The sequence below is a fragment of the Lonchura striata genome, chromosome 3 (assembly GCF_046129695.1).
Source record: "Lonchura striata isolate bLonStr1 chromosome 3, bLonStr1.mat, whole genome shotgun sequence".
NCBI lineage: Eukaryota > Metazoa > Chordata > Aves > Passeriformes > Estrildidae > Lonchura > Lonchura striata.
The window spans coordinates 18,639,787-18,742,310 of record NC_134605.1 but is presented as its reverse complement, the minus strand read 5'-3'; the positions used below and the strand labels follow the sequence as shown (position 1 = coordinate 18,742,310).

The window sequence follows — 102,524 nt, the reverse complement described above, 5'->3', positions numbered from 1 at the left end:
ATTGGCTGGCCCCGCCCCGCCGGCCTCTCCGATTGGGCAACGGCCTCCCCGGCCTCGCCTCTCGCTCGGCTCCGATTGGCTGTTTCCCATCAGCCGCGGTCCTCGCCCTTTTCCTGACTCCGGTTGGCTCGTGCCCGCGCCCCAGCCGCGCTCTGATTGGTCACGGGCCGCGAAGGAGCGGGCGCGCGCGCGCGCGCGCGCGCCGGGGTGGAGGCCGTCGCTGAGGCGAGGGGCTCGCGCCGCCCCCCAGCGCCGACGGCGGCGGCGGCGGGATGGCGGCGATGGCGGCCGCGGCGTCGACGAGCGGTGCGCTGGGCTCGGGCCCCGCCGCAGGGCCTCCGGCGGCGGCCGGCGGGACGGCGGCGACAGCGGCGGCCGCGATGGCGGTGGGCAGCCCGATGCAGGTGCCCATGAACCTCTTCGCCACGTGGGAGATCGATCGGTCGGCGCCGAGCTGCGTGCCCAGGTGAGCCGCCCGGCCGCCGGGGCTGCGCGGAGCCCGGACACGAGCGGGGCCGGGCAGGAGGCGGCCCCCGCAGCATCCCTGCCCCGCCGGGCCGCGCTCCTCGCTGGCGGGGAGGCCCGGCCCCAGGCAGGGGCCGATGCGCACTCGGGCCCTCGCTGTGCTTCCAGCGGGAGCGGCCCGGGGGACCGGCGGGGCAGGGGGCACAGCACTGGAGCGCGGCTGTGTTGCCTCCATGTTGCAGCCTCTGGCGAGCTGCGATGACCGTGGATCGCAGAAGGGGGTGTATCATCCTGCCGTGCTTTGGAAAGCTGCCTCTTTGCCCCCGAAGTGAACCGTGATGGCCCTGCTGCCGGTTCCGTGGAGCCAGGCAGTGGCCAGCGGGCATCCATGGGCCTGTGTCATCTACACTCCAGACCATAGGGAGCAACAGGAAGGATTCACTGTGCCGCCAGCTGAACTCAGAGTTGTATCTCTAGCAGAGCTGGGAGACAAGCTGAGTGCTGTGGATGTCATAACTGTCTGTATGGTTAAAGGTATGGTCCAGGCTAGATGTACTTGTTCACCTGTCTTGGAGCCTGAAGGTGCCGGATGTGTTAACAAGGTGGGTGGGTGTCCTTTGACCCACTCACCAGGTCTTCTCATGAGAGTTACAGGGCAGATTCAGGAAGTCACCCTGGTTCCTTGTGTCTCTGGGCTGTGGTGTGTTGTCTGCAGTGATGTATTCAAATGTTTCACCAAAATTAGAGGTGTAAAATTCAAGAGGGGGAAAAAACCCATTCCTGTAGGGCAGGAGAATACCAGCCTTTGTGAAAGGGCTTTGCTAGGCAGATATGTTTTTAGGGGGAAACTCAGTGACTGTGTGGCCAGATGGGCTGGAGTAGAAACGTTCCAAAATACTCCAAGCTACTAGAGAAAGCCTCTGTGATTGTGGTGCCCAAGGGGGTGCTGGGCTCGGCAGGCAGCAGATGTGAAGGACTTTGCAACATGTGTCTGCTAAAAGCCTGTGCACCCTTTGATGACACATACTGAGGCTGTTGTGTGGAGCAGGAAGCAAGTGATCATTTCATAGCTTTAAAGTGACTTGAGGTGTTGTTCATTTGTGGGTAGGTTACTCCCAAGCTAGAATTTGGAGAGCAGGACAGAATTATCATGTTGACTTCCTGTAGAAAAAATTTGCATATGCAAGACCCAGAACTTATTGATGGTAAAGGATGTGCATGTACATAGGCTTCACAAATGGAAGTGCTCCAGGAGCTAGGGAGAGAGGAACTGCTTTGGGCAAACCATGGACAGAATGACTGAGAATAGTGAGTCTGAGTGTACAAGAGGGTTACATGGATGGCAGGATGCCAGCGGGTGACAATTGATGTGTAATCAGTCTGAAAGTTGTTTGTAGAACTGGTTTTTGGCCCAATGAATCCTATGTTTTCTCACAAGGACAGTTTCCATTAGCATTGTGTAGATGCTTGTTCTAATGCACAAGCTTATTTGTGTGCTGACAGCCCAGGGGGCAGCCATCTGACACAGCTGCTTGCAGGGAACTTCTGTGAAATTCGTCTGAAATATCATCTCTGAAATGTCTTCTAACACAGCATCTGCTAAGATGGGAAGAAACTGATGGAAGCTAATTCTTCCTTCAGAGGCCATGGCTCTAACATGATGTGCTGTCATGTCTGTAGAGTCAGCAGGTCTGGAGAAGTCCTGCCAGTGGCCACAGTCTACAGTGACCAGTGTGGAACTGGTGCTTCTGTGTTTTCCAGTGTTCAGTTAGCCCAAGCTTTTCTGACTGAGCAGGTCACGGGTGGGGATGTGTCAGGCAAGTGTTTCGGTTCACTGAAGCTGAAGGCAGCGCAAGCCCCAAACCTGAGCTGTTAATGGAGTATCTGTGCACTGTGCTTCCTTATTGCTTGCCCATGTTCTTTCTCTACTGATCTGCTTGTATATGGTATAGTCTTGATGTGTTCTTCAAGGCAGGAGCTCTGCCGGACTGTCCCAGTGCCCAGCACAGGTGGTCTCTGGTCTCACTGTGCTTTGGGGGTAGTAGTGGTGGCAAAATAATTTCCATCCATAGGCAATAATGCCCTTGGGCTTCTCTGTCTCTTATGCATGTGTAGTCTGTGTTTTTTCATACTTATGCATATCTGGAGAAAGAAGAACTTTGCATTGGTTTTAATGCTATAGAAGATGATTTCTTTTTCTGGAGTCTCTATTGCAAATCTTGGCTGTCCCTGTGCTTCTTCTTAGGTGTTTAATTTTCTGCAGGTGTAGCTCTGGCTGCTGCAGGAGTGTGACTGGGCTGGATCAACCTTTGTGGGGTTACTGTGTGCTTGGATACATAATGCAGGATAGATGGGAGGCCTTCAAGCTACCAGAAAGAGTCTGGGTCAATAAAAATAGTGGGAAGTATAAGCCCTAGTGCATGGAATAGTTCAGTAGTATGACTACAGGACTTTTGATGCCTTGCAGGAGGATCTTGGCTTTCTAAGCTCAGCTGCTGGCTGTAATGGAAGTTTTTTTCTGGCTGCATCAGGCATGTGCCACTGAACAAAGTCCACATTTATTTTTGGAAATTGCCTTGCTCTCTGGGTGGAGGTCTGCTGGGGTCTGTCTCTTCTCAGGGCCAAGTTGAGAGAGATCTGTGACCTCTTGATGACCTTCTTATGAATTGGCTGAGCACAGCCTAGACCCCAGCTGCCTTTGGCTTAAGTGGCTACCAGGGGAGGCAAAGCTGAATTTTATGGGCAGTGGGCTATTATGCAGAAAGGCAGAAGGAAGTAAACACCTGGAAACTGTAAAAAATGTTCTTTGCTTCTTCAATGGGGCTACCCATTGGCTCAAAATTATTGGCTTCCCATCACAGTGCCTTAGAAGGAAAACAAACCTGCTTAATTCACGATGCAGGATGTGAAGTATGCTTTGGTTAAAATAGTCCCTCAATCAGCCTTAACTTCTATTCATAGTTATCTTAGTAGAAGTCTTTATAGCAGTGGTGAGGTGGGAGTGTCTTGCTTTAGATCCCCTTAGGGGTAGTAGCAGATTTTCACTGTGTGGAGACGGCCAGAAGTGGACTAGAGCATCGCCAAGGTAAAATGTCTGTCTGCATCAAGGTAATGTCTTACTGTGTTTTCATTGTTCTGTGTGTTGGTCAGGCAGTACGTTGGGAAAAAATGTGTCAAAGGACTTTGTACAAACATGCTTGAGGTCTTGTTATTTCCACATAGTGGTATTTTCCACCTCTTTTAATAGGACTGCTCTTTTTATTTTTTTTTTTTCTTTTAACATCTGAGCGTCCATAAATGTGAGTTCTTAATTAGGAAACAAGATAAGATTGTGTGATTGTGTTCACTTTTTCCATGACACAGCTACTGTGTTCAGTGTTATGTGGATGTTGTTTCAGTGATAAGTAATCATATTTCTAGTTAGAGGTGAGAGATACAAGCTGTGTTTTGGTTGCTGCGTCAGTATTGTTGAGGTCAGGCTGCAAAAGCAGATTCTACCTGTGTAGATTATGCTGTGAATGGCACTGCAAGGATTCAAATACACTGCATTTCATCCACAATGTCTTGTATCTCAGTACAACGCATGAGGAAACATTCCAAATCTTGCTGCCACCCCCACAGTGTGCTCGAATACAGTGTCTCCTGTTTATGGTTGTTATAAAAGCATTGATTGAGGGAAATGCATGTGTTTTGGACTCACTTTATAGGACTGTGTATGTGTACCTTCAGGATATAACATTCCATCAGGTGCTCTGAATTCTCTATCATTATCAATTGCAAACTTTTGATTTGGAAAATTACAGCCTAATGAATGTCTTCTTGGAATGAGAGCAGTTGTTGCAAGTACAACTGGAATTATCCCCAAAAGTGCCAGCTAGGCTGATCCTCTGAAGTTCCATGAGGTGAATGCTCTTGTCTCTGCAACCCAGTTTTCCTGTTTGGACAGCCAGTGTCCATTACCTGACTACTCATGGATTGTAGGTGAACATTTTATTTGTGCAAGTGTGGTTGCAGGCTTCCCATTGCCCGAGGTCCAGGAATCCTTTCAGTGACAGTTCCTGCCATGTGGTGTGAGGGAACGTGCTCTCCTCTGGCACAGCTACATGAAGGGGCTGCTGTGGGCTCAGGGGTCTCTTTACTCTCAGCACAGGGCATTGCCTGTCTTTTCTACACCCCCTAAGAGTTTCGTGGCAATGAAGAGTGTCTGAACTGGGTGTTCCTTTAAGAAATGCTTATTCCAGCAGGAATAATATGTATTTATCTGCCTGAGATGTTCTTGAGTGGTTTCCTGGGTAAATTAGACATTTTCATGGTAAACTTCCTACCTCAGCAAAATCTGTTCTGTTTGGATAAGCTACAGAGTTGCACCTCTGGGAATGTTAAATGATTCCAGATTGTTCCTTCAGAAGACAGCTATGACTCCTTGACAAACCAATGTAGCTTCAGACTCAGAGTGCTTGAGAGAGGCCACAGTTTCTTGTAGGGAAACAGTCTCTTATAACTGGTGATATGCTGTGTTTGAATTACGATTTCCTTTCAGTCCTATATAGAAAACAAAATGTTCTAAACAGCCATCAGATGGCTTATTATTCTTAATATCATGGGCTTGGCTACAGGCCTGCAGGATAATATGTCTCATATGTTGTCCACTATCTGTAGCTCTCTGTGGCAGTGGAACACATTTGGGATTTCTTCTCTAGCAGTGTTTTGTTTTCCTTCTGAGCATACAATAATTGAGCAGAACTTGGGACAAGTGTGCCCTCCTAATATGATTGATGGGGGGTGTGCTCCTTGCAAAATGTTAATAGTGACTTCCCTGAGGGTTTAATTTTATTTGAAGGCCCTGTCATGCTGTGTCCTAGCCTGGTTTTCCAGTGCTTCATTCATTAGCCAGGCTGTGTTGCAACAGTTGTCTGATGGCTTATCAAAAATGTTGCATTGTTCTTGCTGTGCTTGGACACCAGGAGTGCACATTCCTCTTCCTCTGGTATCCTCAGTCACTTGTGGCTGATCATTAGCAGCCATGTCGTTTGTGTACACTTCTCTGGGATCACAATCCCCAGACCTTTATTCTGTCAAAAGAAGGAATTGTTGAGCACCAGTGGCTTACAGGGTTCCCCTAGGGATCCATTCTGTGCTTAAGTCTGTGCTGATGCTTTTGTTTAGTTGTTTGAACATGGAATGATTCTAGATTGAAAGCTGTGTCTCCTGTCAGCTTTAAAAGTTGTTTCCAAAAGAGAGCCAGAGGTAAAAAGCATGCTGCATTTTATGGCATGCCAGGTGAGCATATGGCCAGAGCTATTTTCCAAATACCTTCTGTTGTTATCTTGTCCAAGCTTTCAGCATCCCAGCTGATGGGGAAGCTGTGCTTCTGTTTTGGTTTGTTTGGGTTTTTTTTTAACTACATCAAAGCTGGTGAACACTGTTTTGGGAAACAAGAAGTGAGAATGTCTTACTCCTCTGTGCGGGATGTGGCAGCAGGAACTTGTCTCTGCCTCTGGGGAAGCTGGCAGCTCAAGTGATACTGCTCTTGTAGCTAGAAGTCTCTTAGATAAATGAGGCTTTGTTTGGATACTTCAGTATACTCATTGCAGTGTACTGAGAGGAGAAATGCAATATTTCAGGTGCTTGAACACATTGCAACTGTGGTTACAGAGACCACTCCCTGCTCTGCAGTGTGATTCAGCCTCAGTGCACACAGCCCAGAATTACGCTGACATTTTCTGCTGGCCTGTTGCAATGCCCTCTCCTTTATAATGCTGCCCACTGCCATCTCTCATGCCCTGTTTTGCTGTATTGTGGTTTAACTCAGTGAGGGGTCCTGTCTAGTAAATGAGAACTCCTGTTCTATGTTTGTTCTGTGTTTTCCTTATTTACCTACTCATGCTGGTCTTTAAACTTCCATTTCTTATCATATTTCTTATTCTTCGGTGCAAACATATTTTAAGTAGCATGGGATCCAAAGCCACTGTATGTGGGACCATTTCCTGGACAAAAAATGTCCAGATTCCATGCTCAGCTATGTAGTTTTAACTGTTTTTCTGCATATGTGATAAATAAATTCTTATCAGTGTAGGCAGTTCAGGATGACAGCAGAACTCATGTCTAGTTCCTTTTTTCCAAAACTGAAAACCATTAACAATTAGGTGTTGGACTGTTGCAAAGGTAGCAGGGTTAGAATAAGAGTAACTCCCTCTTAAAGGGTTCTGCTACTCTTTTCCTGTTCTTTAATAGCTTTCTCTACCAGGGGAGAAGATCCTGTTCATGCAAAGCCTCTCATTGATTCTCCTGCTGTTTCATTTTCAGTAACAATTCAAGTAGTGTCTCTGAATCGGTATTATTTAAATAAGGGTCATTCAGATTTACATTATTTATATACTTTTTAAAGAGATCCTGTGTATTTAGGATTTCCCTCCATGCTCCTTCATCTGTCTTCTTCTAGTCTATTTTCTGCCTTATCAATACATTCACTTTTTTCTGCACATACTTGCGATATTTTTGACACCGTTCTCACGATTTTTTCCTTGCTTCTGGCTTGCCTTGCAGACCTGTAATTGAGCAATCTTTCAATCCAAGTCTTAATTCTTCCCTTTCAAAGTAGTTTGATTTTTTCTTATAATTTAAAGACTATTCCTAGTGAAGCTGTGATGACTTAATCTTGTTCTTGTATGGCTTGTATTTTTTAGCTGGACTATGTTCTTGATATGCTTGGGTAATTTCTTAATGCCTTTTACATTTTTTCAGTGTTAATGAATATCAACCTTTTTCTTCTTCTAGACTTTCTGAACTTTCTTGTATGTGCATCCCTGAAATACAGTCCCATAAGTCAACATTTCTTTCAGTTGTCTCATACCTTATTCTCAAGGCTGCTTGTTCCAGGTATTCCTTCCTATCCTGTGTGCTCCTTTGTCAGAAGCAAACTCTGGATGTTTGGATTTCACTTGCTGTGTGTATGAATAATTGATTAAATTTCTCCTTGATGTTTGTCAAGTCCCTTGACATTTCAAGCTTTTTTTCCCCTGCCTCTTATGTTCCTTAACTTCCAGTCAGATAAAAGGACAACATTTCCATTGCTCTGCATTTACACTGTATTCATCTCATCTGTGTGTTGCTGAAATGTTAATACTATTTGGAGGTGATTTTATCTGTTGCTGTACTGATTTGTGAAAGTATGGACAAGTCAGCCTTGTTTCAGGCTCCTGCTCCACCCACAAGGATCTGACCAGGGAACTGCATTGTACAGACACTGGTTATTAACAGCTTGTGTTGATGAAAAGCCTAAGAACAAATTTGCCAGCTTTGGTAAGAATCACTCTTTTGAGTGAAGAGCAACTCTTTAGAATGAAACTTTTTTTAAAATGTAATTTTTTTCTTAATTTTTTGAAGAAGCTTCAAAAATGGATGTCCATGCTGGTTTGACACTCTTTCATGGGCTTGTATCACTTCGGTCTCTCCCCTGCCTGTGCTGTTTTCCCAGGTGTAATTTAACACGGTAAAGTGTTCCTGAGTCTGCAGGGATTCAGATCTACGGTGCTTGCCAGCTCAAGATAAAAGCCAAGGGAGTGGATCACAGTCTTGTGTCCATGCTACTTCAGGAATAGCAGGCTGTAATGAAATGTGAACTCTAAGCATTCGTAGGAAAATTGTTAACTACACTTTAGGGAGGCTGCTGTGTGGCACATGAGTGTTTTTTGCCAGTGTGTGTGTAGGTCTTTACCAGGGCACTCTGGATAATGGAAGGAGTTGGTGTGTATCAGTGATCTAACCCTGACCTCACTTCGACACTTTTCCCAGCTTAGCTGCGTTGGCACAGCAGGCTTGGAGGTGTATCCCAGGAAACTGTGCCAGGTGATGAGTGTGAGAATGTGGTCTGTTCTGCATCCCCATTAGCACTTTCTCACTTGGTTCAAAGGTACTTGTCACCATGTCTTAAGCTCTTGTGCTTTCTTTTCTACAGAAAAGGCTGCAAGTGGTGTTTTTGTAATCACCACTTTGTGGTGGTTACTTCATTAACACATTTTATTTTAGCCTGGAGACAGTGAGCAGCAACAGGTACCTACCAGGCTGCTCTGGCTGTGGAGGCTCCAAGCAGCTGTGCTGCGTATGCAGCTTGCCTGTGCCACTGATTGCTGCTCTCCGCTAAACTGGCACTGCAGCATCATTTGTTAAAGCAGCCTTGGATTTGGGGGCAGCTGGTACAGCAATTCTGCTGCATATGGAGAGAGAAAATTTCAAAATCTGTTGCATTTGTGAAGAAAGTTCCATGACATTTGCCATACTACTGCTGTTGCCTAATTTCAGCATGACTAAAATGAGAGATCAGTATGCTGCTGCAGACTTCCACTATTTCTTGTCTATCCTAAGATAGCTTTTGGTAGACCCCAGTGAACAACTGGAAGTTTTAACACAGTGATTTTAAGTAAAGCAGTGACCAGGTAAAGATGGGATGTGTCCCACCTAGTGTGCCCCTATTATTGCCTAGAAAAGATAATTATAAAAGTTCACTGCAGCATGTTACCACTGCCCTGTGGATTGGTTAGTAAGCTCTTTTTAAGCTATATAGGGAGGCTGGTACGCATCAGCAATGAATTTGGTCATGTGCTCTTTGTTAAACAAGTAAAAGTTTGAAAAAGAAAAGGTGACCTTGTGGTTTGGACACTGAAGTGAGGCTTAGGTCCAGATCCTGAAGTTGCTTGCCCTTCTAATTGAAGTAGCCCTTTCTCCCCCCGAAGCCACAGCTATGACTCATGTTCCTGTTCTCCCTACTTTGTTCACAGCTGTTTCCATGCCACAGTGTTGCTTTTTTCTTGCATGTGATAGGGCGACTGTGGAGAAAAACCACCTGAGAGTGAGAGCGCTAGCAGAGTTTGCCTTGCTGCCCAGTCTGCCAGATAGGAATCCCATGGGAGCTGGTGGAATCTAGACTGAGGTTTGGAGAGCAGTGTGTGGAAATTATGTGGACTTTCTGCTGAGGTTTTAAGGGCTCTTTGTGCTGAGAAAAGACATTGCTCCTGTTTGAGTTGGTGAGTTTCTGCATAACTTGCAGTGGAACATGAGAGAGGCTGATGGCTGCATGACTGGGTAGAATGCTGTGCATGCTTGGCCAGGGTGCAGGCTGTTTGGGCAGACCCTAATGCATCCTCAGGAGATGCTAGTTGACAGTGTCCTTATTAGCAGGGATTCAGCTTGTGTGACAGGACATGCCAGGATGCTATGGCAGAATCTCACATTCTGTTGTGGTAGATGCTACATGATGTGCTACAGTGAAATGTTGCTTGTTTTGTGGGGGTTTTACTCTGTGGTTTGAATTAACATGGGTGAGGGGGAAGCAGAGGTGAAGCAATTCATCCAACAGTTTAAAAGTGGCAGTGACAGATTAAATCTTATGTCTCTGCCTGAATCCAGATCTTAACTCTAAATTGCATCATTCTAAGAGCAATAAAGTCTTGCTATAGCAGGGTCCAGGAAATGTAGTTATGTCACTGCAACTCTCCTGTTCACACGGTGGGGCAGCAGTTGCTTGGTATGGTTTGTCCTCAGTTAATTTTCCTTTTTATTTTTTCTCACTCCTTCCTAAATATTTGGGTATTGTGAACAACACAGCCAATGTGTTGTAGCCTCACACAGGAATCTGCTAGGAAATTACACAGTGTCTGTCCAGCTCTCTCAACTTCTGATCTATTTGCCCAGTTTTGTACTGTCTTGTCAAGGGCAACTGTCTCAAAGAATCGTATTTCATAGAAATCTGTGGTTAAAGGAAGCTAGGAGGTCCTGTTAGGTCCCGGGTGGTGGAGAACTTGGCTGTCTTCCAAGCCCCTATCTGCTGTCTGAGTATGCTGTGGAGGTAACTCAACCATCCTCAGGGTTTGCTGTCTTTTTCTAGTGGGGTGGTATTGAGAATCAGGAGGGGGAAAGGAGGAGAGAAGGCAGCCTGGAAAGAGCTGATATGAGTGCAGGAAAGGAGGTGGGAGAGAACAGTGCATTTTCAGGCTAAGCTGTTTCAGCTGTGTTCTCTTCAGCAATGCATCTGTGTGGGTTTGTGGTGTGAAAGGATGCAGAGTTGAGAGATTAGTTTCAAGGAGTCTGTTTCATTCATGGTTTGTGCAGCAAGGTGCACTTGCTCCCTGCATAGGTAAATGTGCCTTTAAATCAATGAGTAGGAGGCAAAATTAACAACCCTGAACACCCCTCTCAAACAACTGAGTAGGAACAGTTTAACAGTCCCCCACTTGCCTTGTAACTTCTGCCTACTCACAGCCTAGCCAAGAGGAGGGAAAGGAAATCTCTTAACCTGATTATTGTTTGTGACTACAGGAAGCAATCCAGTTACAGCAATACTTTAATCCTGACACTGTTGGATCCCACTTAGAACAGAGAAATTTTGGTTTCATACCCTTGCAGGCAGGGATGTGGTGTTTGTAAAGAAAATCATCGAACCTCCCCTTGCCTGAAGAAACTGTGATGAGGCTCCACACTGGAGTTTGTTGAAAGAGCATAAGAACAGTTGGCCCCAAAATTTGAATCCTGTCTGTCTATGTAAGGAATGACTACCTTTGTAGATCTAAGTGTCTTTTGGGGGGGAAGTTTGAAGCTTTTAGCAGATCCTGATAGTTGTACGCTCCTGAGAAGAGGAATCTTGAAAAGCATTTTCCAGAGACCACTTCTGCCATTGCAGCCATCGTTATTTCTCCTCTGGATAGCTGGCAGAGCTGTGAAATTAGGGAAGAAACCAGGCTGTGAACTGTGGCAGCTTATGCCTGTGACAAGGGAAATTGTGTTCTTTGGATGAGATGCAAAAAATGAAAAATGATTGGCGATAAACTGGCAGAAGTGGTCAACATCCTAGCTAAACACAGCTGTGAACGAAGGCAGAATAGGTATTGGCCCCCAGAAGATTATTTTCTCTTCTGAGAAATGATGAGGGACTTGTCTTGTGTGCAGTCCTGTAGCAGCAAACATTCATGTTGACATTAATATGAATAGGCTTCAGGTCCCAAGTGACCAAAGATTAATAACTCTGCTTAATTACAGCCTAATTTTTTTCTAATACTATGAGAGTAGATGGACTTTTGAAGGAGACCTGACTGTGAGATGTGTGCAATATTAGAACTCTCTTTGGGAAGAAGGCAAAATTAAATAGATCAAGGTTTAAAATTCAGGCAAAATTTGTGTGACAGAAGCTCCATGGTCTCCGCCTTTAGATTAGATGTGTTTTCAGGCCAGACAAACTTTCCATTGAGGTTAGCAGTGTTCATGTAGATCTGTCCCAGGGTGGTTACAGCCTCAGCTATCCAGGTTACAGAACATCTTCCTTGTGACATCACAGCACTCCAAGGAAGATTATGAAGAGGAAGTGTAGAGTTACATGGTGTTTTGCCAGCACTAATTATTCATTTTATTGTATAAATAAAACACATGAAGTTTCAGAATTCAGTTCCTGTCATCCAGAATAAACATTTGTTGCTGATGGCTCTCTAGAAAGATCCCCGAGTTGTTGACAGTGCAGGTGACTTCATATATGATACAGTTTAAGGGCAGACAGCAACATGGGGGGGGGGGGTTCTCTGAAGCAGCAGGTAGAACAACAAAAGCTAGAAAAGAGAATCTCTTAGAAAGAAAGGAAAAGAATAAAAGAGAATAGAAGAGAATAAAAAAGAAAAAAGATTGGTGACAGTGTGAAGATTTCTAGATGTATTTTTTGAGTGTCTTGGTTCTTACTTGTTGACTGTGGGAAATGAAGCCATTGAAGGGAAAATAACTTGGTCCTTTCTGGGGCTGAGAGAGATAATCTCAGGCTGCCTCAAAGAAGACTTTTCAACAACTTCTTCTCTTATTTTGCAGTAGGAAATATCCCCACTAAGTAAGTGTTATATGTTCTGTAGAGCATCTATTAGTTTTTGGGCATGTAACTGAAATACATGGGCATGTGCACACCCTCCCCACTGTCCCTCTGAAAGACAAAAGCTGGACCTCAGTGGCAAGTTACCACCCTTGTCAAGGGTACTTTGGAAATGCATGCACTGCAAAAGGCCTATGGATTTGAGCTGTGGGGGTGTGACTGTTAGTCCTTCCTCCTTCTCCCTGTACCTGTGGACTCTTTTTGGAGGGTCAGCTCCGTGTGCAACCTGTAGGATGCTCTTGGATTTGCAAGGGATGGTTGCTGCTTCTGAATGGTACCTGTTGAAAGGCAGATGATTGAGAGTGTTTGAAAAGTACATGTCTGTACAGAATACCTGTCTCCACCACTATGCTTGTCCTGGAGATGATTATACCTGCATTGTACCTGGGCTCTGCGTCTTGCATTCCCCCCTTCTCCTGGGACACAGGTGCTCAATCTTTTAGAAAAGCAATAAATCCATATAAAGTAAACAAGTTGCAGGTTGTGTTGTCCATGTCTCTGGTGCAGGTCCAGGGAGAAGGGACAAAAATGGAGGAGAACTCTTCTCCTATCCTATTGAACTGAAAGACATTTTGCAACTGCGTCATTAATTGTATAATTGTGTGACAGCTGTCAGCACTGTAGAAACTCAAGCCTGTGCCATTTGCTTATTATTTCCCTGGTTCTCACAGTTCTTAAGTTTTTGCTACATCTTACAGCATCTAGATTATATAAAGGAGAGGCTGAGTGAAAGCCAGACATGTTTTACACTTGCCGATTTTCTTCCTTTCATATTTTTGGGTTTTGTATTACTTTGAGATTTCCCACTTTTCAGCTATGAAACAAATACTTGTAAGGACTAATCTTAATGTTTAGGATTAGATAAAAGGGGTGTTGAGGGAAGGAGTCTATTCTATGCTTGGTGACATTGGTTTTGTGCATGCACAGCCTGCAATGTTTGGGAGGAGAAACAGCTCCTGAACAAACTGCTCATGGACTATGTCTGCTAATGACAAATGATTTGGGGTGGCAACTGCCTGGTAGTAAAATGACCAGGCCAGTGAAACAAAATAGCAGAGAGATTTTTTGGGCTTGGGAATTTGTATGAGGTTTCGTACAACTGATTCAAAAGAGCATTTCAGTCTTGTACTGTCATGCATCCCATCTTTACCTGGTCACTGCTTCATTAAAATCACTGACATTAAATTGCCCCAATAGAAGATAAAGCAAATTCACCTAAGCTGAGTGCTTCCTTTCCTCTGATTTACATGAGCTTTGCCTTGGGAAGTGAACCTGATAAGCTCTCTTGCAGTATGTATGTGGGTATACGATAAATAAGCTCTAAATATGATTTATTTTTCCTTCTTTAATGTAAGACCTTGAGATATTAGGAACTAGGAAGAATCCTGCTCTTCCATGTGGCTATCCCTGAGAACAAAAGTGTTTAGAGTTCACTAGGACCCACAGCAGCATTTCTTCCTTGCCTGCCTGTCTTCCCTGCCCTTGCAGAATTTGGCATGTGCTTTCTCTTGCAGTGATAGTAGGAGGTTTCTTGTAAAGCTTGTAATTATTAAAGGCAGGGTTCATTTTCTTTTTACTTTGCCTGCAGAGGTTGTGCTTTGGAGGATTGTCATCCTCTGAATAGCAAGACTAGCAGCTTTCTTCTCCTTAAGAATAAAGCTCTAATTTTGAAGATGTATGCAGATTTTGCACTGAAGGAAGATATCTAAAAAAATAGGGAATTTTCTGTTAGGACAAGCTGTGCATTTCTTTGTGGCTGCAGCTACTAAATGAAATGGATGAGATGCTCCTAAAGCATATACCTTAGAATCAGATCTTTCTGTATGCTATGAATTACTGGGCTACTTCCAGTGATAAAACTGCATGTAAAATCCTGGTCCTAACTCCAGACTATTCCAGAAGCCACAGGTCCATATCATAACAGAACTGAGTGAACTGAACTGTGAGGTGTGTGCCCGAGTTTCACCCCCTGTCCTTTCAGATGCATTTCAAGCTGTTTCTCAATGGCTGTTGGCAGACTTCCAGCCTCTTGCTGCCTTGCTCAATCATCTGCAGTGTGAGTAGTTTAGTAACACACAAGAATTACAGCAAGCGTGAGGTGGTGTGCCCTGGGAGTTCTGATGGAAAGTCTGCCTGGAAATGGCATTTGGGGTTACTGGTTGGTATGAATTTGGGTGCAAATCCACCACTAGCTCCCAGCAGCTGACATCCCTAGCAGGGGATAAGATTGTAGTAGTTGTTTTCTATCTTTTGAGTTAGTTTTCTCACCAATCCAAAGGGGAATGGAGTAATGTGGCATGAATGCTGAGAAGCTGCCCCTTTGTGGAAGTGCATTGCCTGTTTGGGACTCTTTAGAGGTAGCAGTTGCCAGAGTGCAAAAAGAGGGTGTGATGAAAATCCAAACGTGGATACTGGAAGGATGCTATGCTTTTCATTTCTTCAGCCGTGGTAGCTGACTTCCATCTTTTCTTCTATGGAGACAATCTGCCCATTTTCCAATATTTTCTGAGGCAGTTGTCAGTCAGTTGGTAGGTGGGCAGAAATGCCAACTTTCCAGGCAGTGGTGCTGGGGATGAACACCCCTTATCTTTACTCCTTCCTGTCAGGAGATGTCTTCAAGTGCTCTGTCCTCCCTACTTTTTTTCCAGAAGAGATGGGCAGGAACATGTAGATTATCTCTGAAGTATCTACCAAAGTAACTGTCTCTGACTGGAGAGGCTTCTGGAGGGCTAGGTAATTATAAATGTTATTTCTTAGAAAAGAAAAAACAAGTTTTCTCAAGCCACTTCCTCTCATTGCTTCTTCCCTGGGAATATGAAAAAAGAAAAGCTATCTGCACCCCTTCTGGAAGTTGCCTGGATGTTTGGTTGACTCTGGTACAGAGCAAATCCTGCAGATGTTCTGACGTCCCTTTGTAAGATTGCTGGTTCACGTGCTTCAGGTGTTAGGGGAGTGTATTAAGATATTTAGAGCTCAAATATCGCAGAATCCCCTGAGCTGGAAGGGATCCATGAAGATCATCAAGTCTAACAACCGACTCCATATAGGACAACCTAAAATTCTCAAACTTGTAAAAACTCAAAATTTTTCACTATGAGGGTGAACAGGCCCTGGCACAGGTTGCCCAGAGAAGTTTTGGATCCCCTGTCCCTGGAAGGGTTCAAGGCCAGGCTGGTTGGGGCTTTGAGTAACCTGCTCTAGTGGAAGGTATGCCTGCTTATGGCAGGGGAGTTGGAGCAAGATGGGTCTCTTCCAACCTAAAGCAGTCTATGATTCTGTGATAATTGTCCCCATTTCTGCTGAACATCTTGTCACTCCCTGGCTGTATGTCAGTTCAGGATGGGAATCGGAGCTCTTCAGGAAGTTACAACTGTTTCTAAGTGTAAAGATTTTGGTGCTGATTAATGCAACAATGACTTTGAATGCACTTCAGTGTTGAATTCTGCTTCCATGGATGCATACTGGACATGAGGCTGCTGCTTTGTCTGTTATAAGGAGTTGCATCTAATATCTGAGGTGCTTTGTCAGCTGTGTTCCCTTTTTTATTCTGTGGACATACAAAACGGGGTAAATTTCAGAGATGGCTTGACACCAGCCCAGGTTTTGTTGCTTGCTGATAAAAGATGGACCATTTCTCAGCGGGTTTTTGGTATGTTGCCATTTCTTTCTTGCCTGAGGAAATATGTTGTTTGTCTGTGCTCTACAGGAGGTCATGCCAGACAGACCTAAAAGACTTATGGGCCCTCCTAATCTTAAAAAAGAATGGAAAAAAACCCAATGGGAAGTCTTATATGCTGAGGTTTAGAGGATTACATATTAGATGCTGACACTGAATGGTTTTCTCATAAGTATCTTTTCAAATAACTTGGTGGGTTTTTTTGTTTTGTTTTGTTGTTGTTTTTTTTTTTTTTTCCCCTCCCCAAAGAGCATGATTTGAATGGCACCTTTCATGGGCTTTAGTGCAGGTAGCTGGGATTCATGACCCAAAGCTGTTGTGTGAGCTCTCAACACAGCACAGCCAGTGTTGTCAGCAGAAATCTGTGCAGCAGGGTGCAGGACTCAACACAGGACATAATAGGTGAAATAAAAGTACGCCAATAAGTCAACAATACCGCCTTCTGGAAGCTGCTTCAGGAGCTGTGGTGTGCTGAGGGAGAGAGAGGTGACAGGCACCCCGAAGTGGCTAAGTGCTTTTGTCTTATCTTAACTGGAAGCCTTGCATGCCTTTCTGCTGGGGTGCTGGGTGATATGTATGGTAGGCATTACAAGTGCTTCCTGTGGGTGATTCATGCATTGATTGGGTTGTGTCGAAAGAAGGTGGGAGAGCTTTATTCCTTTCTCAGGCCCAGTTCCAGATCCTCTCTACTTACACTCAGCAGGGACACCTGGAATGGTGCAAATTGGCAGTTCAGCCTCACAGCTCTGGACTGACACTAATTCCAGCTCATGCCTGATTATGTGACAAGCTGGCTCAGTGCTGCCCTGGAAGGAAACAACTCATTGTTTTTTAGGCTCATTCTTTGCTGGATGAACAGGCTGAGTCAATGTGTCACATGCTCAAACACACAGTGGTGCTTGGGAATCGAAGGGAGTGAAGGATACAGCATTAGGTTCTGGCAGGGGGGTTGGTTCTCCAGCTTCTCTGCCTGCACCCTCTGAGAGGGATTGTCAGTGTTTCCAAAGAAGTGGGATGTTGCTTGATTTCTGTGAGCATCTCTGACAAGGGCCTGAAAATGAGCCTGGTGGGGAATTGTCCAAGCTCCTATGGGACTCCTGGGGGAACCTGGTTATGGGCAGTAACTATCCCTCATCCTAGATATCTGTCTGTCCATTCTGCCCTTTATGTGCTCTCTGATGGGCACAGCCTGTAGGTCAGTGCCCATAAAGGTCCATGAAATGGAGCCATGCTGTTTTGTCTCTGAGAGAAAGGCAGTGGTATAAGGAAAAGGTCAGTCTGACTTAGTTCTAGTGTAAACAGATTAAAACCTCTTTGCTTATTCACAATTTTTTTTTCCTGTAATTAATGTGGCTAGGTAGCACTCTTTACCTTTTGTTTTGTGCTTGTTTCAATTAACAGTGATGTACATGGATAACTGAGTAGAATAAGGTATTTCTCACTGAGTGCCAGTTCTAATGAGGATATTATCAGGTGTTCTCTTCCCTGGCACATTTTCCAGGTGATTCCTTGAAGAAAATTCTCTGCAGAGATGGAAATATGTCTCTAACTGGAAAAAAAAAAAAAAAAAAAAAAAAGAGGAGGATCTTCCAAAAGCAGCAAAGCACAGTGAAGTTGTACTGAAGTATAGGAATTCCCAAGGACATTTCTACAGTGTGTGCATATGTAAGAATTCATCCTTTCTCATTGTGTTTGAAGCTGTTACAGAATTTCTTGTGCACAGAGGTGTTTTAAACCCAAATTGCCATGGTGTATCTGGGGCTCCAAGTAAACATCATTCATCAGGTGAGTGGCAGGGATATTCACAGGGCTTTGCAATTTTTTGCTAGAGACAGTTTCATCAGGAATGCAGCTCTCAGTCAGGGGTGTGTGCTGGATAAATTACCAGTAGTGCTCAGATACCAACTTTATCAAAAACAATGCAAACTGAAGAAACAAATGCCAGAAACAGCTAACAAATACCTTCAGAGTCTTTGTTCTATGATTGAAGTCTTCCCTTTAAGCCTTATTTTTTGGGGGGGTGGGGGGGGGTGGTAACTGACCTTGAGTCTGAAACCAGTGCTTCAGTGTCTGTGAGCAGCTGTTCTTTGAGCAGATAATATAAGTGTGTGGGAGACTGGCTCAGCTTGCCTTCTGAGGAGTAAGCAGCATTACACTGGGGAGGTGGAGGGCTGGTTCATACACAGGTGTTCACACAGAGCCTGTTCATGGAGACCCAGGAATGAGTACCCTGTGCTTTATGTAGCCACCAAACCTGGAAGCAGAGGTGGCTGTTGCTGATGCAGGAGCTTTTCATAGTTGTGTGCTCGATCTCTGTCCTGAGAGTTTGGTTGTCACCTGTATCTTCTGGATTTTTCCTTCATATTTCATAGCTGTTCACATTGCTGGGTTAGATCTCTTTTCTTGCAGGAAGTGTTAAGCCATAGACCTTAGGTTTTGTCTGTCAATGATACTTCTGCACATTGGGAGTTTATTATGTTTCACCTGTATTCAGTTGCAGGGTTTTGGCATCACCAAAAGTGAGGCTGGACTTGGTGTTAAATCAGCATATTCCAGAGGGAGACAAAAGCCCCAGTGAAATGTGAGTGGTAGATTAATCTCTTGTTTCAGGTTATCTCTACAACTGTTGGAATAATTTGATCTTTCTCTGTGGTGGTTACAAGCAGTCAGAGGGGCTGACAAGAGCAATTGCATTAAGCCTTCTTAACCCTTGATAATGCCATGAGCCAGAGAAAATGCAGTATTGTCTGACTGAGGCTTTTAGCCAGTTGTTTAATATCAGGTACTTGAGTTCAGATTTTGAGAAAGGGTATAAACAAGAAGAAAGGGAAAACACACAGTTTTATTTCTTTGCTTTTGGAAAATGCTGGAAGGTGCTCCAAATTATTGTCAGCCTTTATAAAGTAGTTCTGAGGATTAATCACTCAGGTAGGTCTAGTTGTATGTTTTGTTGCCTGTTACGCTGAAGCAGCTCAGGCAACTTTTTAACAGAGAACAATCTGTGCTGCACACCCCATGTGTGCTGCTCTGCTGGTCACAAGTGCAGATCTCCAATGTATCATTCCCTCAAATGGAAAAACTTGGAGAATCAATCACAATGGCAGTTCAATGATCGGCCTAACAGCACCTTCACAGCTTGGCTTTGTGGGATGCTGAGCCTGCACCGGATGTGCCAGCTGTTCTGGTGTTCCTTGGAGATCTTCCATTCATAAGATTGAGCTGGGCTGATCTTACTTAGGCTTGCAGTCCTGTTGCCAGAAAACTGGATAGCTGGCTGTCATCCAAGTGCTAAAAGGGCTTTGCTGTCAGAGTTTTCTGAGTATGGTGGTCTCTGGTGACATGGATATGTGGAGTTGCTGTGGCAACCTGCATAGGTTTCCTCAAGCCCCTGCCTGGTTTCTGGTTTCCAAATTAGCTTTGTTATTCATCCCACTCTGGAGAAGGGAGACTGAGGGCTGGGCCTTGGGGCAGTTTGCCTGCTGGACAAGCAAAGCAACCATCTGTAGAGGTGGGAGCAGAGAGCTGATGGCTGCAGCATGGTGCCTGCCTGCCTTCCCTCCAGCTGGGCACATGAACCTCTGTCTCTCTGCAGCCTCCCTATTGCCTTTGCCTCCTTATTCCTGCTGTAGCTGTAGTTCAAAAGTAGTTAAAAGTTGTTGTGTCCTGACCCCATTGCATTAGGTCAGACTGATTTTAAAACCCTATGCTATTTTCATTTTAAGTGAAAAAATACTGATAACTTAAGCAGACACATGGCTTTAAAACAGTGCTTGCTTCCAGAGAGGTCATTCCTCTGCAGTTCATCTGAGTGGAACGTAGTTCAAACAACGCCTTGAAAGGCAGAATTTTCTGAGGTAACTTAGGGCCTGATGCTTCCTAGCTGGAAGTCCATCCCACACCCTGAAACATGCAGCCTTTCACTCCTGTCCCTTTCACTCCTTGGAGCTCAGTGTGCAGCACTGTTGGCTCTACATACTTGCAAATTTTCTTCTTGAAGCTCCATGCCTTCTCATGAGGATGCCTACAAGGTCCTGAGTGATTGTCTCTTCTGGTGTTAAAACGTGAAAGGGAGAAAATGAAACTTCCTATTTTATGTGGCTAGCTTTTAACAGGTAAGCACCCTAATTAATTAAATGCCATGCACAGCTCTAATATAGGATAATTAAAGGTTGGAGAGGGATATTTTTTTTCCTTTTAAATAATATTTTAAACACATCTTTTTATTATGATGAATCATGGGTTATTATATGCATTTGATTGAAATTTTCTCATTTTTCTTCTCAGGATCTGATCACCCATCCCAGCATAATAGTCTTGTTTTCCTGTTTCTTGTGAGGTGCCCAGCACTACTGCGTACCTAGTGTTCATAGCAAGCTAAACATGAAGTGTCTATAAAAAGCTGTTCCAGTTTTTATTTTCACTCTAACAGGTTCTGCATAACTGATATCTTGATTAAAATATAAAGCATGTAGTTTTGTTCCATTTATGTGACGTTTAGTAGCAAGTGGGGAGAAAAAGCTAAGCTTAGTGAAATGCTACTTGGAGTTCTATGACAGCAAGAGCTGCTTATATTTTGGGCTTGATATGCACTTGCATCAGGATCATTAGAGTTTAGAGTTGGAGGTTCTGGCCTGTGGACAGCAGAAGTGCCTTTATATTGTCCAAGTCATGTGTCTCACTTAAAGTACTTTTTACTTAACTTTACACAGCCTTGAGCTTGAGGTGTTCTGGGTATTGCGTGTCTCTGATAAAAATAACAGAGAAGCAAATATGTGCTCAGGACTGGGATTGTTGCAGAGCTGCTAGTGATCTCAGAAACCACAGGAGTGTCATGTTCCTCAGTTCTTAGATGGAGATGCCTTGAAATGCCTGTGTGAAATGCTCCAGGGCATTATGATCCTGCAGCCTGCGTGCTGCAGAGACCATACATGGGTAAAGAAGAGCTGTTTATTGAATAGTAACACAAGTTCTGATTTTCACTCTGGGCACAGGACTGTACATGTTAGTGTCTGTACTGTTAACTCACTGTGAAGAAGGGAGTGTGTAGGGGAACTCTGGCACATCTGAATCAGGTTTGCAGCCTGCCTTGGATTTCCTGGGTACACCGCAAACACCTGAGTATGCATTCTCCAACTCCCATGGAAGTGATGAGAAACACAGTATGTGAAGGGAGACTGGGGGTGATGCTGGGGGCACAGAATTGCTTTTACTTGTTTCTGCTTTTGCTCTTTGAGAGTAATCTGAAATATTTGTATCATATGTCATTGCATTCTGTGTCTTACTTGCCAAGACTGGTTGCCTTAGTCACCAGGGCTTTGGTAACTAGGACAACAAGATTAAGCAGGCAAATGTAGAAATAATAGTAATAACTTTCTCAACTCTTCCTGCAATTGGCTTGTATGAACAAATATCCTGCATGTGGGTGACCTGTGTCAGCAGTCTATTCTCGCTTTCTGCCTGACACATCCTGAAATCCTGCTGGTGACACTGATCGAACTGTGGTGGTGCCCTCCTGCAGTTGGAATAAGCCTGTCAGGGGGCCAAGTGAATATTGCTGTCCACCTCCTTCCTGAGCATGGCAGCCTGTGCTGGAGCAGGGTGCAAGGGGCACTGAAGGCCAGCTCTCGGGGCCAACACTTGTGTGCTCACTAGCTTGGTGACAGATTCTGAGAAGGAAGTATGGGACCAGTGTGTCTGCTGGGATGGGGAGGCTGCCTTACAGTGCTGGGGCCAACTGGTGGCTTCCACGCAGTCACTTTCTTCCATAGATGCTGTCCTCTCCTGGAACAGTTATTTACATCTTGATTTGTTTGCTCGCTGTTGGACTCAGGAGGGTCTGGGAAATGGTAATTGTCATCCTGTCTCTTATTCCTCAGGATACTTGTTTGCACTGTTGGAGATCAGCTTTTGATGAAATTTTGCTTTGCTTTGAGAGCAGGTTGTTTCTATTCCACCAGGTAAACCCAAATCCTGACTTGGAACATTGAAGTTGTATCTCCCACCCCACCTTTGAAACATGTTCTTGGAGGCTCCCAGGGAGCTGCTTGCTGTGTCTGTGCCTTGCGTCTCCCCTTTCTGCAGTAACAAACCAGCGCTGTGTTCTCTCCTCTAGAAAGCTTCCAGCTCCATGAATTTGGGATACCAAGGCACTTGCCTAGTATTCGTTGCTGCTCTGTGCAGTTTTCCTTCTCCCTGCTTGTTTTCTCCCAGCTGAACATGATAGGGAGCTGCAGTGAGCACAGTAAAGGGATTCCCTTTGGCTTGGGAAAGAACAGACCTCTTCTTTGTGAGCACCCAGTGCAAGCTTAATAGGCTCTTTTGAATGCTCTTGACAATCTCTGATCTTTCATGTGGGGGAGGAATAGGGTGATTGCATCCAAGGAATTGTGCTAACAAAAGACCCTGTGCTTTGGTATCTGCCTTCCCTGGGGAACAGCTTCCTCTGCTTTTTCTCCATATGTGATTATCCTGAGTGCATTCACCTCTCCTTTGAACTGGCAGCTTGTTCATAGCTGCAAGCAGCATTTCTATTAAGGAACTGTCAGATCTTCCAGAACTAAGTTTTTGCTTTGAGTGGTACCCTTTTCATATGTCCAGATCCTGCGCCTTTAGTTATGTTTCTTTCTCTGATGTTGCTTTCCTTTGACTTTTGTCCTCTTGAAAAGTGTAACTGGCTACAATTTCATAGTCACTTGCAGTCTTATTACTTGCCCTTACTAACCACTGTTAGAGTCAGATTCAAAGGTGTCCCCTCATGGCTGTTTTAAAAACTTTTCAGTATTATTCTGGACTGGAACTAGCTTTTATTTCTTTTATAGGCTTGTTTTACAGTTTGATCAGTGAACCAAAAAAACCCATGTTTTTGTCTCTTCTGCTTCAGTTGGCTGATGCAGAGCTTCCTGTGGGCCAGTCTCAAGGTCGTATGTGCACTGGCAAATGCTTTTCTGGAAGCCTGTGTACAAGAGCTGAGGACAACTCCTTTCAGAAATGCTTAATGACCTCCTGTATAAAATTCAGAGTACTTAGAGAGAAAACAAGGATGCTGCATCTGAACATATACAGGACAGCATATGCCCAGATAATGGACATAAAGGAGTGCCTCTGTTGCACCAAGTGGTTTTGTGTGCACCTATTGTCCTTCACTATAGCTACACATTCCTGTGGGCTGATGGGAAGGATTGCATGATAAATCACCTGTCCCTCCATTTCCTGAGTTCTTCAATAGGCATTCTGGTGCTTCAGTGAGCACTAAGTCTTCAACTGTGCTTTAAAGAGACAAAGTGGTTGGTAGGGTGTTGAAATTCTGAAGTATGTAACAAATTTAAATTTTCTTAGTGATGGTGTCTTTGGATGGCTGCCTGTGCCCTGTATGGCTATAATACAGGATGTGGTGAGGAGGCACACCAAGTTATTTATGGATCCTTTTGCTGGGTGAAATGTGTGCTGTGATAACTCCTGGCTCTGCTTGCAGCTGGCTGAGAAGGTGAATAGGCACAGTGATCCTTGGAAAGAATGTCCTGTTCCACTGGGACAGCATCTGGAAGTGAGCCATTGCAGGTGCATGCAGTGTCATCTGTTCAGTGTGTGTGCTGCTTGCTGAGGTCCCCAAGAGCCCTGTCAGCCTGTCAGTGACTGTCTGACACTGCTGAGCCCAAGCTGCAGCACCTTGGAGAGTAGGGACAGTCTACTGGATAGCCTGGCAGCCTGCTGGCAAATCTTGTGGTGCCAGTGAGCAGGAATGACTGTGGACAGCAGCTGCCTGCATGCTTTGCCTGGAGAGGGCCCCGGGGGGAAATTGCCTCTGCTGTGGTCCACTGGTGCTCCAGCTATTCCCTGGAAACATTTATTTTTGCAGCATAGCTGGTTCATGCTCTTTGATGCCTGCTCCCAAAGAGCCTGATGTTACAGGGTCAGTGGATCTGGACAAAAAGCAGTATTCGTTTGCTGGGATTTTTTGGTAAATACCATGATATTTCTGAGCTAGGGATTTAGTGTGAGTCATAGCAATGTGTACTGCCTTGTCATTTCCACTCCAGCTGCATGGATTGTGTGGCATCCCTGCCTCAGAAAAGCAAGCATTGCTGGGTAGAAACAGCCCAGAAGCTTTGTATTGCAGTGGTGTTTCAAGATGGATGTCTCTTCCAGGAGGGGCTATTTTTGAAGCTGACTGGTGAGGCGAAGCAGTGCACACTGGAGTGTTTGCAGGTACCTCTATTCTAAAAGGAGAGCTGCTCTGTAACACTAGGTAAGCTGCAGCTCCTTGCTGTGGAGTGTGGGCTAGTTCTTGCATGTCTGTGTTAGTGACAGGTTGGAGTAGCCAAGTGTCTTTCTAGGCAGATCTCAGGTTTTCCACTCCATCCTGTGATCTTGTTTTTGTCACTGAATGCACAGAGTGATTGCTCTTCCGTGGTTTTAACAACTGCCCTTTCATAGCTTTCCCACTTTTCAGACAAGGGCTTGTTGTGTGTGGTCTGCATAGTGGCCTCACTGGTCTAGATCAGTGGCTTGAGAGACCAATGCAACAGAGAGGTTTATAAACCTCTTGGGAAACAACTACTGGGCAGAGCTCTATATTGAATTATGTCTGGAGAGAGGAGACTTGCCAGGATGGGGAGGCTGAAATAGCCCTGCCAGTGCTGACAGGCCTTGCTCATCTTGTTTGGGAGTTTGAGATTCTGGGTAGGTTTGGCATCACAGTGGCAGCTGCTCTTTCCTCCTGCAGTGGGACTAACCACATTATTGGGAATGTCCCTGAGATCAGGGTAGGGAGGATGTATATCCTGTGTGTGATCTGCTCTCCAGCCTGGAAGAACTTGTGGGAGATTTCAGTCCGCAGCAGGGAGGACCAGGAGGAAGCAGTCTTCAAGTCAGGAGGTGGCATGTAGGTTATATATTGATGTTGGCCATCTCTCTGTCTGCTTCCTACAGTGTGCCATGCTTTTCCTCAACACAAATCCACAACACGAACTAGTAGTAGGCCAGAGTGGTCCACTTCTTTTTGAGGCTGCCTGTGTTACTGAGTCTGAAACTCTGGAGCTGTCTTTAGCTATGGAGCCTGTAAAGGATAGATGTGCTTAAAGAAATCTGCCTGGGAACTGGAAGGGAGCATTTTGTAATATAGGCTTATCTTTGACTGGCTTCCATTATGGTGTTTGAATTTGAATTGAGAAAGCACCATTTGTCTTGTTTAGAAGCTATTTGCTTGCAGAGATGCTGACACACACTTGTCCTTGTGAGGAGACACGTCCAAACATCTGGGGATGGTTCAGCAGGCTCGAGAAGGAGAGCACATATACTCTGGAAGTGTGGGCTGCAGGCCTAACCAGAGGGAATCCCAGAGATCTTTGCTGGTCTGAGAGTGTCACTGCTGTCCATGCTTTGTGAGGTACTGGAGAAAAGGGAATACTCCTGTAGGGCCTTGGCCAATCATTTTGTGAGTTTTTCTACTGCAGCCAGGCTTGCTCTGTCCTGGTTTGGGATCTCATGACCTCTGCATTGCCCCCCTGCTTAGAACAGCCTCACTGTGCTATGGGCAGCAAACAAGCCGAGGGATCTCGATGTTAGTTCCTGACCTGAGTAGCCATTATTTAATTGGAAATGCAGTGTTACGAGTAGTAACACTCTTTGGTGTGCCTTGCTAGCATGGTAACATTTTGGCAGCCCAAAAGCAGCTGAAAGCCTGTAGTAGCTTTTAGGAAAGAGAAGTGTTCTGCACCCTGAGCACAGCACTGCTGGTGGTCCATCTGCCGCTCCTCGTGTGACTCCCTGGGAGTGGGGCTGGTGTACACTCAGTGATGCATGTTGGCTGACCTCCTTTTTAGCAAGTGTGTTTCTAAAGCAAAACCCGTTGTAACCTTCTTGTGAAGGAAGCATAGGATGGTCCAGCAACAGTGTTGGCTGCAGTTTGGCTACACGTGTCAGATAGCAGTTTTGAAAACCCTGAGGAAGATTTTGTACATCTTGTTTGGTATGTAGAAAGATTTTTATATTGTCTTAGATAAATCCAACAAATCTTCTGTAATTCTGAGTGAATCTTAGTTCTTCCAGACAAAACCAGTGAATCCAGTACCTGTCTGCACTTTCCTCCCTTACACCTATCTGCTTTCACACTGGTAGCAGCAGCTCTGATGGCTGTTGCTGGTGATCAGTAGTAGCTACTGCTGCTGGCTGAGTCATGCATAGTGTTGATGTCCTTATCCTTTGTCTGAACCTCCTTATCTCACTGGTGCACCTGACCCAGCCTGGAATGCCTGCTATGCCTTTGACGTTGTGTCTCTTTGGGGTATGACCTGCCCTGTTCTTTGCCTCTGTTGAGAGCAGCTGTGTGCTGTCTCAGTGGTACTGCAGTACTATGAAATACATCTCTGAGCACAGAGGAATGTTACTAGCCTGTGATGGAAGAGAAAATGCCTGGGAGGCCTCTGGGTGGCAGTCAGAGCCCCTGGGCAGAGCTGTGTGTGGTCTCTGCAGCAGGTAAGAAAGCTGCTTCAGAGTGTTTAACAGCAGCTGGGTGCTGACCAAAGCAGAGATCGTCTGCCCAGAGAATGAAGAGTTAGACACTCTTCCAAGGGCTGATTGGAGCAGGGTATGCTCGATAAACGTGCATACACAGTGAGATGGTGATGTTTGATGCAGTTAAGAATGGCTTGCCTGGTCAGATGAGAACAGCAGGGGCTGATGGTGTGGATTTTCCCTTCCATGGGGATAAGAAAATTAAAAAAATGAGATGCTCCAATTCAGTACAGTGGTGCTGAGGTCCCATTTAATGCACTGCACTGGCCTCTTTTCAGTGTCTGCAGTCTATCTTGAATGGCCATTCCAGGGGGGAAATGCTAACCAGGACACAAGGCTGTGAGGAAAACTCTAGGCAGTAGCAAGAAGCCAGCCAGGAAGACAAGGAAAGGTAGATGTATCTGCTTGCAGGACACTTTTCTTCCTATTTGCCTCATTACTCAGGATGAATTGCTTGATGATACCGTGTTCTTGGTAATGTATATCCTACTTGATAGTGTTCTTTGCCCTCCCCAGCATGACTTTGCCTGTCTTCCTCCCTTGTAGCTCAACCAAGTTGCTGCTGTGAGGACAAGACCCCCCCTTCCTTTGCTGCACCCTCAAAGACAAAAGGAAGGAGGGTGTCATCTGGTCCTCTGGGATGTCTGAGCATTGGCCTCGGGTTTGGTCTGTCTGGGGGCACATGGAAGGAGATGGGCTGATGGAGGGGAGGAATAGTCATGTGGGAAGACAGGTTGGATTTCTTGAGGCAGGCAGAGCTGTAAGCTGTGAAATAAAGGGACATAACCTGGGCAGGTTTTGTTTTCTGTGTTTCGTGCTTTAGAATTTCCTTTGTGAATGTCTCTTGGGAATTGGGATAAATCAAACCTACTGCAATCTGCGGTAACAGAGCCCTGCTCTGTATCCAGCAGCAGGGCAGACATGTGCTACTGGTAGCTGCTGTCAGCCAGGACACAGACGAGCCAAAATGTCCCTTATGGCAAGGAGAGGAATGCTGGTTGGCACCAGGGCTGTTGTGCTGCACACCACCCTGTGTAGCTTGGCTGAGGGACTTGAGACACAGCAGGTATTTGGTGGCTCTGCCCTAGTTCTTTCCTTGGTGACTCCAGGAGGGTGCTGCCATCTCTTTTGGCCTTTGTATCCTACTGTGTTACACTTCTTCAGTGCAGCTTGCTTTACTTGCCCATCCTGGGCTGCAGCAGTTGTAGTGGCTAGAGGGCAGAGTGGCAAGAGTGCTGGCAAGCCCTGAGTCCTCTGTCTGTCTCTCCCTTGGGGGAGCTCCCAGTCCATCTCTGATTGGCACAGCTACCTGTACTGATTGATGCCTGATCTGCAGAGCCTGATGAATCTGCTGCTGTCCCAGTTCGTTGCTCTGTTTGCTGGCAGCAGGGACTTGGTTTCTGAAAGTGGAGTAGGTCTCTCCTCCCCCTGTGTGCATCAGTGGTGTCTCATGCAAACACACCACTTGGGGCTTGGGGAGGATCTTGCTTTCAGGAAGCTGTGGCACATTTTGGGTGGTGTCTCACCACTGGCACACAGTTTGTGTGCTCTTCCCTTGGCGCCTGCTTTGGCCAGTATCCGAGGTGAGCTCTGTGGATGGACACCCCTCTGATCAGATCTTTTACAAGCTGCTCCATGCGGCCGGCCAGTCTGCAGAGCGTCCCGGTATCCCGGGTTTGTGGTCCTGGCCGTCTGCCTTCTGCCCTCTAGCGGGAACATGTTTTGGGAATAGGTGCTACTCCAGCTCTTGGCAGGGGTACCAGGAACATCGGGAGCATCCCGTGCCTTCTGAGGCCATAGAAATTCTTACATCTTTCCAGAAGCCCAGTCTCAGAGTTTAATGCCACCTTTAAGGGAAACCTGAGCTGTCAAAGTCAGGAAAAATTGAAAAGCAGCTAAACAGACACTATTAAAGGCTAAGTACTCATCTGTGCATCTAGTAAGGATGGTAGTGCTGACAAGGATGCACAGAGGGCAGTGCTAGGAAAGGTAGATATGTTCTAACATTTGTATGTGGCATGAACACTACAGGAAAACCCAAGACTGCTGCCACTTGGAGAAATCAGTACAAATGTCCAGGGAAACAGTCTTGTCCAGAGAATGAGCTGCCACTCATGAGTGATTGGTAAGCCAAGCACTGAACAGCCCAGATATCAGCAGAAAAAGAGCTTTTTGTGGGCTTGACCCTTAACTCGGTAATAAGGACTAGCTCTGAGGCTGGGCACGGAGTGTGTTTGGGCAGTGACTCTGGATGTACACTGGGATTTCCCCCTGGCTTGTTCCAGCTGCAGTGGTTACCACACCAAGAGCAGATTCTCCAGATGTTGCACATCAGCTGAAACACTGCTTTGTTATTTGGATGAGATTTTCTTTGGATTAGTACTTGCTTATAATAATGTTTATATATGTTTTTGAAAAAAATTCTAAAAGCATATTTTTATACATTTACATTTATATGTAAGAGGATGGTAAACATACAAATAATATTTGAAGACTGCCTCCAGAATGAGGAGGACTGTTGTAGTTGCTCTTAAGAAGATTTTATTACTTCTGTTCATACATGGAGGGCACCACCTGTGACCCAGTTTAGTGGCACAGTCAGCAGCAGAAAAACTTCTTGCTTTTGAAAACAATATTAGTTTTTTTAACTTGGTGAACACTTTCATTTTCTTCAAGGAGGAAGTTATGCAAAGAGTACTGCCCAAGCAGGAAATTGTTGCATAATGCTTTATATTGCTCCTTCAGTGAAAAGGAAAGCAAAAAACAACCTTTTGTTATTGAAAAGAAAAAAAAAAAAGAAGTAGAAAGAAAATGCTTTAATGTCCTCTTGCTGTGGTCTCTGGGAGGTAGAGGATTAGGTCCATTGAATCTATAGAGAATTTTGACACTTTTACTGCACTGCAATAAATATATTGAGTGAATTGGTTCTTGGATAATATGTACATGATTTGGTATAACAAATAGTGATAAGAATGCTTATAAAATAGATCCTATACATCTCTATATTGCTCTGGCAAAAAAATGGGGACACAGTGCAGCTCTGGCCAGACTTCAGTTGTATCAAAGTTAAAATGTTTAGGATTTATTTTGAGGAAGGATAGACCCAGGAAGAATAGAGGCCATAATTAAGCTCCCATGTCTGCTTTCAAGAAAGCAGATATGAGGATTTTTCAGAATAGTGAGATTTCATTGGCTGTGGTTTCCTGGGTTAGGGGAATTGACTAAGCCTCTGACAGAGACAACCAATAATGAAAACACAGAACTTGTCACATGGGGCTCAGAGAGGGAACAAGCTTTTAAAGCAATAAAATGGTGTCTGCTCCTTGTCTCGGGCTCCCACATTATATATCCAATCTGTATGTACATGAAGTAAAGATAGTGGAGTGATAATGCAGAAATTGTGACTGCACCACAAACCAGTCATACATTATTCCACTCAACTTGATTAAGTTTCATTTGGAAGACCAGCCTGTAGTAAATCACTGTCAGCAGCAGCAACAATATTGGAGAAAGCTGCTTCTTTGTCCTGGGACATCCCATAACAGTCCATGTTCCACATGCAGTGGAAACACTGTAGAGATAGCATGCAACCCAAGCTCCATTGCCACAATGGGTCACGTACATACATAGGTATGAGCTGACCCTCCTAATGGCAGATAACATCATCTTAAAGGGATGTGACACCTTGAATTCAGCAGGTCTCACACCTCTGCCTGATGATTTGAAGCTCCACTTTGAATACTGTGTTCAGTTTTGGGCCTCTCACTACACAAAAGACGCTGAGGTGCTGGAGTGTGTCTGGACTTAGTGAAGGGTCTAGAGAATTAAGTTTATGAGGAGTGCTTGAGGGATCCAGGACTGTTTGATGTGGAGAAAAGGAGACTCAAGGTGACCTTATAGCTCTCCACAGCTCCCTGAAAGGAGGTTGTACCGAGTTAGGGGTTGGTCTGTTTTCCCAGGTAACAAATGACAGCACAAGAGGAAACAGCCTCATGTTGCACCAGTGTAGGTTTAGGTTGGATATTAGGAAAAAGTTCTTCACTGAAGGGGTGGAGAAGTGGTGGAATCAAGTGATGGAAGCACCACCCCTAGAAGTATTCAGAAAACAAGCAGATGAGGCACTCACGTACATGGTTTACAAGTTGGTGGTGAACATGGTCGTGCTTTGTTAATGGTTTGATGATCTTGGAGGTCTTTTCCAACCTTAACAATACTATGGTTCTCCGATGGAGAATATCACCTGTATGATGCACATTTCAAGTAAACCACAGACTGATTTAACTAACATTCTCTTACATTACCCAAATCTAGTTCTTTTTGCAAATGTTTTGTCCTCCTATCTGTAAGGACACTGGTGAACCAGGTAAAAGCAGTAGAAGCAGAGCAACTCTTAGCAAGGATAAGCGCACAGGGAGCAGGATTAGTCGCCTTGGAACATCTTCTGGGAAGAGGAGAAATGAATTAACATCTCTATGGATTCCAATATGTTTTTGGGGTGTGTCAGGCAGCAGGAAGGTTATGAAAAGAATGGGGATTCTTCACATCAGCAGAGTATCTTCTTCACGGCAGAGTATCTATCCCTTGGAGAACAAATATTCAGTTTGTTAGAATTAGTACAGTTACCTGTGGTTCTGGATGGCCAGAGAGGAAAGCTTCCTTAACAAAAATAAGCTGCTGTGTGTTCTCTGTGACCTCTTGATTGGATGCTTTTGCAAACAACCGCTGGAGGCAGTGCTTTGCTGCTGGCAGTGAATTTCACAAAATGCATGTTGTAAGAGTTTTCTTTTTCAAGATAACTACAGCCAGCTTGGTGAAAGCATAAATGTTTCAATCAAACTTCAGAGCAAAAGCTCCAAATCTGTCATGTAGTGAGGGAAAGAAGGCAGCATTTTTTAAGATAATACCAGGGAACAGTGAGTACCTCTCCCCAGTAAATGACCAGTAGAGTGGTGTAGGAGTACTGTTCCAAGAGGCTGTCAGACTGCCCTGTTGGAGTTCATTTTCCTTGTTGCTGTCAGTCATTGTTGCTATCAGAATGTTACACAGACATATTTACCCAGCTCAGTATAGTGGAGGTCTCTACAGCAGTTCCATAGCTCAAGCACAGTTGCTGCTTGTTCCGTTTAATTACAGGAATAAGTAAATCCAGATTTATAATTTATCTACCAAAAAGTGATTTTCAGGGATCACGCTGTGATCAGTTCTGGACAAAACCATGGGGTTGTTGCCATGGGATTTGGCTGAAATGTTCAGAGCAGCATCTGATCACTGTGGATCGATCCTGTCCTGTAAATATCTGCAGAGATTTGTGTGAGACCCTCTCCTGCCCTGGACTGGCACTGATCACTCAGCACTGATGTAAATCTGGGTGATGCAGGGATTGGTTAAGTAACAGATCAAAAGAGGATCATCAGGGACAACCAAGCTGCTTAAAAATTGTGTGCTCTTGTGCTGCAAGTACATTCAGACTCTAGAACATGCATGTTAATCCCTGTGGGAAGGGTTGTGGTATTTTAGAAAGCACTGTTTTGAGAAGGGTTGGAGCTGCAAAGTGCAAGCTCTATCTTTGAGTACCTTATGTCTTTGAGTGCTGCAGGGAGGAATAGCAGAGGGTGGAAGGAGGGAATCACCTTCTGGCATGTGCTATGGAAAGGACATAGGGCAGACTACAGCGTCTCTCACTGTATATAATAGATCTTGAAAGCTGGAGAGGGATAGAAAGAGAAGAGTGCCATATTAGAGATCAAAGAGCTGCCCAGGTGGCAGAGCTGACAGTAGGCATTCATTCTTCCCCTGGAAAAAAGACCAGGTACTGCCTCAGAGAGCAGCATGAAGAGCTAATGAATTAATTAGTTTTTGATAAGGAGTGTGCTTCTACAGTGAGAACAACTGCTAGGGAGAATTAAAACTTTTCCACATCCTCCAATTAAGACTGAATATCCTTATGTAAGTTTAGTCTTTAAGAGATAACTTTTCCATGCAGGTAACTAGGTGACTAAATTAGTGCTGCAAGGAAAGTTTGAGTAGATGGGCTGTACTTGTCTTACATGTTCAAGCCTCATTTCTCTCCATGGCTTGTCTAGCGACAGTCACAATTAGCACTGGTCAATGGTGGTAGCTAAGCTTAGCCTCTTTGCAAGTTTTCCTTCAGTACATCTGATGGAGTTGCTCTACCCCTTTTTCTAGTTAGAACTCGGTCCCCCCCGTCCCTGCCTGAGAGGTGCATCTTTGTCTTTGGCTGTGCTCTCTGCAGCTCACCCTGTAACCATGCCTAAGTATTTCTGGGGAGGAAGAAACCTGCCTCAGGTAATAAAGTTTCTCCCTTCCTACAAGCAGAGGCTCAGAGGGGAAGGGTGGACAGAGATGGGATCACTCGTTGCTGGTGTGCACAAAGTATGAGAGCTCAGGGTCTGTGCTCTGGGGGCAGCCATCTGGCAAACAAGTGTGCAGGGCTTCCCTTCCTTCACACACCCAGCTTCCGAAGGGCAGAACAGCAGGGTTGCAGTCACAGTCCAGGAAACCTTCCGCACAAGCTAAAAGTATTCTAGAAGGGAGGACAGGGACATGATAGGAGGTGAGTGCTTGCTAAGCTCTAAACCTGTCCTGCAGTTCGGCTCTGTCCTTCCCTTTTTACTGTCATTCTGTCTTGGGGATTGTTCTACACTGCTGCTGTACGTCACCATAGCAAGAGCAGGTTTTTCCCTTTAAGAATAAATAAGGCCAGCAAGCCTTCAGAGAGCACCGTGTGTCAGACAGGAAAAGTATTTGGTAGTAGCCAAATCTGTAGTCCTGGGAGGGTGGCCTGACTCTCAGGTCCAGCATGCTGATTTCCACAGAAGTCCTGGGAACCAGAGTCTGCAGCAACGCAGCTGTGGAGTGTAACTTGCAAAACATCAGTGTGCTCTTACTGCTAGTAAAGCCATGTCTGGCTTTGCTCCCTGACACAGAGTTCCTTGCAAGCAATCTCTATGGAAGTCCTGCTGCAGGTTCCTAGGTAGGAGATTTGAGTAGTTAGCTGTCTCACTGGCACTGTGACTGCTCCTTTGAGCAGCAAAGTAGCTCTTCTCACTTAGCATCAGGATCCCTCCTAGCTTTTTCCTGGAAGTGCCACTTACCATGCTGAATCCCCAGGATTTGAGCTTGTCAGTGTGGCTGAAGCTGTATGAAGCCTCCTTGTGGGGTTGCTTCCCAAGTCAGCTCTGTGTGGTACTGTGCAAGAGAGGAGCTGAATTGTGATGTCTGCATGGGAACATTTGCCTTAATTAAGTCCAGGATAAGAGTGGATTTAAGTGCTTTGGTTTATAAATAAACAGTGCTGTGGCCAAGGTAGATTTAAGCAGAGCTGGCAACAGCCCTGCTTGGGAAGGGATCTCTTTACCACATGGCCTGCTGTTGGACTTCCTGTTGCATGCTAATCCCTTAAGCCTGCTTTAGCTCTGTTAATTTTCCTTCTTTCCTTTTTTCCCCGATGGGCTGTCTCCGTGGCGCGTGAATGCCAGCGTTCCTAGGCCAAGTTTGTGCCTGCGACTGGGCCAAGCATCCAGGCTGCCTTCTGAGCACTGGGTACCATGTGGCAGGGCCCCAGGGATGGTGGTGCCTGAATGTGTCCCATTCTCTCTGTCTTACAGGCTCTGCAGTCTGCGCCTGAAGAAACTCACGGTGCTGAAAGAGCTGGACAAAGAGCTGAGCTCTATACTTATCGCTGTGAAGATTCAGGTAGGCTCCTCTCATTGCTGCTGCCTGATGGCAGCAAGCCAAGCCCATCCTTGTGCCGTCTGTGAAGTGCTGGTCTGCATGTCCCTTGCCTAGTGCCAACCAACCCCTCTGTCTCAGCATGCTCAGGGAGATTTTGGCTCTCAGGCAGGTGGGAATGATACCCCAGGGACAGCAGCAAGATACCTGGTGCTGGCTTGTATCGGGAATTAATTTGGTTAGACACTGGGACAGAATCTGTCATGCCTCCCTGCCCGCTTCTGCCAAGGCGCTCCTCTCAAAGTGCTGTTTGGAGTTTGTCATCCTACTGTTTCCTACCCTTTAAGAGATGCAGTGCTGGATGGTTTCCAGCAGTGCCTTCCATTCAGATCACTCCCTGGGGGGTGAAGGGTGCAAGGGATCAGCGTCTCTGTGCATAATGTTCTGCTGATATTTGTCTGATCTCTAAAATCCCTTCCCTTTCCCTCTGCATCCCTGCTAGGCCTGGTACCTCTAACCAGGCAGAAGGGAGGGGAGAGGATTTTTGTCACCACAGGGACGGGAATTTGCCACCATCCTAGTATGTGTGATCCCTCCACCCTCTCTGCTGCTTGTGGTGGAGAGATGCGTTTCTGGTGTTGCAAGCACATCCTTTCCACCTGCCAAAGGACAACATGGAAACAAAATGCATCTTGAGCATGCTGTCCTGGCCACAGCTTCCCTGACCTAGCTAGGGTGCTGGTGTCCTTCCTTCGTTCTTGTCAGATGGCATGAAATCAGCTGATCCCGTTGAAAGCACCGTGGGTCGTCAGCTCAGCGGCTTTGTGCTCCCACAGAGCTCTGTGTGTCACACACATTAGGATCTAAATCCTGGATTAATGCTGGAAGCTTCAGTATTAGTAGAGCCCTGGGAGCTGGAGTTTGCCTTCATGGCAGACCTGATTCCCTCACACAAAAGCTGAAAGCAACATGTATGAAACCTGGGAGAGAGAGTGAGGACAGTAGGAGGAGGCTGTGGTCCACACACTATTGGTCAGTGTCCCACTTTGCTGGCCTTTCCATCACTGTGTGTACGTGTCATTCAGGAGAGCTGAAATCCCTGAGACCCAAGCCTCTTGGGTGCAGGCTTTAGCAAGGAGCCAACCTGAGCAGCAGAGAACTGCCTGGCTGGCTCTTGGAAATGTGAAAGCAATCCAGGTTGGGCCACAGCTGGCAGCAGCTGCACAGGACTATGGGTCTGGCAGTCAGCTGGGAGCTGTGGGTCCTGCGTGATTGGGAGGGCTGGGGTGGTCCCTGACTTTTCTTCTGCATGGTCAGCCCAAGCTCAATGTGTTTCTCTGCACTGGGGAACCTTCGGTTGTTGTGCAGCCCGGTTATGCTGGGGCTGACATGTGCTGAGTGTCCTCAGCTACAGCCCTCACACGCTGCAAATGTGGGACCATGGAAGAGACTGCACAGCTCTTTCAAGCAGACCACCCCCATCCCTGCCACAGGCCAATCTTGCACCTTGATGGCAAAAGAAATTAATAGGCCTCAGCAGTTTGAAGCCACAGGGCCTTCTTGCTGCAGGGCTTCTTTTCCTGTTAGGGAATGGAGGCTGCATCCAGGGATTTAATTTAAACACGGTCACCTCCTCTCTGCATGGCCACGTAGCTGTGGCTGCATGCTGGTGTCGTCTTCCTGCAAAGCTGAAGAAAACGAGGAGAATGCTTTTGCCCACATTACCCCCTGGCTCAGCATTCCCTGTAGGAGTGGGCTGCGTTTGTGTGCCTCTCTAGGCTGCTTTCCACCTGCCTGACCAGCTGCCTTGGCAGGGTTTGGGATTGCTGGAAGGCAGATGGAGGCTGTAGGCAGCTTCAGCACAGCGTGCCTACAGAGTGGCCTCAGATGGATCTGTTCCTCCTGCTCCTCTCCTAGGTAACAGATGAGTCACACTAGTAAGAAACTGTTTGAAGGCTTTCCAGTGAGCATTCCATCTTTTGGATGGAAAGAGCTGATGCACATAATTTATAAAGGACCTGCAAATTCCCAAAGGGGGAAGCTGGGGACTAGAGGAAAGGAGAGCTATATTTCTCTCATTTTAATAATAGTTCTGTTAGGATCAGGAAGTTGCTGCTCTGAAAGGCAGATTGCAAGGAAATAAAAGTCTGACCCTGCCTGAATGCGGCTGCCATGCAGGCAACAGCTCCAGTGCTGGAGACAGTCTTCTTCAAAACTGTGCATGACCCAAAAGAACCTGTCCAGAACTCCTGATGTTTTTCTCACAGTGCTCTTTTGGTCTTAAAAGACAGCTTCGAAGGGTGCCATGTGCTGCTGTCTGCTCCTTCATCTGAAAATACCACTGTCAAGGGAAACTTTCTATGTCTACAGAACTTAGCCATTTCCCTGAGGTGATTTGAATATATAATATTCTGTGGATTTGAGTGAGATAAAGCCTGAACTACTGTGAAAAAGGGGATTTGCTCTCATTCACTTGAGTGGTTTTTAAACCTTTGTCCCTTGTTATTTGTTTTAGCAGACTGGAGCCATCATAGAGCATTTCCTTCTGCATGTTGTTTACTGTGGCACTAAGAGATTTGGAGGTGCTGGCTCAGCTCCATAAGGATACCTGCAGATACCTGCCTTGGTATCACAATTGGTTGTGGCATGAAGGGAAACAGTGTTCCCTCTCAGCAGAGAGACTGTAGTTCACAAAGACCCTATCTTGAACCATGAATAAAGTAAACAGTCAAAGAAAGAAAGAAGAAAAAAAACCCCAGCACTCCCAGAACTTTCAGCTCCTCTTACAGGTGCTGTGGATGCCGATCTTCCTGCATCTGCATGCAGGATACAGCTGGTGACTCAGGTTCAAGCCTTGGTACTGCTGTAGCGAGTTGATACTGAGAGTCCCTATGTAGCAAACAAGAGTGTGTGCTATGAAATAGGCCGGAGTAAAAAGGTTGTTTGCCTCTGCCAGGCCTGCCTGCTGCCCCATCCCTGCTCCCTGAAGGAACTTGGGTTGTTTTGGTCTTTCTTACTATGCAGAGATTTTTGTTTATGCCTCACTCATGCTTTGTTCCTTATCTCTTTGTAACCACTTGTAGTATTTTTCACTTTGCCTGAGCAATCCTAGCTAAACCCAAAATTTGTTTATTATATTAATGAGTTGTTCTCTCCCAAAATTCATGTTCAACTTGAATTCTGGTGTTGTGCTGTCTGCCTAGTCTGGTACTTACATTAGTTCTCTCTCATTTTCCAGATGTGGTATGCTGCTCTAGCCTCAACCCTTTAATAAACCAGACCAATAATGACAGATTTACAACTGAAATGTGGGATTGTCCCTTGCAAACCAGACCTGGGCATCATGTACCTGCCTATTGTAGTGAAAGCTCCTTTGTGTTTTCAGTTCTTAGGAAGCAAAAACCTGTGATCACTACCTGTCCCTATTGCTTTTCTCTTCCTTGACACTCTTTGTCATCCATGATTTTCACTGTAACAGTCTGATATTAAGTTTTTCTGTGGTATTCATAGGGATATATATATTCATAGGGATACTCAACTGTTCTACAGAGAAATTTGTCTTGCCTGACATTATTCAAGTTACAGAACAGATGAGCTACATCAGGTGTTCAGTGCCATGTCCAGTTGAGGTTTGAATTTCTCAAAGGATGGACAATCTTCAGTATTTCTATGTCCTTGTCCTTGCACTGTGATAATGAAGCAGCCTTTGTTCCAGTCCTTGTAATTCCACATGGATGTGCACTGGCATTGCACTGAGAGTTTGGATTTACCTAGGATTGAGGCTGGGCATGTAACTTCCGTAGTGGTAAATGACAGTAAGGCACAGGACAGCAATGTTTATGAAACCATCACTTCCTGGACACACCACTCAGGATATCCTCACCTTTTCTTTGCTGTAAATCCTTCCCCAGAAATGTCTGCATCTTCAGGAAGAGTAATTGCACTTTACTTGTGTTTTGATGAAAGAATGAATCTTTGGTGGATCATTTCTTTGCAACAAAGAGCAAATGACAAATGTACTAAAGTAAATGGTCACTGTCATTGTAACTGCCTGTCATCTGTTATCAGAGAAGAGTTCAGGAAGGGTCAGTGTGTTCTTGGCCAGGAAGGCTCACAGATGGTGAAGGGGATGAGCTCCACCTCCTCTCTTCCATTTTAGGAAGACCTTTTGCAGGAAAGCCTTGCTCCTGGCACAGTGTCTGGGAACAGCACTGCAGACAGCTTTTGGGAGGATCTGTGGGTTGTGCCACCCTGCAGCCAAGAGGACCTGGTGCATGCAGACAGCATTTTTCTGCCCCCAAGTCATTCAGGGTCTCTATCAGAAACCAAGACATAGAGATGGTAGAGATAGGGCAGAGGTAAAGAGTTGGAGTGGGAACATGATTAGAGTGCCTCCATTACTACCCTTCTGGCACAAAACATTTCTATATGTAAAGAGATAAAGACTGTTGCCTGAAGAAAAGACTGGGATAGGGTTTTCTGAGACATAAGCTGAGCAAGCAGGGGGGCTCCTGTTCTCCTGCATATCCTGACTTGGTCCCAGTAGAGCCAGCCTGCCAGCTGTGCTTAGACAGGGATCTGCACTGGGCCTGTCTGCTTGGGAGACAGATGTCTCCAGGACCTGTCCCTTTCCTGGCCAGTGTGCTGGGATCCTTTCCTTGCCCTGCATGGCTCCCTCTGGCTCCAGGAGTGTCCCTCTATGGCATGGGAGTGGCACTCCAGGTGCAGAGAGCCAGATTAAGCAGAGCAGGCTTGTGAAGAGCAGGTGCTCCCTGGCAGGTGGAGAAGGGAGAAGGTGCCTCTGGCAGCTCAGGGGATACTGCAGGCTTTTGCAAAGTGTTCATAAGCATGTGAAAGGTGGCTCTGCAAGGTGAAACAGAACAGTGTTGAAGGATTCTCATTTTCTTGTGGACTGTGAACACCATTGTCTTTGTGTGTGTGATGCAGTGGAGTCTGTGGTCAAGCTCTCAGTGTGTGTGTCTGTCAATCTTGTTGTAGGGTTCAAAGCGAGTCCTGAGGTCAAATGAATACATCCTCCCGCCTGGGGGCCTGATGGAGACCGAGCTGGAGCTGACCTTCTCACTGCAGGTACCTGGTGTTCCCTGGTCCCCTGGGCTTCCTTACCTGGCGTTTTTCTACAAAGACAACCTTAGGGCTAAGTATGAAAGGCACAGCCTCTGGGGAGGGGCCTGCTATGGTTGGCCAATTGCTCCAGGGATTGTTTTGCTGGGCATTGGGATTTGGGGGATGATGGATAGGTGAGATGGCTTTTGAGGGGCACTTCAAAGCTCAGCAGGTCAGATCCTGCTGTACATCAGCATTGAAGAAGAGTTTTCTACCTGTGTGTCTACCTCATGCTGCCATATTCTGTGTGCTTCCCTTCCCCAGTACCCACACTTCCTCAAGAGAGATGGCAACAAGCTACAGATCATGCTGCAGCGGAGGAAGAGATATAAGAACCGCACCATCCTGGGTTACAAGACCCTGGCAGTGGGAATCATCAACATGGCTGAGGTACAGCGTGCTGGGAACAGAGGGGAGTACCACATGGCCTTCCTGTGCCAGCACTGGCCAGGGAACTGGGCAGGGTCTCATTGCTGTGAGTGTTCTGGCTTGTTGGCTGGCTGTAATATAGAGAGGGTGGGCTGCCAGCTGCCATTGTGTCACCCTATCAGCGAGCTTGTCTGTCTGTGTGTCTAGGTCATGCAGCACCCGACAGATGGTGGGCAACTCCTGGGCCTTCACAGCAACATGAAGGATGTGAACATTCGAGTGGCTGAAATCAGCATCTACTCTCTGTCCAGTCAGCCCATCGACCATGAGGATGGGAATGTCCCTTCAGGTCCTAAAATCAAAGCTTCAGGTGTGTTTGGTGCTCAGACCTGCAGGCAAACGTTTGGGGCACGGGTAACAGAGTGTGTCCCTCAGCACTGCCAGCAATGCCAGTCCTTTCACTGCAGCCATGACAGGCATCATGCTTAGCTGGGGCATTTGCACTGTCTGCTTTCAGATCGCTCCCCAGACATTGATAACTACTCTGAAGAAGAGGATGACAGCTTCTCCTCAGAGCAGGAAGCCAGTGATGATGCTGTGCAGGGTCAGGTAAGGGAGGCCTGGCAAGATACCTTATGTCCTGGCCCTGTTTCTGAGGCAAAAGTCAGGCATTGAGGTTCTTGATCACCCTGAGCCCTCTCATCCCCTTGTAAACATAAGATATATATATATATATATGGCAGATTTATTCAGAACAACTTGGTTGCAATGGAAAGGAGGTATGTTTCCATTTTGGTAATTATTACCTATGGTAATACAGTATCAAAGTATAAAGATACCACTTCAGAAAATATAACTTCAGAAAAAGATATAACTTCAGAAAAAAAATATCTTCAGAAAAAGAAATAAAGAGAGGTAAAGAAACAGTAAGAGTAGATAGTGGAGAGAAAAACTGTGGATTCAGATTTGATTATTGCTTGGTTTGGTTAAAGCAGTGGTCATAGTCTTGATGGGGGAAGCCTGAAACAGAGAGTTCAATAGTTAATATGCATTCAGGTTTGGGTGGGAATGCTCAGGTACTTCTGCAGGTGGGGACTTTTACATTGTCTAATGTAACTGTAGATTTGATGCAACACTGTGAATTAGGTGCAGTCCTAGAGTGAAAGGCCTCAGAAATGAGTCTGGGGGTGCTTGGGTGGGGAGGGTGGTCTTTGATAAGACATGAGAGCTCTCACTTCAGTGCACTTGAGCCGGTTAAACCCCATCAGAAACGATGAATACCTTCAGGCCTAAGGGGGCAGCGGATGGGGTAGGAAGTTTTACACCTGAGCCAGCTAGGTAATGGAGGATATTGGTCTGATGAAAAACATTATCCTACCCAACAGGATCTGCTTCTTGTGGCCTTCCTTTATCTAGCTCAAAACCTAGTTTGTTGCTAAGCTAAAATTTGTCATGGTTGGTTTCTGGTGATGGGTGCTTACCCCTTTGTACCTAGGCTGTTCTTATGCAGATCAGAGGCTTCTCCACCACACATCCAAAAATTCTCCTCCTCCTCCCCTTTGGTTTGCTGGGCCTCAGCAAAGCATACCTGCTGCTTTTGCAATGGCCATTTGTTCAAGACATTAACCATTATCATTTCTCTCACAAGGGTCCTCCAAGATTACCTGTCCCATCATGCTGGGTTAATACAGTAGTGGCCCATGTCCCTAGGAGTTGTGAATATTGTTAAGGCTAGCCCGTGGAAAAAATGGGGTATTTTGTGATTCATGTTCTGTGCTCTCTGAGCTAACTCTGGAGAGGGGAGAGCAGGAGAACAACACACAGGTCCTGAAGAGGCTGTTTCTCCTCTTAATCTTGCTGATACATTCTTCTCTGGAGGGGCCTGGGGACAGAAGTGCTGGGAAAGAAGGTCTGAAGGGGAACAGTGCTAAGGAGAAAGAAGGAGCTCCATAGAGAGAGGTAGCAGAAAAAGACAAGACTTTAGGAGCATATTGGATCAAAGCTTTTCAAAATGAAGGGCAAATGTCAGGTGGGAAAATTTTAGGAGGTGCTGCTCCATGAACTTAGTTGTTCTAATGTACTGTGACTTTTTGCCTGCAGGATCTGTTTGATGAAGAGGATGACTTGAGGAAAACCAAGAAGGCCAGGAGGAAAATGAACCGAACCACATCAATCACCAGAGTAACATCCGCATTTACAACATGATTAAAGGGATGGAGGGGATTCACTTTCTCCCCTCACTGAAGGCATTGAGGGGTCTTGGGAAGGGTTGATGCTGTCACTGGTGCAGAGCAGGGGAGAGAGCCCTTGGCTCTGAGAAGGAGCAAAACTCTTGCCATTAATGAGCTAGCTTGTTGCTCAGAGCTGTATCCCAGGTCATGGTCTGTGCTGTGTTCAGCTGGGCTTTGTGGTGATCGGTATGCAACAGTTTTGACTTGCTGCTGTCATGTGGTCTCTTTCCTGAGGAAGGGGAAGGTAGGCACAAGGAAAGCTGAACTATTAGCAGCTCCTCTGTATATCTGCAGAAGGAGGAGCTGCTCTGCCAGATCCTTGCTCTCCAAACTTCTCAACCCTATTGACTTCAGCCCTGCGGATCCCTGGCCACCTTCTTCCTGAGTTTGTTCCCCATCTTTTCTTGCTTGAAGGCAGTATTGTTCAACCAGGGGGTCTGGGGAGAAACATGATTTAAATGAAGTGCTGTTCCAGCCTGTAGCAGAGAAAGTATGAGTCCTTGCATCCTCCCTCATGCCCAGACTATGGCTTCTTGTGGAGTACAGAGGTAGCCTAAGTCCTTCGCCAAATTTAAAGAGAGAGAGAGCAATCATAGCTGACCTTGGATCTCTGGACAGCATGTTAGAGGGAATAACCATGGCCTGTTGTATGTTAGCTTGGAATGTGGTTTGATAGTTTTGTTGATGTTTTTTTCTTCCCTCCTTTTGTTTTAGCAACCAAACTTCAAGCAGAAATTTGTGGCTTTGCTGAGGAGGTTCAGAGTGACAGAAGAGGTAAGGAGCAAGAAAGCTGCCTCATCTGGTGATGTCTCCTGCAGATGTGTAGGTGTCAGAGTGCAGATTCCCACACACTGGTAACACAAAGCTCATGAGCTCAGGCACGTGCCAAAGATGGTGTAAGACGTGGCAGAGACTAGGACATGGCTTTTCCAAAGCCTTCTGCCTCAAGAAAGCAGTTCTGATCTTTGTGCTCAAATCAAAAAGCACCTTCCTGTTAAGGGAAGGTGCCCAGGGAAGAAGGCTGCTGTCACGGACTGACTCTGCACCAGGAGCTTGCATTGCAGGGGCAATCCTGTCCAGTTAGACTGACTGCAGGCTAACATCAGCCTGTGGATGGTTTCTCTTGGCTGACAGCCCAGGCTAAGTGTGTAGCACAGCCAGTGAAAGTCCTCCCAGGTGTCCTAACTGCCAGTAAGTGTGATGGGTGTCTGAGACTCCTTTGGATGTCATGTTCATGGCATCTTTCTTTGCCCCAATAACAATGTCATTTGATTCTTCCACAGCCTGGATTTGCCTCCTTGAGGTGGGAGCAGTGCCATGGTGACTGACGGGCAGCTTGTACATGTCTGTTGTGGGATGCAGGGAACTCCATGTCTCTTCATTCTCTCTGGCCTTGGTCCCACAGGTCCTGGACTCTGACCCTGTAGACCAGACCCGTGAGGTGGAAGAAGATCTGGGCTTGCTCTACGATAGCCTGGAAGAGTGCAACAACAGTGACAGTGGCCCAGAGATGGAGGACAATGAGAGTGTACACAGCACACCCAAGCCCACCCTGAGGTAAGGGTCGCAGGGAGTCCCTGGCCAACAGCACACCCTATGGGACCTGGAGAAATGCTCTCCAACACCTTTCTGTTGCTTGGGCTAATGCAGGCATTGCCTTGTCTCCACTCCCATTGCCATCTGCTATTGGCACCACTGGCTTCTCACTTAAAACTGCCCATTAAATCTGACTTCCCTCACATTTAATCTCATTTTTCTGCCAGCCTAGCATCTGACACTTATCTGCTGGTAGAGCCCTATTTGATCTAAGCCCTGGCTGCTCCCAGCTCTCATGTCTTTCTGCCAACACTCCTGGCGTTATCTGGGTGCTCCATACTGAAGCATGCCTGTCTTTTGAGCCCTTTGTGACTACTTGGACCAGTCCTTGTGAGATGTGCATGCTGTGTTCCCACCCTGTGTGGAGATGTGACTAGCAACCCAGCAGCGCTGTTCCTCACCCCGTTCCCCAGGCACTGGTGACTTCCCTCTGCCAAGAACTGCTGACTTAGCACAGAGGTCTCCAGTGGATCGTGCAGGGAAACCAGGCTTTGCTCCCACATGATCTGTGCTCACCTGGCCTGTCTGCTCGTGGCTCTTGTGCTTTTGTGCTGTCTTTTTTGGAAAAGTTGTCTTTTATTGTCTTTCTACTTGACTGCGTTCTAGTGCACTGGGTTTCTTGTAGTCAAGCCAAGCTTACTTGGCATTGTTGTTTCTATAGTTTTATATATAGAATCATAGGATCATAGAACAGCCTGGGTTGGAAGGGACCTGAAAGATCATCTAGTGCTGACCCCCCTGCAATGGAAAAAAAAAAAAAAATTATTTGGTTGGTATCCCCACTGAAGGTACTTAGCAGGAGTAGCAGGCATGGTTTGCCACAGGCAAACTGAAATTAAATCTGTTGGATTTTGGAACCCATAGGCCACTTGGGAAAAATCAGGAATATGATAGAAGTGTTTTTCACAAACGCACAAGTTACTGTGAAGGTGACAGCAGGCACATAGGCAAGCTGCTTAAGTGATCTGCTTGGACTCCAAAAGGAGTTTCACATGGTCTCTCATCAAAGGAGACAAAGGTGCTGTGGGAGGAAAAGGAAGGTCTTTCTGTGGTCAGATAGTGGTTTATGTATATAGACTATATGAAACTGTAAGAAAAGTCTCTTGAGAGTACTTAAATGTAAAGACAGACCTCCACCCTGGTTTTGCAAATGCGGACCTGCAAACATCTGATCACTGGAACAGCATTCCAGAATGAGTGCTAGTTTGTGCTGGTGCCCACCATTACAGTGTTCCTGGAGTGTTTGGTGCTATTCCTGGAAGGACAGCCTATTGGGCTCTGAGCTGTTCTTCATCCTGTTCAGAAAGTGTCCCTGGCTTGATTTGGTCTCTGGTGCCTCAGTTTCTGGCAATGCTGAATGTGCATCCCTTGAATTCACAAGGGAATACTTCACAAAATTCTGGAACTGTATTTTTCCTAAGGAGATGTGGAAGCTGCCTGCCAAGGTGTTTCATGTAGACTTCATGGTTCACAAGTGCTATGTAGCCTTCTCAAGGGGTAAATTACAGCCTAGCCTGTAAATTTGAGGTGATCCTCACTTGCATTTCTTGTCATGGACAGTCCTGCTAGACACTGTAAACATCTCTGTGAAGCAAGGGCACTAATGATGTGCAGTCTTCAGTGATAGGAAGTGGCTGGTGCCCTGGGTTGGGCCAATGGTGCTGAGAGCTGATCCTTTTGATCAGCCAGGGAGGCCATGCAGCATCAGTTTGCTCCTGCACTGGGGCAAAGCTGAAGCTGGAACTGAGGCTGTTAGGCAGGACCTCAAGACAGACCTGTTGATTGAAGGTCAAAGGTAAATGAACAAACATCTTCATAGGTGACTGGGAAAATGGATGGGACAAGGGGGGCTAAATTGATTTAGAACAGAAGGAGGCTGTGCAGAAGGACTGGACTTCACCTAAATCTCAGAGTGCCGAGATGTGGGCTCAGTCACGCCTGTAGGAGGAGAGCCTTTAAACAGCAGAACAGGAAATTGCAGAGCAGCTCTGTGCTTAATGTGATGTCCTTGAGGGATGAAAGTTTCTGAATTGCAAGTGAGATAGGGCACAAACAAACACAGCTTTCATGGGGAAGGAGGAGACAGCCTGATTTAAATGAAGTGTTGAAAGCCAGAGGAAGTATAATATAATCTAGACACATCCAGTGTCTAAGAAAAAGGAGGGAATGAAGATACCTCTTTGTGATGCTAGTGGCACGATGGGTATGTCACATTCTGGTGGGATTACTTGGGACAATATAGAGGAGTATGGAAGAGATGCTGATTGAGGGGTGATCTATTAGAAAACCTACATGTTTTTCTAGTTTGACTCTGAAGTTACTAATGTAGTCTGTATGGATTGAATTTCTGGCTGGCAAAAGGCAAGTGTAGAGTAATGACTGTACAGGATGCCTGAGATTTTGTAGCAGAGAATGAAAGGGAAGAGAGAGAAGAAAGATGTTGGTAAAAGGAGATGTAATTTATACCAGTGTGGCCTGGAGAAAATGTCCCACCAGGGCACTATTGTGACTCTAAACCTGAAGCAACTGGTCACAGAGCCAGTGAGGGGAAAATCAAGCCATGACTTTTCCCAAACAGTGCATAAACGCTGCTGCTGAAGAGCTGCTCTGTGTGGGAAGCATCATTTATTTACAGAGGTGGAATGTCCTTTCAGGAGCAGTAAAACCTGACAAACACTGTTGTGCCTGGCAGTACAGTGTGCAGTATACAAATGAGGAAGCATGCTAAAAGGAAATAAAAGGAGCGGGCAGGATGTTCAGAGGAGGTATCCTGCAGGAAACTGCAGGTAAATTCTGATGAGAAAAGTAGAAAACAATGGAAAGACATTCTGATAGAGTTCTTCTGATAACAGAAGAACATCTCTATATCTTATGCCTCTGTGGCCATCCCTGGAAACCTGCAACTGCATAGGCCCTATCTACACACTGGGCACATCAGGAGAAACATTTCCTGGGAGTTACTAACCGCATACACAAAGCTTAGAGGGAATCTAACTCTGATCTCCTGCAGCCAAGTCACAGATTGCAGGTGGATTCTGGTTGCTGTAAAGGTCTTGGGAAAACTGGCAAGTGAGATCCAGTGATAGACTCCACTTGTTTCCTAAAGACTGGTCTTTGGGCAGCCCACAGGCTGTGAAAGGGGTCCTTGGCAAAGAAATAATATGTGGAAAAAGGGTAATCAAAGGTGGAAGCTCACACTGTAGTGGCAGAGACTGTCCTGGATTCCCCAAGAGAGTTCCTGTGTGAACTATGGTGACTTGAAAACAGGACCTTGGAGCTGCACTATGCAACTCTACCAAAACGTCAGCTTAGAGACCGAAAACCTGGCACATTTAAGTACTGTGCTACCTGAGGTATGGTTCTAAGGAGAAAGCAGAAAGGGAAGGTGAATGCTGCAGTTGGAAATGTGTAGCAGCAGCAGGCAGAGGCAAGGAGCAATCCCTGGAAAAGGGGAAGCAGAAGAGAAGGCAGCAGAAGTCTGTGGAAACTATGTTGATGCAGCGGAAGCAGAGAGGTTTAGTGGCACGTTGAAACTGGTGTTGACAGAGACCGTATACCAGTGAGATGGGGCAGAGTGGCAGCTCTGCACCTGCACTGCAGGGCTAGGGGATCACCTGAGGCAGAAAGCCCCAGGAGACCCTACCTCCAGCTCCCCGAGGTCACAGGGGGAACTGCTGACAGGTCTGCTCCTCAGCTGTGCATCACCCAGACACTTGCCTGTCTGGCCCTGTGTCCCACTGAGGACCTCTCCACAGAGCTCTGTGCTTGGGACAGGCTGGTGGGGGTGTGCTGGGATCATGGTGAGTTGGTTCCTCTCTTATTCCTGCCTTTTTCTCTCCCATCTGTCTGTCTGTCCGTCCGTTCGTCTGTCTGTTTCTCTGCAGGCGTTTCTTTGAGGGAGTCTCTCATTCTGGTTCCCAGACTGAGATCGGCAGTTTGCACAGCCAGAAAGGGCAGGATCAAGAGTCGGGCAGCCCTGTGAGTTACACCTCCACCACCACCTCTTGCCCCTTTCCCTCCCCAGGCAGCCCAGCACCCCCACAGTGCCCGTGCTCTGAGACCACAGCTCCTAGCAGCGCCTGCCTGGGGCTGCTCTTTCCTTCTTTCCTCCTCTTTTTCCCAGCACAGGCAGACAGGTAGCGATGGGGGACATCCTCTGGGGCCAGTCCCAGAGATGCCCGACTCCCCTGTGGGAGCTTGTGTTCTGTGAGGCCAGGCATGGGTCACTGGCAGCTGCCCTGCACAGAGTGCTCCATCCTGCTCTGACCCCACTCCCTGTCCCCCAGGGCGAGGCAGACAAGAGGAAGCCAGGAGCACAGCAACCAGAAGAAGAGCAAGGAACAGAGGTCCCTGCAGTGGTGAGTCCAGGCTATGGGATGTGGAGCTCTTTCAAACCCCAGCTTGCTTTCTGGAGTACCAGGGGTGCCCACCAGGCTGCAAGCAGGGCTGGGAAGACAAGCAGATTGTGCTGGAGAGCAGCAGGAGTTGAAGGAGTGTTAGGGTCTGCAGGAAATGCAGCCCAGCCCCCCCAAGACCCTGCAGCCTTTCCTCTCCAGAAGGGGCCACCTGGAGTCTCTTGATGATGGGCACCCATGGGTTCAGGGTTGCTCCCTGTTGGAGCTAGGATAGCAGTGTGTGTGAAGTGACTCTGTGTGGCCCTCAGGAGCTGGTGACAGAGGAGTCGTGTTCCTGGCTGGGCCCCACAGAGGCTGCCATGAGGGAGGGCAGCATGGACAGACTGGCCCAGCTGGGCCCTGGGACCAAAGCCGATATCCCCAGTGCTGTATCGCCCAGGTAAGGCAGGTCTGTGCCCCTTCCCAGGGCTGATAGAGCTCACACTAGCTCCCTGAACTGAGTAGGGGTTGGTGGAGATGAGATTTCCTCAACAGTTTTGCCTCTCCTGCTTCTCCTTCACAGCAAGGCAGAGAACAAGCAGTTGTGGCGTCCCCGCAGCACCTCTGTGAAGGACCGGCAGAGCTCAAAGGTACAAGGTGGCCGTACCAGCAGCCTGGACAGTGAGAGCTCCCCAGACTCATGGCATAACACCCAGGTGAGCCCACTTGGAGGCTTCTCATTCAAAAGCTCTGTCAGATCTTCAGCCGTGGGCAGTGTCCATGGTGGATGACTGGGGTTAACCTCTATGGTGATGCTGTCACAGGTGCCTCGAAAATCTGTTTATGATCAGCTGAACCAGATCCTGGTCTCAGACGAGCAGCTCCCTGAGAGCATCGTGCTGGTGAATGTTGCTGAGTGGCAGGGCCAGGTGAGTAGGTGTGATGAGAGCTGGATGCATGTAGGCAGCTGTAAGCAGGGTGAATTCTCCCAGTTATAGCAGGGCATCTAGGGAAACTGGCATCAGCTGTGCTCTCCTCTCCCCCAGTGTGGCACTTCATTCAAGGAGACAGTGCATTTACAGGATGCTGAGTCACATACACGAGTCAGGTGTCTCCCCTCCATCACACAGCATCACTGGATTCTCAAAACATGATGGCCTGATCAGTCCCAGAAACACTGGCTAGCAGACTGTGCCCTACGCCTTCACTGCTTGGTTCTGTCTCCCAGGAAACCTATGGGTCAGAGCTTTGTTGGATTCCATGGCAAAGACCTCTCCTGTGTGGGCACCAGGCCCTGGGAAGCAGCAGAGGTATTTCCCACTGAGAGATGCAAGAGTGTCACCTGCCACTCCCAGGGAGCATTAACTACATCATCAGAGCAGGGTGGCGTGTGAGGACAGGCCCAGTGTCTGACAAACACTTGCCTCCCCCATACCTAGAGCTCTAAAACCAAAGGTGAGCAAGGAAATGTACATGTGTGCAAACATGCAGTTAGATAAAACACTTGTGAGACTCCTTCAGGATCCTGCAGCTACATCTGGCATTCAGAAAGGGTGCTGGAAAATTGTGAGGCAGAAGAAAGCACTTATTGAGAGGCGGTGAAGTCTTGACTCAGGCCATGCATTTTTGGCTTGTTCCACTTGTCCTGGATAGGGAAAAAAGGGTCAGTGCCCAGTTGCAGAACCAGCCCCCTTGTCCATCTTGACTGCCTATTTTGCCACTGTTGAACTGCATGCAGACACATCAAGAGACAGAAGGATTTTGCAGTGCCATAGTGGGAGAGAGCAAGAAGAGGGTATGACCAGAGGCAGAGGGAGCCTAGAGTAGGATCCTGCTGTGGGATGACAGAACGTAAATCAGAGGGTCCCTGGACCAAACTGCTTATTTCAAGGAGCACAGCCTGGTTCTTGGAACAGTTTTTCCCTTGCCATGGCAAGGGTGGTGACTGCTGTGTTCAAAGGTGAGAGCAGGGGGCTGGCTGGCCCCTAGAGCAGAGCTGGGAGGAGTGGGGATGCTCAGGATGTAACTGTGCAGGGAGACTGAAACCTGGTGGTTTCATCCTCCCTGCATGGCATGGGTGGGGACAGGTGTCCCAGCTGTAACCCAGGGGCACGGGACTCAGGGCAGGCATGGGCTGGTGCTGGCCAGCACAGCCATGGTTCCAGGGTGCCTTAACCTGAGCTCTCTGCATTGGCAGTACGTGAGCGAGCAGCTCCAGGCGCACAAGCAGTTGGTTGTATCCACCTGCTCCGTGGCGGACATCCAGGCAGCCTTCAACACCACTGTCTCCCGCATCCAGCGATAGTGAGTACAGCTTGGGATCAGCCTGGTGGCACTGTATGGGTTCAGAGAAGAGCTGGGTACGGCCCTGACTCCCCAGGGCTCATTAGGACCCTTTGGGGTTGTGGATGGTACTATAAAAACAGGTGTACATCCTGGGGAGAGTGGGGGGGTCCCAGTACTGCTTTTGCCTTTGGCAGTGCACACCAAGCTGGATATTCTCAGCAGTGGGTTTTTGTCAGCTGGCCTGGCAGATCATGTCCCCTGGCCCACCTGCTGAGCCACTGCATGTCCCTCAGGGTCTCCTTTTCCTCTCCCTTTGGCAGCTGTAACTGTAACTCCCAAATGCCTCCCCCGGTGAAGGTGGTGGTGGCAGGAGACCAGAGCTACCTGAGTGTCGTCCTCCGTTTCTTTGTGGAGCAACTGGCCAGCAAGACACCCGACTGGCTCAACTACCTTCGCTTCCTGCTTGTGCCGCTGGGTGAGAACCATGAGGAGCCCAGCCCTAGGGCTGTTCTCTCCCACCTCCCCAGACTCCCCTGGCTGAACCCAACACTGCCCTTCTCTCCTGCAGGTTCTCACCCTCTGGCCAAGTACCTGGCCTCGGTGGATAACAAATACAGCACTCTCTTCCTGGACACAGCGTGGCGGGAACTGTTCAGCAGGGCTGAGCCTCCCACCGCAGGTGAGGAGTGGGGCAGGCTGGCATCAGCAGTGCCCTGATGGGGAGCCCAGCTACCATCGAGGTCTTCATTGCTCTTTGTGCCCATAGACACTGTGGACATAGCCGGCCGTGTTGCCCAGTTCATTGCTGGAGCCAGCCTCTCTCACCAGCTCCCCATCTCTGAGGCCATGTTGACCTACAAGCAGAAGAGGTGAGTGGGACCCCAGGGTGCTTGTCCTCCCTCACGCAGCCCCAGTCTGGGATGTGCCCAGGACAGGAATGAGGGACACGGGACAAGTGAGTGAGGCCCTGCATTCCGCTGATGAGCAGCATGGTTTTGAGGGGAGCTGGGGCTCCCACAGTGAGCGGTCCACAGCACCATTCCCTGCCACCTCCTGGTGTCCTTGGCCCCTCCAGTAGCTGTGACTGTGATAGCCCCAGTGGTGGGGACCAGCTGCGAGGGCTGGGATGGGCTGGGTGGGGCTGCAAGCTGGTACTGTGCTGTCCGGGGGTTGATGCTCGTGTTCCAGCTGCACTCTCACCTCTCCCTTCTCTTGGTTTCTGGCACCCAAGGAAGAGAAGTCTCTATTTTGATTTTTATATCAGGTATTGGCTTGTGCTTGCTGTGCCGCTGCCTGGCCCCTCCCTGCCTTTCCCCATGTGCGTCCATCCCTCTTGCTGTGCAGAGGAGCCATGACCCCCCCAAAGGGGCAGGCTGCCCTCCCGCATGCAAGCCCTTTCCCAGCACTGGAGGGGACAACTCCTTGCCTCCTTGTGTAGTGTGCCCTGTGCTGCCATGTTGGGACAGGGGGTCTCATGGGAGGGAGGGCAGAGGAGATGGTCCTAGTGGATGTGAGCCAACATTGACCTCTGTGAGTTCAGGGCTGCCTGGGCACAAGGTTAGTAGTCACACAGCAATTGGTGCTCAGCACACCCAGACCCTGACCAGACTCTCTTCCTTCTGCAGCCCTGATGAGGACTCCTGCCAGAAGTTTGTCCCCTTTGTGGGGGTGAGTGAGTTGAGGGGCCAGCAGGGGCTGAGGGGAGAGGTGCAGTGCACAGTCCTGCTGATGCTGGGTATCCTCTGGTTTCTCCTTGCAGGTGGTGAAGGTGGGCCTGGTAGAGCAGTCTTTCAGTGCCTCCGGTGAGTATCTGGGAATGCCCATCTCTCTTCTCCACAGATGGGAGGCTCTTGTTGGTGCCCCCCAAACCTTCAAACCCACACTTTTTCTTCCCAGTGGACTCGGATGATGCCACAGTTTGCACCCCCTCCCTGCTGAGCTCAACACCAGCCTCCAGTGTAGCTGTTCCCTACGGCAAGGAGACCGTGAGCACCCCACCACCCTCTCCATCCGTCAGCAGCAGCCTCTCGGGTGCTGGGTAAGGAAACAAGGTCCCCTCAGCCTGCGGCAGTCAGGGGAGAGGAGCAGAGGCAGCACCTGTGTGCTGCATGTGCTGTCCATGTTACCCAGGTCTCCAAGCCCTGGTGTGGAGGTGATGGGCCTGCAGGTGGACTACTGGACAACACAAGGGCTGGACAGGAAGAAGGAGGGTGACAGGCGGGAGACGGGTATCAAGAACACACTCAAGAGCAACTTCCGCTCGCTCCAAGTCAGCCGCATCCCCAGCACAGGGGAACTGGTGTCCCCCAGCACTATGGCCATGACTGTGGTCACCAAGGAAAAAAACAAGAAAGGTAACCAAGCCCACTCTGGGGTGCTCTCTGTCTGTGGGGCCACAGTGCTTTGCAGAAAGGGTGGGGGGAGCCTGCAGGAGGGCAGGGCTGAGATGTGGCCCAGCAGGGATCAGTCAATGCACTGGGGCAGGGGCTCCCACTTAGGGCCAGGTGGGGGCATCCTAACATTGGTCCTGTCTGGCCTTGGTCCCCAGTGATGTTCCTGAGCAAGAAACCAAAAGAAAAAGACTTGGAACCCAAAAGCCAAGTCATTGAAGGGATCACACGCCTCATCTGCACAGCCAAGCACCAGAACACCATGCTGCGAGGTGAGGGCAGGTACCAGCTCCTTGAGGCTGTAGTGGGGCAGCCCAGGCAGCACAGGCTGGCTGTGATAGCACTGTGGCTCACTACACCCTCTCCTCTCAGTCTCCATAGATGGGGTGGAGTGGAACGATGTGAAGTTTTTCCAGCTGGCAGCACAGTGGCCAACACACGTCAAGTACCTCCCTGTGGGCATCTTCGGCTACTCGAAGAGTGTGTGAGACATTGGGGCATCCCTGGAATGGAGCTGCAGTGGGTTGCAGGAGACAGGGAGATGGACATGCTCTTGTCCCCATCTTCTGCAGACCAGTCCCTGCCTGCTCAGTAGGGGGGGATACTATACCTGCACCCTGTGGGCCAAGACCCATGAAGGTGAGGCCACTGAGACCGGGTCCGTGCACCCTCCAACACCAGCCAGGACACCATGCCATCTGCCTCCCGTGTCCCCCATCAAGCCTGGGACAAGGGTTGGCACCAGCCAGCAGGGCCCCAGGATGGGCTCTGGGCCCCACTCCCCACAGATGCACCTGCCAGGCCAGCCCTGTAGCCAGCCAGGGTCCCAGCTGGGCTGGACCCAGGCGAGTTCCCCAGTGCTGCAGCCAGCCAGACTGCTCTGTGCAGGGGCAGGTGCTGAGCAGGGCCCACCACCCCTGTACCACCCTTGCCAGCCCCACTGCCAGCCTTGCACTGCTGTGCTGGCCCTGCCCTCTGCAGCACAGCCTCAGCAGCTTTTCCAGTCCCCCTGCAGCCCTGCTGCTGAGACTGTCTTCTTCATCTCCCCATCCTTTCCCAACCAGCCCTACCCCATGGTGCTGCCAGCTGGAGGTGTGGGATGAGGGCACCTGAGTTTTTTTTTTTACAAGATTCTATTTTTTTTAAATTTATTGTATGGTTACTTTTCAGGATTAATTTTAATAAATTAACGCTGTTACCATTATGGCAGGGTATGTGTGTGTACGTGTGCGCTCATGTCTGAGGGCATGACTCAGCAGAGCTGGGAGAGAAAAAATTTGGGCAGGGTGCAGCTACTACCACCACTCCAGCAAGCACAACTGTCAGGGCTGCTTGAGCACATGGGTGTGGCCTGGCCACACTCCCAACCATGGACCAGTTGAGCTCTCAAACAGACTACACAGTGGGACTGGGTGGAGTTTGGCTCATTTATTTAAATAAAACTCACATGTGTTTAGGAAGAGATAGACTGGATTCAGCCTGAGTTCTCCCAGCCAGGTTCTCAATCTACCTGAATGTGGAAAAAGTCTGTCTCCTTTCAGAGACGGCAGAGGCCAGACTTGCTGCTGTCTTAATCTCTACAGTCTGGAAGGCAACCTGTGGCTGGACCTGAGAAGTGGGGAGCGTTGTGGATTCAGCAGAGATGTATTCCAAGACATGAGGCCTCCCCTCCTGGCGCTGGAGATAGCCCTGGTTCAGCAGGTGCAGGATGCAGGACAGCACGTCCACACTGTGGCAGCAGAAGCTCAGGAACTGCACCCCGGGGCCCAGCTCGCCCTTCTGACAGGCATCGATCACCTACAGCAGCAAGGGAGCCCCACTGCAGTGGCTGCAGCCCCACACAGCCCCTGTGCCCCCTCTGCCCACACCACCCTCGTACCCTGAACACCAGGTTGTCGATGTGCAGCTGCTTCTCCACCTTGAGGATGCGGGTGATGAGGCAGCACAGGACGTTCCTCTTCCTTTCCAGGGCGCTCACCTCGGCCCTCTCTGTCCGCAGGTACCTCTGCTGGGGCAGCAGCCTCAGCTGGCGGTCGGAGCTCTGGGCCAGGGCTGCCTGGTTCAGCTGCAGTGCACCTGGAGCCAGCCCCCAACCCCGGCTCAGCCAAGCCTCGAGCTGAGCCCTGAAGGAGCCCCAGGACACACGTGGGGCTGGGGGACCCAAGCTGGGCCTGCTGCAGCTGCCTGCACCGCTGGCCACCCCGCCCTGTCCCCAGCATGTGGCTCCAAGCCACAGGCACGCACACAGCCCCTGGCCCCAGCCCAAGCCCATACACAGACCTGAGACCCACCCACCCACACTGACCCAGGCCCTGTCCATGGCCCCGAGCCACACCCCACACATCACCCCCAGCCCTACATTGGCCTCAGGCCCTACCCTGACACACAACCCGTGCCCTGAGCACCAACACGTGGACCCAGCCCCTTCACCAGCCCTACAAGCTCCTGTACCCCTAAGCCCAGCACCCCCTCGGGGTTCAGGCCAGCCCCTCCCCTGGGTGCCCCAGCCCCGCACTCACCCCCTGGCGTGCAGCTCCCCACCAGGATGCCCTGGCCGTGGGTCAGCGGTGTCAGTGCTTGGTGCACCAGGTCAGCAGGGAGCCCTGTAGCCTGCAGCAGGGCCTCCACAGCCACCTCCTGCAGCACAGGGTGGGAGGGCAATGGCCAAGACTCACTGGCCACGGGCCCTGCCTAAGAATGGGGTCCTGTGCCCCAAACACTGCTGGAGACCCCACCAGAAGGAAAGGGAGGACACAGCCCTGCCATGCTCCAGCCTCCCCTGCCTCCCTGGCCCCATCGTGGCTCCAGCCCCTACCTGGGCGCTGTTGAAGCACAGCAGGATGTACATCTGCAGCGTGGACACGTGCAGAACGCAGTCTCCAAACTGCAGCTCGGCGTGGCCCAGCCACGTCCACTGCAGCCGACGGGGCTTCGTGCACTCCCAGCCCAGCTGGCTCTGGCCTGCCAGGGACAGTGTCAGTGCCAGGGACGGGGACCAGCCCTGCCAGGCACTCCCAGCCCACCACCACTTGTGGCTGAGCTGCCCTGGAGGGTCTGGGCACACCCCCGGCCACAGAACTCACTCTGCCAGCAGAAGTCAGCAAACTCATCCAGTGGGGAGCTCAGCACCGCTGGGAAAAACCTCCCAGGGTTATCCATGCAACACAGTGGGGAAACAGGCCAGCAGCGCGGGGACAGGGCCAGCACCTTCACCTCTGGCACATCTGTCACTGTGGCTGTTCCCAGCACCTGGGCACAGGGGCACGAGGGCAGCTCAAGTCAGGCTCCGGGATCCCCGCAAGGAAAGCCGGCGGCCTCCGGCCTGCCCACGCCCCCTTCCCTCTCACCTCCTCCAGGCCCGTGTCCAGCTCCAGCAGCCACTTATCCTGCTCCTGCAGCTGGAAGAGGCGGAACTGCCGCTGGAGCTCCTCCGACTCGGCCAAGTTGCTCAGCATATCTTGGGGAAAGCGGCTGGGGAAGCACAGCCCGATCTGCTCCACGATGCCTTCCTCCAGCCATGACGGCCCTTGTGTCAGGAGCCGGTCCCCCAGGTAGTGCCTGCCACGGCCACCAGCTTCAGTCAGGGCTGGCCCCGAGCCCTGTGGCCATCAGCCACCCACCAGGAGACAGCCACAGGTCCGAGCCCACCGTATTCCACGGCACGTGGCCCCTCCCTGTCCCCAGCAGGGAATGTGATTCCACACACTGGCAGCACCCGCAGGCCCTCTGCACTCCATGATCCCATAAAAGCAAAGTGGGAGCACCACTGCCACAGCAGGCCAAGCTCCCCCAGCACACCAGGCCACGCTGCAGCAGGCCCCTGGTTCTGGAGACACAGCAGCCTCACCTGTAGAAGTGTTCAAAGGTGTGGGCAAACTCCAGGCCACTGAAGACGACAAAGGGCTCCAAGAACTGCTGCAGCCGCTCCAGAGGCCCCGTGCTGCCCGCAGCCCTGCGGAGCTCCTGGATCTGCATGTCAAGGTAGCGGGCAAACTGCTCACTCACCTGCAAGGGACAGGGCTGGCTACAGACAGGACTCACCAGGTGCCCACAGGGCCGGGATGGGGGAATGTCCCTGCAGGGAGCAGCTGGGAAACTCTGGCACTCCCAGGGACCGAGGGTGCCCAGGCACCAGCCCAAGGCCAGAGTGTGCCAGGGCTGGGCCCACCCTGGGATGAGCACCACGCACCTGAGCTGGGCACCATCCGGGGTGCCGGGGCAGGGCTCTGTGGCTCAGAGGGAACAGGACACCACCCACCCAGAGCTTGCCCCAGTGCCGTGGGCCAGGGCAGCTCCCCAGCCCTTGCCCGGGACCACAGCACCGGGGCTGTGCTCCCTCGACTCACATGCAGCGCAGTCAGGAAGGAGAGCTGCAGCAAAGCCCCGGCAAAGCCCTGGCCCAGGGCCAGCACAAAGGCGGCCTGCTGCCCAAAGAGCTCCTCCGTGGCCCCGCGCAGGCGCCGGTACAGCCGGCAGTAGCGCTCCGCAAGGTCCGGCGCCTGCCCCGCCGCCTCCAGGAACCGCTGCACCTGCGGGAGCAGCGCGAGGGCTGAGCCCGCAGCGGGACGTGCCCCTGGAACATCCCCAGCCCTGCCCTGCCGACACCAACTGCCTGGCTCCCCGGGACTCGGGGCCCTGCTGCCGCTGCAGGGCTGCCGAGGTGGGAGCGCAGCTCTGAGGGCTGCCCAGGGGCTGTGCGGGCACTGTGGACACGCAGCAGCAGCCCAGCAGGAAGTAACAGCCTGGCACCAGACCTGTCTCCTGGCCTGGCTGGCACTCGAGCCGTGCCAGCGTGACAAGCACAGCAGGGCTGTCCCCACATCGCTCCAGGCTCTGTGGAGGCCAGGTACAGCCCTCTGCCCTCCCCATGGCACTGCCAGACCCCGCTCCCTGCTCCAACCACCCAGGGAAGGTCCCACACCCCTCCCAGTCAGCCCTCCAAGCTCTACCTGCTGCTGCACCACACCGCGCCAGCACTGCGAAATTCCCCACAGGCCTCTCGACTTCTCCACCACCGCCTTTGCAGTCCTGGCTGGCACCTCCTTGTTCTTCCTTTCCTTCCCACCTGCCAAGGGTCAACCTCAGGCTCAGTGTAGCTCCATGAGCAGGCCCCACACACTGACCTGCCACAGCAGGGCTGAGGCACGGCCCTGCTGGGGCATGACCACAAGCATGAGCATGACCTGAGCATGATCCGGCTCAGGAGCCTCTGTGCCATAGGATGCTCCCAAGAGGAGCCCCAGGGCCACAGCCTGGCACTCTGGAGCAGCCCCTGGCTCACCAGCTGCTCTGGTCTCCTCTGGCTCGGGGCCGCCGGGGTCCACGTGCACCAGGAGCTGGGTCAGGCGCCGCACGCAGGAAGCAAAGGCAGCCCTGTGTCCTGTGGCACAGCGGGGCAGCTCCACGCTCTCCAGGTACTCAGTCAGCAGCCAGCCCAGGGGACTGACACCATCAGGGTCTGCGAGGCCAACCAGACTCAGAGCCAGGTGCCTCTGCCTGGGGCACGGCACAGGTGGGTCCCGGAGAGCGCAGGGTACCTGGGCTGGTGATGCTCTGCACCAAGGGCTTCACCAGGGCCTCCCAGAACGTCCTGCCCAGTGCCCGGGCTGCCTCGTTGTCGGGAAGGAAGCGGTTGGCAAAGCCCTGCTCGTGCCGCAGCGCCCGGTTCAGTCTGCAACAGACACCGGGCAGCACACGGTGCCAAGGGCTGGAGAACTCCCATGGGAAAGCAGAATACAGTGGTGGCTCCCTGCTCTGCCCTTTGCCAAGGCACGATGGCTCGCTGGCCCCACTAGCCACCAGCAGCCAGGGAGAGCCCCTTGCTGTCTCGGGGCCTGCCCCCAATGGCCCTTGGGGCCTTCGCCCCTCCTGCCAAATGGGGGCTGTGCAGTGCCTGTGGCCACGAGATCCTGCTGTGCCTGGCCAACCTCTGTCAGGACGTGCCAGCCCTGGGGGGACCGGCATCCTGCTCTAGGGGGGTAGCCCAGCTTAAACCCAGATGACCCCAAGGTGGCTCTGGCCAGGAAGGATCTCTGGTGGCCAGGAAGGAGCAAGGGCCCCTCCCATCCAGGTGACACAGCCAGCTGCTCCTTTCCCAGCCCCGCAGTTCCCTACAGGCTGCCAGCCATGTCCCCCCGGGACACCAGGGATGCGATGGCACAGCCAGGACACGACTCACCTGCCAAAGAGCTGCAGCAGCCGCCCCCGGTCTCGGCAGATCTCCTGGCTCCAGGCATGAGCCCGAGCAGTGCAGGAGAGGAACGTCCGCCGGCACAGCTGCTCCCTGAAGATGGGCCAGAAGGTGGGCTTGGGACCCAGCACCTCGATGCCACGCACGCGTGTGTCGATGCCACCCTGCAGGACAGCGGGACCCTCAGTTCCTGGGGCACAGCCCCAGCGCCCCACACTGCCCACTCCCAGCCCCAGGCCCAGCTCCCCTACCTGCTGGCACCGCTTCACGCGGATCTGGATGATGGGCCAGAAGCGGGTCATGTTCTCCAGCAGGATCACTCTGCTGTCCGAGGGCAGGATGGTCACCTGCACGGAGGCATGAGCCCTCAGCGTGACAGGCAGCCCAAGAAGGCTCCCACAGTGCAGCTCCTGCCATTCCCACCTCCCCGAGGGCACCTCCCAGGGCCTCACACCACAGCCACACCTCCCCGGGGCACGGCAAGGACCAGCCCGCCACTCCCACGGGGACTCACCGCATTGAGCTCTGTCCTGATGGTGGCAGGGCTGTCCCCACCCAGCACCACGACCCTCGATGGCATATAGCTGGAGTCCTCGCTGGCCACCAGCATGCTCAGCTCCCTGCAGCACAGCAAACACGAGGCTGCCCGGCCATCCCCGCCTCCCTGCCCTAACCCTGACAGCACCACGCACTGCCCGTCAGTCCCGCTGCCCCCAGGACGGGGACACTGTGGCAGGGCTGGCACAGATCCCCAAAGCCCTCTCCTCCACACACAGCCCTGCCGGCCCAGCCCCACCTGATCACCACTCCACACTGCATGTGCACAGTGATGAAGTGGGAGCCGGTGCTGCCGTTCGACTCCCAGTAGGTCCTGGGGTTCCTGTCCATGAGCTTGCTGGCCTGGTGCGAGTTGGAAGAGACCTGCACCTTCTCCCAGCACTTGTCCTCCTTCACCTCCATGCTGGAGCCTGTGGGCAGAGCACAAGGAGCTTCCAGCCACCAAGCCTGGGCTCAACTCCCCCTGCCTCCACTCACCTTGGCATAGGTTGTGCAGGAAGACATCAAAGAAGGGGATGCTGATGGGCTGCTGGCTCCGGCGGTGCTCCTCAATCTGTCCCAGGACCAGCTGTGGGATGGGGCAAGGCTCTTACCAGGGGCCCCAGGTCCTGCTCCCCTGAGCCCCTGCAGGGCTGTGCCAGGCAGAGAGCACAAGGCCGTCCCTCAGCAGTAGGCACAGCCTGATGCCCCCAGACCCAAATCCTCAGGCAGCTGTGCCTCCCCAGGCCCACCTGGATGCAGCCAGCCAAGATGCTGCTCATCAGCTTCTTGTAGAGGCCGGCGTACTTCTCACACTCCGTCAGCAGGTTGAGCAGGGCCGGCACCAGCGCCAGGACTGTGCTGTGCTTTTCCAGGGCTTTGCACAGAGCCTCGTGGGTGCCCACGTGGCACATCACCACCACACAGTCCTTGCTGGCACTGCCCAGGCGGTGCAGGAAGCCCACGACCTCCTGCAGCACCTACTGAGATGCAGCCATGAGCAGACGTGGGGCACTGCTGGCAACTCCCCAGGGCCCCCCAGCAACCGGAGCTGCAGCTCCATTCCCCTCATCCCAGCCCCACCAGAGCCTGGCCAGGCACAGCCAGACTGGGCACAGGGCCACCAGGTCACGGACATGGCCAGGACAGACGCTCCCCACCTCTCCCAGCACCTCGGACACAAGGCCAGGCTGCCACCCGCGGGGCCCTGCTTGCCTGAGGCACAGCCAGCACAGCCACCCTGCCTGCTGGGAGTCCCGGGGCCCCCTCACCTCCCAGCTGCTGCTGTGGGTGATCAGGAAGGACACACAGGGCTCCACACACTCATGCCAGGGCAGCACATCCTCCTCATAACTGTCCAGGAACTTGTTCAGGATCCTGGGTGACGGAGGGGGCAGGCTCAGGCTGGGGCACAGGGACAGCAGTGCTACAGGCAGCCCTGCTTCCCTGCCCCGCCTGGAAGGCACCTCTCCAGGACTGGGAACCAAGGCTCCCTGGCACCTTGCACACACCACCAGCACCCAGGCATGTCCTCTGCTGCCCCGTATGTCCCCACCAGCACCCAGGCATGTCCTCTGCTGCCCCGTATGTCCCCACCAGCACCCAGGCACAGCTGCTCTGGCTCCATGTGGCCCTGTGCCCCAGGACACACCAATCAGCACCTGCCTACAGGCTGGGGTGAGCCTGCCCCCAGTGAAGAATACCCCCACCAGATCCCACAAACAGCATGACCACCAGCACTCACACACCTGCTCAGGGGGTCCCACGCTCCCCCCAGTTGCCCTGCACCCACCTGAGGATGCTCAGGCTCACGGCTTTCTCTGTCCCCAGCAGCTCCAAGCTGTGCAGCAACAGCCTGAAGCAGCTGTGGTCCTGCAGCAGCTGGGCCACGTGGCCAGAGGGAACAGGGCCTTCACTGCACAGCTGCCGCTCCAGGGCCACCACCACCTCCTTGGACAAGCCACCATCGTCCAGGCCACCCAGCAGCATCTGCACGCCCTTTGGGTCCAACAGGACCTCTCTGCCTGCCATGACAAGGACACGTGAGCCCAGCCCAGGCACTCACTCCAGCGGCAGCAGCCCCTCAGGGTGCTCTGCCCTGCCGGGCCAGGCAGCCCTGCCCGTGGCACCCACGGGGCCGTGGCACGGGCAGGGTGGGCAGCACGGTACCTGCTGCCTCCGGGCCCAGGGGCAGCCCGTGCTCCGCCAGGCGATTGATGGCGCTGAGGGCCAGCACTGCCTGGGGGCAGCCGCTGCTCTGCCCGGCCCTCCAGCAGCTCTGCAGCACTGCCAGGAGATCGCAGCTCGCCAGCTGCTCCGCCAGGCCCCGGTGCCCATCCATCAGCATGTTCACCACCAGCAGGCCGTTCTGCACCCCTGAGGAGCCCCTGTGGGGACACAGCCGTGCCACTCTCCACCCCAGGCACAGAGCCTCCCCTGCACCCACAAGCTACCTGCCCGCCCTGCCCATCCTTCTCCCCAACCTCAGCCGCTCCCCACACTCTGCCCCTACCCTGGGACCCTCTGCATGGTGCTCAGGGCAGCAGGGATGCTGCTCAGCAGGCCGGCAGAGCCCTTGCTGGAGGCAGAGCCGATGCTGGCAAAGATCTCCCTCATCATCTGTGCGTCGCCGTGGTTCCAGGGCAAGCACTTCCCACCGGCACCTCCCGGCTCAGCGTCCGCAGCTCCCACCAGCACCTTCAGGGCCTGCGAGGACGAGAGCGGCACACAGGGAGCGGCCCCTCCACCACGCCCGGGGCAGCCCGCGCACCCCTGCCCACCCCCGCATCCCCCGGCGCTCACCGCCAGCCCGGCCTGCTGCACCAGGGCGGAGCAGCCGTGCTGCTGCATGCAGGCCAGCACGGCCCGCACGCCGCCCTCCGTGGCAAAGGGCACGCGCCACTCGTACCGGGCCAGCAGCACGGCCAGCAGACGCAGCGTCACCGCCACCAGCGCCTTCTCTGCCACCTCCGTGCTCAGCAGCTCCACTGACACCTGCACCAGCTTCTCCCTGCGTGTCACAGGACACCTCAGGCAGAGCCCCCTTGGGCCCTGCCAGCCACCTCTTTCCTGCCCACGCTGCAGCTGGGACAGCCCTGCCAATGCGCCTGCCTGGGACAAAGGGACACAAAATCCACCTTTCCTCTTGCACATACCACCCTTCACACTCCCGCTCTTCCAGCTCAGCACGGTCCCCCACCCTGCCCAAAGGGCCCTCTCCAGGCAGCAGGAGGAGTGCGCAGCACCCCAGCACTCACCCAGCTCTCCCGGTGCCCAGCCTGTCCTGGGCTGTGCCGACTTGCTGCTCCGACTTGGGCTCCTCCTCCAGCATCTTCAGGATGTGCTTGAGCCCAGCTAAGCGCAGCCCCACCGCTGAGCTGCTGCTCTGGATCACCTCCACCACAGCCGCAACCTTGGCCAGCGAGCCGCTCTCACTCAGCCCCTTGGAGCCGCCCAACGCTGGCCGGAGGGACGGAGGCGTCAGGACAGCCTGGAGGTGACACCTCCAGCAGCTCCCAGGGCGCCACACGCCCACACACCCAGCACCCACAGGCACCCCACTTCAGGCAGCCCTGCCCAGAGCCTTCCCCTGTGGAGGCTGCAGTGCTGCTGCCAGCACTGCACCTGCGCCCCAGCGTGTGGCAGGACATTACCTTGGCTCTGCTCCTCCGTCACCTCTGGCAAGAACAGCCCTTCCCTCTCCAAGAGCTCGCTGAACAGCTGGGAGTCCGACTTCACTGCCACTTCACTGCAGCCTTGGGGTGACCCTGGGGCTGCAGAAAGGTCTCCCTCCACTGCCTTGGCCATTGTGCCTTCAGGGCCGGTGCTCCTGTCACCCTCTGAGGATGCTGTGGTGCTCCCTCTACCATCCTGCTCTGCCCGTCTCCCGAGGAAGTGTCTGGCATAGACACGGGAGCCACGCAGGTCACGCAGAGAGCTGCCCTGGCACCGCTTCTCCAGGACCTGCAGCACCTTCTGGGCCAGCTCCACAGGTACCGACAGCTGCATCAGGGCTTCTTCATCCACCTGTGACAGCCACACCCACGGGGGCAAGTTCATCTCGGGCTCGCCACGCACCCCACGGCCCTTGTGGCAGCCACTGGCACAACGGACAGAAAGGCTGCACCGCCAGAGATGCCCAGGGCCACTCCCCACTGCCACCCTCCCCTGCCTGTCCCCAGCCCAATTCCCACCAGCCCACACCTCCCCACCCGTGCTCACCACCCAACTGCAACTGGCAGAATGGCCCCACGGCCTTGCCTCGCCTGCCCAAACCCTGCTGGACAGTCACTCTTCCAGTCAGGGGACACTGCCTTTCCTCTCATCTCCACTCACTGCTCTGCTGGGCCAAGCTCTCCAAGCTTTCGCCATCCCCACTCACCCTCCCATTTCTGCCCCGTTCAGGCTGTCCCTGCACAGCTCACACTTGCCATCTCCTCTGGGCCTGCTCCTTTCCCTAATGCTCCCTTTGCTTCTCCCTCCCATCTCCCTGCTGCAGGCACTGGCCCCTACCTGCTCTCCCTGGTGCTGCTGGATCAGACAGGTGATCTCTTTCTGCTCCTGTGCTTCCAGCTTCCTCACAAAGAAGAGCAGCTCCCACCATTCGGCACGGCTCAGTGTGTCTGCAGCCTTGGGCAGCTGCTGCCCCAGGTAAGGCAGGGAGTACAGCCCCCCCAAGGGCTTGCACAGGAATGGCTGTGGAACTGCAGGGGAGTAGAGCAAGGAAGGGCACTGTCAACTCTGCCAACTCCCCCGTCCTCTGCTGCACACTCCTCATTCTCCAAGAAAAGAGCTCATGCTGGGCAGAAGAGGTCCCCAGCTTGTTGGGAGAAAGGAAGGTGACAGGAGGGTAGTGGGAGAGTTGTAACAGGCTTGAAGGAGACCGATGGGCTGCTCACCTGCTCTTAGTCTGTGGTTTCGTGTCAGGGTATTCACCCTCTCCTGGCCCTCAAGCTCCTTTTGTTCTGAAGGGCCAATGATCTCAACCATGTGCCAGTGAACCCAGTACGTACAGCCCAGAGCTTGCCAGTACACCTGAAGAGGAGAGCCCAGAATACACCCAGCTGGTAGAAGGCAAGCCCAACCCCAGTGTTCCCATGCAAGGCTGCACAGGAGAGCAGACATGCCCCTTGGCATCACCTGCTCCCCCAGCAGCATTACCTGCACTGGGGGCATGCCATCATTGCTGCGGCGGAATTCGCCCTCGTCACCGGCGCTGACCTGCTCATAGTCCTCGAGCATGCGCACCCGCATGCCGCTCACCAGCGTGGCCTGCACGTAGTCCACGTAGCTGCTGCGGCTCGGGAAGGCCGAGCGCGTCTTGAAGGTCACGGGCTCCTTCACTGGGGACGTGGGGGCTGCTTCGGCAGCAGTGCTGGCTGGGGTCTTGTGCTGGAAGATGGAACGGACAGGGCGAGGCTGCAGGTCCCGCTGGGGCAGCGGCTCTGCCTTGTGCCTGTGGCTCCAGCCCATCACGTGCACCAGCTCCGAGATGAGGTTTGCCATGGCCATGCTGAACTCAAACTCCTGCTTCACACGGCTCCTCTCCTCAGGGACAGGGCTGGGCACAGCACAGCCCTGCTGCTCCTCTCCCTGCTCCACGCCACTGCTCAGCTTGTCCAGGAGAGAAGTCACACACAGGTAGTGCTTCACCAGCACAAACAGCTGCTTCCCAGGGATCTGCAACAAGCACAGCTCTCACACTCGGCCTGCAGATTACTTCCAGCCCCCAGCTCTCTGAGCCATCAGCTCATTCCCAGGCAGGCTCCCGTGACAGCTCCAGACCAGCTGGCACAGCAGAGACCTCTCAGCCCACCCTCCCCTCCCTGCTCGCAGACCAGGCTCTCCAGGTGCCTCTCACCAGACCCAGGTCCTGTGCCAGCTTTCCCCCAGCCAGTCCTGCTCACCTGCCCACCTTCAGCTCCCCTCCTGTCCCAGACAAGCTGCCAGCTCTGGCCCCCACTCCCACCCCTCCTGGCCCCTCATGCCCCGCAGGCCCAGGGCTGCTGGCGGCTCTGTCACCACCTGTGGGAGGTGAATCCCCTTGAAGGACATGCAGTGCTCTGCAGAGGACATGACCTCAGCAAACAGCTCCAGCAAGGTGCAGCGACTGTCGAAGTCCATGTGCTGCTCAATGCCATCCTGCTGGCTCAGGGACAGCAGCACATAGGCCCGGCTCCCTGCAACAACAACAAAACTCTTCAGGCCCCAGAAAGACAACCCTCACCCACCTTCCCTGACAGAGACAGAGCTGCAGGGAAGGAACAGCTTTGCTGCTCAGTGTCACCTGAACCACGTTCTGGCCCTTCCTCTGGAGTGGCAACATTTTGCTCCACAGTGTATTTTTTCTACCCCTAAAGCTGTGAGATTCTCACAAAGCAGCAACCCCAAATAACTGATTCTAGAACAGGGTTCCAGGGAAGAAAAGAAGTCAGGTTTTACGCTGAATAAGCCCCTCCTCTGCCCCACTGCAGAGCTGCATGAACTCAGGCACTAGGACAGGGAAAGCCACATCTCCTGTGGGATACACCACAACCAGCAACATTCCAGGTGCACCCAAGTCTCATCAGGCACTTCCAAGCCACGGCAGCTCCTCTTAAATGAGAAAACTGGGTGAGGACCAACTTCTACTGACCAGGGCTGTGTCAAGCCCTTTGGCACTGGTTTTCATTGCAAGGGTACATGGAAGGAGATTTTCTGTTTCTCTAAGTGTATCAAGTCAAGGACCTTTTCACTGCAAAAAGTCAAAGTAAGAAGGAAGCCATAAACAAGAACATGAAGAATCACAAACCTGACTGACAAATGCTAATGGATGCAGTGAGGAGAAACAAATCTGGTCAGTCATAACAATTAGTAAGGACATCTGGACAACAATTAGTAAGGACATCTGGCATGTGAGAATGATTATTTTTCTGTAAGATTATCTGATTAATTGGAATTGGCAAGGAACACAAAAGGGGGTGCAGAGAATGGGCCATAAAAGGTGCCAGTCATGTTTAAACCATGGCTGATCAGTGTGTTTGTTTGACAGCCCTGTACCTGACTGACACAGTTTGTCCTACTTTCTTATTGAATCTTTACTAAGTCTCTCTACCCTGTGCGTGTGCTGCAAAGACCGAGTGCCAGCTGCTGGTGAGACCTGCATGAGTGGCATTTGGTACCACGAACCGGAGCCTCACTGAGGGTGTGGGAGCCCCATGGAGTCAGTCAGTGCAGTGAGTGACAGCTGGAGGTGCCATCACTCTCTGGATCAAATAATGGATTTGAGCTTGGAGTGCCAGTTATCAGGAAGACTGGTGTACAGCTGACCCAGATCAAATTACTCAGTTCTGATCAGGTGTGTAGGAGTCCCTGGCCTGACACGCCAGCTACTGTGCAAGAGTCAGCTCCAGTGCTAGTGCCTGGAGTTGGCGGGATCCTCGGTCATCAGCCACTGGGGAGAGAACAAGTCTGAGTTCTGAAGAACAGCTGCTGGAAGGGAGGCAAGTGAAGAGTTCAGCACCAGCAGCTGAAGCAGAACTGCAGTGCCTGGGGCCAGTGGGAAAGGGTGACTGTCTGCATACTTCCCAACCCTGCTGTGCATGTAACTCATCAGCAAAACTTCATGCTGGAATAGCAAGGAGGAGGTCCTGGGTCCAGACCAAGGTATGAGGTGGGTGGTGGGTGTGCTGGAAGTCCCAAGGGATGTGTTAATGTGAACTGTGGAACAAAAGTGCTACAGGTTTACTGGCAGGTAGCAGGCTTTAACAATGAGCACGGGGATCCCTGAGACTGGTAGAAGGGCTTGGATCCAGGCACATGTTCAGGAGAGAAGGGCCATGCTGGTACCCAAGGGATCCATGAATGTGTGTGTACTTGTGAACGTGGAAAATGCAGTACGTGCTAGCTGCAGTGACCTTCTGTCTCTGCTGGACGAAGAGCAGGAGGGGACACGGCTGGCTGTACTTGTGTTTATGTGAGTGCTGTAAGTGTGTGCTGAGTCCTGCCTGTGTCTGTGCTACAGGATGGGCAATCAGCTTTGCTACTGGTTGAACCTGCAAATGGAAAACTTGCAAATGACAGCTGCATCTCTCAGCTTGAGAAACTACAGATTCCCCAGGCTGGGCTCCAGCAGTGGAGCAGAGGTGCTGGGGCTGCCAGAGGAGCCTTTACATTCCTTCACACTCCTAACAGTTAATCAGCATCCCAGCTCAGAAACCTGGCAGGGGAAAGAGTTTCTAACTCCAAGAGCAGTCCAGACAACTGCAACCATGGAAGTCTGGAAGATCCACACTGATTCTTCCCCTTTTGCCAAGAAGCCCCGAGACATGCTGCTTCCCAGGCATTTCACCCATCCCAAAGGCCTGGCACCCCTCAGCTGCCCAGCAACCCCTCCTCAGTGGCACCGAGCAGGAGCAGCCCCCACCTGCATCGTGTGCACCCAGAGCGTGCAGCATCTCGCCGGCACTGCGGCGGATCTGCTTCTCCCTGTGGCACAGCATCCTCGTCAGCAGCTCCAGGGCTCCCGCCTCCCTGAAGGCACCCGCCAGGGAGCCGATGCTGGCGTAGGCACCCAGCACGTGCACCGTGCTCAGGATGGAGCACTCGGGTGTCCCGGCCTCGGCCACCTGGCGCCTGGCTCGCTGCACCAGGCTCCTGACATCGGCCTTCATCTCCAGCAGCGAGGCTTCGTCCAGCAAGGCTTCGTCCAGCGAGGCTTCGGCCAGCGAGGCTTCCGTGGCCAATGGACCAGGCGCCTTCTCCTCTTTCAGCCTTGGCCCTTCCGGCCTCCTCTGGCCCAGCAGCACTGGGCAGCTGGCGCAGACCTCTTCTGCAGACATCCACATGGAGATGTTCTCTGCCTTGGTCTCTCCAGAGGAGGCACTGCCGCCTCCCGCTGCTCTCTCTTCCAAGCTAACAACGCTCCACTGCACCAGGTATTCCGGACGGTCGTCGTGGCCCCGCCGCTGCCGGAGCAGCTTCTCTGGGCGGGCCTGCAGCTTGGGCCCCAGCTGCACAAGCAGGGTGCCATTGTGCTTCTCATTCACCATGGCAGCAGATGTGTCTGCAGAGACAGAGGGGAAGCAGGAGCTGGGGAGAGGTGGCTGAGGCATGCTATGGCTAGAGAGCCGTGTTCCTGTGTGTGACAGTGCTGGTGATATGGCAATGCAGCCATAAAAATGTGCTTTTATACCAGCTGTACTCAAGGACAGTGCTGTACAGCCCTAACACAGCAAGTATGAGATATGGCTTACTTTCTCCTTGAAAAGCCGCATATAGTTACAATATAACAGGGCAAAACACAGTGATTTCTGGACTGTCCAACAGACTGTGGGCACGGCAGGAATACGGACAGCAGTGCCCAGGAAGGACAGCTTTCCCCAGGAAGCTTAGCTATAACACCCGGCTGCGTGCTGATGGAGCGAGCTGCCCGAGGCAGGCAGAGCCCACATGCGGTATCAGGAGGCCAGCACAAGCTGCACATGGCCCAGCCGGAACCGGGACACGGTGAGGGACAGGCCTGTGCCCGGGCACACATGCTAAAGGCAGGCGGCACGGCACTGCCATCCCCGTGGAGAGGGTTCGTGCGGGCCGGCCGCGCCAGCGGCAGCACCAAAGCTCCTTCCAGGCGCGGGCAAAGCGAGAGCTCGCCGGGCACGGAGCACTGGACCCGGCCCGGTTCTTGCCCGGCCGGCCGGTGGCCGCGACCGAGGCCTCCCGCAAACGGCCCGGGCCCGTCCCGGGCCGGTCCGCTCGGGGCGCTCCCCGGCCGCCGCCCGCCCTCCGCCGGGGCCGCGCCGAGGCCGCCGCGTTACCTCCGCCCCGCTCCCGCGCCGCTCCGGCCGCGGCGCCTGCGCGGACCCGCCCGACGGCGGCCGCGAGGGCTGGGCCGGCGGGCGGCAGCGCGGCGCTCGGCGCTCGGCGGAGCGGGGCACCGGGAGCGCAGCGCGGCGCTCGGCGGGGCGCGGAGCGGGGCGCCGGGAGCGCAGCGCGGCGCTCGGCGGGGCGCGGAGCGGGGCGCCGGGAGCGCAGCGCGGCGCTCGGCGGGGCGCGGAGCGGGGCGCCGGGAGCGCAGCGCGGCGCTCGGCGGGGCGCGGAGCGGGGCGCCGGGAGCGCAGCGCGGCGCTCGGCGCTCGGCGGAGCGGGGCACCGGGAGCGCAGCGCGGCGCTCGGCGCGCAGAGGGACGGGCAGGGTGGGACAGGGAAGGCGGCGAGGGAAGGACGCAGCGGCCGGCGGTAGAAGGGCCAGGGAGCAGTGAGGCGCTGCCGGGGCTGGGAGGAGATGATGTCCGTGATTCGCAGCTTCCCAGTCACCTTGGCTGGAAGCCACCTTCCAGTCCGCTTGCCTTCACTCCTCCACAAGCTGAGGGTGAGAGAAGAGCTCGGGTGTCCTGCAGCTAGGTTTGACACGATTGTGCCGATTGACCGCACCGGGTCACCCACCAACCTCAAACTCAAGCCAAGGCAATCCACAGCCCCACACTCATCTCTCCCACCAATTCCACTCCAGCCAGGGACTGAACACAGCAGAACTTGACCCGTGGGAAAGTGAGGAAAGACCCTGTGCATAAAAGACAAAAGTAATGCAACAGCAGCGGCATGAAAAACGCTTTATTCGCCCTGGGCATCACTCCACTGCTTTGACACGTGGCAGGTTGACATAGCTTTTCATGGGTGGGAGAGGCTTGATCTTGCGCCCAGCCCAGCCACCCTTGCGGTGCCACAAGCCCGTGTGTGGGCGCTTGCCCAGCCAGCGGTTCCGGCCCGCCTTCCCGATCACCCGCTTGTTGTGATCCACGTTGGACACGCGGCCCACTGTGGCCACGCAGGTCTCCAGCACCTAGGGGAGAGAGAAGAGCTGCAGGACTCTCTGGGGGCATACGGCTGTGTGCCCAGGCAGTCGAGCCAGGGGCAGCACAGCTCCTTTACCTGCATATGCCTTTTGGACGGCAGCTGCACGATGGCTGTCCCATTCACTTTCCGCAGCAGCACCCCACAAGTACCTGCAGCAGGCAAGAGAGGAGGCAGCTGCCTTGAGCAGCAGGACAAGTATCTCACCCTGTGACAAGCACATCCCCATGCTGGTAACTCCCCAAAGGCCCCCACTATTGTACTAAATGCAGCACTTCTTGCTGAAGACAGAGCCTTGAGGAATCAACGGGGCAGAGCTGCCCCTGCTTTTCAGAAGGGATGTGTTGCACTCTAACATAAGAAGATGGCAAATCCCTGTCACAGGCCAGTGCTCCCCTACCATCCTCTCCAGCTGTGCTCAGCCAAGCTCCTACAAGCAGTGGGTTCCCTGTGTGGGGACATACCAGCTGCCCGGATGTACTGCGCTCCCTTCCCCGGGTGGCTCTCCAGGTTGCAGATCAGCGTGCCAACAGGCAGAGCCCCCAGTGGGTACGCGTCCCCTTCACTGGCTGACACTGGAAGACAGAAGCTGACAAGTTGGGCAAGGAGCAGCCGATGAGCCCTTGGCAAGACCAGCACAGCTGCCCCTGGCCCTGGCGTGCACCTGCCATCCTACTAATGTGAGGTGAGTTCGTGATGCTGTTCCCTGGCTGCATGTTCTCCGTGGCAATGATCCAGCGCTTGCGGTTGCCGCCAGCCACCAAGGCGATGTTAGCCGACCTGCACGGAGAACCCGCGGCGGGTGAGCAGGGGGCCGGGCCGGCGCTACTGCCCGGGCCCGGGGCCGAGCCCGCACGCCGCACTCGCCTGCAAGGGTCGTATCGGACGCTGATGACCTTCTCGGTGAAGGGCTCCGGCGGGGCTCCCTCCTCGTAGCGCAGGCGCTGGAAGTCGATCATGCGGTAGCGCCGCTTGTGCCCCCCACCGATTCCCCGCACGCGGACGCGGCCTGCGGGACACGGGAGCGGCTGCAGGCGGGATCTCCCGCGCCCAGCCGGCCCCGGCAGCCCGCCCGCCCACCTGTGTGGTCGCGGCCGCCCGTCTTCTTCATGCCCACGGGCCGCACGGTGTACTTGACCCGGCACTTCCACAGCGGGTCGGTGGTGCAGCGCGGCGCCGAGCCGCCCAGCCCGCGGCAGGCGGCAGGAGCCGACACCGGCCCCGGCAGCCAGGGCTGGGGGCCGGACGGCAGCGGCGGGGGCCGGGCCCGGCGGGGGCCCGCCGACAGCAGGAGAGCGCCGAAGGCGCGGCAGAGCCCCAGCGCCGCCATGGCCACGGAAAGGCGCCGCCGGACGGGGCGGGGCCGCCGCGGGCCTCACCTGGCGCCGCCGGCAGGTGGCGCGCTCCCGCCGGCGGGGCTGAGGCGGCGGCCATCTTGGATTTAAAGGGGCTGCGCCGCTGAGAGGGCGGGTGGTGCCGGCCGCGGGTCTCGCCCCGCCCCCGCCGGGACCGGGACAGCGACTGGGACCGCCATCGAGATCTTGCGCCCAGCAGGTTGGACGGGCGGGTTTACGAGGGCTCGGTCGCTTCCCTCGGCGACCCTGGCATGGGGAGGACACACGGAGCCCGGCGGCGCATGCCGGAGCGGGGGCGGCCTTCCCGGGGCGACGCCGCCCCGCCAGCCGCGGGGGGCGGTGGGACCCTCCGGGGAGCTGGGGAGGCCCTGTGGTGGGGCTGGGCTGGGGCTGGGCTGGGCTGGCGAGGCTCGGGGCGCCCTGCCCGCTGGGCAGCGGGACGAGCGGGGGCGAGGGCAGCGTTCGGGCCGTGCCCGCCGTAACGCTGCGGGTCGGCGCTAAGGGCGCTGCCGGCTCTGCGGACTTTGGAGCCGGCGAGGCGCGCCCTGCGGGATCAACCCCCTTCAGCCCCGGGAGCCGCTGGCTCGGGAGCCCTGCCGGTGCCCGCTCTGCTCGGGTAGCTCCCGGTACGCGGGCTCGGTGCGCCTGGCCTCCCCGCGGGCAGGACCGACTGCCACGCAGGGACGGGCGGCGGAGGCCGGGAGCCCCCGGGGGAAGAGCGCAATGTGTGTGTGGCAGCTGTGGGTCAGCCCGAAGTCCCGGCCGTGGCTGTTTCCAGGGTGCTGTAGGCACAGACTGCGGGATTCACTGCTCTATAATTAGTCTGTGTCTTCATTGCCAAGAATGGCTTTCACTGTAACACAAATAATCTATGTTTGCACTTCTGCTGTGTAACTTATGTGAAATGTAAGCGTGCCATAGTTGTATGTACCCCCACAGCCAGCTAGATTTGCCCTCCAGAACTAGGGAATGGAGGGCACCAAGGTGCTTTAGTTAATAAATATGTGTTGTGCGATGAGGCAAGAGAGAACCTGCGTGTCAACATGGCTGGGCTGAGCTGTGTTCCTCCTGGGACACCTGAAGCCCTTCCCCGTCTGGGGGAATCCGTGTGGAGGGACAGGAACACCGGTGCAGTACTGGTTCAGGCAGATGTAGATAGCTGGGGACATCGTCGGGAGCACCGTGACAGTTGTGTGTTACCGTGCATGGGATGGCTGTAGCAACAATCTAAGCTGGATCCCGTGTCGTTGTCCTCTCTGAGGAGAGCAGCCAGACTGAACAAGTGCTTCCCAGCAGTACCCGGCCTAACCCCACACTGCGCAGTGTGGACACAGCAGGGCTCCAGCTTTCCCAGATCTCCTGAATCTGTCCATTGCTGTGGGCACAGCGATAGCCTCCATGCAGCTGGGGGGCTCTCGGCAGCTACACCAGCTTGACTTTGGAGGCTGGGATGGGGTCAGCAGTGGGGACACAGCCGAGGGTGGTACCAAACAGGATGTAAAACCTTCGGCCACAGGATGGAGGGTGGGATGGAACGGGGCTTTGTCGGGCTGAACAGGAGCCCGGTGGTGGCCAGTGCTGCTTGGGAAGCATTTGGCGGCACCGTGGGGGCTCGGCCCTGCTCCTGGGCGCTCCCGTGGATCTCCGAGGAGGGAGCTGTGAGCTTGGCGTGCGTGGCGCTTTCTGCGCTCCCAGGAGAGCGTCCGACCGTCCTGTTCCCGGAGCGTGTCCGCATCCCTCCCCTCCCCCTGCCGCAGTGTGGTTGGCTGCCGAGCGCCGGGTGCCTGCGCCGCTGCTCGCTCCCCGGGCGGCGCGGCAGACGGAGCCGCGCAGCGCCGCGGCCGCCGCTCCTCCGCCGCCTCCGCGAGCACCGGCGCTGGACAAGCCGCTGCAGGCAGCCAGGTACCGCTCCTCTGCGGCGCGGGGCGGGGGACATTCTCATCCGGTGACTGAGATGGGCAGGGTGCCCAGCCATCCTGGAACAAAGGACCGCTTTGATGCGCAGTTTCGGGCAGAGCTGATGAAAACTTTTTTTCCCTTGTGAAGCTTTCACTTAGCCAGGTGGGCGCAGAATTTCTCTGTGGTGGTTCTGAGGGGTGAAGGGGTTTCTCTGGCTTGTTTGTTTCAAGGATACGCAGCGGGCGTGCCTCCTGCTGCCAGACAAAGCCGGAGAAACGATGACGGAGCAGGTCATACAGCAGTAGCTCTCAGAGAGACTTGTTTTGCCCCAAACCGTCTTTTCATTAATTAACTGCATCCTAAGGTTTTCCGAAGTGGAGGGGCACCCTACCAAAGGTGGTAGGCTGGGGGAATCGCTGGTAAGCTTCTGTGAAGGAGAGATGCGCCTGGGAGGAGGTGTCTGAAGAAGAGCTGGGGGATGGTGTTGCGGTAGAATGCTCTGGCCAGGCAGCCGGGGAAAATCTGCACAATGGTGGGAGGCAGCAGCACATTACCAGAAACAGCAGGCTTCCCTGCGTCTTGCATAGCTGGCATCTGGCACTCTGCTGCAGTTCCATGCTCGGCTCTCCTCTAGTGCCCTTGGTCTCCTCTCTGCCACGCCGCCTTGGAGATGCAGAAAACACCCACCCCTGCCTGTGCTTGTGGGGAAAGAGGGTGGTGTTCAGCACACATCAGGTCAAAGATCTGGCCAGCTCAGGCGCAGGGTAAATAAACATGGCTGTGCTTTGCTGTAATTGGCAGAAGGAGCAGGAAGCATGTGTTCTCTCATCTGCTGTTTTGGAGGAATGTCCAGGTTAGAACAACAGCATTAACCCCAAATACCAAAATGGCTCTTGGGGCACAAAGGACATGTGTTAAGATACTGACCTTGGCAGAGTTACTGGATAAATGCTTGATTTGCTGAGAAAGAGCCGCATAGCTCCTCAAAGAGCTCAAGCCAAAGATAGAACAGGTCCTCTGCCTGTTTTGCAGGTAGAGGTTTGTCCCTATGACTTTGCCTGCCTTGCTGTGGTTTACAAAAGCTGTTTGCTCTTGGAAATAGTAGTGCAGTCTTGCAGCCTGCAGTCGGCTAGTCTTTGCAGGTGCCCCAGGTACACCATGGAGGGAGTGTGGGTATACCAGAGTCCCTCAGGGCACACAGAGTGGCTCCAGAGCTCCTGCTGGTCCCATCTGCATCCTGGTTATCTCCTGTATATGGCTCAGGCACATCTAGTGCATAGCCCTCACATTAGACAGATGCCTGCAGAGGCATTACCTCCTGGGAATTACTCTGCCTGCTTTAATACTGCTTCATGCTGTCAGGGCAAGGTAATGGCTCTCGCTCTGTTTTTTATAGTGCAAGACTCCCAATCAGATTCTGAAGCTGGGAAGAGATGCTTGCCCTGGCTCCATTCCAGCTGCTTAACTCTTGTCTCCACTAGCCTGGAAACACGTTTTAATGGTGTTTCGCTGTAGTCCCAGGCGCAGCAGATGCAGAATGGATTTGGTGAGCTGCTGCAGACACCAACAAGTTTAAAAACAAGGTCTTATCAGCTGATCTGGAGGTGCCAGCATAAGCTTGCTGGTAGGAGTGGTGATGACTGCTGTTCTCATTCCAATGGTCTGCTGGAAGGGGCAGGTTTTCCCAGCCAGCTGGGGTTGTAACAAATATGATGTACAACCAGAGCAAATGATTTTCTGCTAATGGCAAAAATCTGTGCTATTTTTTTTTGGTTGGTTGGTTTTGCTGTTGTTGTTTGTTTTGTTGGGGTTTTTTTAACTCTTGTTGATTCCAGTGTCTGTATTTGGTAGTAACAAATGGAGTGGGACCTTTCTGGTCTTTAAAGGAATGAATGATCTGATACAAAGCCAACCAGACTACCTGTTCTGTCTTCCTCAGAGTACATATCCATTCTGGAATTGGATGATGCTTTGATAATAGAGGACTTGCTTGCTCTGGTCTATCAGAACAAACACCATTACCTTTTGTCCATTTCCAGGTGTGGGCTGGAAGGTGGGAGGGGTATGGGAAACTCCCATCTTCCTTCTCTAGTGGTGTGAACATGAATCACTGTGGCCAAGTCCTTGTAGAGCCACCTTATCACCACCTTGCCCTGGGTTTCAGGAAGGTTATGTGATTTGTGTTTTATTAGAGATTGTGGGTGGTAGGGAGCCGAAACTTCTGGGGCAGAGAGGAGTGTTAGGAGACTCCCCTTCATGCTCTTTCCTTTCAGCTGCTGTCTTTTTGTGACTTGAGCTGCAAATCTAGTTCCTTAGTCCTTGTCCCCTGGGCCTCTGGCAGCCTGCTGGTTAGGACAGACATTCCCAACACAAGCCTTCCAGTATCTAGAAAAAAACCCCAGAGCTAGCATGTGTCAGCTGCTGAAAGAAGCAATCCTGGCCATGATCCCTGGACAGCCCTCCCTATCCCCCAGACAGGGATCAAAGCATATCAACAGCTCAGTCAACTTGTACTGTGTTATACATGACTCTGGGGATTGGGGAAACTGGTTAAGTGAAGTCTTTCCGGGCTTGGAGACTGGCTTCAAAGCCATGTGAGGAGATGTCTGGATGCCAAGGAGAGTCCTGGTTTTGGGGCATAGGAGAATGTGAGTGAGACCACTTCTTGCTTTCACTGCATGCTGTGTTGTTGCAGGTGGATTGCTTTGGGAATCCAAAAATCCCTGTGGGACCTTGCTGGAAGGAAGCAGCCACTGCAATCCCTTTCTCTGGGCCTTGGATCAGTTTCTAGTGCTGTGGTGCCTCGGTCCTTCGGTCCTTTGTCCTGAAGAGGTGTTCATTAAAGGCAAACACATTGAGTTTATCTGAGGAATTCAGATGAAGAATTTTTATTTTTTTTCTTACCTTTTTTTTTCTCCCACAAGAGGATGGTTAAGTCATGGTACAGTGGTCTGAAGAGTTTGTGGGATCTCTGTTTTGGGAGATGGTCCTTTAGCTAGACACAGATACCTGATCAGATACCTACTTTGGATGAGGGAGTGGACCAAAGATCCACTAAGCGTTCATTTCAAGTAGTACTCTTCAAATAATACTCAAGCCAGACTCTTATTGAGGGAAAGATTACAACAGAACAGTCCCTCTATAGTACTTGAAGTCATTTGTGTGTTGGTTTAACTCTCTGGACTGTCTGCAGTGCAGGAAAGGTCTGAGCTGGAGGCTGGCATTGGGAAAGAATTTTAGCCAGAAGATGGGACTCTAGGTGTCCCCTTTTTTGGCAGTAGGATGTCGAAACTTAAGAGATAACTGGTGGCAGAGAGTATTATGGACATTAGAATTTGGTTGACATCTTTTGACTTTACAATTGCAGCTCAGATACACGGTGGGTATGACCTCCCAGGATGTGTGTGTCCTTAGTGGCTCTAAGGGAGCATCTTGGCATTTCTGGCAACAGTAACAAGCATCACAGAGCACCATTCCTGCTCTGTGCCTCATGTGAACCGCAGCATTTCCTGTTTTACCCAGATTAGAACAGCTCTGGAAATACCAACTTGGATGTGGAGCTCAGCAGTGCTGGTTTGTCCCCTTTTCTGTGCTTCTGCTCCAGGTGGCCTGGGGTGGTGACCCTGAGCACAGTGGCTGTTCTAGCAGTGGTGTGTCAGTGTGCAGGTGTTCCTGGCAGTGTCATTGTGTCCTGGCTGTGCAGTGGAAGCCTCAGAGGCTCTGCACAGCTGACTGTAATCTCCTACAATCTGTTTGCTTTCTGACATGATATCAAAATAAGAAAATTTGTGACACGGCCTCTGTGATGACTGCAACTTTGTCACTCTGTTTGCTTTTTACTGCTTTTATTTTTCAACATCCAAAGTATTAGGTCTAGGTTTTGTTGCAGTGTCCCTTAGGAGTGAAGACTCTCTCTCTTATTTGCAGTCTTGCTTCTAGCTTCATTGGAGGTCAACCAGTCATTCCAGAGACCCTTTGTTGCTCAACAGTAATTAGCTGGCAGAGGTCCAAGGAAAAACAACAAAACAAAAAACCCTTCCTGCTTTTATCAAGTCATTTTGCTTCCCAAATGTATAACCTTGCTGTTTCTCCAGGTAGCAAAAGCATGTCTCACAGGAGGAGACTGGATAATTATGATGAAGCAAGACAAAGCCTTGTGTTTTCATTTCTAAATGGAAACCATTGCTATCTATCTCCCAAATGTGGTCACTTGTTCTTGCTGTGGGTCAGACTTACTCTTTTCCACAGGAAGCTTTTTTCCAGAACCCAGCTGTCTTTCTGCAACTACTTCACATCATTTATATTCTTGGATCACCTTCTCCTATGGAAGAATTTGCTGCTGAAAATCTGTTTCACTTCTTTACAGAAAGTGCTGGCAGACCATCTGCAGTTTGAAGGAACCTTGCTGCAGTTATTGTCTTGTGCATGCAGAGAGGCAGTGAACTGCATTAGTTGTGTTGTTTGTAGCCCTGAGATCTCTGTTGTGTTGTAGCTGACTCCTGATTTCCCCGATGCTTCTCCTCCCCCACTCCCACAGTCTTTTCTAGCATTAGGCATCATAACCTAAGCTTTAAGATTGACTTGGACCCATTTAATCTGGCATCCTTGTAGATGTTGTGGGTTGAAGATAGAAACAGTGAAGCTTCCAGCTCTTTCCTCTTAAAGGTCTTGCATGTGGGAGCAGTTTTGAGAGGCAGAAAAATGAGCTGCTGAAATTGCTGATGCTTAGCGATTTCGCGGTTATGCACTTGAATACAGGAGGAAGGTTTTTGCCTGGCAGGATGTATTTGCTGATGGATCCCTGGCTGATTGCTGCAGCTGCCACAAAGCTCGGTGCACGCATGTTCCTTCCTTGTCCTCTAAACGGGAGCAGAAGAGGAGAGATGAGATGGGTGCTGTCGGAAAGGCAGGCTATTCTAGCAGCTCACTGTAAATAGGGAAGATGTGCCAACTAGAGCGGAAATGTGCGGGTGGAGACCTGGGCTGGGACACCTGCAGGTCCATGAGGACTGCAGCAGGATAAGCTGGGAACAGGACTCTCCATCTCTCAAGGAGCTTGGTGGAAAAAGCATTCTTTCTTCCTGTTCCAGTCAGAGCCCCACCCTGCTAAAGGCAAGCCATGATGTATCCCCCTTCTCTCTGCAGAAAACCTCTGTGTGTTTTCTGCCTGAGTAAAGGACACTCAGGGCCCCTTACTGAATGTAACGGAGTAAGAAGAGTGCATATACAGCAGCCTCAGCCTGCCTGACCTTGGCACTGGCTACCATAGCAAGGGTTTCCTCTTTGGAGGGCTGAGCACTGAGAGTAGACCTGCCAGCACTGGGGAGAACTAGAAATAAGCCCTCTAGGGGGAGATTCCTGCTTTGGAAGGTTAAGTCAGCTCCTACTGGTGTTTGTTGCTTTTCTTTGCTGTACAAGAGGTAGCAGCATTCAAATGACTTCTCTTTGTTTTCTTGTTCAGCAGCTGTGTGTTGTTCTTAGGTTTTGTGCCTTCTGTCCAGCCTGGACCATTCTCTGTCCACTGCTGAGCATGGAAACATGTTGGTACCTGGCAGAGTTCTGCTTCCAGGCTGTCACCCTAGGGGAGAAGGGCTGAGGTTGTTACAGATGTTTGTACAGCCAGTGAGAGAAGAAAATCCTCTATTAGGATGCCTTGAAGGATCTGAGGATGTAGTTGCAGGGTAGGATGAGTCTTATATGCTGTGGATCAGGATATTTTGATTTATTTTTCCTTCTCAGTCTGAAATCTTTGCAGTTTCAAAAAAAACAGCTTGATTATGAGGACTGTGAAAGGCATGAACATTTTCTGCTGTAAGGGCCAAAGAAAGAATGTTGCTGTAGTAGAGATGCTGATGGCTTGACACACAGCAGTTTCACAGTTGAGGAGTAGTTCTGTGTACAGGGGAATTAATGAGCCTGATTCTCTATGGATCTGGGTCTTGTCTGCCTGACTCTGTTACCTAGCAAGGTGTGAGGTCTGGTGCTTTTTATCCTGTCATATGTTCGTCTTCCCATTGTGTTTGTCTTGCACTTCTTAAAAATGGCAGCAAGATTTCTGTATGGACATAAGTGATGCTGCCATGAAAAACTGTCAGCATTTCACAGTTGGTCCAGTACCCACAGGGACTTGTACTGCTCAGCTGTGAGAGTTTTAGAGCAGAGTTCTAGTTTTTTGGGTATGAGGCCGTTCCTGTGTATCTTCTTGTTTCCCAAGCGTTGCCTGTATTCCAGAGAGCTCCCACTTGCCTGTTTCCCTGTTTGCAAGTGAGTCAGGGTGTGTTTCCTTACAAGTTGGAACCAGTGATGGGGCCATTTAACCCCTTAAGCAGTTATTACCTTGGTTCTGTGGAAGAGGTAAGTGCCTGCTGAGCCTTCCTGGGAAGCTGTCTGGACTTATTTTAGAGCACAAGAGTTTGTGGCCATATGAAGCAGTGCTAAGACCCTTTGAGCTGCTAACCTCTTTTCTCTAGGGCTGGGAGTTGTTGCACATTTCTTCATGAGTTGTGCTCACCTGTAGAAGTCTGCATTAAGCAAGGCTTTCCTTATTGCTTTAGCACTTGATCCCACTCCAGGTGTGTTGGAAAGGTGGGAAGAAGAATAACTAGGGGAACTGTTGACCAGAATGCTTAGCTGCCAGTTTCTGGAGAATGAGTTTGGAAGATGGGGTATGAGTGGCAACCAACTCTCAGCAAGCCTGTTTTTCCTTTTGAAACAGTAGTCTGTGTCCTCTATCTTGACCTTAATGAGGTTTTTCATGCTATTCTTGTCATATAATCTTCTCCAAAGGAAACTGGCATAAGTATGGTCCAGATGAGACTCTTTTGGTGTAAAATGTGCTGGGTTAACGGCATGTGGAGCATGACAGATACCCAAAAGCGAAAGATACAGTCAAGTATGACTCAGAATTGGTGCTGATGCTAGATCATGAAGTGAATATGAAGTCAGCATTGTGACTTTGGGGGAGGATGACTCAGTTCTTGTTCAGAGGTGTGAACAGAAACCAAGTCTTCAAGAGACACGAGGTGTTTCTGTCCTTCTGAGGGGTTCAATAAGGTCTCAACTGTGTGTTGAGGGTTTGCCCCCTCTTCCTGAGGGATGGATGTACATAATGGGAACAGAAACCAAAGAAGAGTTGAGAGGAGTGTTCAGGCCTATAAAACAAGTGGAGGAAGAGTGAGTCTAAAGAGGAGGAGATGAATAGGTTTAATATTGAGATGTGTGTACTTAAAACAACTGTCCCAATGCTGTTTATCATCTTCACTTTAAATACTGCAATGAGGAGGAAGCTGGGCGTCTCTATTGCTCAGGGCCCATTCCCCAGTAGCTCCCTGGCACTTGGACACAGTGCACAGGTGAGGAGAAGAGGAGCCTGCCAGAAAGGGGAGCTCTGCTTGCTCTGTTCCTGTAGCTGGAACAGTATTTCTGTTCTTTCAGTAAAACAGTCACAAGGCAGCTGCCGAACAAAGAGCTCAAAGCATGCAGAGGTGGGTCCGGCAGGAGGTCAAAGGCAGATCTGCTGGAATCAATTCCCTCACCTCCTCCTGTGTAGCTTCTGGGCAGTTTGCCAGCCTCCTGGCAGCAGGGCCATGGACACTCAAGTTGCAGAGGCCTCTGCCAGCTCCAGGTAGCAAGGATGTGCTGCTGGGCCGGTGCTGCCTGTGCAGGGCATTGCAGGAGGCTGGTTTTGGAGTGACCTGATAGCAAGGTGGGAGGAGGCTTTACTGTTGAGTAATGTGAGGAAGCTGGTGGGGTGGCCCAGCTGGTGTGAGAAGCTGGGATTGTGCTAAATAAGTGAGTCGTGGAGCAGCCAGGGTCTTGCTATTAGGGGTCTTGCCTGCCTGTTGTGTCTCTCAGCCTCTGGCCTGTTGTGTTTCCCTAGCTTCTGGACTTTGTATACAGGGATCTTGCAGCCACACTAACGTTCTAGGTTGTAGTGCTTGGTGTTGCTGTGCAAAGGCAGTAGCTGGGTACTTTCCCATTGTATATCTGGGGGAACAGGACAGGGAAGGAGTATGGAGTTCCTAGGACATCCTAAGGAGTCCTTGGGGTGGCAGCAGGGTGAATGAAGATGGAAACACTGTTGGTGTTTCAAGTCAACTCCTGCACAAGGATTATGTTAATGTGACTGTAGCTGTGGCTGTATGTGAGCTTCCCCAGTCACATACTGGGGAAGTGGTGTGTCCTGCTGGTGGCATGTCCCTTAGTGGCATAATGGCAGTTCTGTGTTTAGGCTGCGATCCTCAGCATGTACTCTTCTGGTCAGGCATGATGCCTCCCTGTCTGAGATGCTCCTCTAGGAGATTTTCCTTTGAGGAAGCAGAAAGTTTTGAGCTGCCATCCCTCCACTTTGTGTTCCCTTTCTTCTGCAGTCAGAAGAGGTGCTGAGCTCTGACACTCTCTCTGCATCAGTGGTCTGTGGGCAGGTGTATAGCTTGCAACCCCAGCTGCCAACCACAAATCTCTGCTCTTAACTAGAAGCTAAATTAGTCTTCCCCCTGCTGGGAGTGTTGGGGTGTTGGAGGTCACCACTGGTTGTCACCTTTTTGTCTCCTCTCCACATAGGCCACCTGCACTGGTTGCCAGCACTCCCAGCCACAAAAGCAGAAGCATGTGCCCTGACAGCTGCCTGCTGCCAGAGGGAGAGGGGAAGATGAAGGAGAAGGGCTTAGAGTAGGCAATCAGATAAATGCTGTCTCTGACTGCTTGAAGGATGTTGTGATGCTTGTGTCTGGTTGTGGCTCTCTGAAACAGTGCTGGGGCATTCAGGTTTTGTCTTGGTCTCTGTGCAGGGCTGCAGGAGTAGGACTATGTCCACCATGGTGTACCCAAGGGAGGAGAAACTGGACAAGCTAAGCCAAGAGGAGATAATTTCCAACACCAAGCTGGTAATGCAAGGGCTGGAAGCACTCAAGAACGAACACAACTCCATCCTGCACAGCTTGCTGGAGACCATCAAGTGCCTGAAGAAGGATGAAGAAGCCAATCTCGTGCATGAGAAATCCAACCTGCTCCGCAAGTCAGTGGAGATGATAGAATTGGGGCTTGGAGAAGCTCAGGTGAGAGTGGGGGGTGATCCCCGAGGTGTTATCTGGGATTGACAGAGGAAGGGTAGGCATGTGGCCGTTTCCCATAAGCTACAGGAGTGGGAAGGGGCTAAGTGTAGAAGGCTAGCATGGGTGGACCCTAAGCATGCATGTGAGGGAGAGACAAGACTCTGGTTGTTACTGACTGAGACTCTTAACAAGGTGATGATGGCATTGTCCAACCATCTGAATGCCGTGGAGTCAGAGAAGCAGAAGCTGCGTGCTCAGGTGCGGAGACTGTGCCAGGAGAACCAGTGGCTGCGTGATGAGCTTGCCAACACCCAGCAGAAGCTGCAGCGTAGTGAACAGACCGTGGCTCAGCTGGAGGAGGAGAAGAAACACCTTGAGTTCATGAACCAGCTGAAGAAGTATGACGAGGATGTCTCGCCTTCGGTATGCCCCAGTCCTTTTGAGCAGCTGCTTTTGTGGGTCCAGGAGGTTGGACTGGGAGAACTGCCTACATGTGATAACATTGCCCTGGATTTTGCCCCTTCCCATGTACAGCCATGCCTGTAGCTAAAGGGGGCCTGCATGGAGCAGAATCTCTGGATTTTGTTTTGTGGGGGGAGATGGTGGCAGAGACAGAGGAGAAATTGAGTGTGTTGGTGGGCTGCAGAAGGGGCAAGAGTTTGGCAACTGACTCAAGCCAGGCTTCTGCTGTCTCTGCCGAGAACCAGCAGTATTTGTGATTCTCATTCTCTCAGGAGGAGAAGGAGGGTGATTCCACCAAGGACTCTCTGGATGACCTATTCCCAAATGAGGAGGAGGAGCATGGTCCTGGATGTAAGTGTTTGCTCATGCATGGGTGCTGTCTGTCTCTGTTCAAGCCTGCTGGGCCATTTGTGCCGTGTTTATTTCTGTGTCCACAGTGCCCCACCAGCACAGCAGTGCCGTGGCAGCTGCCCAGCAGGGAGGTTATGAGATTCCTGCACGCTTGCGCACCCTCCACAACCTTGTCATCCAGTACGCCTCCCAGGGACGGTATGAGGTGGCTGTACCACTCTGCAAGCAGGCACTGGAAGACCTGGAGAAGACATCAGGCCATGATCACCCTGATGTGGCTACCATGCTCAATATTCTAGCACTAGTGTACAGGTGAGGATGGTGGGAAGGGTAGGAGTGGGCCAGGACAGCTTTCTGCATCTCCTGTTTCCCTTTGCAGCACATTCTGGGGCTCCCCATGCTCTCAGGGTTTGCCTTTCAGAAAAGTTTTGGCCTAGATGGGGTATTTGATTTGCCAAACTCTCAGATATAACTAGGGACTGACTAAAGCAGGGAGGAATGAGGAAAGAAAGAACTGTGAAGGCTTGGTCTGTGTGGAAGGAGCACAGTTCATAGTTCTGCCTGCTCTGGGCTGTAATGTCCAAATCCCAAATAAATGGTTGCCTTTGCACTGCAGGGATCAGAACAAATACAAAGAAGCAGCACACCTCTTGAATGATGCTCTTTCCATCCGTGAGAAGACTCTAGGCAAAGACCACCCAGCGGTGAGTGTCTCTCTTTCAGTCACTTCTTCACCTTTGGGTGCTGCTGGGGTGCTGTTCCAGCAGTGTTTTACTGCTTCAGCATTTCCTGCTGGCTGTTTCAGTATGGCCTGTAAGGAGTTGGCTTCTCTTGGATCCTGCGATATAGGCAGGGCAGCTTTCTGTCTCTGGACCTCCTCTTGAGAAGCAGCAGTACTGCAGGCTTGGAGGAAATGGGACAGTCACTGTTACTGTTGGTTGTGCCCCTTGTTTGGTCCCGCTGGAATTTGCTTTCTTTCATGGAGAAGTTTCTGTTTCTGCAGGTGGCAGCGACTTTGAACAATTTAGCTGTTCTCTATGGCAAGAGAGGGAAGTACAAAGAAGCAGAGCCACTGTGTAAGCGAGCCCTGGAGATCCGTGAGAAGGTACGAGTCTTCCGTGCTCTTTCGCCTTTCAACTCTCTCTGTGGGCTTTCTCTCATTACCTCAATGCATGTGCGAGATACAGGGCCTATCTAGTCTGCTCAGCTGCTGATTCTGCCACCACCTTTCCTGTCTCTCCAGTGTTTGTAGCCCTAGAGGGGCCTTCCAGGAGGTGGAAGCTGGAATTTTTCCTCCTCTCCAGACCTTGGCTTTTGTCTGACATGGGCATGTGCTAGGGGGACTCCAATGTCTACTAACTCCAGGAGTCCTCTCCAGTCTTTGTGGCTTGTCTTCTTTTGTTCACCAGGTTCTAGGCAAAGACCATCCTGATGTGGCCAAGCAGCTGAACAACCTAGCCCTGTTGTGCCAGAACCAGGGCAAGTATGATGAGGTGGAGTACTATTACTGCCGGGCCCTGGAGATCTATGAGAGCTGCCTGGGTCCGGACGACCCCAATGTGGCCAAGACCAAGAACAACCTGGTGAGGCACTGGGGAGAGGCCATGTGGTGTTGGGGAGGGGCGCTGTGGGAGAGGTGAGCACTGCCTGGTGCTTGGAGACAGAGCAATAGCTGCAAGAGGTGGGCAGAAGTAATCTGTTTCCCAGTGGGGCTGGAGCTGTTTTGTTTTGGTTGCAGGCTTCCTGTTACCTGAAGCAAGGCAAATACAAAGAGGCAGAGGCGCTGTATAAGGATATCCTTACCCGTGCTCATGTGAAGGAGTTTGGCTCTGTGGATGGTTTGTACAGCAGAAGCCCTTGGGGCAGGGGAGGGGTTTCTTGGCTCTCAGCCTGGACTTGTCTGGTTCTGGTGTTGCCCAGACTGAGGGATGGGTTGCCTTGCAGGGCCCCTGCTTTGGGCATCCCTTGAGATGCTGCCATTCTAGTGTGTTATGCTGTTCCTCCTCTCAGGAGTCTCAGCCCAGTCTTTTTACAAGGTTAGAAATAGTTAATGGCACACTCATGCTCAAGCATAGGCTGAAGTTTCTCCTGTGCATCTGGCAAATGTAATTCTGCTGGTAGGACTTGTTCTTTCCTTTCCTTGTCCTGCCTTTGCAGTGTGGGTTGCCTTTCTTGGGACTCTGGGCCAGGGACTGGGGTGAGGATCTGGAGTATCACTTCCCTCTGATGAGGAGCTAGCTCTGGTGGCAGAGTACTGGGCTGTACAGGAGGCAAACAACAGTGTGGGTTGGTGAGCGGACCTGTTTTGCATTCTTCCCCACACAGGTGAGCACAAGCCAATCTGGATGCATGCAGAGGAGAGAGAGGAGATGAGCAAGGTGAGTCTGATCCCAGGGGGTTTGATCTTCTCTTACCACAGCCTATCTATTTCCTCCTTCCTGGAGAAGCTGCTGTCTGAAGAGCTGCCAAGGTTAGGAGGCATCTGAAGAGAGGGGGATACAGCACTGCTGCTCCCTGGCCAGCAGGGAGGGAAGGACCATCAGAGAGCAGGGTGTTTTTCCTTGGGCAGGACTGTTCAGTCTCTCAGCCATGGCTGCATGCTCTCTCTGCTTTTGTGATTGATCCCTCTTGGACATGCAGATGATGGAAGATGGCACATGGTTGTGCTGCAAGGCCTTGGCACTCTGTTCCAAAGAGCTGCCAGTACCCAGAGCATAACTGGCTTGTAAAGCAGCTCTAAGGCTGTCTGGGAGAAAATGGAGGTCAAGAAGAAACTGCTGCTGTCACCTTGCTTAGGAAATGGAGCCATATCTGAAAAGGGTTTCTGCATAGGGCAGGCACTAGCTGGCCTCTGAAAGGGGATAGAAATGGACAGTGCTTGCTTTCGACTAGGCTGAAAGGCAAAGCTACTGTTGCCCCTGCAGCCCAGGCCCTGCTCTGTAGTCAATAAATGCAGCAGTCATGTCTTTGCTTTTGCCAAGTGTAAGGCCCTGTCTGTTTTTTGGCAGGTGGGTGAAGCAGCAGAACGAAGGGTTCTGATCTAGTCCTCTACCTGCAGTAGAGCAGGGGCTCTCCTTTTCTTCTGCCCTCAGAGCAGACCCCAACCCTCCAGGGTTCAGGCAGCAGTCTGGCAGGCTTGACTTAGTGACTGATGAGTCCCATCCTGTCAGCCTTAGAAGCAGGGCACTTGCAGGTGTTCCCACAGTATCCTGTGCCTTCCCGTTGAACCACTCTGCATGGCTCCCAGTGCAGGGCACTGCTCAACTTTACACTGTTCTGGTTCTTGTACTGCGAAGGCTCTGCTGCCAAGCATCTGCACTTGCTGCAGCACTATCCTGGAGAAATCCAAGGTGGAGTAGAGACCAGGTTCCCGTTGCCTCCTCTGGGATTGAGACTCTTCTGGTGGTATCTTTGGAGAATTTAGGGATCAAATGTAGATAGCTGTAGTATGAAGCTATGCTGCAGATAATGGAAGCTCTGCCATGGGGCAAGAGAGCAGGCTGATATACTCACAGTTAGAGTAAGAGATTCATTCTGCATGTGAGTCTTAGGCAAGGGCTAAACCTCTTTCCCTGACTCTGGGGCTCCTCTCCCCAAGGTAGCTGTGTCTGTGCCTCATGGCAAAGCAGGTTGGCATTCCTGTCCAGGCAGCAGCAGTAGTTACAGACCTGCTTGTACTCCTGGCCCAGGAGCTGAGGCTGATGTGTTCTGCCTTGTGCTATTTCCATATATTCTGTTAAAATGTATAAAATTCCTCTGACTAGAGCTTGACTACTTTTGTCACTTGTCCCTCTTTCCTGGCAGCAGAGGGAGGCCAGTTCATGCCATCAGCAGGGCCTTGGGCACAGCTGGCAGCCTTGACCTTCAAGGCTTTATCTGCCCCAGAAGATCTGACACCATTCCTATTAGGTTCAGACACCCTTTAGGGCTGTCTCTACAGGAATAATGTATTGAGTCCTGAACTCCCCTGTCCCTGATGCCTGCCCAGGCTGTGTAGGCTCTGGTGTGAAGAAAACTACATGTGCCTATGGCACAGAGAGACTGGCATGTGGGATAGAGAGCTGAGGAGTGCTGTGGGACTGAGTGACAAAAATGGTCCCCATGGAGACAATTTCTTCTGGGCTAGAGCTGTAACTCATGCTGTGGAGCAGTGGCCCCCTGCACCTGCTTGGTGCTATGGTCCTATATACCCAGGGCTAGCAGCTAGCACCCTGCAGTGTGGGTTGTCCAGATCTTCCTGCTTGAGCATCAGGCTCTGCCCCCTGTGCTATTGCTCTGGCCAGCAGCCTGTTTGCAGCTGGCTGGGACAGGGCCAGCTAGACAGCTTTGGGGTGCAAATGCTGGGCATGGGGAGGGGACATCTAACTGGGCTGACCTGCTGTAGGGCAAGCCTGACCTTGTAGGCCAAAGGCTGGGATGTGGTTGGCTGATTCCTTTGCTAGTCTTGGCTGAGGGATTCAGTGCCCATGGTGATTGGCATGCCAGTGGGGCTTTGTCTCCCTTTTGCATTTTGGTTGGGGTGTCACATGCTCCATTATGCCATGAGAATAGGCTGTGCTGTCCCTGCTGCCTTTGGTACCATGGAAGGGGATAAGGAGATTATGCTTCTTCCAGAAAGGATATAATTTTGCTTGTGGCCCAAATCTGTTGCAGCAAACATGCTTTTAACTTTCCTACCAGGAAGCTGCTGGGTTTCATCACTGCATTTGCATATTGTATTTCCAAGGGTTGAGCTGGTGCAGGGGTGCAGCCTGAGGTCTGACCCTGGCATCCAGTGGCAGAGCACAGGTCAGAGAAGGGCAGTAGGTGTGGAAGTAACAGCTCTCTTCTCTCCTCACCCTCTAGAGCAAGCACAGAGACAGCACTCCCTATGCTGAGTATGGTGGCTGGTACAAGGCCTGTAAGGTTAGCAGGTAAGAGCTGGTTTGTGGGCAGTTGTGGACTCTGTGGGGGTGACCCCAGGGCTCCTGCTCACCTTCTCTGTGTTACCACAGCCCAACTGTGAACACCACTTTGAGGAACCTGGGTGCGCTGTACCGGCGCCAGGGCAAGCTGGAGGCAGCCGAGACCTTGGAGGAGTGCGCAGTTCGCTCCCGGCGACAGGTAACTCCAGAGGGACCTTCCCTGGAGTGGGGGGAGTTTCAGGACTTGGGGTGACACGTTATGACACTGCCCTTGGTTGGGGTGTGGTGAGGGACTCTCCTGGTCCTCTCTGATGTTCTTGGTTTATGTTCCCGTGACACCAGAGGGCCTTGGTGGTTGGGGATGCATTTGTGCAGAGATGCACACGTGTGTAGGTGTGTGGGGTGGTGCATGTGTGCGTGGATGGAGCAGATGTCCATGTGTGGGGAAGGCATGGCTCATTGAGTGCAGAAATACTGCAGCAGGGTTAAGGCAGATTACTGGGCTTTGTCAGCTGCTGGGGAGAACTGCACTTACTGGAAAGTTTTCTTCATACTAATTTTTTTTCCAAAGACAAAAAATACCTAGAATTTTTTAGAGTACCTCTTGCCTTAAACTCCTCTCAGTCCTCAAATAATAAAGCAGGAACTGTAAGCACCTAGCACAAAAGACTGAAGGACAGCTGCATCCTTCACACTTCAAAATGTGAAGGAAAGAAGCTGTCGGCTTTGGGGTAGCAAGCCCTTGTTCCACAGGGTTGGTTATGGTCTTGTGACGACTCATTGAGCTAAGTGCAGGATGGCATTTGGTTCCATCCTGATTGTGCTGGGCAGTTTTGGCTGTGATGGGGCACTGGCCAAGAGAGGAAACGGGAACCAAGCACAGTGATGGCACAGTGAATCTCTAGAGGGAAGGAACACAGAAAGACAAAACAAAGTTCTTTATCCTTTCCTACTTGCAGGGCATTGACCCAATAAACCAGACGAAGGTGGTGGAGATCCTGAAGGAGGGGGATGGCACAGAGAGACATCGGAGCCTGGGGGGCAGTGTCAAGTACGAGAATGCCACAGACGGTAGCGAGGAAGTGAGTATGGGCGTGGAATGGAGCGGGGTAAGTACAAGACACCATCAAGAATGGCCTCAGCCGGCTGCCAGAGAGAAGGGACAGCGTGGCTGAGGGCTGTCCCCGTGTGGCCTGTCGTGGCATCCTTGTCTGCCTCCATTCATTCCCTGCACATTTCCTTTCCCTTTCTTGGCATGAGCCAGCCAGCCCGCAAAGGTGCGTGTCTGGGTCTGGCTTCTGGTGTATAGAACAGATATTCCCAGCTGAGGGCTCCTGCTTCCAGGGAGCTGCCAGGGCCTGGCAGTACCCAGCATGAACTGGTCCTGGTCTGCCCTTAATCTTAGGCTTGTAACCTTATTAACATCTCTCCCTGCTGCTCCCCTCTGGAGGCCCTGGCTGAGAGCATCAGCCCCATCTCAGGCTCACCCAGCCTGTGAGAGCCATTTGGCTGTCTGTCCTGCACTGTGCCACTGACGATGCTGAGCCTGGGCAGGGCTGTGTGTGTGTGATATGCCTGGTGTGTCTGTGACTGACTGACTGCAGGGCACAAGAATAGTCTGTAGCCAGCATCTTTGCTGTCCCCCTCTCCTGGTCTTGTGCCATAGGCAGGTTCTGGCCAAGCAGAGGGGATAAAAGGCAGGTTTTGCGGGATGGCAAGCTGGGCTGACCAGTGGAGGCAAGAGACTGGTGTTAGCTGAGGCACAGACAGGGCAATCTGAACCTCTCTAGGCTTGCTCTGAGGCTGAAGGTGACTTTGGTCACTAGCACTGAGTTTGGAGAAAGGTAGTGATCCAGGGCTGGAACAGGTGCCTTTTGTCTCCTGCAAGCAGGAGGATGGAGAAGAAGAGGCAACAAGTGAGTGTGGTGGTGGTGGGTGCTTGGCTCAAGGGCTGCTAGAGCTGTTAATGCTTACAGTTCTTCTGCAAACCCAGAGAGCATAGAGTAGCTGGGGTTGCAGCCTGGTACAGGGAAGGCACTGGGCACGCAGAGTCCTTTGCTGCCTCCTTACATCTGCTGTCACTAACCCTTCCCCACCTGGCTCTGCTCTATTCCCACCTGCATGAGCTCCCTCCCCTTCCTCTTTTTTCTTCCCTGTTGCCATGACAGCCCTTCAACACCCAAAGCCTGAAGCCTGCTGGCTCTCTTGATTGTGGATTGTACGCAGAAGGTGGCTGAAGGGGATCTGAAAAATGGACCTTCAAGTGGACCCAGCAGCTTTACCAGATGCAAGGCTGTCTTTTGCCCCAGGTCTTGGCATCAGGACCAAAGAGGGTCTTAAGTCTGGCAAGGCACCAACTCTAGCCTCCTTACTAATGGCACTCACCATTAGTAAGGGTGCTAGACAAGCACAGAGGGAGGGCTGCAGGTTTGGATTAGAATCACCAGGTCCCTATGCTGGCTGGTGTCTTTCTGCAGCTCCTCCTGACTTTGCTTGGTGTTGGGTAATCTCTTGGCACTGGTGATGGTCTGGGAGACCTTCCTGACAGTCTCTGAGCTGATCATCCTAAGGCAAGTAGGTAGTGCCACCCTCTGCCACAGCCAGTCCCAGGGAATAGTCCCTGCTCATAGGACCCTTCCCTAGGGGTCTTAGCAGAGCTTCCCTGACCCAGACAGCTGTAAATAGAGGATTTGAGGGCTAGCCCAGCACCCTGGGAGACACAGCTGCTGCCACATGATTCCTTTTCCAGCCTGCTGCATATATAGCCAGTCTTCTCTTCTGAGCCAGCAGCCCTGCACTGTAGTGAAGTTCCCTGCAAAAGAAGGCTGAGGCAGCTCCTGCTGCTGCTGTCTGTCACAGCTTGTTATTTCCTGTGTTGGTCCAGAGACCTCAGATGTGCTGCCTTAAAGCAGCCTCTGCTATCCTCCCCTAGCTGTCCTCTGCTGCAGGCAGGGCTGTGGGAGCCCCCAGGGTGCCCTGTGCCCATAGGCAGCTCTGGAAGCACCCTAGGGCCTGGATTAGCTGCTTGCTGCCCAGATAATTGGGATGTGAGAGCAGGGGGATGGCACCAGCTCCATGGTGCAGAAGCCTTGGCAGGTACCCAAGGCCCAGGAGCAGAAGCCCTTGGAGGAGGAGACCCAGGCTGTTCCTCCCTGAGCTAAGCTGTTTCTGCCAACCCACTAAGCCCATTGGCAAAGAAATGAGGGGCAGTTTCAGCCTCACAAGACTCTCTCCCTGCCCAGATGTGGCCTGGGGTCTCTGCATGCAGTCTGGGCCTTGTCCCACCTGCTCCCTAGGTGACCTACAACCTCACAGCCTTGTAAATTGTGTCTTTCTCCTCTCTGTGCACTAGGCTTAAATGCCTCCCGAGACTCCCTCTTTCCCCTCCACCGCAGTCACCTGGATGCTTGTGTTGTATCTTCCGACTTTTCCTCCACACCATCCCTCCTTCCTCAGCGAGAGCTCCACGCCAGTCCCCCAGTCCTCCTGGCGTGCCAGGGCACCGCGACGCCTGCAGAGGAGTGCCTGGCCACACGGCCCAGCTCCAGTCCCGTGGCCAGCAAGAGCAGGAAGAATCTGCGAGGAGCTGCCAGCTCCCCCAGGCCAAGGAGACGGACCACCGTCCCCTTGTGTGCCCCCACCCCTGGCCTGCCCTTCCACATCCCTGGGGCCCAGGCCTGCGGGGGGTTGTCTTCACTCCAGGCTTGCTGACTCCATTGTCACTAGACATCTTCAGCCCTCCTAGCTTGTTCTCTCCATCTCTGCAGAGGCTCAAAGATGGAGGGCTGTTATGGGACAGTGGGGCCTGGCCTAGGCAGGGCTGTCATGTGACCAGTTGCTTTCTTCACTGTAGGCTTAGCTGATATTAGTGCCTTGTAGCAAACCTGTGCTGGTTCCTAGTGAGATGGGCTCTCCCTGCAGCACAGGGCAGTCCCCATCTTGTTACCCTCATTCCTGCTGAGCTCTGTAACCCAGAAGCAGTGTGTGGATGTCTCTGTAGGGCAGCCCATGGACCTACTGTACATCCAAGATGAGGTGAGGGGGCAACAGCCAAGGACTATGTACAGGAGCTGGCCAGCACAAGCATGTTTGGCTGCAGCTTCCTGACTGGAGGTTCTTCATCTGGCATTAAGGGCTGAATCAGCCCCCCATTGCTACAGAGCTCTTAGGTGTGGCTGGTGGGAAAAGTGAGGGTGAAGCTGTTTGCTGTTCTTTGAAAGCAGAGGAGGGGTAAGAGGAAAGGAGGTTATTTTTGCAAGGGGTAGACCCCAGACCATTAGAAGTGGTTGAGATGGGGAATGGCCTGGATTGGAGCAGTGGTTGGGAGAAAAAGAAGGTGCAAAGACAGATGTGAGGAAGCAAAGGGCTAGGGCTGGAGGTGCTCTGAGCAAGTGGGAGCAGACAGGATGGCTGGAGGGAGATTGCTGCAGGGGTAGGGGCTGGATTGCTCACAGGTCTGTGGGCTTGACTGCAGTCTGGCTGTCCCTAGCCGAGTGGGTGGGAAATGTGTAACCCTGCTACCAGTAGGGTCACCATGCTGACCCTGAGGGGGTGTGGGGATGTCTCAGTGCCTCTGATGGCTTCAGGCCTTCACAGGATCTGGTGCTGTTAGTCATTACTGGGATATGGAATGTGTCCCAGGGCCAGACCTCCACTGTCTTGGGTCTCACATCCTTGAGTGTACACTGTTGTCCCACCTCCTACAGGAAGGGAAACTCCCTGGCTGGCCCTCCTCTTTGGGAAGAAAGCCTGGGAGGCTGTAGGCAGCAGGATAGAGCCCAGGGGCCAGCACAGGACTCCTTATTTATTTAGCTAGATCCCTTCTTTATGCTAGTCATCTGGCAGGTTGTTATACTAAATGTGCTTGTGTCTGTCTGGGCCTGGCTTTCCTGTGGTGGTGCAGAGGCCTTGGGGTACATGCATGCTGCTCCCCTGGGAATTTGTGCTTACTGAAAGGAAGCTTGTCCTCGGGACATGGGGTGTGGAGCCCAGGGCTGAGTGCTGCAGGGCTGTACCTTCCCTGCCTCTCTGTCCCAGTGCTGCTCCGTGCTTCTGGAGAGCGGTGAGTTCCCAGTGCAGGGTGTGTTTGGACCTCAGGGCCACCTGCCCCTGTGCTTTGCCATGTCCTGGACCTGGTGCTGTAACAACCATACCTCTAATTAAAGGTAGACTGACCCAAATCGCTGCCCTGTGCTTCTTTCCATGCTCTCTAGGCCAGCGTCGGTCAGCCCTGGGGTGGTGGGTGCAAATGCTGCTGGAGCGGGTCTGGATGTGCTTGGTGTCTGTCTGTGTGTGTACAGGGGCATGTGCTGTCCCCAGGGCTCCCCTCCCAGGCATTGGAGATGAAGGACCCAGCTCCACTGTGCTTTTCCCTGTCCTCCAAATTGGAGTTGCTGCTAACCTCAGCTCTGTAACCATGTGTGGCAGGGCTGCCCTGGGGCATCTGAGCTTGGACCTTCCGCAACAGGCATTTCTATTTAGCCAAAGAAATACCCCATTGTGTCCCTCAGTGCTGAGCTCTACATGCTGCCAAATCCTGCCCAATTCCTCTGCCTCCATGCATTAGGCAGGGTGGGAGCATGCAGTGGAGAGGAGCTCAGTGGCGGAGCTGCTTATTTTTTTTGAATGCTCTCATCCTGGTGGGTGCAATGGGGTGGGGGCTCTGCGGCAAACCAAACCCATAAATGTTCTGGGTTAAAAATAACCTGTCAGAAAAGGGAGTGGGGGGAGAAGGGAGGCTATTTTTAACCCAGCATGCAGCAGCATTTGGTTCTGGTGTTGGTCTGCAGTCAGTCTACATTGCTGCAGCTGGGTAAATGTGGATCTATCCTCCAGCTCTGATACAAGAACATACTTTCTGGCCTGATCCTTCTGCCCTTGTACCATGGTCCTGCTCCCCTGTCCTAGCTGTGTTCCCTGTTCCACCCCTGGCTTGCGTGCCCTGGGAAAAGGCAACAGTGCTTGGCATAGCAGTACCTTGCAGGGAGAGTTGTGACCCAGTGTAAGTCTGGTGGGGAGGCAAAAGACACCTCCCCATCTTTGTTAATGCTACACACTGATAATCAGCTCATCCAAAACCTGCCCAGGATGCCTCATCCAGGAATTGAATTGTTTACTTTGCTGCTTTGAGTGCTGTCTGCATTTTTGGTGAGTGGGTCCCTTTGCAGCAGCAACACGTGGCTATCAACTTGGTAAACCTCATCCCAATGAGAATGTGAAGAGGTTAAATGCACTTGTTTTATCCAAGAAGGGATGAGAGGAATACCAGGATAAATATTTGCTGGTAAGAAATGTCCTGGTCAGCTGTTAAGAGAACAGTCTAGGGCTGGCTCAGCTTTGGGTAATCAGAGTAGAGGAGCACTGGAAATGCCTTCCGCAAGGGCCACAATCTGTAATGGTCAGCAAAAGGGGGTGACTGGTCTAAGGCAGAGACCCTGTCTACCTGCAGAGCTGCTTGGACACTACTGAGGTAATTGCTGCTGCTAGCCTGAGGCACAAGGCATTTTGGTCATTTGGAGTGCTTCAAAGGGGCTCCCTCACATCTTCCTAAGGAATAAAAGGGCTTGCCATCACTTTACCTGCTTTTCTTCAGCCCCAGTGTTCCAGGGGCCACTCAAAGCAGGAGCAGGGAGGACTGCTGTTATCCAGCCATCAGAGCAAAAGTAATTCCACATCAGTGGTGATGTCACAACCTTATGTAACAAGCAGAGCAGGCCACAGGGGAAGAGCTTGATGGCATGATGACATAGTGGCATGGTGTGGTGCCATGCTGGCAACGTATGCCTTGCAAAGTGCAGGAGGTGGACTGGAGCCTGTTAGGGCCTGAGAGTGCCTCGCTGAGTACTGGAGACTTTTGGAGGCATGTGGGAGGAAACGGGGTCAGGAACAAGATTTCAGGCTGGTTTTGGTCTTCAGAAAAAGCAGGTAGACATAAAAAGCTCCCTGCAAAGTGCCACCCCCTGGGGCAGCTACTGGGGCTGCATGCAGCTAAGTTGGGGGACCTAGGAGTAGTGGCGCCTGCTTGGCAGCACAGATAAATCCATCCCCAGTGGAGCTGCCTGAATTGCTTCAAAGGCCTGAGGCTAATTGTCTTGGGGGTGTTAAGAGATTGGACAAGGCTGCGTGTGCAGTGTGAAATGGTCTTGTGTGATGTGAGTGAGCCTGCAGCATCAGGGTGTGTATCTTATCTGTATGAGTGCTGGACAGAGAGGAGGAATGGTGATGGTGTGGTGAAGGAGGGCAAGGGGAGGGAGAGGATGAGGATGGTCTCCAGTGAGCAGCAAATGAGGAGAGAGTCCTTGAAATTAAATCCCCTGCAGCCTGTCTTGGCCTGACAAAAAGTATCCCTAATCTTGGGACTCCCAACAGGGCTTGTTGCTTCTCTGGCCACTGGGACCTCCTTGATAGTTGCTTCCTGAGCTGTTACAGGTCATGGGAGCTGTGTCATCTTCGAGAAGGACTGTGTGGATGTCAGTGCCATTTGTGCTGGGGGCCTGGGGCAAGTCAGCAGTCCTTCTGGATGTTGAGCTCGCACTGGGCAGGAGGGAGTATCAGGCTGGATGAGCCAGACAATAGTGGCTGACTCCATGGTTACCATGCCCTGTGGAGAACTGGGTGAGGGGAAACCATGTAGTGAGCAGTAAGCCTGCTTTGGGCCAGGGCTAAACCCTCAGTGCAAGTGGGCAAGAGGATGTTTGGAGCCAGTTCCAGCCACTCATCAGCATCATGCCAGAGCCTGATCAGTGCCACTTAGCCATCACCCTGGCTTATGTCTCTGTGTCCAGGATGGCAGTGGCACTCTCCAGCGCAGCAGCTCCCTGGGAAAAATCCGGGATGTGATACGGAGGAGCAGTGAGATGTTGGTCAAGAAGCTGCAGGGCAATGGTCCCCTGGAGCCCAGGAACACCAGGTATGTGCGAGGGTCAGGCTGCGTACAGGGCAGGTGTGGGCCCTGCCACCTTGTGTGTCTGGGTCTGACCACTCACAGCACGATCACATCTGCTCTCCTCTGCTTCCTTACAGCATGAAACGAGCTGCATCCTTAAATTACCTGCACAAGTCTAGTGATGCTTCGTTTGAGGTAAGCACAGTGTGAGTGGTGGGGCTGTTGCAGGACTGTGCGTGAGGCTGGGGTGGTGTGGCCAGCGGCACGGGGGTGAGGGGCATATTTGTGGGGCCATGTGTAGTGCTGAGAACTCCTGAGCCCCTTGACTGAGGTCAGAGCTCCAAATCTGAAGGTGTTGTTTCCAAGTACCCACCTTCCTCTGCACAAAGCTCAGCCATAGATTGGGAGCAAAGGCAGCAGCTACTGTGTGTGATGGAAGCAGCAGGGCCGTCCTGGCTTGCAAGGCAAGGGGTGCAGGAGTTGGGATGGCAGCTTTGGGGCATGAGGCGTTGCAGGTACTTCATGGGCACTGTATTTTTTCCAGGGCACCCAAGGCTTCCGTGCAGAGAGCAGAGGCCTGAGCGCCAGCAGCATGGACCTGTCCTCCCACAGCTCCCTGCTCTCTTCCAACTGAGCTGGCTGCTCCGCTGCTGGGCACCCTGGCTTCGCGCTGCACGGGGCAGCGCCCGGCACCTCCCCACACCACCCACTCTGTTCTCCCCATCACCGGTTCTCGTGCCACCGTCTGCCTGCCCAGCCCGGCCCACCCGGGGGTCCCTAGCTAGTTCGGGCACCGCAGCCCGCCCGCATGCTCCTCTGCTGCTCACCGGGGCGCGCCGCTCCGGTGGCCGCATGCTCGGTACCGGCCACACACGCTCACCAGGTAGAATCGCCAGCCCGGGGAGGGGGGCTATACCCCAGGCCGGGGCACGGCGGGAGTGACCCATGCCCCCGGCACGCCGGTTCCCCGCCGGATGATCGCTGTACTTTATTTTATTAAATAAAACCGACCCTAGAAGCGACCGCGGCTCGGCCTGAGGGGGACGGGGCGGGGCGGGGCGGGGCGGGGCGGGGGCAGCGCCGCGCGGTCCGCCGGAGCGGCAGGGGGCGCTCTCCGCCGCGCGGGTTGGCCGGGCTGTGCCGCCCCGGGGCGGGCCCGTTCCGCTGCCGGCGGACGCGATGGCGCGGATCACGCTGGAGGACTTGGAGCAGCTGGGCGAGGAGCCCGCGGCCGCCGAGGGGGATGGCAGCGACAGCGAGGACGACCAGGAGGGGGAGGGACGGCTGTTCGCCCACTGGGAGGCCGTGGCCAGCACGCACAGAGTGAGCCTGCCCCGAGGTGAGCGCCGAGCCTGCCGGGGCTGCGATGGCACGGGCCGGGACTCTGCGCTGTGGCCAGGGCGAGCCTCGCCTCTCGTGTGTTTGCCTTGCAGACATGGCAGGCCCGATCGCCCAGATGGCCCGGCACAGGCACGCTCGCGAGCCCGTGCCCTACGTCTCCCTCTCGGAGCACGGGAAGGTGAGGCCCGACTCCACCTGGCTTCTCGCCCGCTGCCCGCCCGCGGTGGGGCTGCCTCGGGTGCTGCCGCCCGTCCGGGCCCTTGGAAGAGCCGCTCCCGGCAGGGAAGGGGCCTCGTGTCGCAGGCACACACCGGCCTCGCCGGGGCTGCTGCGGCGCCGCGGCCGGGATGGCACCTCTGCATCGGTGCAGTGTTCTGCCGCTCCTGCACCTCCGCCTGTGTAGAGTAATGGCAATGCTCAGCTTCCCGGCCTTTAGGTTAAAATTGGACAAGTCGTGCTGCTTTCTCTGGTCTTCTGACTTCCAGCTCCCTCCTTTACCAGCCTATCCTCTTGTTGGGGTGGGCACATCTAAGAAAGTGAACTTTCAGTTCAGAGCCTGCTCCCTGCCGTTCTCCAAACACCTTGTTGCATAGCTCTAAGTCCTGCTGGCTTTGCATTTGTGCTGGTTACGTTGGCTGGTTGAGCTGGAGAATTCAGCTGGCACAAGATAAAGATGCGTCTGTGACCCTGGCTGTCATATGAGAGTATGTGTAGTTATTTGTCTCACCCACCAATCCAAACATGGTATCTTTTGCTTGAAGATCTTCTCTTTGTGCTGGTTATTTTGCACATTTACTTTCATCTCTTGCACATAAGGGTGCTTCTGTGCTTTGAGAAATAACTGCTTGTCAGACTGGTTCTTATGTCTCTGCAGGCTTAGCTGGGCTTTCTACCAAGAAGACGTCTGTCAGTTGTCCTCTATATGAGAAGTGGTTAACCAATTTCTTCTGGGCTGAGATCCAGCACTCCCTGTAAAACATGTCTGAGCATGTGGCTTGTGCAGCTTGGAACTGGGGCTTCACCACGCTCCCTTTTTCCTTGTTCTGTGTCCCAGGGACTTAATTTGGCCTTTTCTCCTCCTGTGTCAGTCCCAGGCAGGAATGGGGCCCCAAGACTTGGTGGGAACTGAAGAGCTTTTGTTGTTGTTGGCATCCCATTTGTGCCTGAGGAGGATTCTTGGAGTGTGAGGCTGAGTGAGAAGAGCCACTGCCTTACATCAGCGCTGAGGGGACTTTGGAGCTGGGGCTCTTAGGGACACATTTGTCAGGCTCAGACAGATCAGTAGGTGAGCTATCCTGAGCTATGAGCTATTGGTGCTACAAGCCCTCATCCTCTTGGAGGCAAGTGAATTTTTATGCCACCTACAGCATTGTGCCCTGTCAGCACTCAGGCCCCAGCTCAGTCAGGGCTCAGTTCCCCAGCTCACATTTCAGGGATCTGTTGCTACTGCGTCTGCATGAAGCATCTTCCGTATTTCTTCTGGACAAGTGTCATCCAGAGTGGTGGTGCTTAGCGGAAGGACCAGGCTGTGGCACAGCCAGATGCTGTGACTTCACTGGGTTGATTTGTTTATTGCAGGTGCTATGGTAGATGAGAGTTGCAGATAGAGTAGAGGGATTGGTGATTTCATTGCTTGGAAAATGCTCTTGCTCTGCTCTGCTTTGTTTGGTGGGACAATGGCAGGCATGGCCCCAGCTAGGGGCTGAATGCCCACAGTGTTTTGGGGTGCTCTTCTTCTTGGCATCCCACTGATGCACACAAGCAAGCCTGCTGCCTTCCTTCTGCCTTTGGTTTGGCTTTTAGGGTAGACAACTGATTTGGGTGGAGGCACAGGGAGGCTGCACCCTGCTGTTGTCACAGCTTCCTGTCTCCGTCACTGCTGGCACAGCTATGGAAACAAGAAGTTTGGGAAGATGCCTTGAGCTCCGTGGGACAAGGTTGTCTCGTGACCACTCTGATCTGGATGAGGAACAAGCTGAGAGTAGGAAGACAGGTGCTGGCTACAACTTCCCAGTGCCTGTTTAGGTTACCTGTGGTCACAGACATGCCATGAGCTTACCTATGAACATACCCAAATGGAATTTCCCCATTCCCCTTGCCCCTGCTTCTGTGTCAGGTTTGTCCAGAATGTTGGACATTCTGTGTTGGAAATAGAGATGCCACAAAATTCCACAGCTGGGTTCATGTCTCTTCTTCCTCCTGTCACTTCATAGTACGGGAGAAGGATCTGAGGAGTTTTATTCCAGTCTTTGCAATTCTTGTGGGTGCTAGAGCTCTTCTGCCAGATTTTCCTTTCTAATGGGTAGGGAGTTTCTGTTATCCTCTGTGCATGCAGTGTTCCAGGGAAAAGGCACTGCATCTGAGAGCAACATCAGCCTTACTGGAGGCCTTTGGGTGCCTGGAATCAGGAACATCCTTGTGAGTAGGCCGGACCAAAGAGGAACTGAAAGTCCTGTGCCCCTTGCTGAGGATGTGCTGCATTCCTTGTGCATGCCGGGAGTCTCCAGACCCGCTTGCACCCTGTCCCTTGTCTGTGCCTTTCCTTTTGCTGACTTCTGCTGACCTCTGCCCAGCACTCATAAGTATCCTTGTCTGAGGTGTGATGCCAGTTCCCCTCACCTTCTTTGTCCTGTTCTGCCGACCACTGCCTAGCAGGGGCTCTCTTTTTGGCAGGCTCATGTCTCCCTGCTTCTTGCCTGTCAGTGTTGGTTTTCCACCCAGCTGCTGCAGTGTTGTCAGTGTGCTCGGCTCTGACTTGGCTTGTCTGGCCTGTTTCAGTGCGAAGAAGCGGCCTACGAGGAGCGGCGGTACCCAGCTGGGAAGTGGGCCTGTGTCACCATGGGGGAGCCCATGTATGAGCAGAGCATCTCCATGAGCTTCATGAAGCTCATGCGCTACATCTGCAAAGAGAACTCTGTAGGTGTGTGCAGGCAGGGGCTGGAGGGGCTGGCAGACTGCACACAGGGAAGGGCTTTGCCACTGTCCATCTGGAGTGGGGAGGAGGGCTGCTCTGCTGCTGCTGATGTTGCTAACATACCTGTCTCACTGCCTGCCTACCTCTTTCCAGGTTGCCATCTGGGCATGACAGTCCCAGTGCTCAACGAAATCCACCTGACCAAGGAGGGGACTGAGCTGGAGCGTGAGGTCCTAACTGCCTATTATCTCCCAGGAGCATTCCAGGAAAACCCCCCTGTTCCCATGGACCCTGAAATCCACATCATCGAGAGGGCACCGCTCCGGGTTATAACCAGGTGACCCCAGCATCAGAGGTGTTTTCTCAGCTCAGCAGAGATATACAAACTCCCTGCATGGCTGCTGTGGTTCGTTAGGCAGAGGGATGGGAGCTCTGGCTGTGCGAATGTGCAGGCTTTGTTGCTTATGCTGTTCCCTTTGCTGTAGGGTTTTCTATGGGATGACCACTGAGGAGACAATTCTGCGGGAGATCAGTCTCTTCTGGGAGCTCTTGGGCTCCACAGACATGGTGCTGCAGGGAACCTACATCGTGGCTTCTTACGAAAATCCCAGCGTCCCTCAGCGCCGCAATGAGATCTGGTTCATCTGCCGGGCCGAGTGAGTCACCGCAAGGCAGCGTGCGACTGGACCCGGCAGTTCTGACCCAAAGGAGACGGAGCACATCCCCACCCACTATTCACCTACACAATGAGAGACTAAGAGACTCTGGGGTGGGTTTCCAGCCTGCCCTGCAAGGGTCCTGTCAGGGGAAATCCTGCCTGCTCTGTGCTTCACCTGTCCCCACAGCTGAGTCTGGAGCTGGCACCGAAGATGACCTCTAGAGCAAGCTCTTGATGGGAAGCACGTGGTGGGGGCTCATTAAGGCAGTAACCGTGTGGGCTTTTGTGATGTGCTAGCCTGCACTGGGCTTGCAGAGCTGTGCCAGGGAGGCCAGTGGTTCCAGTGGTGGACAGCATCACAAGGTGATAGTGTCTAGAAGGCGAATGATTGTGTACAATATGTGGGGCTCAGTGTGGCCTTTGGCCTGCTTCCTGTGAGAATGGCTGACTGTCCTGAACAGAGCCTCTGAAATGCTGCTACAGAGACAGCTGGGTTGAAAGGGGAAAAGGGCTTAAATTCAGGTGCGAATCCTGAATGTTTCCTGCTGGGTGGTTCTCTTTGGACTGTTGGGTGTCTCCCTGGCTCACCATTCCTCAGCCAGGACTAGGGCGCTGGCAGCCTTTGTCCATCTCTTGTGGGTGCTATTTTGCAGACCTGCTGTGAGCTGAGAGGGGTAGGTCCAGAGAGCAGCAGGAGCAGCACCGCTGTGTGTTGTGTTGTGTGTCAGTTAATGATTCACATCCATGAATACCATCATGCCATGCTTTCCTGGGGGAAGCTGGCAGTGCCAACAGTAAATAAACCCAGCTCAAACCACTGCAGCTACAGATCACTGATGGTGGGGATGGAGGGCAGCTGGGTTGGCTTGGGAAGAGCCTTGGTGTCTCCTCCCTGGAGATGCTCCAGGCTGCAAAGCTGTGGCTGTAATTAGCCCAGGTTACAGCTTCTAGGTTCAGCCAGGCATACCATCTCTGCATTACTGCATAGGCTGCTTCTATTGCTGCTGCAAGAACTGTGGGCACACTCCCCTGCAGGTAAGGTGGTTTGTCTGCTGGATGGGTTCTGCTTCATTTTTCCCTGGTGCAGAAATTGGAACTGTGGCTGTACTCCATATGGGCACCTGATCTTTTGGGGTGAGAATTCAAATGCAACTGCACATCATGCTGGTTGGCTGCAGAAACTGGTGCACTCCTGCAGGGATGTGCGTAACAGGCTTGGTGTGGAGAGACTTTTAACTGCTTCTGACACTGTTCCTAATGAGTATTCTTGTGCTGTATGCCTTGCTGCCTGCCACTGTTGCTCAAACTCCAGCTCTGGCCCTTTGTCCCTGTGCTGCAGCTAGGGGGTAGGAATGGCTGGAAGGCCTGGCCCTCTTTGTCATCTCACTGCCTGGCAGCACAGTTGTTTTCTGCCACTCCTTTCTCCAGTCAGGTGCTGCTTACTGTCCCTTCCAGGCTGGCTTGCCTTCTGGCTGTGGGGAGCCTGGATGCCCAGCCTGTAGGTATGGGGAGAGTGGGGCTGAGCATGATACACCCTTTTCTGCAAGGGAGGTTGAGGCAGAGTCTGGGTA

The 102,524-nt window shown here is 52.0% G+C and overlaps 5 protein-coding genes across 9 annotated transcripts; 3 read left to right on the top strand and 2 right to left on the bottom strand.

Moving 5' to 3' along the window:
- The first annotated feature begins 281 nt into the window (after window positions 1-281).
- On the top strand, window positions 282-53,778 carry LOC110472802 (phosphofurin acidic cluster sorting protein 1). Of its 2 annotated transcripts, XM_021534843.3 has the most exons (25): window positions 282-466; window positions 34,181-34,268; window positions 39,243-39,332; window positions 39,633-39,758; window positions 39,945-40,107; window positions 40,255-40,346; window positions 41,838-41,918; window positions 42,683-42,742; window positions 43,374-43,525; window positions 47,449-47,542; window positions 47,851-47,922; window positions 48,228-48,358; window positions 48,482-48,614; window positions 48,723-48,827; window positions 50,096-50,202; window positions 50,505-50,659; window positions 50,753-50,863; window positions 50,951-51,053; window positions 51,416-51,448; window positions 51,810-51,852; window positions 51,944-51,986; window positions 52,081-52,222; window positions 52,315-52,538; window positions 52,733-52,846; window positions 52,947-53,778. In XM_021534843.3, the coding sequence occupies exons 1-25, from the start codon at window positions 282-284 to the stop codon at window positions 53,060-53,062; spliced, it is 2,763 nt and encodes a 920-aa protein (XP_021390518.3). In that variant the 3' UTR covers window positions 53,063-53,778. The 2 variants fall into 2 exon arrangements, with proteins under 2 accessions (XP_021390518.3, XP_021390520.1); XM_021534845.3 differs by lacking the exon at window positions 51,416-51,448 and having other exon boundaries at window positions 329-466.
- A 204-nt stretch (window positions 53,779-53,982) lies between these two features.
- Window positions 53,983-69,123, bottom strand: LOC110472822 (cullin-9). Its single transcript, XM_077781922.1, has 30 exons — window positions 69,096-69,123; window positions 67,706-68,344; window positions 65,326-65,480; window positions 64,462-64,980; window positions 64,200-64,335; window positions 63,814-64,004; window positions 62,955-63,360; window positions 62,559-62,760; window positions 62,104-62,311; window positions 61,814-62,007; window positions 61,471-61,688; window positions 61,094-61,325; window positions 60,573-60,678; window positions 60,054-60,281; window positions 59,800-59,890; window positions 59,561-59,732; window positions 59,279-59,384; window positions 59,016-59,111; window positions 58,753-58,928; window positions 58,112-58,245; window positions 57,856-58,032; window positions 57,524-57,639; window positions 56,921-57,103; window positions 56,422-56,579; window positions 55,922-56,132; window positions 55,658-55,823; window positions 55,390-55,535; window positions 55,094-55,211; window positions 54,454-54,650; window positions 53,983-54,371 (listed from the first exon to the last, which is right to left on the bottom strand). Exons 2-30 carry the CDS (start codon window positions 68,328-68,330, stop codon window positions 54,081-54,083), a joined length of 5,958 nt encoding a protein of 1,985 aa, XP_077638048.1. The 5' UTR covers window positions 68,331-68,344; window positions 69,096-69,123; the 3' UTR covers window positions 53,983-54,080.
- A 753-nt stretch (window positions 69,124-69,876) lies between these two features.
- On the bottom strand, window positions 69,877-71,461 carry MRPL2 (mitochondrial ribosomal protein L2). Its single transcript, XM_021537027.2, has 6 exons — window positions 71,212-71,461; window positions 70,999-71,140; window positions 70,796-70,911; window positions 70,596-70,706; window positions 70,210-70,283; window positions 69,877-70,120 (listed from the first exon to the last, which is right to left on the bottom strand). Exons 1-6 carry the CDS (start codon window positions 71,459-71,461, stop codon window positions 69,908-69,910), a joined length of 906 nt encoding a protein of 301 aa, XP_021392702.1. The 3' UTR covers window positions 69,877-69,907.
- A 93-nt stretch (window positions 71,462-71,554) lies between these two features.
- Window positions 71,555-97,062, top strand: KLC4 (kinesin light chain 4). 4 transcript variants are annotated; one of them, XM_021537026.2, is made up of 16 exons: window positions 71,555-71,685; window positions 82,175-82,441; window positions 82,631-82,861; window positions 83,173-83,251; window positions 83,338-83,563; window positions 83,868-83,955; window positions 84,255-84,356; window positions 84,661-84,834; window positions 84,990-85,089; window positions 85,577-85,629; window positions 88,097-88,164; window positions 88,246-88,354; window positions 89,115-89,237; window positions 95,940-96,064; window positions 96,178-96,235; window positions 96,585-97,062. In XM_021537026.2, exons 2-16 carry the CDS (start codon window positions 82,193-82,195, stop codon window positions 96,672-96,674), a joined length of 1,875 nt encoding a protein of 624 aa, XP_021392701.1. In that variant the 5' UTR covers window positions 71,555-71,685; window positions 82,175-82,192; the 3' UTR covers window positions 96,675-97,062. The 4 variants fall into 4 exon arrangements, with proteins under 4 accessions (XP_021392701.1, XP_021392699.1, XP_077638047.1 ...); XM_021537024.2 differs by having other exon boundaries at window positions 89,115-89,264; XM_021537025.2 differs by lacking the exon at window positions 71,555-71,685 and adding an exon at window positions 73,260-73,388 and having other exon boundaries at window positions 89,115-89,264.
- Window positions 97,063-97,176: 114 nt separating this feature from the next.
- LOC110473962 (heme-binding protein 1) lies at window positions 97,177-101,770 on the top strand. Its single transcript, XM_021536990.2, has 5 exons — window positions 97,177-97,379; window positions 97,474-97,559; window positions 100,160-100,301; window positions 100,449-100,632; window positions 100,781-101,770. Exons 1-5 carry the CDS (start codon window positions 97,220-97,222, stop codon window positions 100,953-100,955), a joined length of 747 nt encoding a protein of 248 aa, XP_021392665.1. The 5' UTR covers window positions 97,177-97,219; the 3' UTR covers window positions 100,956-101,770.
- Window positions 101,771-102,524: the final 754 nt, after the last annotated feature.

Coding starts and splice junctions, on each gene's coding strand:
- LOC110473962 (XM_021536990.2), top strand. CDS start 97,220: ATGGCGCGGATCACGCTGGAGGACTTGGAGCAGCTGGGCGAGGAGCCC. Junction 97,560..100,159: donor CCCTCTCGGAGCACGGGAAG/GTGAGGCCCGAC, acceptor GGCCTGTTTCAG/TGCGAAGAAGCGGCCTACGA. Junction 100,302..100,448: donor CTGCAAAGAGAACTCTGTAG/GTGTGTGCAGGC, acceptor ACCTCTTTCCAG/GTTGCCATCTGGGCATGACA.
- KLC4 (XM_021537024.2), top strand. CDS start 82,193: ATGTCCACCATGGTGTACCCAAGGGAGGAGAAACTGGACAAGCTAAGC. Junction 85,630..88,096: donor AGAGAGAGGAGATGAGCAAG/GTGAGTCTGATC, acceptor CTCACCCTCTAG/AGCAAGCACAGAGACAGCAC. Junction 96,065..96,177: donor CTGGAGCCCAGGAACACCAG/GTATGTGCGAGG, acceptor GCTTCCTTACAG/CATGAAACGAGCTGCATCCT.
- MRPL2 (XM_021537027.2), bottom strand. CDS start 71,461: ATGGCGGCGCTGGGGCTCTGCCGCGCCTTCGGCGCTCTCCTGCTGTCG. Junction 71,141..71,211: donor GGGCGGCCGCGACCACACAG/GTGGGCGGGCGG, acceptor CGTGTCCCGCAG/GCCGCGTCCGCGTGCGGGGA. Junction 70,707..70,795: donor TCACATTAGTAGGATGGCAG/GTGCACGCCAGG, acceptor TCTGTCTTCCAG/TGTCAGCCAGTGAAGGGGAC.
- LOC110472802 (XM_021534843.3), top strand. CDS start 282: ATGGCGGCCGCGGCGTCGACGAGCGGTGCGCTGGGCTCGGGCCCCGCC. Junction 48,828..50,095: donor TTGCTGAGTGGCAGGGCCAG/GTGAGTAGGTGT, acceptor CTGCATTGGCAG/TACGTGAGCGAGCAGCTCCA. Junction 52,539..52,732: donor CAAGGAAAAAAACAAGAAAG/GTAACCAAGCCC, acceptor CTTGGTCCCCAG/TGATGTTCCTGAGCAAGAAA.
- LOC110472822 (XM_077781922.1), bottom strand. CDS start 68,330: ATGGTGAATGAGAAGCACAATGGCACCCTGCTTGTGCAGCTGGGGCCC. Junction 58,033..58,111: donor GCAGAGCATCACCAGCCCAG/GTACCCTGCGCT, acceptor TTGGCCTCGCAG/ACCCTGATGGTGTCAGTCCC. Junction 57,640..57,855: donor AGAGGAGACCAGAGCAGCTG/GTGAGCCAGGGG, acceptor GACCCTTGGCAG/GTGGGAAGGAAAGGAAGAAC.